This window comes from Peromyscus maniculatus, chromosome 1 (assembly GCF_049852395.1).
Source record: "Peromyscus maniculatus bairdii isolate BWxNUB_F1_BW_parent chromosome 1, HU_Pman_BW_mat_3.1, whole genome shotgun sequence".
Classification (NCBI taxonomy): Eukaryota; Metazoa; Chordata; class Mammalia; order Rodentia; family Cricetidae; genus Peromyscus; species Peromyscus maniculatus.
In genome coordinates, this window is record NC_134852.1 from 51,311,107 (window position 1) to 51,437,036 (window position 125,930).

Sequence of the window (125,930 nt, forward strand, 5' to 3'; positions counted from 1 at the left end):
CCCAAATGGATAGGTGTGGGGTCTCTGGAAGATAAATGAGAGGGAACCTCAGGTTCGCCTCATGGCCCTCCATCCTCTGGCCTAGGGATGCAGGGCAGGAGTAAACTAGTGTTCTCCGGGATGGGGTTGGAGTGGTGATGGGTGTGAGGTTAGCCCAGATCAATCACATTCGGTCCATCATACGTTTCATGTTCTGCAAAAACCTCATTCCCACCAGCTTGGGCAGACAGACCACAAGATAGGGTAGTTACCACCTGATAGAAAGTTTGTGACACCCATCTACCACGCATGCGTGTAGCATGAGGGTAGGTTAGGCCATGAAAGGCGCTCAGGGGAGAGACAGCAGATGCGCATGCCCGCGCCGGCGGGAGGCGGAGCTATTCGCTTTGGGGGCTTGGAGGTCCCCCAGCTGACTGAGAGCACATGGAGGCTCCGTTCTTTCCTCCTGCGTGGGGCTTTCATCCTGCCACAGGGCTGACCTTCAGTCTGGCTTGGGAACCGCACCCTGCCACCATGGAACTATGTAGGTGTGACAACCTCGAGGATGGCCGCTTGCACTGCCTTTAGTGGCGGGGCAGCAAGAAGACTAGATTCCACTATGTTGAGGAAATTTCTTTCAGGTACTACCTTTCCCAAGCTCTGGAGTTTCCCCCATTACTGCTTTAACCATTAGCCAGTGTTCCTTGGTGTCCGAGGTCGTAGTATTAAAGTCCCCATCCTCCTGGGCAAGGGGGCACATGCCTTTTTTTTAATCCCAGCACTCAGGAGGCAGAAGCAGGTAGATCCTTGTTTTTGAGGCCAGCCTGGTCTACGTGGTAGTTCTAGGCCATCCAGTACTACATAATGAGACTCTATCTCAAAAATGAAATTCCTGTCTTACCTTGAGTATGTACTAGATTGAGCAGTCCCCCCCTCCACTATGGCGGCTACACACCGTTTTTGATTCCCCCTTCATATTGCTGACTATTGTTTCTAGAACTAAAAATAGTTATAGTATGCCTTGAATTTCTCTTGTCTGGATCTCAGTTTATCTCAACCTCAGACTTTAAAACCTATTACTGTACAAGAATACTAATTATCAGAATAAGTTTTTCAAACTAAGGGGGGAGGAAGGTTACTTGTAATTACCATGCTTAAAAATAATAATAATTTATTATTTTTATTATTATTATTGGTATTTTTGAGACAGGGTCTCCCTATGTGTTCTGGCTGTCCTGGAACTCCCTCTGTAGACCAGGCTGGCCTCAAACTCACAGAGACCCGCCTGCCTCTGCCTCCCGACTTCTGGGATTAGCGGCATTCAGCACCACACATGGCTGGCTTCACCATGCTAAATGTAATGATTGAGTTGTTTTCTCAACCTGCTAGGAGTCATTGACACAAAAGATCATTTCCCCTATCCCTTTATATACTTTTTTTTTTGTTTACACAGGGTTTCTCTGTGTAGTTTTGTGCCTTTCCTGGAACTCATCACCACCCGGCTATACTTTCTTGACTTACTCTTCATGATATCATCTTAGTTTTCTTTTTGTTTTTTGAGACATTGTCTCTATGTAGTCCTGGCTGTCCTAGAACTGGCTATGTAGACCAAGATGGCCTCAAACTCACAGAAATCTCCTGTCTCTGATTCCCAGGTGCTTGGACTAAAGGTGTGGGCCACCATGTCTGGCTTCTTGGTTTCCTTTGAAACCAGTGACGTGTTCCTTCTCAGTCCCATGTCCTGCTTCCTTCAGTTCTGTCTGGCCTCTCACTGCCTGAACTGTCAGTCTTCAATCCCTATTCTTCTTTCCACCCACGTTCCCCTGGTCATCTCATCCAGTCTTATAAATCCTACATCCCCTTGATAGTCACATTTAACTCCAGTCCAAATATGTCCGCTGGATTGCAGGCAGGCCTGTGGTTTTCATTCCCTCCTAGACTAGCTTGTTTTCTGACAACTTGACACAAGCTAGAGCCATCCAGGAAGAAGGAACCTCAGTTGAGAAAATGCTTCCATCGAATTAGCCTATAGGCAAGTCTATGGGGGCATTTTCTTTTTTGATGGTTGATGTTGAGAAACGGGTTTATTTAATTTTAGAGTTTACAGTCCATCATGAAGGGAAGGCAAGGCATGAACTCAGGGCAGGAACCTGAATGCAAGACCTGAAGGGGAGGCCATGAGGAATGCTGCTTACTGGCTTGCTCAACCAGTAAGCAGCTTTCATAAACAACCCAGGACCAACTGCCCAGAGGTGGCACCTCCCACAGTGATGTGGGCCTCCCACATCAATCATTAATCAAGATCATGCTCGATAGATATGCCTACAGGTCAGTCTGATAGAGGCATTTTCTCAGTTGAGGTTCTTTTCTTCCTGGATGACTAGCCTGTGTCAGGTTGTCAAAAAACTAACCCAGTATACTTTCCTTCCAGAACTGTTCTTTTTCTAATTGCAGTTCAGAAATCTGCCATCAAAAACCCACATCAAGGACACACCCACACACATGCACATTCCAAATAAAAACTAATGGGCTGGAAAGATGGCTTAGCCAGAAAAGGCTAGGCTCACAACCTAAAATAAATTACAAAAAAAAAAAAATTATGGCACAGAGGGCTGGAGAGATGGCTCAGGAGTTAGGAACACTTGCTGCTCTTCAAGAGGTCCTGAGTTCAATTCCCAGCAACCACATGGTGGCTCACAACCACCTATAATAGGATCTGATGCCTTCTTCTGGCATGCAGGAATACATGCAGAGCACTCATAAAGAATAAATAAAATTTTAAAAAATATATGGCAGAGAGTAGCTGAAGAAGACACCTGTAGTAGTTTCAGTGAGAATGGCCCCCATAGGCTAATGTATTTTAATGCTTAGTTATCAGGGAGTGGAGCTCTTTAAAAGAATTATAAGGATTAGGAGGTGTGGCCTTGTTGGAGGATGTGTGTCACTGGGGGGGGCGGGCTTTGAGGTTTCAAAAGCCCATGCCAGGCCCAGTGTGTCTCTCTCTGCTGCCTGTGGATCCAAATACAAAGCTCTCAGCTCTAGGGCCATGCCTGCATGCATGCTGCCATGCTCCCCATCATGACTAAGCCTCTGGAACTATAAGCAACCCTCCAAATAGATGCTTTCTTTTCTAAAAGTTGCCTTGGTCATGGTGTCTCTTCACAGCAATAGAACACTGACTAAGACAACATCCAACATTGATCCCTGTCTTCCACACATGTACATGTGCACATGAGCACACATGAACAAGTATACTCACAAAAAAAAGAATGGGCATTGAACTAGGTATGGTCATGCCTAGCCTGCAATCCCGACACTTGGAAGGCAGAGGTAAGAGGATCACCACAAGATCAACCCCAGTCTGGTCTACATAGTGAGATCTAGGCCAGTCAGGGTTAAGAGTGAAATACTGGAGCTGGGGAGCTGGCTTGTTGGTTAAGAGCATGCCCTGTTCCTCCAGAGGACCTGAGTTCAATTCCCAGCAACCACATACAGGCTAGATCCTCTGTGGGTACCTGTATTCATGTGCACATACTTGCACTTAATCAAATATATAGTAATAATTTTGTTTTTGTTTCTCTGTGTAGCCCTGGCTGTCCTGGAACTCACTCTATAGCCTTGAACTCAGAGATCTGCCTGCCTCTGCCTCTGCCTCCCAGTATACTGGGATTAAAAGTGTGTGCTACCACTGCCTGGCTAAATATATTTTTTAAAAGAATGTCATGTGACAAAATAATCCCCCCAAAAAGCAAGGGAAAGTGAGATTGTGTCTCAAACAAAAAATACAGAATAGGAAGTAGGCCTGGATCATTTGCTGAAGCACCAAGTTGTCGACCAGCTGTTTGCAACCTTCCTAATGCTGTGACCCTTCAATGCAGCTCTTCATGGTGTGGTAATCCACAAGCATACAATTATTTTTGTTGCTACTTCATAACTGTAATTTTGCAACTGTTATGAAATGTCTGTGTTTTCTGATGGTCTTGGGTGATCCCTGTGAAATGGTTGTTCAAGCCCGAAGGGTCGAGACCTACAGATTGAGAACCACTGTTGTAGAAGGTCACCAGAGTGGGTCATCCTCCTCTGCTCTTGTGTCAGTGTGAGTCAGTGACTCCCAAACTCACCAGATTGGGATATTTCAGACACTCCACGGGAGGATGGAAAGAGTTCTTTGCCTGGGACATCAGAGAGCTGTGCCTAAGGCAGTGGTCCTACTTGGGCTGTGAGTGGTATCTGTAAGCCATAGGGAATGGGGACTGCTGGAACAGACCTTGCTCTGTGCTCTGTATGATGAATATGACTTGAACTTCCATGGAAAAGCCACACCTGTGTTGAAGATTGTGGTGACTGGTTTTTCTGGTTTACAAGAGCTTCTGTAATTGTGGACAATTGGAATACTGCAGCTTCTGAGTCAAAATTGTTTCGAGCTCTCTTTAGTCCTCCTAATAGCCATTCCATCCATCTCTGTATCAAAACTAACATCCCCGTTGACTGTCATGTAAACCTTTCAGATTAACTCAGCAGATGCATTAGTTATTTTTCCACTGCTGTGATAAAACACCACAACCAAGGCAACTTACAGAAGGGAGGGTTTATTGGGGCTCACTTTTCCAGAGGGGTAGGAGTTCATCTTCATCATAGTGAGGATGATGGCAGCAGGCAGGAAGGCATGGTGCTGGAGCACCTGAGAGTTCACATCTGGATCCACAAACAGGAAGCAGAGAGAACATCCTAGGGATGGTGGGAGACTTTGGAAACATTAAGCCTGCCCCAGTGACATACCTCCAACAAGGTCATACCTCCTGATCCTTCCCAAACAGCTGCCAATTGGGGACCAATTATTCAAGTGCCTGAGACTAATGGGGGGATCTTATTCAAACTACCAAGCCAAAAGCTAAGAATGCCATCAGGTAGCGCTGAGATCTAGAGCAGTTTTCTCTATCTATAACCTGTCTACATGGAGCTCTGTCCAATTTGATTGGTTAAATCCATCAAGTTTTGATGATCTTTGTTCTGCGGCTCTGAAAGTTCATGTCACCACTCCCATGGTGGAACATGTCATTCAAGGCAAGCCAGCCAGGCCACAGTCATTCATGTTAGACTCAAACAAACCATGTCTTACTCCCTTTGGGGTGAGAGTTGTGATTTTGCATTAATTATTTGATGCAAAACATGAGGTCATAAGAATGTTTATCCAAGAACTCACCTATATTGGTACCTGGTACCAGCATGGGCCCTTTGGGCCCAGCCATCTTTATTACCTTGTCAGGTGGATGATGGTGAATATTGTTAACCGGGAATTTTAGAACAAAAGCCTGGGTTCTGACAACCTCAGTAAACTAGTCTTGGCCGTTCATCTCCAACATGCCAATTAAAAAGACAACATTAAAAGCAGAAAAAAGGAGATTTATTCCATGTGAGTACATTGGGGAGAGAAATAGAGGGGAGAAGCGACTGCCATCCTCTCCATGTCCACCTTGAGGATACTGATTAGAGGTTTACTTACAACAGCAGCAACAAATGCTTCAGAATTTAGCCAATAAACTTGTGAAATGTGTGTGTCTGTAAATTTTTAGACATATTTATTTTATGTGTGAGTGTTTTTCCTGCATGTAGGAATTTGTAGCAAGTGCTTACCTGATGAAGAGAGTCAAATACCCTAGAACTGTAGTTACAGATAGTTGTAAGCCACTGTATAGGAGCCTACATGCACATAGACATGCACGTAGCACCTACACAAATAAACCCAATGCCTATACCTCTGGAGACATCTCTTGTGGCTATGCTGTGGCTAAGAAGCCCCAGAGATCAGCCTGTCTCCACCTCCCCAGCGCTAGGATCACAGCATGTACCACTGTACCTAGTTTTTTTGTGTTAGTTCTGAGAATCAAGCCCAGGCCATGGCAAGCACTATTGACTAAGCTATCTCGTCAGCTCAGGTATATGTATTAGAGTAAGACTTTTTGGACAGGCTAAATTTGCTTAAAGTAGCAAATACATTCCTTAGAAAAGGATTTAAGTTAAAAATTGAGACATACAAACAAAAAAAATGAAGGAACTTTTTTTGTTTGTTTGTTTAGTTTTTGAGGCAGGATCTCTCTGTGTAACCACCCTGGCTGTCCTGGAACTCACTCTCTAGACCAGGCTGGCCTTGAATCAGAGATCTGCCTGCCTCTGCCTCCCAAGTGCTGGGATTAAAGGTGTTCACCACCATGCTCAGCACATGGAATTTCTAACCTAAGAGTCTATATACCTTAATAACCCATATTTCACTGGGTATGACAGAGCACACCTGCAATCCCAACATTTGGGAGGCAGAGGCAGGAGGATGGCTATAAATTCAAGGCAATCTGGGCCTACTATAGTAATCTGATTGAAGGACTTCATAATTATGGCTTTAACAGCAATTTCTCTCACCTGAAGACTTATTTTCTTGTCTACTCCATTCATTCATTCATATATATTATATGTATAAAATAATTACATATAAGCAATATATATGATATGTAATGCATATATAAAATTTCACATAGCCCAGGCTGGTCTGGAACTGACTGAAGCTGAGGATGACCTTGAACTCCTCCTGACTGCACCTCACAGGTTCTGGTAGTATAGACATAACCCCTGACTCTCACCTGTATCAAGCCCTAAAGGTGAATCTTCCTTGTGCTGTGGGAAACGAGCCTCTGCATGCACAAAATGTGATTCTCGACCAACCAGGGAAACCAAACCGAAGCGTCCTGGAAAAGCCTCACCCATATTGAAGATTCTGTAGATTGATTGGCTAGAGCTTCTGTGATTGAAGAGAGATGAAATGTGGGTCAAAAGCCAAAATTACCTTGGGCTACTTTTAGTCCAATTATTTATTTACTCATTTATTTATTATTTATTATTTATTTTTAAGACAGGGTCTCACTATGTATCCCTGGTTGGTCTGTAACTCATAGAGATCTGTCTGCTTCTGCCTCCTGAGTGCTGGGATTGAAGGCATGTGCCACCCACCACATTCAACTTAATCTGCTTTAACAGAAAGATTTTAAATATTTGTGTGTACATCTGCCATGTGGGTGCTGGCAGCCAGCTAGAAGAATGTGTTGGACTCTCAGGAGCTGGTGTTACAGTTGGTTGTGAGCACTGTGATTTGTGTGCTGAGAACTGAACCCAGATCCTCTGGGAGAGCAGGGCACTCTTAACTCTGAGCCATCTCCTAGCCCCTATCTTTAGACTACTTCACAGCCATTTTTCACCCATTTTTGACTTCCCTTTTGACTGCCAGATAAACCCTTTAGAGTGTATTAACTCAACAGATCACTATCTTCCACAAGCCCAAAGCTAAGAATGCCAGCACATAGTGTCTTAGTTAGTTTCTATTTCTGTGAGGAGACACCATGACCACAGCAACTCTTATAAAGGAAAACATTTCATTGGGGCTGGCTTACAGTTCCAGAGGTTTAGTCCATTATTGTCATGGTGAAAAGCATGGCCGCGTGCAGGCAGACATGGTGCTGGAGAGGTAGCTGAGAGTTTTACATCTTCATCCGAAGGCAACAGGAAGTGAATTGTGTCCCGCACTGGGCATGGCTTGAGCATATGAGACCTCAAGCCCACCCCTAGAGTAACACACTTTCTCCAAAAGGTCACACTTCTAATAGTGCCACTTCCTGTAGGCCAAGCTTTAAGCACATGAGTCGATGGGGGTCATACCTATTCAAACCACCACACATTGCAACTGAAACCTATAGCAGAGTTTCCTCTGCTTGGCAGTGCCTCACACACCTGCTTCTCCCTACAATGGATTGGGTAACTGCATTGTTTTATAGCCATCTTTGTTGTGTGACTATAAAGGTTCATGTAACTGCTTCCACAATGGCACATGTAATTCAGGGAAACCCAAATCCATGTTCCCGGGCCATGGTGTTTATTTGGCTCAAAATAAATTATCTCTAATTCCATTTGGAACAAGAATCATGTTTTTATATCAACAGTTAAAAATGTTTTAACCAGTGCTTGGCTTTCCTTGGCAACCCATTACCAAGACACAGTAAGCAGCAACATTTGGATTTCTACCCCTGGTTGTTGACATAGTGTCTTTGCTGCCCTTATTCCACCTCTAGCACTGATAAATGCTACAGTATGGAGGAGTTTGGAAAACTTACACTATGTGAAAGAAGAAGGTTCTAGAGGGTCACATATATGAGACCCTGTATGTGCAATTTTAAGAATAGACACATACATGAATACAGAAGATGGTTTAGTGTTTTCCTATTGTAACAGGGCCCCAGACCTTAGCATAACTGACTCCATGATGGAAGTACCATTCAGGTTGTAAAACTCAGCATGTAGACAGCATCACCTGGCAAAAATGAAAACAAAAACTTAATCCATCAAAGTCCACAGTCCTGTAAGTCTCTAAATGTGCTAACCTTGCCTTTTAGCTTCTGTAGTTCTGTTTCTGGCTAACTGCTTTTGTTAACTGAAGTATGTCAGCCCAGGATATGGTTTTGGTGCTTAAAAGCTCATACTGAAGAAGGCTCAGTGCTACACTGGGTTCCCCAACACCCAGTGTAGTCTCCAACCAGCAAATAAAGACTTTCTATTGGCATAAACCCATGTCCAAGCAGTCTTCTCTAGTGGATAACCCTCAACATTTCTGGAGGTCCCACCAGGATCCCAGAGACATGGGGTGGGGGTGGGGTCTCAGAACCCCTTGGAGCAAGGAAGAATACAGTGATCAGGGAACTCTTAGGGGTGCACAACCTGACATGTTCCAGATCCCCAGGGCCCCTTTGATCAGATGCTGCCTAAAGCTTCAGAGGGGCCTGACAACCTCACCCCAAAAGGAAACAAAGTAGAAAGTCACCTGTCAGTCACCTCTGAGGTAAATCTGGTTAAGGCGCCTTGTGTTGGAGCCCTTAGGAGAGGTCAGACATGGCACCCGATCCAGTGTCTGGGCTCCATGGGAGGTGTCACTGGATCCCTCTGTCTGTTCAGGTGTATGACATGTGGTGGCCACCCCTGATTGTCTGTACTGTGTGTGTGTGTGTGTGTGTGTGTGTGTGTGTGTGTGTGTGTGTGTCTGTGTGTGTGTGTCTGTGTGTGTGTGTGTGTGTCTGTGTGTGTGTGTGTGTGTCTTTCTATGTGTTTCTGTAAGTTTGTTTCTTTGTATTGATCAGTGGCTTTCTCTGGTGTGAGAAGCCCCAGCTTAAGAATTGTGCCCAACTCCTGTTGGGGATCCAAATCCCTTTGGCTCTGCCAGGTCACAGAGAGGGGAAGGAAAACTAGGAGCAGGAGCGCTTGCTTGTTTTGCTTTTTAGTTGCTTGACTCCTGCTCAGGGTCAGGGTTGGTCCCTGTGAGGAGGCGGGAGGGGCCGGGCCTCTCATCCAGGGCCTCCTCCTACCTAAGCTGATCACACACAGGGAGAGGGAAACAGTCCTCCAGGGGAGAATTCCCTCCATTCTGTGCCGGCTTTAAACAGCCCCAGGGAAGGGGGAAAGTTCCTCTGGGCTGAGCCCTAAGGAAAAGAGAAAGTTCCAGTCCTTTCTCTTTCATGATTTATGTCATTCTTTTAACCAATGACTCATAAAACCCACCATTCTCTTAAAACAAAACAAAAAAACACCTACGGGCTGGACACAGGGATCACTGTCACACAATGCAGCCTGGACAGAATGGATTCTCCCTTCTGTCCAACCCTGACCAAGGAGACTTTAAACAACCTTTGTTAGGTCCTTTTTAAAGGATTAGAGACAGATACAGTATGATCCTAATTAGTCTTATCAATGAAAACCAAGAGTCAAAAATCTGGGTAATAATCTGAAAGACCAGAGAAGCAGAGCAGCAGCCACTAGAGACTTCTTACCTCTGGGAATCCTCAGACGGAAAGGGGCGCCGAGATCCTGTCTCCACCCACCTTATATTCCTGTCTGCACCTCCTGATTGTGCTGAGACTAAGTGCTGGGACTAAAGGTGTGAGCCATCACCTCTTAGCCTCTATGGTTAACTAGTGGCTAGCTCCACCCTCTGATCTCCAGACAAGCTTTATTTGTCAGAACATAAACAAAATATCACACAACAGGTACTGAAAAGATTTCCTTTGAGTGGGAGGCAGAGGCAGGTGGATCTCTGTGAGTTCGTGGTCAGCCTGGTCTACAGAGCGAGTTCCAAGATAGACTCCAAAGCTACAGAGAAACCAATCCTTTCTGAAGTCACTACAGGCCCTTCAGTCCTCCATATAGACTATTCACTAAACTGAGAGACCCAGTTTCCCCTTGTTCCAGTCCAGTGATACTGTCTGGGTCAAACAGGTAGCCAAAGGGGCACCGGAACCAACTTGAAAAGGACTCGCAGTGATTCTCTCCACTTCCATGGCTGTGAAGGTAGCTGGCACTACACCATGGACCTATCACATGCAGGTCAAATAAATGAAAGTCATGGATGCCGCCAAATGGACTGTCTGCAGACTACAGACTCATTGCAATTAAGGTTTCATTGAGGCCCCCAGGCCCTTCCACTTCCAGGCCCTCTAACCTCTCCTGAAACTTGTGATTGATATGAAGACTGGGTTATGGTCCAACCCCCACAGCCCTCAGGCCTGGACCTGGGAACTGAGGGAGACAGATACAGGAAAGGTATCAGCTCAGACCAGCAACTTAGAGTCCATCTTGACCTTTACTTACTAGTGCCCACTTTAAATGTCTGGTTTTATTGGAAAAAGAAAAGATGTGGGAGTTTATCTTTTGAGATGGGAATACAGAGTTTACAATTCTCTGCATGCCCTGTGGCTGGGCCCCTGGATGTCAGGAACAAGGGAGTTTCCATTGTAAAAACTGGGGGTTTATAAAACTGAGGCTTAGCTCGGCATGGTGGCACATGCCTTTAATCTCAGCACTAGAGTCAGAGGAAGGTGGATCGTTGTGAGTTCAAGGCCAGCCTAGTCTACAGAGCTAGTCCAGGTCAGGCTCCAAAGCTACAGAGAAACCCTGTCTCAAGAAACCAAAAAAAAAAAAAATCAAAAACGAAACAAAACAAACAACAATAACAATAATAATAAATAAAACTGAGGCTTCCTGAAAAATTCCTTTAAAATATTCTGGCCTTTGGGAAACAGGAAAAACCTGGAGAATCAGACTCTATGCCACAGGAAGGGACCCTGGGGATAGAGTTAATCATTCCCAGTCAGAAATCAGTCAGGATTGATGGTTATGCTTAGACACCTGGCCCCTGTACTACATAGGATAGGAACTAACCAGACTGTCAGCCCATTGACTGACAAAACTCTCTGTGACTGGGGACAGCCCAAATCTATGTTAGAGGACTTACAAGGGGCTGAAACTTGTCTAATACCCAAAACCTTTGACCTACGCACTTCCCCCTGTTCTGATGCCTGCTGTTCTGCCTTGTGGATTAATTCACGTGGATAACGATATCACTGGGCCGCTGAGACTAGTTGGTGGGCATGTACTCATGGTTTGACTAAATGTGCCTCTTCTCCTGCTTTCCAAACTGAGTAGATGGGTTGACCAGGACCTCGAGGTATAAGAACAACAGTTAGATTCCTTTGCAGAAATGATCCTACAAAATTGGAGAGGCTTAGATTTACTTTTCATGAGATAAAGGAAACTATGTATGGCTTTGAAGAAGAAAAAACACTGTTGTTTCTATGATAATTGATCAAGAGTAATTTTTTAAAATTTTGTCATGGTGAGAGAGAGAGAGAGAGAGAGAGAGAGAGAGAGAGAGAGAGAGAGAGAGAGAGAGAGAGAGAGAGAGAGATCTGACATCAGCAATGACTGGACCTTTAATTCTCATTCTAATTGGATTAACAGCAGGGCCCTGCATCTTAAACTGTATGGCCAATTATGTATCAGTTCAGTAAAATTAAGGGTCCTTAGACCAACTACATCTCTGTAGAGCAAGATGAGTCCATGATTTGACTCATTCAGTAAGACCAATGGGGAATGTAACATGTCCAAAGACCTTAACACAGCTGACTCCATGATGGAGGTGCCATTCAAACTATAAAACTCAGCACATAGACAGCACCACTGGCCAACATGAAAACAAAGACCTAATCCATCAAAGGCCATAGTTCTAGGAAAGTCTCTAAATACTTCCTGGCTTCTGTAGCTCTGCTTCTGACTAACTGGTCTTGTTGACTGAAGTATGTCAAGTCAGGATATGGCTTTTGTACTCAAAAGCTCACCCTAGGAAAGGCTCAAGGCTCCTCTGGTGCTCATCCCAAGCACCCAGTGTAGTCTCTAGATGGCTAATAAAGACTTTCTAGTGGCTTAAACCCATGTCTGAGCAGTCTTCTGCTGTGGAATAATCTTTTGTACACTGTGAAGATGTGCCATTCTGGTTGGCTTAATAAAAAGCTGAACAGTCAATAGCTAGGTAGGATTTCCAGGCACAGAGGATGCTGGGAAGAAGGGAGGAGACACCAGGGGACCCAGAGCAAGCAGCATGGGCATTCCAAAGTAAAGGTAACAGAGCCACATAAAAGAATGTAGATTAAAAGATATGGGTTAATTTAAGTTATAAGAGCTAGTTAGAAACAGGCCTAAGCTACTGGCCAAGGTTTCATAATTAATAAGTCTCTGTGTCCTGATTTGGGAGCTGACTGGAGGGACAGAAAAAGACTCTACAGTCTTTTTTGTTGAATACCCCACAACACTATGACTGGGAATAATGGGGTGGCTGATGCTTGGCTGGCTCCAAACTCCCAATATTCATCTTGTCTCAGCCTCTCAGGAGCTTGGAATACAGATGTAAGTCACAACACTCAGCTGTTTTGTTCATCATCTTAGATGGTTTGTAGAAGAATGATCTACTATTGTCTTTGGCCACAATTCTAGAAATAGAATTATTTATCAGCTCCATTCACTGAACTATCTGAACGTCATATTTACTAAAATTTCATCTTGTTTTAAAATACTTTCTTTTGAGTCAAGTAGTGGTGGTGCACGCCTTTAATCCCAGCACTCGAGAGTCAGAGCCAGGCAGACCTCTGTGAGTTCAAGGCCAGCTTGGTCTACAGAGAGAGATCCAGGACAGGCACCAAAACTACACAGAGAAACCCTGTCTCGAAAAACCAAAAAAAGAAAAAAAGAAAGAAAAAGAAAGGAAGGAAGGAGGGAAGGAAGAAAAGAAGGAAGGAAGGAAGGAAGGAAGGAAGGAAGGAAGGAAGGAAGGAAGGAAGGAAGGAAGGAAGGAAGGAAGGAGGCTGAGCAAGCCATAACGTATTGTTCTTCCATGGTCTCTGCATCAGCTCCTGCCCTGACTTTCTTTCATGATAGACTGTGAGCCATCTGTAAGGTGAAATACACCCTTTCCTCCCCAAGTTGCTTTTTGTCATGATCGTTATCACTGGGATAGAAGATAAACTAGGATTAAGGAGTTGCCCATAGAATTTGGAATCTCTTGGTGTGTGTGTGTGTGTGTGTGTGTGTGTGTGTGTGTGTGTGTGTGTGTGTGTGTGTGTGTTTTAACTTTGTTCAAGGTTGGAACCAGTACCAAGCCCAGACCTTTCAATGACAGGTTTTCCAGCAGGGCTGCATTCACTTAGGGTGATGATTGAACAAGATAATGCTGATGAAAGTGAGCATCCCAGCTCTAATAGTGTAAAGCCTGCTACCTCAAAACAAGTCCTCAGTGGGTTCCATTTGTCTTTAGGAGAATAGGAAAAACAAACATTGAGACCTATGTCACCCCCTCTACCATGTCTACCCAATGGGTCCTTCCAAGTAAGGGCCCCATCAGCCCACCTAGATGTGGTGTTAGAGGCAGTCTGGTCTCAACGCTGAGGATTTTCCAGGGAACTGGTTTCTGCCAACAGTTTCACAAGTAGGCATTGTCAAGGGCAAGGTGAAGCATGGGTGTCCTGAGCGCCAGGTCACTTCTGGGGGTGTCTGCCCTGCCCTGGTTTCATCATAATCTCTCCTCTTGGCCTGCTTAGTGATGTCCTTTGAGCTGGTCTCCTGAGCATGTTTCAAGCATCCTGAGTTCAGTCCTGTCGGCTGCCCTTTGTTCTCCAATGACTGAATCCTGTGGTACTGTTGCTTTGAAAACACCGTAAAGAGAAAGTGACTTCGTTGGAGTTCTGTCGGGATTTCCAGACTTCCTCCATTTGAACCACATGGTACCTGGCACTTGGGTCAGTCTTGGGGACTTTGGAGGGCTGCTGGATGAGTTGGCTGTGTAGTTGGGGACTTGGATATCTCAGAACCTTGACTTTGGCTCATCCAACCCAGAACAAGTTACCCTCACGTCATGGAGGAGACAGCAACAGCTGTGACTCATCTGCTGCCGAAATCTGAGAGATCAAAATATCAGTCACTTCTTTGTGTGACCTTTGTTTTCCTGCTTGCCCTCACCTTGGCCTTTTTTGCCTGTGCTTTCCTGGTCCTGGGAAAACAGAAGCCAAAACATATTCTAGCCAAGGACAGCATAACGGTTAGAGAAGTGGACCACCTGAAAATAGTGAATGTGTCCAGGATGTGGTATTATCAGTCGAGACGACTAGTGCCCAGTAGTGAAAACACAGTCATGCAGACTCCTTGGCTGGCTCCCATTGTGTGGGACGGGACTTTCCAAATTGAAATCCTGAACCAGCAATTCCGGCTCCAGAATGTCTCTGTTGGGTTGGTTGTGTTTGCCACCGGAGAGCATGTAGGCTTCCTTAGCGCGTTCCTAGAGACGGCAGAGACATACTTCATGCAGGGACACAGGGTGAAGTACTACATTTTCACTGATCAGCCAGCTAGCGTGCCAGTCCTGAAGCTCCATAAGGGAAGGCAGATGGTAATTCTGGAAGCCCAGGGCTCTGCCCACCCCCTGAACACATACATCTACAGAATGCAGGTCATCAGCTATTTTTCCCAGTGGCGCTTTGCGAAGGAGGTGGATTACCTGGTCTGTGCACATGTGAACATAATTTTCTGCCACAGCGTGGGTGTGGAGATCCTGTCTTCCTTGTTTGGCACACTGCATCAACAGTTCTTTGGATTACCAAGGGAGTTGTTGGCCTACGAAAGGCAGCCTCGCTCACAGGCCTACATTTCTAAGGATGAGGGAGACTTTTACTACTCCGGGGCCTTCTTTGGGGGAAAGGTACTAGAGGTTTACAGGCTCACCAAGTTTTGTTATCAGGCAATGACAATGGACCAAGCCGATCACATCCAGGTCTTGCAACAGGATGAAAGCTACTTGAACAAGTATCTCCTTTACAACAAGCCCACCAAGGTCCTCTCTCCTGAGTACATGTGGGATAAGGAACTTCTGAATAGACAGAGTTCTCAAGAAATGTTGCCAAATGGGGAAATACTTGTAAGAGTCAGCAAATATCCCTCGAGTGACGCTACCCAAGACTTCCTGAGAGATCCCAAACAGGGTCAGTGACAGAAACTTTCAGTCTTCTAACATGCTGCCTGAGATCAGAACCAGTTTTTACTACCATGGCCACAGGCTTCACATTTCCAATTGGTTGGAAAGAAATGCTCAGGAATAATTGCACCCTCGCCCCACCTGACCTAGTTAGCATTCTGTTGCTGTGATAAAACACTGACCAAAACCCAGTTGGGGTGAAAGGGTTTATTTCAGCTTACGGGTTATAATACTCCACCACTGAGGGAAGCCAGGGCAGGCGCTCAGGCAGGAACCTGGAGGCAGAACTGAAGCAGAGGCCATGGAGGGGCACAGCTTGCCAGACTGCTCCCGTGGCCTTGTTCAACTTTCTTTCTCATATAGCCTAGGACTACTTATCCAGGAGGCACCACCCACAGTGGGCTGGGTCCTCCCCATCAATTATCAGTTAAGGAAATGCCCCACAGGACAATCTGATGAAGATAATTCCTCAGGTGAGGCCCCCTCTTCCTTAGATGACTCTGGGGTGTGTCAAATTGACAGCTGAAGCCGACTGTGACACCACCCTCAAACCCAACTTTTTCAGACACATTTACCCCCACCTCCAGCACACTTTTAGGTGGGCTGATTTCTTAGGTTAGTCCCACATGGTCTCCTCTTAACACCCCTTCAGGTTGAATGAGACTGGTTGGTAGCCTCTTGTCCTGGGGAGCCAAGTGTCATAGACAGCACCTTTTCCAGGAGGAAGGAGGCTCTCGGTTACCTGACTCCCATGGCAGCATCACACAGGGGCTGCTTTGGTCTTTCGCCAAAGGTTAGCTTTAAGCCTTTGAACTTCCTCTTCAAATTCTTTTTGTGTGTGTTTGTTTTGGTTTTCCAAGACAGGGTTTCTCTGTGTAACAGCTCTAGCTGTCCTGGATCTCACTCTGTAGACCAGGCTGGCCTCGAACTCACAGAGATCCGCCTGCATCTGCCTCCTGAGTGCTGGGACTAAAGGCGTGCGCCACCACTGCTCAGCCCTCTTCCAAACCTCTGTGACAGTAGAAGAGTTCCCTTGAATGTTTACTCTGATGTGATGCCAGATCAGGACCCTCTTGGCTCAGGCCTGGCTTCTGTCCATCTCAGAACACTGTCCCGTATTGACTGACAGCAGTGAGCATGCCTGCTTGTACTCCCCGTTCTCAGCTTCTCCATGATCCATGAGTGAAGGAAGATGGTTTCCATCATGATCTGGCCTTGTTGCTTCAGGCCTGTGGCACATGGTGGAGGAGAGCGTCTCAAACACTAGCCAGCAGGAAGCAAAGACCAAGAGAGAGGGGGCAAGGCTACGGAGACAGAATTACCTTCAAGGGAGCTTGCTCCCCAATGACCTACTTCCTCCCACTAGGCCCTGCTTCCTGATGTCTACACCATCCTCTAACAGTCCATTCCCTTGTGAATCGATCACTAGCATCAAGACCTTCAAGATCCAGTCATTTCCCCAAAGTCCCACCCTTTGATGATTGCAGCTTTGGAGACCAGCCTGCAACACACAAGCTTTGTTGGGATGGGGTAAGGTGGGGATAAGATGGCGTATTTCAGATCTGAACTAATGCTCATCTTACTGTCTTTCAGGGTACCACGAGGATAACAAGCTCGAAAAACTTCTATGTTGAGTCTGTTTGAAACTAAACTGTTGGTGGAGATGAATCTTTGCAACTGATGCTTCTTCCTGTTATGTTGTGTTTTTAAAACTATAACTAAAACCCAGTCTTTATCACAGCGACTCTAATAAAGCAGCCATAGCTCAGCCCTTGGTATCCAGGGTCTGTATGTTGTGTAGAGAATGGATGCCTTCTGGGCGATCATGAGAGACGGTGAAAAGTAACATGTGTGGTTGCACTGAGCGTGAGGACCCAAGTCAGAGCCAGAATACTTCTCAGCCCTGCCACTATGTATAAAGTAACATAATACGATATACACAGTGATATATGCAATAGTCACATGGCATTTACATTCAATAACATCACATATTTTGACAACATTTTCCTGTTCTTACCTGCTTCTGGCACCACTCTCCAGAGCCTAGTCATCTCCTCAAGTCTTTCTACATTCATGGTGTGTGTGTGTGTGCGTGCATGCATGCGTGGTGTGGTGTGTGCTTATAATAGCAAGGTTCTACACAGGAGTGAAAACATTCAGTATTTGTCTTTCTGAGTCTGGTTTATAAATTGATAAGATGTGGCATACACACACAATAGACTTCTGCATAACTGTGAAGAAGAAAGTTATCTCATTTGCAGGAAAATGGGTAAAACTAGAGATCATGCTGTAACTGGCCAGATACTTTATCTGTCCAGAGCTGTTTACTCATTTGTAAAGTAGGCTTCTGCATTTTAATCTTTATTTTTTTAATTTGTTTTATGTGTGTGGGTGTTTTTCCTGCATGTGTGTCTGTGTGCCTTTTGCATGCTGGGTGCCTATGGGATCAGAATAGGGGATTAGATTCCCTGGAACAGGAGTTACAGATGATTGTGAGCTGCCATGTGGGTGCTGGGAATCAAACCTGGGTCCTCTGCAAGAGCAGCCAGTACTCTTAACCATTAAACCATCCCTCCAATTCCATAGAGTGGGTTTTTAAAGATTACTTCTAGGAGACAGGGTCTTCTGTAGCTCAGGCTGGCCTCAAACTTGCAATGTGGCTGAGGATGACTTTGAACTTCTGATCCTCCTATCTCCGCCTCCCTAGTGCTGATTATTCAGGTAGATGCCACCATGGCAGTTTTGTGCTGAGCGGAGGCTCAGACCCAGGGCCACGTGTGTGCTAAGCAAGCCCTTTACCTGCTTAGCAGCACATCTAGCCCAAAGCGTGTACACAGAACCAGGCTTTAACCGACCCCCAAACATAAAGGTAGTGTGGATGGCCACAGGCAAGGAAAGGGCTGTTATTTCTCCGAAGGCCATCCCAGCAATTCAGGGGGTTCTGGAGATGGCCTAGGAGGGCTTATCTCAAGACCCATCTATCTACTGGTGGCATTTGCCATTTTCTGCTACTTCCTGAAGAGGCTGACCAGTCTGCATAGCTCCGTATCATGGCTGCTTCTGCAGAGGTGGAGGAGGGGGTGTAGGGCTAAAGCTGACTCAGCAACAAGAGTAGAACTCCAGCAACTGACTCACTCTGGCAGAGTACACAGTCCAGGGGGGAAGGCTTGATCCCTTTAAGGCACGCTCCAAAACATTCAAGGCAAATAACTACCTTCCAGTAGGGTGTGGTTGAAAGGTAGGAACTGGGTTAGGCTTTCTCTTGCCAGGGTGTAAATGCTTCACGTCTCCTTGAGACTTTCCATTCAAAGTCACCTCTAATGCCTCAGTATTAGGAGCTGGGGCATTTGGGAGGTGACCACATCATAAGGGTCCACCACGGATGAGATCAAGGAAAGGACTGGAAGAAGGTAGCTGGGACTGTTATCCCCTTGTCCCGGGGCAGCGTGAGTATCCTCGGCTAATGATACAGATAAAACTGTAGTAAGTTTCATCAAGAAAGTAAAAAGGAAGCTGAGCAAGGAAGTGCACACCTTTAGTCCCAGTACTTGGGAGGCAAAGGCAGGTGGATCTGTATGAGTTCAAGGCCAGCCTGATCTACGCAGCAAGTTCCAGACTAGCCAGGGCTATATAGTGGAACCCTATCTCAAGAAGGAAGAAGGAGGAGGAAGAGGAGAGGTAGAAGAAGGAATTGAAATGGATGAATCTTGGTGGCACATGACTTAAGTGCTACAAAGAGGCAGAGGCAGACAGCTCCCTTCAAATCCAAGGCTTGCCTAGTCTACATAGTGAGATCTGGTCTCAAACAAAAGGAAGAAAAAAATCAAAAGGGGAAATACCAAATAATATCAGGAATCAGCAAGGACATCACTACAGTCTCAACAGTTAAAGAGTAGCAAGTGAGGACAAACACCCTTCCATGGTGGAAACTAAATCCAGCCAGTTCTTAGGACAATATTTTACCAGTGTTAAATTCTTTCAGTGGGTGGAGAGGAGGAAGCTTTCCTCTTAGCTGTCTCAGTGAGCCCAGAGTTACCTCAGGCCAACAATAAACATACTTGTAGATGAATACCCTTCATGAAAGTACACATAAAAAGCCATTAGCATTTTAGGAAATGCCAACTAACCCATGAGAAAAGGATGACCATGGTTGTTTGAATGAGAATGGCCCCCATAATTCATTTGTTTGATTGCTTAGTCCCTAGTTGGGGAACTGTTTAGGAAGGACCAGGAGGTGTGGTCTTGTTGGAGGAGGTGTGTCACTGGGAGTGGGCTTTGAGGTTTCAAATGCTCAAGCCAGGCCTAGTGTCTGTCTTCCTGCTGCCTGTCAAGATGTAGAACTCTCAGCTCCTTCTCCAGCACCATATCTGCCTCTGTGCAGCCATGCTTTCTGCCATGATGACGATGGACTAAACCTCTGAATGTAAGCAAGCTGATCAAATGCTATCTTATTGAGAGCTGCCATGCTCATGGTATCTCTTCACAGCAATAGAAACCCTAACTAAGACAGAAGTTGGTGCTAGGAGTGGAGCATTGTTGAGATAGGCCTGATCATGCTTCTGTTTGGAGGAATGTGGACTTTAGGATTTTGGATTAGGAAAGCAGTGAAATGCTTTAAGTGTGGCCTAATGTGTCATACTAGTAGGCGCATGGAAGACAGTGGTGCTGAGGGTGATTTGAACTGTGGGGGGGCCTGGTTCAAGAAGATTCAGAGGAGAAGAGTGTTATTAAGTTGCCTAGAGACCAGTCTTGTGATATTTGGGCAAAAATGTGGCTGCTTTCTGCCCTTGTCTGAAAAGTCTGCCTGAATCTAAATTGAAGAGTTTGGGGATTAACAGTATTGGCAGAGGAGATTTCAAAAAGCTTAGTATTGACTGTGTAATAAAGCTATGTAATGAAAAAAGCATCAAGCTGAGCAGGAAAAATACAAAGTGTACAGTTCAAGGAGAAAAGGGCACCAGGAAAAAGTTTAAAGAAAAGCCTGGTGCAAAATGGGATTAAGGCAGTGGTGACCACAGGGTAAGTCCCACCTAGCTAAACTTCCAACTTGAGAAAAGGCATTAAAGAAAAGCTTAGGGCAAGGCAGCAGTGGTGCCCACCTTTAATCCCAGAACTCCAGAGGCAGAGGCAGGCAGATCTCTGAGTTTGAAGCCAGCCTGGTCTACAGAGTGAGTTCCAGAACAGCTAGGCTTAGGCAGTGAAGGAGACCATTGAAAAAAGAAAGCTGGTGAAGATGTAATTAAACAAGAGGACCACGTTCCAGCCCCAGCAAGAAGAACTTGGCAGCTTCAGCCACATGGCTCTGGAGTCAAGGATAAAAGAAAGGGGCTGTGGAATCTTCCTCCTTGACTAAGAAAAGCTGCTGAGGCCAGGCATATGTCAGGGGTTTCCTTGCATGAAGACCTAGAGAGGTCATTGCATGAAGCTGTGAAAGTGAAGCCTAGATTGCTTTGGAGAGTCCATGATTTTGGAGATGCCAGAGCTGTGGGATAACTGTCAATGAGAGCTGCTAACAGAAGTGGAACCAGCCCAAGAGAAAGAAGTGTGTTACAGTCAACAAAGCTGAAAGAAGTTGGAGATCTGAAGAGTGGTTTGACAGTAGACATGGAGATGCAGAGTTTGGAGTTTGCCCACCTGGTTTTAGGTCTTGCTTTGGTCCAGTATTTCCTCACTATGCTCCCTTTCCTCCCTTTTGGAATGGTACTGTATAACTGTGCCATTATATATTGGGAATATGTGATCTGTGATCTGCTCTTTCATTTTGATTTTACAAGGCAGATATAGTTAAAAGTCCCATGAGTCTCAGAAGAGACTTTGAACTTTGAACTTTAAGTATCCCTGGCTGTCCTGGAACTCACTATTAGATCAGGCTGGTGTCAAACTCACAGAGATCCACCAGATTCTACCCTCCCAGAGTGCTGGGATCAAAGGCGTGAACCACCATGTCCAGGTAACAAATCTTAAAAGGGGACATGCATGATGAGAAAGGACACCCCTCCACCACCACCCCAGCCGGTCAGGTGGTGAATGTATAAACTATGGAATCCTAGCTTCTGCCACTGCCACACAGATGACCCAAGCAAGTTTCTAAGTCTTAAATGCTCTTTATAATTATTTAAATTTGCTAAGGAAGCGATGATAAAGCACTTGCCCAGTAGTGATGTTAGGGAGCATGGCATCCGGGTAGATCAGTGTACCAAGTTCCCCTACCCAGAATCCTTCACAACCTGGCCAGGCAGGCTCGGAACTCATGCCTTTCTAAGGCAGCCATGGAGAAGATACTTTAGACTTAGGGAGGTCTAGAAGGACCTATGTGTGATAGTGCTGAGCCACCAAGTAGGAAGGGGAGTGTATGTTATTGTGGAATATTAGTTTAAGGTGTGTTACATTCATTTATGCTGTGGAACATTTGTTTAATGATACAAAGATATGTTGCAGTCTTTTATGTTGCTTTTGTTTAACTCTGTGAAGCTGTGTTACTTTGTCTAAAACACCTGATTGGTCTTATAAAGAGCTGAATGGCCAATAGCTAGGCAGGGGAAAGGATATGCATGGCTGGCAGGCAGAGAGAAGAAACAGAAGGAGAAATCTGGGAAGAAAAGATCAAGGAGCAAGAGAAGAAGGAAAGGAAGACTCCAGGGGCCAACCACCCAGCAACACAGCAAGCCACAGAGTAAGAAATAAAGAAAGGCAGACAGAATAAAGAAAAGTAACAGCCCAGAGGCAAGAGGTAGGCGGGATAATTTAAGTTAAAAGCTGGCAAGAAGTAAGCCAAGCTAAGGCTGGGAATTTATAAGAAAGAATAAGTGGGCCTGGAGAGATGGCTCAGTGGTTAAAAACATTGGCTATTTTTACAGAGGTCCTGAGTTCAATTTCCCACAATGACATGATGGTTCCCAACCATCTGTAATGAGATCTGGTGCCCTCTTCTGGCATGCAGGCAGAACACTGTATACATAATAAATAAATCTTTAAAAAAAAAAAAAAGAAGAAGAAGAAGGAAGGAAGGAAGGAAAGAAAGAAGGGAGGGAGGGAGGGAGGAAGGAAGGAAGGAAGGAAGGAAGGAAGGAAGGAAGGAAGGAAGGAAGGAAGGAAGGAAGGAAGAATAAGCCTCCATGTGTGTATTTATTTGGGAGCTGGATGGCATGTCCCCAAATAGCAAAGAGCCAAAAGAGTAAAATAAAATGGCATTCGCTGTGCTGGCAGAAAGGGAACGTCAACTCATGCAGCTTGGTCCACCCCCTGACCCAGAGCACACTGCCTCATTAGCTGCAGCCACACCAGCTGCCTGGGTAGCAGAAATGGTGGTACCCAGAATTGGCCCATTGCCCCAATCCTCATCTCTCCTACCCTGACCTCCTATGAGCCTTGCCTCAACCCTGGCTCTGACCTCTGATGACTCCAGGACAGAAGGCCCAGAGAGTCATTGGCACTGAGTTTAGGTGTTGAGGAGTGTGTGGGCCTGATGATGGGGGATGGGGATGATAGTTATTCAGGCTCTCCTGGAATCTGCCATCCCCTTTCTCTCCATCTCTCCCTTCTCTGGCATACCTTTTCTAACCAAACACAAGTTGAAAGAGTCCTTCAGAAGAATGTACCTGGCCTGGGACTGGGGACTAGGAAGGCTCCTCTAATACCTTACCACACCCTCGGAAGCAAACAACACATAAACCACCCCTCTGGAACAGCTCTCTCACCATCTGCTCCATTCATTTTCTTCCTCGTCCACTGTGTTCCTAGTGTCCCTAGGTCCCTGCTTCTGGTGAAGGTCTCCCTGCTGCATCTGAATGGCCCCTCAATCCTGATCCCAGGGGGTCCCATACTGATCCATGCACTCTGTCTCACAGTGTGCATCACCCGTGTGAGCGAGCTCTGTGCTTACCTGGCCAGTGTGTGTGGATGGGGACGTCCTTCTCTTTCCTTTGGGGTCACAAAGGAAGATGGCACAGCGTGCATGCACCTGAGGGATGTACAGCCACCCAGGAGAAGTAAAGAGCTCCACTCTAGGGTCAAAGTGACTGTCCTCCTGTGCTACCTGAGCAGTCGCCTCCATGTGTCTCAGCCTGTCCAACAAATCTCCACATCCTTGCTATTCTTGCTTAAAAGAGAGAGAGCCCAAGGTCCTAGGAGCGCACAGAAAAGGGGCTGTATAGAGGAGAGCAGGGTGCTTGAACGGTGTAAATGGCAAGACTATCAGTGGGGGGGGGTGGGGTGGGAGCGGCTAAATACATTTGGGTAAGTGACATAGGGGTGGCAAGTCCCAGGTCCGGATCGGATGCACCCAACTTTGGAGAAGGATGTGAAGGGAACACCCAGAAACACAGCTCCATGCCAAGGGAAACGTAGACCTGAGTTCCTGCCAGCCAGTCACTCACTGGCTCCAAGTGGAGGCCAGTAACGAGGACTGGGAGACGTGCAGTCACCGTCCTCCTAAGCAGGCTGCCTCAAGCCTGCCTGGCTGAAGGTACATCTGTTACTACAGGACTCAGCATCACTGAGAGAAGACGAGTGAAGCAGAGATAACCCATTTCTCTTGGTGTCAGATTATGTCCAGTCCATCCAGCTGGGGTACACCTGTGGGAGGCACCAGCTCCACACTGCACTGAAGAGACCTCTGTTCTTGTCAACAGGTGGACCACCTACCTGTCTTAATTAGGGTTTCTATTGCTGTGAAGAGACACCATAACCACGGCAACTCTTATAAAGGAAAACATTTAACTGGGGCTGGCTCACAGTTAAGAGATTTAGTCCATTATTGTCATGGTGGGAAGCATGGCACATGCAGGCAGACATGGTGCTGGAGAAGGAGCTGAGAGTTCTACATCTTGACTCACAGGCAACAGGAAGTGATCTTATCTCACTGGGCGTGGTTGTAGTATATATGAGACCTCAAAGCCTGCAGAAAAGCAAAGTTTGGTTCCCAGCACTCACTTGGTTGCCTGCAGACATCCTTAACTCTGGTTCCATGGGGTCAGACGCCCTCTTCTGGTCTCTGTGGACACTACACACATGTGGTGCATATACCTACATTCAGGCTCTCATACACATAAAATAAATCTTTTAAAAAGAGAGAGAGGAAGCATACTAAGGGGGTGATTAGGGCACAGCATCCATCATCCTCTCTCTCTGAATAGTTTCTGACAGTGTCTTTATTATGTGTCTGCATGTAATTTGGGGACAAGTCCAAAATTTTAACACGCTTGAAGAAGTGGAACAAATCGAAGTGTTCATTCACCCACCTCTCGGTAGCGATCTTCTTATTGAACATGTACTCTGAAGAAAGGATCTTGGTGGGTTTGTGGTAAAGCAGGTACTTGTTCAGGTGACTCTCACCGAGCTGCAGGGCCTCAATGTTATTGATTTTATCTGTTATGATCATCTGGTGACAGGCTGCAGTGAGCCTATATATCTCTGCCACTGATCCCCCAAATAAGGACCCTGTGTAATAAAAGTCCCCCTCGTCCTTTGGAATGTAAGCTTGTGACTTAGGCCGGCGTTCATAGTGGAATGTCTCCCGACCAGCCATGAAGAAGTGCAGATGGAGGGTGGCGAACAAGGGAGAGAGAATCTCCACACCCACCTTGTGCTGGAAGGTGACATCCACATCAGAACACACCAGATAAGCCACCTCCTTGTGAAAACGCTGCTTGGAATAGATGCTGATGAACTCCATGCGCTGCATGGAAATGTCCTGAGGGCGCTCAAAACTCGGCATCTGGAGGGTAACCACTTTTCTTCCGTCGTGGAGGGGGATCTGAGGGACATCGTGAGGTTGGTCGGTGAAGATGTAGTAGTTCACCTTGTGTCCTACCATGAAGAATGTCTCCGCAGACCTCAGGAACTGCTCCAAGTACTCCTTGTAGTTTTTTAAAGCAAACACGGTCAATCCAATGGTAGCATTCTGGAGTTGGAACTGCTCATTTAAGATGTCGATGTTGAAAGTCCATTCCCACACAACCGGGGCGAGCCAACTGGTCAACACAAGGACATCTCTCCTAGTGGGTGTAAGCAGACTTGGCTGGGTATATATCAATTTTGATAATGATTTATCTTGCAGTCTATACTGTTTTCTATCAGCCATGTCTGCCTTGATTAGTTCACCCTTGTGAATCTGGCTCTTCTGGTGCCAGTAGCCATAACCAAAGATGGCCAAGAGAAGAGCAATTAGAAGAAGAGTCGCTTGGTGAAATGAGAAGTATTGCCTGGACAATGTCCACAATGGCCAGGCCATGGTCCACGTCTGATAGATGTAAGCTGGATCTGTCAAGGCTCTCAGCTACCTGCCCTGCCAAGAGACGGGGTGAAATGCACGGATCCTGGAACACCCATGCCTCCTCCCACTCCTCCTGAGTCCCCATCACAGTGCAAGAGGTACCTGAAAGCAGGGTGTCCAGGGCCTCCCGGTGGAGGACAGTTCCAGAGACGTTACACAAGTTGTTAAATTCAGCTTTGGTTTGAGGTTATGCTAAAAAAAAAAAATTGCTCAGGGAAACCCAGTCAACAGGCAAGTGGATCTTCAGAGCCAGAATGCAGAAGCCAGGGCTCCTGAAACAGGGTGATGTGGACGCTGAGCAGATGAAGGGGGCGTATTGTGATGAAAGCAAGTCAGGCAGGACCACCTGGGGGTCAGGAAGCCTATGCCCCAGCCTGCCTGCCCTTCACCCTTCCCAGCTTGAAACCTTCCCTGACACCAGCCATCATCTGAGAATCCTGACCTAGAAACCCCAAAGAAGCAGGAAATCTCCAGGTCAAAGGTTACTTTCCTTAGTCCCCAAGGAGATATTCGACACTCCCAAGGGTCTACTCAGGAGGCAGGAAGCCATACACTGTGTTTAGGGTTAGACTGCCAAATTCTTTTATATTATTTTGATGCCACATAGAAGCCTAGGTGTGAGTGCTGTGGGACCCTCCCAGCAGGGATGAAAGAAAGCCCCAGGGAGAAGGCTGACTAGACTTTGTTGACAGGCCCAGCTGGAAAGCAGAAACCAGTTCCTCCGGGAGCTCTTGAACCCCTGATCTAGCTCCTCACATATGTATCTTTGGGGAGGTTATTTAATGTCTTGGTTGACTTTCTATTGCTGAGATAATGATCATGACCAAAACCAACATGGGGAGAAAGGGTTTAACTGGGTTATAGGTTACATGCAGCCCATCGTCGGGGAAGCCAGGGCAGGAACTCAGGAACTGAAGCAGAGACCATTGAGAACTGCTGCTAACTGGTTTGTTCCCAGTGGCCTGTTGAGCTACTTTTCTTATACACCCAGGACCACCTGCCGTTGGGATGGTATCACCCACGGTGGGCTGGGCCCTCCCACATCGATTCTCAAACAAGAAAATGCCCCACAGGTTTGCCTGCAGGCCACTGTGGGATGGAGGCCTTTTCTCAGTTGAGGTTCTCTCTTCCCAGATGACTCTAACTTGTGTCAAGTTGATAGAAAACAACAACAACATCAACAAAACAGGACACTTTCCAGACAAATTATTTTGCTTAATGCGTGTCTGTATGTGCGCATGTGTGGCATGCTTGTGCCTCTGGATATGTGTATGTGAGGAGTGAGGGGAAAATTTCAGGTGGTAGTGTCAGGAATGTCATCCACCTCCTTTGTAACAAGGTCTGCCATTGGCCCAGAGCTCAACAATTCGGCTTGACTGGCGGGTCAGTAAGCTCTGAGAATTCTCCTGCCTCTGCCTCCCCAGTGCTGGTATTTCAAGTGCATGTCATCAAGCCAGGCTTTTTAAAATAGGTACTGGGCCTAGAACTCGGGAACTATTGATTGAAAGGCAAGCATGTTACTGTGCTCCAGCCCCCTGACAAGCTGTCCTTTAAATGTGTCTTAGGCTTCTGTTTCAGCTGACTCTCAGACAGCACCCACTTGTGTGGGATAGTTTTATGTCAGCTTGACACAGGCTAAAGTCATCTGCGTGGAGGGAGCCTCAATTGAGAAATTGTCTCCATAAGATTTGGCTGCAGGCAAGCATTTTCTTAATTAGTGATTGATGGGTGAGGGTCCAGCCCATGGTGGATGGTTCCATCCCTGGCTGTTGGTTCTGGGTTCTGTAAGAAAGCAGGCTGAGGGGGCTGGAGAGATGGCTCAGAGGTTAAGAGCACTGGCTGTTCTTCCAAAGGTCCTGAGTTTAATTCCCAGCAACCTCATGGTGGTTTATAATCATCTGTAATGAAATCTGATGCCCTCTTCTGGCCTGCAGGGATGCAGGCAGAGGACTGTATGTATAAGATAGATAGATAGATAGATAGATAGATAGATAGATAGATAGATAGATAGATAGATAGATAGATAGATAGATAGATAGATGACCTTAAAAAAAAGAAAAAAAGAAAGCAGCCTGAACATGCCATGGGGAGCAAGCCAGTAAGCAGCACCCTTCCATGGCCTCTGCTTCAGCTCCTGCCTCCAGGTTCCTGCCCTGTTTGAGTTCCTGTCCTGACTTCCTTCAGTGCTGAACAGGCTGTGGAAGGGTAAGCCAGATAAACCCTTTGCTCCCCAAGCTGCTTTGGTCATGGTGTTTGGCTGCAGCACTAGAAACTCTCACTAAGACAGCACTAGATGGGGAGGGAATGTTGATTGGCTTATATTCGCTACAAGCACGTCTCCTCTGAGCGCTTCTGAGTGTGTGCCTCATTGAAGACAAATCTGACATAGACCCTTTCCCATGGTAAAACTGACAGAGTATAAGATAGAGGCCCACGGTGGGGCAGGAGCCCATACCACTTACAAAATGAACCTTCTTGCATGAGAGGTGGCTGGCTGGAAGTGTGCCTTTTCATGGGATTCTGAGCACTTCTGAGCACATGGCAGAAAGAAGGGGGTGGATAGGGTTGTTTTGGGGGGTGGGGAGGGGGCGTGCATTACTATTCTTTCTTTGGGACAAGGTTTGATGTAGCCCAGGCTGGCCTCACACTTGCCGTGTAGCTGAGGATAACCTGGGTGTTCTAATCCTCCTCCTCCTGTCCCCACCCTTCTAGGGTTACAGGTGTGCACCACCAGACCTCCTTTACACCATGCTGGGGAGAGGCTGGCTCCAACTCAGTGCTCCATCGTGGAGCACCACAGAGAGAGGAGCGGTAGCCTTGAGCACTCCATACACAAAGGCCAGGGACCCCTAGTTATGGAACAAAAGATGGAAGGTCTTGAGTATTCCGGCAAACTCTGACTCCTGCTTAGCCACCTCCAAGAGAACACAGCACCGTTAGGCAAGGTCTCTCCCACTGGTCTGCAATACTCTTCCCCATTCACTAGCATCACTGGCCTTGTGTCTTGGTTGCTATTCTACTGTCATGACAAAACACCATAACCAAAGCAACTTACAGAAGAAAGCATTTAATCTGGGGTTCACGGTTTCAGAGGACTGGAGCCTATGCCCATCATGCCAGGAAGCATGATATCAGGCAGACAGGCATGCAGGAGGGAAGGAAGGCAGGCAGGCAGGAGGGCAGGCAGGTAGACAGGCAGGCAGGCAGGTAGACAGACAGGCAGACAGGCAGGCAGACAGGCAGACAGGCAGGCAGACAGGCAGACAGGCAGACAGGCAGGCAGGCAGGCAGGTAGGCAGACAGGCAGGCAGGCAGGCAGGCAGGCAGGCATAGCACTGAGCAGCAGCTGAGAGCTTCCATCTGATCCACAAGTATAAGACAGAGAGCAAGCACACTGGGAATGGTGTGGGCTTCTGAAACCTCAAAGCCCACCCCCAGTGACACTCCTCTTCCAACAAGGCCACACCTCCCCATTCTTCCCAAACAGTTCCACCAACAAGAGACCAACCATTCACACATATGAGCCTATGGGAATCATTCTCATTCAAACCACCACACCATGCTTCTATATCAGGTGTGGACTCACCTGGCCTTAGGAGATGGTACACCCACAAACACTGCACCACACGTGCTGAACTGGAGAAGATGGCTCCCTGGACAGTACCAATGAGACAGCAAATACTTACCAGTACTGAAGATTATCATGACTACCTTCTCCTAAAGATAACACAAAGAATTCAGAGCATTCAGACCACAGGAGGGGCCCATGAAGCATAGGAATACTGGACCTAGAGAGCCCTGGGTACAGTGCATACAAAGCCACATCTTCATCACCAGCTCTGTGGGAGGGCAGTAATGGGCATTTCTCTGAAATGCATATTTATAAAAATGAGAAACAATAGTCACTAAGCTGGATGTGTTGGTACACTCCTACAATGCCAGCACTCAGGAGGCTGAAGTTGGGGCATTGGTGTGGGCTTGAGGCCAGCTTGGACTACATAGTGAGACCCTGTGGTGGTTTGAATAAGAATGGCCCCCATAGGCTCATATATTTGAATGCTTGGTCATCAGGTAGTGGCACTACTTGAGAGGGATTAGGAGGTGTGGTCCTGTTAGAGTAGGTGTGGCCTTGTTGGAGGAAGTGTGTCACTGGGGGTGGGCAAGCCAGACCCAGTGTCACTCTCTTCTTGCTGCCTGTGGATCCAGATACAGAACTCTCAGCTACTTCTCCAGCACTATGTCTGGTTGCATGCTGCCAGGCTTCCTGCCATGTTGATGATAATGGACTCAACCTCTGAAAGGATAGGCAAGCCTCAGTTAAATGCCTTCTTTTCTCAGAGTCATCATTGGTCATGGTGTCTCTTTACAAAAAGAGAACACTGACTAAGACAGAGCCTGTCTTTAAAAAAAAAAAAATCAGCCAAAAAGGAAATACAATAACTGAGCAGGCAGACCCATCGGTAATAAATAAATGTTTATATGACAGAACACCATCTTTATCTTATTTCCTTTTATTTAAAAATTTATTGCCATTATTTATTCTCTCTATCTCCCCCTCTGTCTTTCTCTCCCCGTGTGTGTGTGTGTGTGTGTGTGTGTGTGTGTGTGTGTGTGTGTAAAACAGAATACATGTGTGGAGGTCAGAGGACAACTTGCAGGAGTTGGTTCTCTCCTTCCACTGTGTGGGTCCTGGGGACACAACTCAGGCCATCAGGCTTGATGGCTATTGTTCTTACCCTATGAACCACCTCATCAGTTTATTTTGTTATGTTTTAAGAGAATTGTTTGTGTATGCGTATGTGTGTGTGCACCCACAGAGGCCAGAAGGCGGTGTTAGATCCCTTGGAACTGGAGTTACAGGCCTTTGAGAGCCTTCCAGTGTGGGTGCTGGGACCCGAACTCAGGTCCTCTGCAAGAGCAATCATGCCCATCACAGGAATGTAGATGAACTTTCTCGTTGAGATCCCCAGCTCACAAATAATGACATGGAGACTTATTATTAATTATGTAAGCTCGGCCTTTGCTTAGGCTTTTTCCTAACTAGTCCTTAAAACTTAAATTAACTCATATTTTTTAAATCTATGTCTTTTATGTGGCTCAGCTACCTTTGCTTTGTACTACCCATCCTGCTTCCTCCCCATCTGACTGGCCACTCCACCTCGTTCCTTTCCAAGTCTCCTGGCTTCTCCTCCATGCCTAGATTCCTCCTCCTCTTCCTTTCTCTCCCTGGAAATCCCGCCTCTACCTCCTGTCCAGCTATTGGCCATTCAGCTTTTTATGACACTAATCACAACCCCACAACCCAGGAACAAGGGTGTAGCTGGAGCTGAGGCTGCATACAGACCTGACAACAGGATGGGAGGTCTGGGTAAGGCAGGAGCAAATGCTGGCCCTTCATCTCCCGGACTATACATCACTTAGACTTCGGGACAAGTGTGAGCCATGTCTCTATATGATCCGTGTGTTAGTTTGTGGTCGCTGTGAGCAGCTGCCGAACATGATGTCCAAGACCTGTCCTTAATTGTCCTCATCTTCGTATCCCTTCCAGCACATGCCTTGGATGCAGTATTACATTTAGCGTTCTCTTCTTTCTCTCTGAACTGTACATTTTGTATTTCTTTGGGGGAGAAAAAGTACATGATCTTATGGTGAACCCACCTTTCTAGGGCTGGCTCAACTCTCAAGGGAGGTGACAAGGGAGTGTCTCCATCTAGAGGGAGATCCTATTCCTATATTCCTGTATCCTATAAGATATTCATCTCTGGGAGAATGCAACCTGAGACAGACTGAACCCCTCTGACTTCCTTCCCAGCTCAGTTTTTGTGGGAGTCCATGATAGCAAACACCACACGGTGAAGAGAGGTGTACCCATGAAGAAAGGAGGAGCCGGAATAGTCTTTATGAGACTTCGATACATCCCTGTGGAAACTATGGAAGCCAGATTCTGGAAGCAGGCACATTTGCTGGGTGGACAACAGTCATTGGTCATGTCTGTGGGGTGCTTACCATTCTCAGGGGGCCTATTACAGTGATGCCTATAAAACCATTCCTTTTTTATGGCTATGTAATAGATTGCCACACATATAGCAGACTAAGACAACACCCATTTATTTATACATTTACTTAAGCATTTATTTTTTCTTTGTCTCGGGTGGGGGGTTGGGAATGCATGCTATGTGTGTTATAGGAATCCTGTCACCGGTCTGTTAGCCAACTGAAAGGAGTGTTTGGGTCCAAGAGGCAGAGTTTTCTTTGGGAAGGGATGTGATCCAAATAAAGACAGGGCCAAGGGATGCACAGGCCCTTTTGAAATGAGGAGCATGCACCTAGCAGAAAATGGAGCAGCAGCTGACTTGATTTGAATTTCCCCCTTTCTGTCTAATCAAAAAGGAAGGTTTTAACTTTAACATAGTAAAATTGCATACAACAAAACAGTTGTCAAGTAAGAATTACAGTTGCAATATCGAGTTTATTTCTATTTGACAAAATTAGAGAATTTAATTATTCATCCTATCTTTTAATTATCTATCCTATCTTGGTGAGTCCAGAGTTTTATGTCTAATTTACCCTTCCATCATAACTAAGAAAAATTATAACTATAACTATCTAGTCTTCAGCTCCATAAAGACCCCAGAAGAATGCAGTGTTACCTAAAGACAGGGATATTAGACTGCCTGGACAGTCACCCAAAGTTGCTCTGTAATGTTGGGGCATCCAGCTGTGGCCTATGGGCCTAACATATCTGACAGACTTTCCTGTGAAGCAGGGAATTTTGAGGGACTGTCTTACCTTGTCTTGGCAAAGTTTGGTAGTCGCTGTTTTTGTATACAGCTGGTCCAGTTTGGACAGTAACTGTCAGCAATTGAGGTAAGGGCAGTTTCTTTGCCCACATGGCCAGCTTTGCCATAATGAAAATAAATTGCATCTGGAGTTTCTCCGATCCCCATCAGCTTCTCTGAAGTAGATTGGTACTGCCAAGAGTAGATGTGTCTTACTGTCATGAAAAGTTTAAGTTATTAAACTTTTAAGTAATTAAAACATTTCAAGGCCAGGCAATGGTGGTGCATGCCTTTAATCCCAGCACTCAGGAGGCAGAGCCAGGTGGATCTCTGTGAGTTCGAGGCCAGCCTGATCTACAGAGTGAGTTCCAGGACAGGCACCAAAACTACACAGAGAAACCCTATCTCAAAAAAACAAAACAAACAAACAAAAATTTTTTTTTTTTTTTTTTTTTGGTTTTTCGAGACAGGGTTTCTCTGTGTAGCTTTGCGCCTTCCCTGGAACTCACTTGGTAGACCAGGCTGGCCTCGAACTCACAGAGATCCGCCTGCCTCTGCCTCCCGAGTGCTGGGATTAAAGGCGTGCGCCACCACCGCCCGGCAACAAACAAAAATTTTAAATGCCATATTCTGTAGGTCTTTGAATTGTTTGAGGACCATCTATCTATTTAAATATATTTCCATATATAAAAACATATCTAACATGAGTATAAGTTTAACAATTATAGATGACTATTAATCTGTATTTCTTAATTATACACTATATTTTTAATTGAACTACATAAACAATACCTTAAACGAGAGTAGAAATATACATACAGTATAACAAAATTAAATTTAAATTTGTATCAATAAACTAAAATGTATACCAATGTAAATTATTTTGAGATTAACAATTGCTTTTTAGATAAAAATAGATTCAATAATCTACCCTTTTTTTCCAATCATAATAATCTACCCTTTTCCCATCATTTTTATATCATATCCTCCTTTCTTCTTTTAGAAAGAGATTGACTACGACTAATAATAATTTGTAACCAACCCCCCTTAAATGAAAACATTTACAAGCAATATTTTGGGAATGTGGGCACAGTTTTCTAAACTACTTCCTGCTGATTGGTGGGCACTGGTAATTTTAGAGGGACCCTGAGGTAATTGTTAAGTCTTGGCTGGAGTATTTTGTGAGGCTGGATCATCTCATTCAGCAGCCTTGAAGCTGTTTTAGACGTTGGATTATCTGGGCTGTTTTTATTGGTGTCTGGTCCCCTTGTTCTGAAAAATATATGTTTAAAAGTAATATACATATCTGTATTAATATAAATATAAGCTGTGTGTTGTACATAAGCCAGCCAAAGATTTTTTTTCTGTGTTTGATCGGGAAAAATATACATGAAGTGTCTTGTATTTTACTTCAGGTTTATTTTCCCATGTCTGTAGTCAGGATTTCAGGGGGTCTTCCTCAATCAAACCTGATTTTCCTCAACACAGAATGAATCCACAGACTCTTATTTTCTGTGGAAACAAAAATACAACCTCTCCCTGAAAGGGACATACCTTTTGACTTACATTTTGAAGTCAAGATAATTTTAAAGTACATAAATTGGTTTAATTTAGTAGCTTTCACAATCAAATATCTCTCAGCAGTTACCATTTACCCATTGACAGTCAGAAAAAGCTAAAGACAACACAATAAAATATAGAATTCAGACTCTCTGTGTATTTTCCATCTTTACATAGCTTATTTATTTATTTATTTATTTATTTATTTATTTATTTATTTATTTATTTTCCGAGACAGTGTTTCTCTGCGTAGCTTTACTCCTTTCCTGGAACTTCTGCCTCCCAAGTGCTGGGATTAAAGGCGTGTGCCCCCACTGCCCATGCCTGGCAATCTTTTTTTTTTTTTTTTTTTTTTTTTTTTTTTTTTTTTTTTTTTTTTTTTTTTTGGTTTTTTCAAGACAGGGTTTCTCTGTGTAGCTTTGCGCCTTTCCTGGAACTCACTTGGTAGCCCAGGCTGGCCTCGAACTCACAGAGATTCGCCTGCCTCTGCCTCCCGAGTGCTGGGATTAAAGGCGTGCGCCACCACCGCCCGGCCTGGCAATCTTTTTTTTTTAACCTATGACTGTTTCTACCCTTTCTCTTCTCTCTCACAAGCCTACGCACATTTTTCAAACACACTGTGACCCGTTTAGAGTCCTTTTGTCTGAATCTGTCCTTACTGTGTGTCTTTAACCCTTTTTGTCTGTAAGAGCACAAACCCTGAATCTTCCACGCAGTGCTCGGCTGGGGGACATTTCTCTGTGCATGGCTTATGTGAGACTGTGGGACTCCACCATGCTGCGGCTCAAGCATGCAGGCCGCCACGTGTTTTCTGTACTACAGCCTGCCTGAGAGACATGAAGTATGAAGCTGCTCTTGGCTCTGTTTTGTGTGTCTAGAACCCCCTTTTTAAGCTTTCTCAGGCTGTATGTGGATGTACGTGTCCCAGGTTGGGCGGCCATTTATGTGTCCCTCTAAAGTTCAGAAGACAATCTCAGAAGAATAAAACTAACACTTTGTTGTTGTTTGTTTGTTTGTTGTCTTAAAACTGTAATTTTGTTTTCTTTTGTAAAAATAAACTGGGAGTTAAAATTGCTCCAAAAGCCATAAAAGCGAAATGAAGTACACACAGAAGGTCATAAAGTTGTGGGGTAACGGGTAGGGAGGGACAGATTGTACCAGCACAGACCAAGCTGGCAATTCGGGGTGCGGCATTGGGATGGACCAGGGGAGCTGGAGAGATGGCTCAGTGGCTAAGAGCACTCAGCTCTTCCGGTAAGACCTGGGCTTGTTTCCCTGCACCCATATGGTGGCTCACAACCACCTGTAACGCCAGCTCCAGGGGAATCAATACCCGCGCAGGAAATGCCTGAGAGTCAACAACGATGAAGGGACACACACACACACACACACACACACACACACACACACACACACACACACACAGGGGCGGGGAGGGGAGAGAGAGAGAGAGAGAGAGAGAGAGAGAGAGAGAGAGAGAGAGAGAGAGAGAGAGAGAGAGAGAGAGAGAGAGAGAGAGCTCACATAGACATGTGCACACACGTAAATACATTTTTTTTTAAGTTGGGACAGCTTGGATGAGGCCTGCTCAGGTTATAAGGCCAAAGTCAAGGTGTGAGCATGCTGGGCTTGGGGGGGGAGCGCAAAGGAGGACTCTGCAAAGGCTCCAAGAGCACTGGGGTGGGGTGGGGTGGCTTGGGGGTGCCTACATTAGCTTCTCCGCACGGGGCTGCTAGGTCTATTCTGACCACTAGAGGGCACAAGAACCACGATTCCCGTGCCTTCCACCGGTGCTTTTGCTGCTGTGGCCCAGATGCCAGAGCGCCCTAAGTCAGTCAGATGCCTCGTGTGTGTGTGTGTGTGTGTGTGTGTGTGTGTGTGTGTGTGTGTGTGTGTGTGTGTGTGTGTGTGTGTGTGTGTGTCCCGTGTGTGTGTGTGTGTGTGTGTCCCGTGTGTGTGTGTCCCGTGTGTGTGTGTGTATGTGTGTGTGTCCCGTGTGTGTGTGTGTGTGTGTGTGTGTGTGTGTGTGTGTGTGTGTCTCCCTTCATTGTTGTTGACTCTCAGGCATTTCCTGCGCACACGAGAAAGAGCACCTGAATTCAGTGGTTCTCATCCTTGACTATGCGAAAGAGCTGTTGGAGCTTTTAAAAATGCCTGTTTCTGACTGGAGAGATGTCTCAGTAGTTAAGAATCTCAGTAAGATCTCAGTTAAGATATCTCAGTTAAGATGTCTCAGTAGTTAAGAATCTCCTGCTCTTGGAGAAGACCTGGTTTGCTTCCCAATACCCACATAGCAGCCCATAACTACCTATATAACTCCAGCTCCAGGGGGTCCAACTCTCTCTTCTGGCCTCTGCCAGTACCTGTATGCACATGGTGTACATAAACTTATGTACACGAATATATGTGTTTTATGTGTATGTATATACATATTCATAAATATATGTATATATAATACCTGTATTTTTAAAAATCTTTAGCTATTTTTCCTGATTGAAAGCCAGGGTTACACATCCTGGGATCATAATGATCCATCTATGAAGCAAAAGGATCAGAGTGAATTCAGAACCAGCTAACTCTGTCTCAGTCCCTGCCCCTCCAACTCCCCCCACCCCCTCAGCCCTGTCCTGTTTAACGGTAAGCCATTCTAAAACAGAAAAGAAAATGATATGGGGGACAGAAATAGAACCGAAGAAAGGGGATGGGGAGACAGAGGTGTGCAATAGAGGAGAGTGTATGTAGTTAAGAACAAATTGTAATGAATGAGACATATGTATGAAAAAACAATAATAAAACCCATCAACCTTAAAATTCAGCTGAGCCAGATGTGGTTGCGAACATCTTTAACCCCAGCCCTTGGGAGGCAGAGGCAAGCAGACAGATTCCTGTGAGCTCCAGGCCAGCCTGATCTACGAAGCAAGTTTCAGGACAGCCAGGCCTGTGTGGTGAGGCCCTATCTCAAGAAAATAAAAATAAAAATAACTAATTGAAAAACTCCTGATTCAGCCGGGCGGTGGTGGCACATGCCTTTAATCCCAGCACTCGGGAGGCAGAGCCAGGTGGATCTCTGTGAGTTCGAGGCCAGCCTGGTTTACAGAGCGAGATCCAGGACAGGCGCCAAAACTACACAGAGAAACTCTGTCTCGAAAAGCCAATAAATAAGGAAAGAAAAGAAAAAAGAGAAAGTCCTGATTCGTGGGCATCCACCTCCAAAGACGATTCTTCCTGACCTGGGGTGTGATGAGATGATTATTTATTGTTATTGTTATTTGAGACAGAGTATTTCGACTTAGCCCTGGTGGTGGCGCACACCTTTGATTCTAGAGCTCGGGAGGCAGAGGCAGGCGATCTCCATGAGTTTGAGACCAGCCTGATCTACAGCGCAAGTTCCAGGACAGCCAGGGCTACACAGAGAAACTCTGTGTCAACGACAACAAAAAGGAAAAAAAACCGAACAGATTTTTAGAGTTGGGATACGGCCCAGTCAATAAGCACAGGAGCCTGAGCCTGGATCCCCGGGGATCCAAGTGAAAAGCTCAGCATGAAAGTGTAGACGTGTAAATCGAGCACTAGGCTGGCCTTGAACTCACAGAAATCCACTTGCTTCTGCCTCCCAAATGATAAAATTAAAGACGTGCACCACCAGGCCTGGCTGAAGTTTGCTCTTTTGACTAGACCGGCTGAGCAGTGAGGCCCTGGGATCTGCCTTTCTCTATCCCCAGAGCTCTGGCTACAGACAGGCATCACCATGGCCACCTTTTTACATGGGTCCTGAGGACACAAACGTAGGTCCCCATGCTTGTGCGCCGGGCACGTTACCCACTGATTGTTTCTCAGCCGTGTGTGTGTGTGTGTGTGTGTGTGTGTGTGTGTGTGTGTGTGTGTGTCACACTTTTTAAAAATCAGGAACCCACTCTGGAGGTAGCTCACAGGTCGCTATGGTGATGGCATCAATCCCTTCTTGAAGACAGAGACTGTGAACTGACCACCTCCCTCCCACAGGCGCCTTCTCTTAATGCTGTTGCAATGGCAATTCAATTTTCAATGACTTTAGAGGGGACCACGGCGCCATTCCTCTCCGACTACCCTCCCCAAACTGATACCTGTGAGTCTTATTGAATTAATTTTCAGTGACTGTATCATGTCACTAGGAACACAGACGTCAGGCTGAGACGTGTGTGCACCGCTGTTAGAGTTCCCTCTGGTGCAGCCCTCTCTGCTTTCCCTTCCGCCCGGAGCTGGGCCACTTTGTTCCGTTTGGAGAATTTCGTCTCGGTATCTTTGCGCTTCCACTCCACTCTGGAGCGCCGGGATGTTCCTTCACCATCACGTTGTGTGGAACCTCCGTTTCTGTTTCACGGGATCAACTCAAAACACAGCTCTTGCTCCAGAGGGAATGGGGCTAGTTTTTCTCAGAGCCGGTAAGATGGCTCACCAGGTAAAAGCGCTTGCTGAGCAAGCCTGGCAGCCTGCGTTCAATCCCCAGGACCCACCTAAGGGTGGACAGGGAGAACCAGCTTCACAAAGTTGCCCTCTGACCCCCGCATGCCCACTGTGGCACAATAGTAACTTTATTTTTACCGTAAAAAGAGGGGCTGGACAGATGGCTCGGTGGTTAAGGATGTGTGATGCTCTATCAGGTGGCCTGCATTCAGTTGCCAGCACCCGTGTTAGGTGGCTCACAGATGCCTGTAAATCCCCCTCTGGGGGATCCAGCGTCCTCTTCTGTCCTGGGAAGACACCTTCACACACTTGGCAAAGACATGCATAACATAGACATAAATACAAACAAAAACCTCTAAAAAAAAAATCAAAACATAAAAAGAGATCATTTAATCTGAGCCAAATATGAGTGGTCATGGCCCAGGAACACAAACTCAGACTACCCCAAATGACGAGCTCCACTGTCAAAGTAGTCACATAAACTTCAGTGCCTGTACCAACCACGTTGGTGGGGCCTTGAAGTTAGCAGGTGACAGCAGGGAGGGGCAAAGCTCTCCTACAGGTGTCAGACTCGTCCTTAACATTCTTAGTGTTGCGGTCTGGAAGCCAGTGTTCTCCTAGGCAACAGCATTCCTAACTACATTACCTAGAGCTCAAAGACATTAGGTCAGAGGTGGAAGTCGCTACTACGTGGCTGTTAAGAAGACTGAAGACAGGCTGAGATAATGTTGACTGCCCGTCTGCAGCTCTCCGCCTCTACAATTACAAGGTTCCAGTCCGCCTGCACGGCCTCCAAGCCAGACGTGCCTTTGTCGGGCAGCCTCTGCCCGCACTGGTTCTCTCGCTCTTCTTTGGTGGGAATATCTTCCAGAAGCCTCCTCAAAGATTGCTCACGGGTAATCTCTCGAGGCACTGACCTTTTGAGCCAAGACACTGTTTGTCCCCAAATGGCTACTCTTCTTCTTCTTCTTCTTCTTCTTCTTCTTCTTCCTCCTCCTCCTCCTCCTCCTCCTCCTCCTCCTCCTCCTCCTCCTCCTCTTCTTCTTCTTCTTTTCTTTTTCGAGAGGGTTTCTCTGCAGCTTTGGAGCCTGTCCTGGAACTCGCTCTGTAGACCAGGCTGTCCTCGAACTCACAGTGATCCTCCTGCCTCTGCCTCCCAAGTGCTGGGACTGAAGGCGTGCGCCGCCGCCGCCGCCGCCACCACCACCACCACCGCCGCTGCCACCTGACAAAATGGCTACTCTTACTGGCACTTGGTTGGTCGCTGTATGGAAGTCTAGGTTAAACAGCTGGTTTCCTCCCCACCCCCACCCCCACCCCCGAACTGCCAGTGTCCTTTCAGCTACCATTCCTGCAGCTTATCAACTGCACCGAGAGTTCTCCAGGCCTCCTGAGTCATGTTCAGCTGTGGGAAGTTTGCTTTCGGTGTTTCTTTAATATTTTACTTACTGCTGTACTCTCTTTCCTATTTCTTGAAATTCTGCATTTATACCCCAATTTTCTTATCTTTTCTGTTGTTATCCATGTTCAATTTTTAGTCTACTAAAACTCTGCCACTTCTTGTAACATTAGTAGATGATGTTTCATTTACCAGCTTAATTTTTTAAAGATTAAAATGTGTGTGTGTTTGTGTGTGTGTGTGCGTGCACGCATGTGTGCACATGAGTGCAGGTGCATGCAGAGGCCAGAAGAGATCTCCTGGATCTGGAGTCATGCGTAGTGGCGGTGAGCCACCTGAAGTGCGTGCCGGAAACTCTGCACGAGCGGTGGGTGAGAGAGAGAGAGAGAGAGAGAGCCCTAACCACCGGGCTGCTTCTCACCAGTGTAACACGTCCTCTCCTGTTTCTAGTTTCCTGGGTGATTTTATTCAGGCATCAATGTGAGTTGCCTAGATTTTTTTCATCTTTTTATCTATTAATTAGTTGGGTTCCATTTATTGATGTGCTATGTCAAGCCATCCTTACATTCCTGGCATAAATTGGTCTGTGAACTATAGTTCACTAATATTTTATCTATTGTGTTTGCATCTATGTTTATGAGTTTAATATTTCCCACAATGAAAATGGTCAGATTTTGAAATCATGGGGTATTGAGAGGGGTTAGAAGGGCCCTGACTGCTATCCTAAGTGGCAGCTGGGAACAGAGGGAAAACCAGGTCCTGAAGCCCTGAGTACGATAGGGGCCCGGAACAAGCTGTGTTTGAAGCCCACGGTGATCTAAGATCAGACAGCCCCAGCGCGACCACGGCAAGCAGTCGCCCCACGGAGTGGGACACGGTAGTAGTTACCAGTGCAAAGGTGACTGGAACATGGCTGGTGCAAACTCACACTATGTGAGCTGTTTTGGGGTGCCCTTCCCATGGTGGAGTACCTGCTAGCTGCCACTGCTTTGGTGAGAGGAGAAGCCAAGCCACAGACTAGGTTTGGAAGGCTCCTGGCAGGCGTGCGTGCCCTCGTCTCTCTCCAGGTTTGACAGCTCTGTCCTGACTGGTTGCCTTCTCCACCCCATTTGCTTGCACAGACCCAGCGGATCCGATCCGGGCACCCTGGCTGTCTATAACGAGCCACATAGGCCTCTGTCAGCAGTCCTCCAATTGCTTATCCTCAGCCATCCTCACTGGAGCAGGAGAAGATGAAGGAGGAGGTAGGGGAGATGGGAAACTGCCTTCAAGACTAGCAGGAAGCTGGGAGTGGTGGTGCACCCCTTTCACCCCAGCACTTGTGAGGCAGAGGTGGACAAATCTGGGGGGGTTCAAGGATAGCCTGGTCTACATAGTAAGTTCCAGGACAGCAGGGCTAGCTAGAGAGACTTTGTCTCAAACAAAGCAAAAAACCCAGCAGGAGACAGCCTTCATATAGACTCGGGCCCTGAGGCTTTTGCCTCAGGTAGGGAACTCACTGAGGCTCCAGCTGCTCTACCCTCCAAGACAGGTCCTGTGGTCAACAGTCAAGGAAACCCGTTCCTGCCTCAGCCTCTGAGCCTCTATGCTCCCACTGCAGAGGAGAATCCATTCTGGCTGCTGTCCCCTGCCCTCTAAGATCTGCCATTTCTGAGGCCTGCTGCTCTGAGCCTGTGACTCTCGTGGAGATCTACGAGACAGTGACATTTCTAATGTGTATCAGCAAACTCTCCGCCCCCCTCCTGCTGCTACCAAGAGTTCAAGTCCTAGGGTTCCATTTAATTGTGGTCTCCCCTGCTTGAATTGTTCATTTCCCATTAATAAAGTTCCCCTTGGTCGCTTGCCCTTAATCTCTGCCCACTTCACTCCTGGGGAGAGCGAGACAAGAAGAGGGTCGGAGAGCAGAGAGCCCTCTCCCTTTCCTTCCTAGAGAGCATTTCATTTAGAAGGGATTACTGTTCCCTTGGAAACCTGATTCAGAACCTTTTGGTCGGTCTGTGCTTGTGTGGAAATGGTGACGTGAGATGGTGAGATGCCGAGTTGTAAGGGTGTGTGTGTGTGTGTGTGTGTGTGTGTGTGTGTGTGTGTGTGACTATTAGCTCAATTATTGAATTTTAATGTAACTCACGATTGTTTTTCTTGAGTACATTTCAGTAATTCCTAGGAACTAGACCGCTGTGTCTAAGTTTTAAATACATTGACAAGAAGTTGACTAAAATATACTCAATATTTTCATATTTGTTGGATAAGTACCTTCCCCCTGACTGGCATTCTCTTCCTCCCTCTCTTCCCCACCAATGTACCTGAAGTTTTGCCAGTCTTCTATATGTAATAAAAAGAATACATATGTCCTCCTCCTGATTGTATAAAATTTGCTCATCAGTGCATCCAAGTCTGTGTTTTCCCCGATTAAGTGAACTTCTGTGTTGTCTATCAATGTTATCTGTTTCCTGTTTTATTTTGAAGCAGGGTCTCATGTAGCCCAGGCTGGCCTCCAACTCATGATCCTCTGCCTCAGCCTCCCAAGTGCTGGGATCACAGACATGTGCTGCCATACCCCTGAAAGTTGGTTCTTTTAAGAATGCCTTTGCTTTTGTCCACTGTTAAAGCCACACCGCCTTTCATGTTATTATTTCCTCCTTGTTCTTCCCTCCACGTGTCTGTGGTTTGTCTTGGAAATACCACACAGATAGGTCTTTGCTTCTTGATTGAAAGTTTTTTCCCTTTAACTTTCAATACATGGTCCATTTTCTTGTATTATCATTGTTCATTTTTTCCAAAGATTTATTTTACTTTTATTTATGTGTGTATGTGCATGCGAGTGTGGTGTCCCTGGACTCCAGAAGAGAGCACTGGATCCTCCTGGAGCTGGAGTTACAGGCAGGTGTGAGTCATCCGGTGTGGGTGGTGGAATCCACACTCTGGTCCTCTGGAAGAGCAGCCAGTATTGTTAAGCACCGAGCCATCTTTCCAGACCTACAGTTGTTCATTTTTAAAAACATCCCATCACCTGTGTCTTGTTTATTTTCTCTGTGTGTTTCTTCTTTTTCCTCTGGTGTCTGCAGACTGACAATTTCTGCTCTCAGTTGGATTCCACACCCCATTGTTTCACACAAGTTCCATCTTCTTACCCATTCTTGTCAGTAGCCCTCGCTCCCCTTGAGCAACACAAAGACTGTGAAGCAAGTTCTCTCCAATGTCCATCCTGTCGGTCATTATTACCATGCACACGGGCTCTGGTGGATGTTTTTTTAGATTTGTTTATTCTATGTTTTTACGTGTCTGAGTGTTTTGCCTGCATGTATTTATGTGCACAGAGAACATGCCTGGTGCCTGCAAAGATCAGAAGAGGGCTTTGGATGCCCTGGGACTGGAGTTACAGATGGTTGCAAGGCATCGTGTGGGTGACTGAACCTGGCTCCTCTGCAAGAACACCAAGTGTTCTTACCTGCCAAGTCAACTCTCTAGCCCTTACTTTGTTTGTTTGTTTTGAGACAAAACACTATGTAGCCCAGGTTGGCCCTGAATTTATAATTCCTCCTGCCTCAGCCTCCTGAGTGCTGGGGTTACAGACCCCTACCTCTAAGACCACCTCTTAGGCCTGCCTTTAAGTTACTGTGGCTCACACATGACTGAGGGGAGTGTCTTCCTTCATGCCATCTAATCAGGAGCTTTGCAGAGAGAGAGGAGAGAGAGCCTTTGTCTCTTCCTGACAGGAAACTTTCCTGGTGACAGGAACCATGTGACTTCTAGCATCGTTCCTGAGCTACAGGACCATGTGCTGAGAGTGTCTGCACCTTCCTCTGCCCTCGGCCCTGCCTCGTGCCTGGCAGACAAGCTGCTTCCTGCCCAGACAAGTGTGTGTTGACTCCGCCAGTGCCAGACCTCATTGTCAGCTGGTTCCAGCTGCCGGTTTGTCTCACTCTTCACACTCAAAACAAGCGGCTGTTGGTCTGTTCAGCACGGCCCCATTCCCTCTTGTGGTCTGCTGGCTGAGTCTGAGACCATCTCTGCAGGCACATTTTCTTTCCTGGCTTTGTAGACTCTTGTTTCTTTCTTTCTTTTTGGAGACAGGGTCTCATGTCACCCAAGCTGGTCTTGAACTCCTTTCAAGACAGGGTTTCTCTGTGTAGCTTTGTGCCTTTCCTGGAACTCGCTCTGTAGACCAGGCTGGCCTGGAACTCACAGAGATCCACCTGCCTCTGCCTCCAGAGTGCTGGGATTAAAGGCGTGCGCACCACCACCGCCCGGCGAACTCCTTATCTTGCTGCCTCAACCTCCTCCACTAAGAACACAGGCAGATTCACCATAGCTGTCTTCAGAGACTGGTGACTCTGCTCTGGCAGTGGGCATAGCATTTCTGAATTCCCCTTGCTGGCCAGGTGCAATTCTACAAGAAAGAACATAGCAGTCATTCTATTTGGAAAGAAAAATGTAAAGATTTTTTTTTTTTTTTCGAGACAGGGTTTTTCTGTGTAGCTTTGTGCCTTTCCTGGAACTCACTTGGTAGCCCAGGCTGGCCTTGAACTCATAGAGATCCACCTGGCTCTGCCTCCTGAGTGCTGGGATTAAAGGCGTGCGCCACCACCGCCCAGCACATGCAAAGGTTTTTTAAAAATTGTAGTTTAAGCCGGGCGTTGGTGGCGCACGCCTTTAATCCCAGCACTTGGGAGGCAGAGGCAGGCGGATCTCTGTGAGTTCGAGGCCAGCCTGGGCTACCAAGTGAGCTCCAGGAAAGGCGCAAAGCTACACAGAGAAACCCTGTCTCGAAAAACCAAAAAAAAAAAAAAACCAAAAAAAAAAAATTGTAGTTTAAGTTATGCGTATTTATGTCAGTCTGTGTGTGGATTTGTGCGTGTGAGTGTGGTTGCCTGTAAGGGTGAGGCACTTCAGTTCCCCTGGAACTGGAGTTACAGGCACTTCAAGTAAGCCACATCATGGAGTAAGCCACATCATGGAGTAAGCCACGTCACAGAGTAAGCCACGTCATGGAGTAAGCCACGTCATGGAGTAAGCCACGTCACGGAGTAAGCCACGTCACGGAGTAAGCCACGTCACGGAGTAAGCCACGTCACAGAGTAAGCCACGTCACAGAGTAAGCCACGTCATGGAGTAAGCCACGTCACGGAGTAAGCCACGTCACAGAGTAAGCCACGTCATGGAGTAAGCCACGTCACAGAGTAAGCCACGTCATGGAGTAAGCCACGTCACGGAGTAAGCCACGTCACAGAGTAAGCCATGTCATGGAGTAAGCCACATCATGTAATGCCCATGTCTCTCGAGGCCCCCAAACAAGACCACCTCAGAGCCGATATGCGATGCAAGCACAAAGGGGTTTATTACAAGCCCAGGCTTGGTCCTCGTCCAACACACTGGCTAGCCAGGTGAAGGAGGACGGCCCTGGGCTCTCAGGGTGAGGGGTTTTTAAAGGAAAAAACCCAAGCTGGGGAAGTACGAGCTTTGGCATTACAAGGTTAGGTGACTGGCTGGGTGCAGGAGAATTTTTTCATCAACAACGGCTCTCGAAGGATGTTTGGAGTGTTCCCAGACATTGTCCAAGGACATTTGAGCCCAGTAGATATTGTTTATCATAACTACTTCTTGACCAGCAGCCTTCCCACCCTGGTGGGGTCGCCTTGACCAGGGTCCTACTGGTAATTTGCATTTCCCTAAGAGCTATTTTGAAGGCTATTTTAAGTTTTACTGAAACTTATTTCAGCTTCTATTCTATTACTACTAGAAATGCAGTTTTTCTTTAAAATGAAGTTTGTCTCAGTCTCTCACGTGAGTAAGCCTCGTCACGGAGTAAGCCACGTCATGTGAGTGCTGGGACTCGAACTCCCAGTCCTCTGAGCAGCACGTGCTCTTACATGCTGAGCCATCTTCCCTCACCCCCCAGCCCTTCCCGGAGCTGTGTCAGGGGTGAAGCACCCATGCTGAGGCATGTAACAGATTCGTTCCCTTTCCTTACTGCATAGTATTCTATGTTATGAATCTATCACAATTTGCTTAATCATTCTATCATCAACAGATGTGTTCTTTCAAGCTTGGGGCCACTACAAAGACAGCTGCTAATATAATTTTTAAGATATGTAGCTTTTAGTGGACATTTAGAGTCTTCACTTGAGTGTTGTAGCAGGTTGAATTGCTCTGTCCCCAAACTGTCTGTGTCCTAACTGTGGCCCTTACCCTATTTGGAAAAGGGATCTCTGTAGAGGAGAGTAAGTTCAGGGTCCCAAATTGAAGCTGTTTTGGATTTTCCTACAGGACTAAACGCAATGACAAAAGCTAGATGTGGTGGCATACAGCTGTAATCCCAAAACTCAAGGCCAAACCAAGAAGAGCACCAGCTCGGAGTCATCCTCAGTTATATGGTGAGTTCACAGTCCGTCTGGGCTGCATGAGACCCTGCTTCCATCCCCAACAAGACAAAAACCCAGCAAATAAAAAGGAACTGCATCTAACTATAAATGTCCTCATGAGGGCATGGACTGACCAGCTCCCCTACCATCCAGGCCCACAGCAGGCCCTGGGTTGGCCCACCCTAGGATCTACCCCATCCAGGTCCTGCCGGAGCTCATGAAGGGACTGGTCATGTTAAACGATACCCGTAAGATCGCCAAGACTGGGGCGACCACAAGATATCCCAGAGGGGTTCTGGTGAGGACCCAGTGATGATGATGTACCGGAAACCAGAGGCCTTGAACCAGACCAGTGACGCATTGCAATGACCATTTGCTAGTAAAGCTGATGAGACAAAAGGCTATAACTATATGACACACCAAGGCCTCCAGCGCCACCAGGACAACTGAAGAAGTGTTGGAGAGGCGGGGAAGGAGGAGCAAAGTGGTTTGTCGTTGCTGTTGTTGTTGCTGATTTGTTCTGGTTTAGTTTGGCTTTGGTTTTTGCTTTTGTTTGCTTGATTGTTTGCTTTGTTTTGTTTCCTTGTGAAGGGGTGAGGCAGGGGAGGATATGGGGGACTGGGAGGTGAGCGGAATTGGGGTGTATGATGTGAAACTCCCAAAGAATCAAAAAAAAAGTTAAATTTAAAAAACAAAAACAAAACAAACATAACCAGAAACAAACAGAAAAGCCAATGTCCTCATGAGAGACACGGGGGTGGAGTGGGGTGCTGTGCAAAGCCCGAGGGAGAAGTCAGAATGGGATCGCCACAAGCTAAGGTGTGTCCGGTGCCCACAGAGTCTGGAAATGGCAGGGCAGTCAGGAATGACGCCTGACACCTACAGAGACCCGCTGACAGCTGGCTCTGGAGTGCCAAGGAGGCACACGTCTGCTGTTTCAAGCCTAAGTCTGTGGTTTTTTATCACAGCACCCCTGGGAAACGAACAGACACTTTTAACTTTGTTAACAAAGCATGGTGGCTCCCTGTTGTCTCAGCACTTGGGATGCTGAGGCAAGGGGATTACCATAAGTATGAGGCCAGCCTGGACTACACAGTGAGTCCTTGTCTTAAAAATATATTAACTTTGGTAATATCCATCTGTATTCGTTTTTAATATGTACCAAACCTGAAAAAGAATTGGAACGAGGTACCATTTTTATGATCGCTTTACAGGAAACTTAGGCACGAGGATGCACAGTCTCAGGAGCAGCCACACATCTTTCAGGCAGCCTGGCTCCAGGGCTCAGGAACCTGAGCTTCATCTTCAACACCCTGGCCAAAGTACTGGAGGGTGGGCACGATGGCTCAGTGGTTAGAAGAGTTCAATGCCAGGCCTGATGGCCTGAGTTCAGCCCCTGAGGCTCGCAGTGGTGGAAGGAGAGAGCTTTACACACACACACACACACACACACACACACACACACACACACTCACACACACACTCACACACACTCACACTCACACACACACTCACACACACTCACACACACTCACACACACACTCACACACAGACACACACACACACACACTCACACACACACAGAGACACTCACACACAGAGACACTCACACACACACACTCACACACTCACACACTAAATAGACAAATATGTAAATACAATTAAGGAGGTATTTTGCCAGCTCCATTCTGTGCCACATTTATGGCACCTGTGCATCTATTTCATTTTCAACTGAACTTGGCCTTCCATACAGTTCTGGGCCCTGGGAAGTCCAGGAACCTCGTCTGGCATCAGCTGAGGGCCTTGCCGCTGGGTCCTATGTGGCAGTGAAGGGCAGGACATGGTCAAGGAGAGCTCAGGAGCCTCCAAATGGAAATTCCAATAAAGTATTTTGAGAACAGACTTCCCCATGCCAAGCTATCACTTTATTCTGAGAGCAGGTGATGTGTCAATCCCAAATGGGCCCCACTGGTTCATATTTTGAACATTGTGTCCCCCGACTCCAGATACAATATTCAAGCTATGGAGCTCTTAGGAGGTGGGGCGTGACTGGCAGAGATAAGTCGCTAGGAGCAGACCATTGGAGGTCACAGCCAAGCCTGCTTCCCATGGTGTTCTCTTAGCTTCCTGTCCTGTTCTCTCATGTCCCAGTTCACCATGAGGGAGGATTCCCCCAGCACAGACTCCTGCCAGACTGTTCTCCCAAGACTTCCTCCCCACATTAGACATAAATCCCCTGAAACCGTGAGCCAGATCCACCTAGTCTCCCTCCAACTGTTTCTGGCAGGTGCTTTGGTCACAGTGACACAAGGGTAACCCACACAAGTGGTGTTTTGTGCAATGTGAGGTGTCTTTGCCCTTTGGGGGTTTAATGGACTGGGCAGTTCAGACTGAACAGAAATGTATTTGACTCATGATTCATGGTTCTAGAGGGAGAAGTCCATTCTGCAATGGTTAATCTGTTTAATTTGTTTGGTTTTTGAGACAGGGTCTCACTATATTATGGCTCTGGCTATCCTGAAACTTGTTATATAGACCAGGCTGGCCTCAGGAAGATCAGCATGCCTCTGCCTCCCTAGTGCTGAGATTAAAAACATGTCCTACCATGCCTGGTTAATCTTGATAATTGACTTGACTACATTCAGAAATTCCACAGGAGTTTAGGTGGGCAACGGAAGATCCAACCTGAATGTGGGCTGGAGTCCTGGAGAGAATAAAAAGGAGAAGGCGAGCTGGACAGTGCCTCCATCCCTCCTGCTTCCTGACTGGGGATGCTGTGAGCAGCTGCCGCATGCTCCTGCCACTGTGCCTTCCTCACCATGATGGACTGCATTCCCAAAATGCAAGTCTAAACAAATCCTCCCTTTAAAAAACGGCCTTTGTCCATTATTTTGCCAGGGCCCCATATGGCCAAGGCTTTCTTTTTTTAAACTATCTCTTTATTTTATCTCATGTGTGTATGCTTGAGTACATGTATGTGCATCACATGCATTCAGGAGCCCAAAGAGGTCAGAGGAGCACATTGGATCCCCTGCAACTGAAGTTACAGGTGGTGTGAGCCACACTGTGTGCACCGAGGTCCTCTGCAAGGGCAATGGAGTCCTCCGATCAGCTGAGCCACCTCTCCAGCTCAATGTGTGAATTCTCAAAACTTCTTTGTTTTCTAAAAGCAAAACCAAATACATACAATTGCAATCCATAAAATGGGGGAAACTGACCAACCAAATAAGAGCTGGATTAAAGTTCTCAGCAACCTGACTGTGGACACACAGTGATCACTCAAGTCTGTTGAGAAAGTGTGACTGGGGCACAGGAAGAAGCATCGACTCTGACAGCCTAAAGAAAAGTTCGTTGGGGCTAGCAGGGTGGCTCAGAGGGTGAGCGTGATTGCTGCCAAGGCGGCTAGCCTGAGTTCGATCCTTAGGACCCACACGGTGGAAGGAGAGAACCGGCTCACGCAAGCTGTCCTCTGACCTCCACATGTGTGCTTTGTGAATACACACACAGAGATAAATACACACACACACACACACACACACACACACACACACACACACACACACACACACAAAGAATACATACGAAAAAGGAATAAAAAAGAGGGAGAGTCCATCCAAGCCAGCGAGTTTATTGGGGTTACAAACGAGAGCGTAAACAAGTCTGGGGCAGAGGCACTGAAGTCCCGAACCCCAGTCAACCTTCCTGTACACTTCAGTCCTCCCAAGACCACGTGCAGCTTGGGAAGGAGGACATGGTAGCTGAATCTCCTGGGGGGGGGGGTAATGGAGGGGGGGCAGGATTATCTTTGCTTTCACTTCCCAGCGGGCACGTTAGAGCCTTGCTACTGTTACCACAGACCTGGCTGTCGCTACTTGTTTATTCTTTGCCTTGACTGTGGGCCAAGGTCTTCTGAAGGTTACCAAGGCAACTGTACTTCATGATGGCGATGGTGGTGTCTAGCGGAGGAAACGGCCCCTCACGCAGCTCTCCAGCTTTGCTCCCCTGCAAACATACCGGCATCACCGGCTCCTTTTTAAGACCTTTTCTGGTAAGCAATGTGGAAAAACACCCTGAGCTCAACAAACCCAACACAGGGAAAGGACAGGCGTTCTAGAAAGGTTAGCTCGTGCTGGCTCTGGTCCCCAGCATCTGGCTCCCAGCATCCTGTACAGAGTGGGTGTCACGATAGATCGTGATCACGAAGTTCACGTAAACGCTCCCTTGGAAACATAAAGTAATAACTTCCTACAACAGTGACTGGGCACTCGGGTACCTGCTCCAGCCTGGGAAGGCCTGTTACTTACGGGATCACCTCAGATGCTCCTAAAATCTCTTAACACTGCACGTGCTTGGCAAATGAGGCTTATAAACTGGCTGACTGCAAGGACTTTGCAGCTTAATTCCCATTTCCTTGTCTTTCTTTTTTCAGTGCTAGGGTTTGAACCTAGGGCCTCACATGTGCTAGGCAGGGGCTCTACCACTGAGCCACACCCCAGCCCCTCACTGGGGGATTCTAGGCAGGGGCTCCACCACTGAGCCACACCCCAGCCCCTCACTGGGGGATTCTAGGCAGGGGCTCCACCACTGAGCCACACCCCCACAGCCCCTCACTGGGGGATTCTAGGCAGGGGCTCTACCACTGAGCCACACCCCAGCCTCTCACTGGGGGATTCTAAGCAAGGGCTCAAATACTAAACTATGCCCCCATCTCTATTTTTACTATTTATTTTGAAACAGGGTCTTTCTAAGTTGACCAGGCTGGACTTAAATTCTCTCTGTAACTCTCACAGGCCATGTCCTCATAATTCTCCTGCTGCAATCTCCTAAGTGGCTGGGATTACAAGCCTGTATCCCAGGTCCAGTTTAATTCCTATTCTAGAAATCAGCTGACAATGAGCATACCAGTCCAGTGGACAAAGAGAAAGCCTGGGACGTTATTACGACAACCAAAAGCCTTCTGCCTCAGGGTTCAAGCACGTCTGGCCAGCACTGTGGGCGTGGTGACACTGAGCACAGCCAGAGCTCAGGATTTTCGTGGCTCAGTATGCTTCCATTTTGTAGTCTGTCACCTGTCCCCACACAGGCTTAAGTCTGTCTCTGGTGGTCCCACCTTATTGCTTAAAACAACCCACAAAGTTTCACCATGACCACAGGATCTGCCCACTCATCAGAACGTCCATGTTTCACGCCTTCCTTTGCTTTCTCGGGATATCACCAAGAAGGAGGTTGAGAAGGACCTGACTGCTTAAGACACCTGGTGAGCATGCAGACACGCTTCAGAATTCCTGGGACATGAATAGGAACTGAGCGCGGAACATCAAAGGAATCGGAGCCTGTGTGTGTGCCTGTAATCCCGAACCCTCAGAGGGTTGAGGCAGGGTAGTCATCGGCTCAAGGCCATCCTTGAGGTATATACTGAGACGCCTTCTTAAAAATAAAAACAACTCTAGACTTTCCGAAGTGGTAAGGGTGTGATGGGGTCTGGCTCAAACCACACACATTTGATACAGAAGTCTTTCACATACAAAGAATGTGGGTGAGGTGTGGCAAGATGCCAAAACTTCATGGGTGGGAGTACTCAGGAAAAGATTAAAAAAAAAACAAAAAACAAAGAAACAACCAAGACCACAGCTGGCTGGAAACAGATACAAATCTTGCTGTAACCGAGGCTGGAGACACCCTGGTACAGCTTATTGTTTATCAGGAGTAGACAAGGCTGCTGAGCTGAGCCCCCCACCTGGGAGTGAAGACGTCCGTCAGGGCACCCTGTCTGTACATTCATCTTCATGTGGGGACTTCTAGAAAGGACACAGCTCATTTGGGACTCCTGTGGGCAGGCTCACGACCCTGTCACTCCCCTGACTGTGGAGCAGAAAGACACAATGCAGAGGAGGCACTATAGTTTAAAACAAAAGCATCCCCAAAGGCCATACACAGGAAGGGGGAGAAATGGGAAGTGACAAGAGGCTATAAAGCCCCAAAGCCTGCCCCAGTGACATGCTTCCTCCACAACCTAGCCCAAAAGTGCCACCAGCTGGGGACCAGGTGTTCAAGTACCCCAGCCTATAGAGGACAGGTTCTCATTCAAACCACCACACCATAGAGGCATTCACGAGGGCACTCACACATATGGGTAAGGGAAGAGAAAAGCACCTCATTAATTCGTGAGAAATCATCAGAGGCCTGAATGGCACAGTGAAGGAGAGAAGAGAGGAGTCCTTCCCAGGTGCCCTCAGTAGTAGGAACACCCTCCCCACCCCCACTCCCCACCCCTACCCCACCCCCGCTCTATACTTCTTCCAGGAACAGCTGGCCAGAGGTAACAGGACTCCAGTCAGACATGCTGTTCCAGCCTGAAGGTCAGGAGTCTCGGGCCTGGCCCACCTCAGGGAGAGAAGGAAGGGCCCGGGCTCCTCTTATCCTAGAAGTCTGAAGCCTGTGAGACAGAAGAAGAACGCAAAGGTAGGGTCTCGGGGTTCTAGTGTGCTGGTAAGGTCCAAGCTGGGCCTGGGAGTCAGGGTCCTCCTCAAACTAAGAAAAACCACCTTTGGTCCCGTCCCCCGCCCCACCCCACCCCCAGCCCCCGCGGTCACCCTTCCTTTGTCCCCGGTCGGCTGGATTGCAAGAAGCCATTGCTGTGTTCTCCCGTGAGCAGACAGGCTCTGGGCTGGCATTGCCAGACCCAAGCAGCTCTAACCACAAGCTCCGCTTCCCCCACAGCTGGGCCAGCCTCGGGGCCACCTGCCCTTTGTCCGTCTTGGTTGAGGCATTGAGAAAACCAGGGAAGGGCAGTCCTAGAGTCTGCCTTTCTCTGTCCCAGCGTGGCTAGCCAGGAAGGCCAGTGAGGCCTGGCTCTTTCGTGGCCTTGTATGTGAAGGGGACATGGTGTCTGGGCCTCAGAGTACAGCCGTAGTGGACGCTTAGGAAGGACACTCAGCCTGGGCACGTGAACGGCTGTTTGCCGAGCACTCTGTGAGCTCTGAGCTGGGCTCCCCATGGCTGAGCTCTTAGCACTGGCTGTCCATTCTGGGATATTTCATCTCCAGAGGGCCTTTAGTATGCCAAGAAAGAAACGGAGCTCGGAGTCGTGAGGGTAGGATGTCAGCAGCGGTGGGAGTCTCGCCCAGATCTCTGCCATAATGCCCCCCCAATTGTACTTGGACAAGGGCTCTCTCTGTTTTACCTCTCCTTGCTCTCCCCTAGGGGCCACGCTGCTGTCCAAATTCCTCCTCATGGCTGAACTCCTGCCCCTGTTGCCTTGGGCTCCCCAGGGGGCCCAGGGTGGTGACCAGGGCTCACCTGGTTCTCCAGTGGAGCACCAAACACAGGCTGAGTGTGTCCAGGACCTATCCCCTACATCCTGGAGGCTCTTGGGGGTGCCTGCTATTCACATAACTCCATCTAGTGATGTGGAGTCACCTCCAGGCACCCCAAATCCACCACGCCTTCAGAGACTGAAGACCCAGGACCTGGAGTGTCCGTCTCAGGACAGGTCAGACTCGGGAATGGGATGGGAGGCTTCTTTGTCTTGTCTCTTCCTGTGACCTAAGCTCAAGTGTAGGCTCCTTTTGGTTGGTGTGCTGAAGAGCAATTAGAGTCTAGCCTGAGCCCACAGCGTCCAGATTTGAAGCTATGAAATAGACATGTATACTAGTTATGTTTCTTTTACATGCAACCACATACCTGACAAGAAGAAATTACAGAAGGGTTTGTTTGGGCTCATTATTTGAGGGCACCATCCATCACGGCAGGGAAGGTATGGTGGGAGGAGCATCTTGAGGCTGTGGCAGCAGGAAGGAGGCTGCCTGCCTGCTCACATCTTTCAGGACCATGAAGCAGAGAGATGGGAATACCAGCCCCATGCTCTCTTTCTCTTTTCCCCCAGCTCAGGGCTGAGCTACACACACTCGAGGCTGCTCTTCCCCTGACTCTGGAAATGCACTCCCAGACACACCACTCATTAGCGCTCTAGATGTGCCTCAGTCCGACGAAACCAGCAAAATTACCCAGCACCACCCCGCAAAGCTCAGGCATGCGCACTGGGAGCAGAGGCTGTGGGTCCAAATGCATGCTGCCAGCGAGGCTAGCGCAGGCTGTGAGTCGGGACCTGGATTTGGGCTGTGAAATGAAGGTGGTAAGTTGTAAACAGAACTTTGTGCCCACAAGGAAATAGGCTGACATTAAACATGGGCTGGGGTGATGGCTCCCAGGCTAAGAGCATGCGCTGCTCGCGCAGAGGACCTGGGTTAGGTTCCCAGCACCACATCAGGCAGCTCGCAGATACCAGGGCATGAGATCTTCTGGACTCCATCACATGCAACATATTCACACACACACACCTATATTCAAAAACAACAAAGTGTTTTTAAAATTAATTTTAAAAGATTGAAAATAACACCTCGAACAAGGCAAAGTGAGAATAAGTGTGGTTTCCTCATCTCCAGGGACAAGATATATTTCTAAATGTGCCACCAGCCATCACAAGAGCTATTCCTGCTATGGCTGACAGGTGGGAAAATATTTAAACAAAAATGTTTTAGGGCTTCTTTGCTGCGAGGAAACACCATGATCAAAAAGCAAGTTGGGGAGGAAAGGGTTTATTTGGCTTACACTTCCACATCGCTGTTCATCACTGAAGGAAGTCAGGACAGGAACTCAAAGAGGGCAGGAACCTGGAGGCAGGAGCTGATGCAGAGGTCATGGAGGAGTGCTTACTGGCTTACTCAGCCCACCTTCTTATAGAACCCAGGACCAACAACAGCCCAGGGATGGCACCACCCACCATGGGCTGGGCCATCTATTGATCACTAAATGAGAAAATGTCTTACAGCTGGATCTCATGGAGGCATTTCCTCAGCGGAGGCTCCTTCCTCTGATGACTCTAGCTTGGGTCAAGTTGACACACAAAACCAGCCAGAACACAAAACTTCTGCAAAGGAAAACTACCTCTACCCCTGGAGACGGAAACTAAGAGGTTCAAGGGCAGAGGGGCGGAGAAGGAAAGAACCCGACTGACTGGCCTTGAATAGAAAGGAGCATGTGCCGGGGTTTTGCCCAGCCACAGATGATGGGTAAGAAGAGCCCATGTTGAGGAAGCCGAGTCTGCCCCACCCAGAAGTCTCAGAAACAAGGGTGACCAAGCAGGAGGGAAAAACAGCCTGCAAAAGGATACAATAGGGATTGGCTGTGTATCTCTTTCAAAGATAGGCTTGTTGATGACGATGTTGCAAAATTGCCCAGGAGGGACCCACACTGACTTCAAGGCAGTAGGTGCTCAGCGTGCTCAGGCAGAGAAAAGAGGCACTTGGGCTGTTAAAAGTTCAGTTTATCTGTTTTTAAGTGTGTATTAAAAAAAAAAAAAAAGGTGTCTGCATGTGCATATGTGCACACATATGTGGGTTCCTGTGGAGGCCAGAAGAGGGCACTGGATCTCCTGGAGCTGGAGTTCCATGCATTTGTGTGTACTGGAGCCTAACTCAGGTCCTCAGCAAAAGCGTACATGCTCATAGCCATGGAGTCAGCTCTTCAGACTGTTTGTTTTTGAGACAGGGTCTTGCATGATAACCCAGGCTGACCTCAAACTCATGATCCTCCTGCTTCAGCCTCCAGAGTGTGAGGATGACGGCACCATAGCATGGGACTTAAGAGCTAGTCAGTCCTTCCCTCCCTCCAAAATCCTGCCTTTGCTGTTCTTTTCTTTCTTTTCTTTTCTTGAGACAGTTACTGTATAACCTTGGCAGGCCTGGGCTCTCTGTGTAGAGCAAGCTGCACTAAAACTCACAGCAACCCTCCTGCCTCTGCCTCCCAAGTGCCTCCAAGGCCTGTTCCACCACATCAGCTTAACAGTTTTAATTCATCTAAAAAAAAAAAAAAAAAAAAAAAAAAAAAAACAACTAAAATGGCCAACTACTAACCACCAAAACCAAAAGGAGAAGTCCTGATTGATCTTTTGATATGCAAATCTCCCACTTAAACCCTTTATGACTTTCTGTTGTCCTTAGATATAACTCAGAATATTTAAACACATTAAAGAGAATTTTAATGCATACTTAATGCATACGGTGGTAGGGACACAGATGGCCATTTAACATAAATAAATATTTAATAAATAAATATTCTCTATTTAAAAATGAAAAGGTTTCTGGGCATGGTGGTGCACACTTTTAATCTCAGCACTCGGGAGGCAGAGGTGGTCGGATCTCTGTGAGCTGAGGCCAGCCTGGGCTACAGAGTTCCAGGACAGCCAAGGCTACATAGAGAAACCCTGTCTGTGCTTAGGGTAGGGGGGAGCTTGAGGTTAGGGGGGAGTTCGAGGCCAGCCAGCGTCAGCTACACAGTGAGTCTGAGGTCAGCCTGGGCTACACAATGAAAACCTGACACTCTCTTCACCCTACCCCCACGCCCTCGCCACCAAAGCAAATGTCTTTCAAAGAGGAAACAAGCAACGGAAGTATAAAATGAGCAACGGACACGGAAGGATGGAAGGCAGTCGTGCAAGAAGAGCTTCCTAGTGCAGAAGGGTCAGATAGCAGTGCAGAGGTCCTGAGGCGAAGGCAAGTGGGAGGGGCAGGGAGGCAGGCTGACTCCTGGAATGAGCAACCTGGAGGCAAAGGAGGAGGAGGCCAAGAGGTCAGACAGGTGAAAGAGGCCAGATCAGGAGGGCTCTGGACACCAAGGTGAGCACTTAGATATTACAGGGAACGAGGTGGAGCCAGGGAAGGGCGTGAAGCCGAGGGACCGACTTGCCTGTTCTCAGGCTCTCTGGCTGCAGTGGCAACAGCGGGGGCAGGAATGGAAGCTGACCAAGGCAGGACCAGGTCTGCCGCAGCTGGACAAGAGGCTGGGGAGGGGGAGGGAGAAATCCCTGGGCTGGCCATCTGGGTCCCAAAGCTAGGGTTCACACTATGTTCTCCGGCAAGGACAACCACCCTTGGCTTGCAGAGTGGGTGCAGGGTTGGCTGGCACAAGAACTCGTCCTACACTGCAATGTATGGTCATTTCCCGTCTTGAGGCTAGGCAAGCTTCCCAGTATCAAAAGCGCTGATGAGCCCTGCCCCTGCGCTGTTCTGGGGGAAACCCCTTGCTTCCGAGCAGTGGGCTCCCCAGGCCTGAGGGACTTGCCCAGGCTCTCAGGGGTGGGCTGGAGTCTGATTTGGGCTGCAGGACTAGGCTGGGGAAGTCCCTACACAAGTGGAAGCTTCTAAGGCAGGAACTGAGGCTCGAGGACTGGGTGGGGAGAGGAGGCAGAGGCCTTCCGCCTCCCAGCTGCGGTTTCCCCCAAACTTCCGCCCCAGACCTGCTCTTCCCAGCATCAGCCTGATACCACCTCTCCACCCCGCCTCTCTGGTTCCTCCCGGGGACTCTTCTAAGTCCTAGGGGGAGAAGCCAGGGCGGTTAGACTCCTTTTGTTTGTTTGCTTGTTTTTTTCGAAGACAAGTTCTCACTCTGTATTCCAGTCTGGCCTGAACTTCATTATATGGCCCAAGCTGGCCTCGAACTTACGGCAATCCTCCTGCCTCAGCCTCTCGGGTGCTGAGATGTCAGGCGTGCGCTCTCACGCCTGGCCCAGGCTGCTTAATTTTATTGAAATTTTCTTCTGTCCACTGGTTGGTGCAGGTCTCCCAGCCGGACTCTTTCCCAAGCATTCTAGGCCGAGGCCCGCGCTCTGCGTCCAGGTCCCCCTCCCGGCGGGGGCGGCGCCGTGACGCGCGGGGCGGGAGCAGGAAGGGGGTGTCGCTGACGCCGCGGCGGCCTCCGGCGGCTCCGGCCTTTTGTGCGGGCCGTGGGGTCCGGTGGGGGCGGCGGCCGAGCCAGGCGAGGCCCGGGAGGCCCAGCTCAGCGCAGCCGGCCGGGTCCTGCCCTGCAGCCAGGGCGCCGCATCCATGTTCGAGTAAGCACCGGATCTCGGGTGGGGAGCGGGTATGGCGGCGTGATCGGGCCGGGGCAGGGGACCGGAGCGGGTTCCCGAAGCTCGTGCATGTAGGAGCGACCCCGATGGGGACCGGGAGCGGAGACACGTGTCTCGGAGTGCGTGGGGTCTTGCAGCCCGGCGGCGAGGCCCGAGCTTGGGGCGTCACTGCCGGCCTGGGACGCGCACGGGCAGCGGGGTGCTCTCCCAGGCCTGGATCTTCCCTCTTGATGAGGGCCGACCCGGCTTCCCAGATGAAGGGACCACCGCGAGCAGCCCCACCCCCCTCAGTACTGGCAGGCCCCGCAGTCCCTCGGGTTGGTGGTCCTCGTTTTTTTTTCGTGGCGACGGGGGGAAGGAGCTTCTTTGAGCCTGCGATTTAGACGGGGTGGGGGTCGTGTGTGTTCCAACCTGATCCTCCCCTCCAGCTTCATTCCCTGTGCCCGCGGTTTTCCGTTTGTGATTGTGTCTTGGAAGTGCCTGAGCTCTGAGTGTGGTGTGTGTGTGTGTGTGTGTGTGTGTGTGTGTGTGTGTGTGTGTGTGTGTGTAACAGCTGGGATGCTTTGGGGCAGTGTTTGTGTGGCTCTCTGCATGTTACCTATCGTCTTGTGTGTGATGGCTACCGGGTTGAGTGCATCTGGGGCTCCTGGACCCGTCGTGGTTGTGTGAGAAGCCCGTCTCATTTTCTTTGTGGCGCCATGTGCAAATTACACACTCTGAGGTTGTGCCTCATTGTGACTTGGGAGTGTCTTGAGGTGGGTTTGGGGCTCCAAGTGTACAGAAGTTACAGCATTCCTTGGCTGGCTCTGCCTGTAGTTTACCATGAATTACACCTGTGCTTCCAAGGGCCTCTGTGAGTTGCTGCTGTGTGAGCCCTCCTTGTGATTTTAGTATGTGTGCGTGTGGTTGAGAATCTGCGGCTGTGTGCCTGTCATCCACCTTTGAAAGCCTTTTGACTCGGTGGACAAGAAGAAATTGTGTGTGTCCACCTGTGACATTGTTGTGTGTCTGTGGCCTCCATGGGAAGGTCCCTATGTATCCATTTGTGGCATTGTTGCGTGTCTCTGGAGTGTGGGAGATTCTGTGTGCCTCTCAGGCCCTTTGTGGCTTTGTCTGTGAAGAGAGACAGAGAGACCCCTTGTGGCCTTGGCTGAGGACCCCCCCTCCTGGGACCTGGGGTGCAACCTTAACTGCCTTGTAAAGTCCGCCCAGGCCTCACTTCACTATCTGCATTATTCCCGAGTCCCCCGTGGCTATGGGGATGTCAGGGTTCTGTCACGGTGACAGCTGACAATTCCATTCTTCATCCCTTGAGAACTAGCCTTTGCGTTTTCTCTGCCTGATGAACACACTGAAGTCAGAGGGAGAGGCAGGATGTATAGGTTGACCAGATGACTTAACTTACCTTAGGGATGTATGTCTGGGTCACTGTGTGCTGTGGCTAGGTGATGTGTGTGTGAGTAGGTTTGTGGCTTTTGCTGTTGTTCTGGTCTTCAGTGTTTCTCTAAGACTTTCCTGTGGCTGTATATGTGAAGCTAATTTATCTTGAACTTACTGTGTTTCTCTTAATTTGGAATTCATTCTGGGGCTCTGTGTGACTATAGCATGTTTTGTTTGTTTGTTTGTTTGTTTGTTTTTTTTTTGTGTGTGTGTACGTGTGTGTAATTTTCCTGGCATTTTGTATATGAATATGACATACTTACAATGCTGTGGTTGTTTATGTGTGTGACAGACAGGTGGGTGAGATAGGCTTCTCCTACCTGCAGCCAAGTTTGCCAATGACACTGTGTATCCCCAGCCAACTTTCCTTCCCTACACACCTGTGTGTTCTTGCTCCTCTGTCTGGAGGCAGTTTCTGAGGCCCAGGAGGCCTGAGCATCTTGCACAAGGGAAACCCATTCTCTTCCTTAGTCCCCGCCCCATAACGGTCCTCCTCTCGCCACTTCTGACCCCTCCCTTCTTCACTCTGCCAGGACTGGCTGCCGGCTTGGGCCGCCCTAGGGCTCTGCTGCCGGCCCTTGAGGACTTCCTCTTTGTCCCGTCCAGGAGCAGGAACTGGGGCATGAGCTTGGCTTATCTGTGCCTCCTGCCTTCCCTCCGGTAGACCTGGGGCTTCAGAATAGGCCAGAGGTGAGAAGAGGCCACGGGGAAGGGTCACCTTCTCCCTAGAGCCAGGACGGTGGCCCAGGGTCTTCAGGCCTGCGTTGGGAGCCTGTGTGTCCTCCTCAGCTCTGCTGGCCATCCGCTAGTCTCAGACCTGCCAGCCTCAGTCCTGGCTCTGAACTTGATGTCCCGAGTGCGTCTAGCACTGTCTTCTCCCACACTTTGCCAGCTCTGTTCTTTGTCCTCAGCCCCTGGCCTCGGGGAGCCTTTGCCCAGCTAAGCCTCCGCAGTCTGGCTCACTTAAGTAACCCTCGCTGCACTAATGATTCTGTCAAGATTCAGTGTGGATTCCATTGTAAGCTGAGGTTTCTGGTGGGGAGGGCAGATGACAGCCTTCGAATTTACATTTCTGTTTTGTTCTGTGGCCGTCCTGGTGATGGAGTCCAGGGCTTTGCACATGTTAGGCAAGCACTCTTAACCCAGAGCCATGCCCTCAGCTCCTGATGGGTGGCTTCTGTTGACTCCTAGACAGTCTGCTGATGAGCCATGCCCCCAAGCCCTCACCAGTGGGTTCAAGGCCCTTGAGCTACACACCCCCATCTCTGGGGTTCTTAAGACTGAATCTTGCTATTCAGCCTAAGCTGGTCTCAAGTTTGTGATCCTCCTGCCTCAGCCCTGGAGTGCTGAATTACCAGGAGTGTATTCCTACCACCTCTGGCCAGATTCTGCATTTCAGACAAGTTCCTGGTGCTGTTGGTGGTAGTGTCCTGGGGACTGTGCTGCCTTATGGCAATGGCAGGTGGTGGAAGGCTATTGTCCTGATTTCTATGGCTTTTCCTGATGCTCTGGCCCCCTGGTTAGTGCGGCCAGTCCCAGCTGGCAGATAGTTGGAATCTGTTGTCTGCACTGTGTCTCCAGCTCCAGCTGCAGGGTAAGTGCTATGTGTATGTTGAGACAGCGAAAGGAAGGCCTATGGCACCAGCTGAGGTCTTTCCGGGGTCAGCATAGTTTCCTGGACAGCTCCAGGAAGGTTGGTGGCAGGTTACCACTCCATTTCTTCAATCGTGGGAAGCGAAAGCCGTTACACATGGCTTCTTTGTCCCTTTGCCTTCCACGTCACCTCGCCTCCAAGTAGCACTAGGAGGTGAGCATCCCAGGTGAAAGTGAGGCTGGGGAAGGTGCAGACTCCGCCCCCCAGGGGGACATCCATGGCTCTGAGACTGGAAGCCTTTGAGTCTTTGAGTTCAAGTGTGCTTGAATCCAGCTCTGGTAGGGAACTAGCAAGCATGGACGCTTTGCTCAGGTCATGGTGGTGCCTACTCATAGGCACCTGCTAGGCAATGTGGAGAAGGATGCAGAGCCAGGGGGCAGCCTGTCACTGTCAGATGCTCTGAGAACAGAGCGGGTGAGGGGTCGACAAGGGGCTATACGATTTCAAATACAGCATGGAGATACGTCTGTTGAGCACAAGAGTGCGTTCCTCTTATATCCAGTGGGGAAAGAGCACATGGGCAGAAGGAGGGGGGAGGCAGGAGCCAGGGGAGAGGTAGCTCAGCCAGGGAGGGCCAGGGAAGAGCTGTGGGCTTTCCTGGGGTAAGGGTGGGAAAACCCCAGTACCAGAAAGGCTCTGACATGCCCCATGTGGCCATAGACCTTCTTGGGCTGTATGTTGGAACAGACTGAGTTCAGACACCACAGCACAGTGACCAGAGGCACTGGGTTGGCCCAGGGGGAGAAGTAATGGCCCAGGCCACTGTTTATGTCTTTTATTTTGTCACATAATTTATTAAATGAACTTACTTTATAAGAATCATGTGACTCCCTGTCTTGCACCCCATTCAAGCAGGGCTAGGGCAGAGTGGGAACTAAGACATCTCCAAGGCTTGTCCCTAGAAGCCCATGGAACTGTCATTACAGAAAAGTCACCCTGGGTGACTGCTGCCCCGTAGGGTATGGAGACCTGCAGAAGGGAGGGGTGCATCAGAGTCTTGAAGTGTGTGGAAGAATTTTCAAGGCCAAGGAACAGTAGTGTGGCCTGTAAGCCTGTAAGCACCAGCTTCTCAGTGATTTCTTAGTGTGATCACAAAAGCAATGCCAACCAGACCCTGGCTTTAAAAAAGAAAATTCATCAAAAACCCCACCCAGGCATGGTGGCGCAGGCCTGTTATCCCAACTACTATTCAGGAGGCTGAGACAGGACAATCGAAAGTTCAGTCCCAGCCTTGAGTACTGCGTGAGTTCAAAACCAACCTATACAACTTAATAAGAGACCTGGCCTCAAAATATAGAGTAAAGGAGGTCTGGGGGTGTGGCTCAGTGATAGAGCCCCTGCCTAGAATCCCCCAGTGAGGGTCTGGGGCGTGGCTCAGTGGTAGAGCACCTGCCTAGAATCCCCCAGTGAGGGACTGGGGTGTGACTCAGTGGTAGAGCCCCTGCCTAGAATCCCCCAGTGAGGGCTGGGGTGTGGTTCAGTGATAGAGCCCCTGCCTAGAATCCCCCAGTGAGGGGCTGGGGTGTCGCTCAGTGGTAGAGCCCCTGCCTAGAATCCCCCAGTGAGGGGCTGGGGTGTGGCTCAGTGGTAGAGCCCCTGCCTAGAATCCCCCAGTGAGGGGCTGTGGTGTGGCTCAGTGGTAGAGCCCCTGCCTAGAATCCCCCAGTGAGGGGCTGGGGTGTGACTCAGTGGTGGAGCCTCTGCCTAGAATCCCCCAGTGAGGGGCTGGGGTGTGACTCAGTGGTAGAGCCCCTGCCTAGAGTCCCCCAGTGAGGGTCTGGGGTTTGGCTCCGTGGTAGAGCTCCGGCCTAGAATCCCACAGTGAGGGATGGGGGTAGGGGGGGTGGCTTAGTGGCAAAATGTCCACTAAGCATACACACCAGGTTCTAAATTCAATTCCCAGCTCAGAAAAAAAAAAAAAAAAACCAAGGTAGGGCAAGGAAGAGCAAGGACAGTGTGGGCCAGAGGGACCGGCACGTACTGAAGATGACAGACAGGAGACACACATTGGAAGAAACATCCTGGGGGTGGCGAGATGACTTAGTGGGTAAAGGTGCTTGCTGCTAAACCCAGCCACCCGTGCTTGATTCCTGGGATCCACATGGTGGAAGGAGGAGAACCAGATTCTGAAAAACTTCTTGAAAGAGGAGATGCCTCTTGTACTCCAAAATAGATCAATCCTTCCCAGAAACCAGCTGTGCCTCCCTCTGCCAGTGCCTCTCGATGATAGCCTCAGTTTCCACTGTAAAGCTGAATGGTCATGGGACCAAGCACAGTGTTTTTGAGCAACGATAAAAATCAATCGCTTGGAGTGCTTGACATAATCCCGATAAGAAGTCAACAATGGTGTCCCTTTAAAGTCCTTGCCACTCACCGCCACTGCCCTTATTACAGTTAGTGTTTGCACAGTTACCAGAATGTTCTGTTTGCTTAACGTTTGCCTCCGGCAGGAGGTAAACTCACCAGAACCAAGCCGTATTTCAGGTCTCTGTCAGAGTTGGTTCCAGCCAGCTCAGGGCTGTTCATTCAGTCCCACAGTGTTTATTAAGCATTAATTGTGTGCCCTGTCTCTAGTTCAGGTGCCAGGGATACAGATAGCAACCAAGACTTCCTCAAGTTCACGCTTTAGGGCAGGCAATAAGCAAACTGAATAAACAAATGAACAGGGTGAGTGTAGATAGTGAGGGTGAGTGAAGGGGGAGGGGCCACTCTCAAGCTAAGGGACCTTGGAAGAGGAGTGTGGAGAATGAAGAGATGAGTCCATTAGGCAGAAGCTGTGGGTGGGCTTTTCGGATGGAGGGAACCACAGATGCAGAAACCCTGATGTGGGAATGATCCTGGGATCTTAAAAACCAAGAGGAGGCTGGAATGGTTGAAACAACCAGGAGGGACATGGGGCAGGGAAGTGACGGGACCTAGTCACATCCAAGTCCGGGCTTAGAGAACCCTGAACTGACTCAGCTGGTCCCCAGCTTCCCAGGCTGGAGGTGAGGAGAGACTGTGGGGAGGGGACAGGAGCCGAAACGAAAAGAAAACTTCCGTGGCTTATGTGTGGGGAGGAATGGAGGCTGGAACAAAGAGACGTGGTAATGAAAGGAAAAGTGGAAGTATGGTTTAGAGGTAGTGGGATTGTGGACAGAATAGAGATATGGGCACGGAAAGGAAAGGCATTAAAAAAGATGCTGTGTGGGCTAGAGACATGGCTCCCAGTGGCTAAGAGCCTGTCTTGTTCTTTAAGAGAACCTGAGTTCGGTTCTCTGCACCTGTATGGTGACTACAACCACCTGTAACTCAAGCTCCAGGAGATCTGATGCCCTCTTCTGGTCGCCACAGGCACTGCACACCTATGGTGCACATAAACAACATACACACACAAATAAAAATAAATAACACTTTAAAAAGAAAGGTACTTAGATTTGCATTTTGAGTGTCACCTGTCCATGAAGGTTTGCGTTATGAATGAATTGGTAAGATAATGTTTAAAAGTTATCAGGTTTGGGCTAGTGGAATGTTTTATTGGGTAAACACATTTGCCATGCAAGCCTGACATCCTGACTTCAATCCCCTGAATCCATGGTGATTTAATCCCCCAAACAACTAGATGTATGGTCACCATTCCCTGGGTCACGGTGAAGCAGTAGAGGCACAGGGACGTTCAGGGACAGGCTCTAGGATCAGAGACAGGAAGTAGGTGAGTGGGTGGGTGAAGAGGTGGGTAGCAGGATAGATGGATTGATGGATGGACGGGTAGTATGTGGGTGGCAGGTGGATGCGTGGGTGGAAGGACTGATAGGTAGATGGCAAGGTTGGTGGATGGATGGGTGGGTGGATGGATGGATGGATGGATGGATAGATGAACTGATAAGCAGGCAGGTGGATGGATGGGTGGGTGGGTGGATGGATGGATGGATGGATGGATGGATGGGTGGGTGGGCGGGCTGGCAGGCACTAGATGATGGATGCACCTTCAAAATCAGGTTCCCCCCTGCCCCTAGTCTGTCCCCCCCCCCCACCTACTCCTCTTCCTCTCTCTTCCTAGCACCACACCCCACTCTGGCCGGAGCTCACCAAGCAGTTCCCCATCTCTTCGGAAACGGCTGCAGCTTTTGCCCCCAAGCCGGCCTCCACCTGCTCCTGAGCCAGAACCAGGCACCATGGTGGAGAAGGGGTCTGATAGCTCCTCAGAGAAGGGGGGTGTGCCTGGGACCCCCAGCACCCAGAGCCTGGGCAGCCGGAACTTCATCCGCAACAGTAAGGTGGGTGTGAGCTGGGGAGGGGGGGGTTGGGAGAGGGAGGCAAGGGCAGAAAACACAAGGGGTCTTGTTGTGAAATATTATTGAAGATGTGTTACACTCGTTTATGCTGTGGAACATTTGTTTAATGATGCAGAGATGTGTTGCATTCTTTTATGTTGCATTTGTTTAACTCTGTGAAGTTGTATTACTTTGTCTAAAACACTTGATTGGTTTAATAAAGAGCTGAACGGCCAATAGCGAGGCAGGAGAGGGATAGGCGGGCCGGCAGGCAGAGAGGGTAAGTAGGAAGAAAAGAGAAGAGGGAGGCATGAGAAAAAGAGAAGGAGAGAGGACGCCAGGGGCCAGCCACCCAGCCACACAGCCAGACATGGAATACAAAGTAAAGAAAGGTATATAGACTAGAGGAAGTTAAAAGCCCAGAGCAAAGGGTAGATGGGGTAATTTAAGTTAAGAAAACTGGCTAGACATCAGGTGGCGGCGGCAGCAGCAGCAGCGGCGGCGGCGCACGCTTTTAATCCCAGCACTTGGGAGGCAGAGGCAGGTGGATCTCTGTGAGTTCGATGCCAGCCTGATCTACAGAGCGAGTTCCATTAAAGGCTCCAAAGCTACACAGAGAAACTGTCAAAAAAAAAAAAAAAAAAAAAAAAAAAAAACACTCAAAAAAAGAAAAGCTGGCTAGAAATAAGCCAAGCAAAGGCTGGGCATTCATAAGTAAAAACAAATATCAAATATCTGTGTATTTATTTGGGAACTGGGTGGCAGGCCCCCCAAAGAGTAAAAGAGTTAAAAAAAAAAAAAAAAAACCAAAACGAACTACAGGCTCCTCCTGACTTATCTCTTTTTCTTGCAGAAGATGCAGAGCTGGTACAGTGTGAGTATCTGCACATGGGGCTTGATGAAGGGATGGGAGGGACTGTCTGCCTACAGGGAGCCCCAGACCGGCGGGCCAGGGAGTGGGTGATGCTTACAGACCCACGGGAGATGCCTCTGTAACCCACCAGGTGGGATGCCTGCTGTTGTGCTCTCTAAGTGGCCTTGGGCAAGTCACTTAACCCATCTGAGCCTTCCTCTCCCTTCCTGAGAGACAGCAGCCCAGTCTCGCAAGGCCAAAGGGATCCTGGGAATTGAGTAGGATTTACTGATGCAGGTGGTGGTGCCTTGCACAGAGCCTGGCTCATGTATGATGTCAGTAAGTAAGGACCAGAGAGATGGCTCAGTGGTTAAGAGCACAGGCTGCTCTTGCAGAGGACCCAGGTTTGATTCCCAGCACCCATATGGCGGCTCACAACTGCCTGTAATTCCAGTTCCAGGGGATCAGATGCCCTCTTCTGGCCTCTACCTTCACTGGGCACACACATGGTGCACACACATACATGTAGGAAAAACACTTATACGCATAAAATAAATAATTGTTTTAAAAGTGAGTAAGTGGCAGGTGACCTTATGGTGACGTGTGTATTATGAGCAGAGAGGCCCCAAGGGCCGAGAAGGTGGAGAGGGGTTGAAAGCCTTTGGGGGCCAAATAGGGGCTTGGGGTCTGCACTCAGGTTCCCATGCCCAAACCTCTCGGCAGATGCTGAGTCCCACATACAAACAACGCAATGAGGACTTCCGGAAACTGTTCAGCAAACTCCCTGAGGCAGAGCGCCTCATCGTGGGTGAGTCTCCATGCCCCCAGCCCGTTTCTGACCTGGATCCATGGCTCTGCCCTCACTCCTGCCTCCCTGCTGGCCTGTGCGCTGCCCGGCCACAGCATGTGTGACTCAGATGTCTGCCCTCTCTCCCTCCGCCGCTCTCAGATTACTCCTGCGCCCTGCAGCGGGAGATCCTCCTCCAGGGCCGCCTCTACCTCTCCGAGAACTGGATCTGTTTCTACAGCAACATCTTCCGCTGGGAGACCACAGTGAGTTGTGCTGCAGGTGGCTACAGAGGGGGCTCCGGATGGGCGGGGCTTCCGGCTCTCCTCACTGTCCCGTGCTCTCTTTAGATTTCCATCCAGTTGAAGGAAGTGACCTGTCTGAAGAAGGAAAAGACGGCTAAGCTCATCCCCAATGCCATTCAGATCTGTACTGAGAGTGAGAAGGTGAGTGATGGTGGACCTGACGTGGGGAGCCATGTGCCAGGATCACCGCAGGGATCCCCCAACTCACCCAGACACACCTGTCAGCGCAGAGCCCTGTGTGTGCGTTGCACCTGACCCACTCCCAGCCCTTGTGACCTCCTTTTGACTGGCAGTTCTCTTCCCTATGCAGTGTCCCCTCACATAGATGTCCTGCAGCACAGTGATCCTGCAGTTTCCATGAATCCTGCAGTTCAGATGCCCCCACCCAGCCAAAGCTGGCATTGGAATCCAGTCCTTTATAGCTGCCAGATAAACACTCCACCTCTGAGCCATTCCCTAGATCTTGTTTTGTTTTGGGGGGGAGGGCAGGCTCTCTCTCTACATAGCCCTGGCTATCCTGGAACCCATTATGTAGATCAGGCTGTTCTCAAACTCATAGAGATCCACCTGCCTCTGCCTCCCGAATGCTGGGACTAAAGGCTTGTTTGTTTTAAAATATTTATTTCTTTGTATTTTGTGTGTATGGATGTTTGTCCTGCTTATATGCGTATACCACATGCCTACGGTGCCCATGGAAGCCAGAAGAGGGCGTTAGATCTCCTGAGACTGGAGTTAGAGATGGTTGTGAGCTCCCTGAAGTGGGTGCTGGGAACCCAACCCTGGTCCTTTGAAGAACAGGCAGCCATCTCTTAACCTCTGAACCATCTCGTCAGCCCCCCAGACCTTTCTGTTGTCTGCTTTTGAGATGGGGTCTGGCTGACCTCAAGCTCCAGCTCTTGCCTGCACCTCCCTAGTGCTGGGACAGCAGCACACCTGGCATTTGTCCATTTTGTTGAAAGATAGCTGTGTCCCTCCGGGTCCTGACAGGAAAGAGGAAGGGCCAGGGAAGGCCTCCGCAGCAGGCCTCGCTCTGCGTTTTGTCAGCCTGAGGCTGGAGGAGTTAGGCATCCTTGACAACAAAGAGTGCTGGGACAGTACACTGGGCTTGGTGGTCTCAGCTCCAGGCATGGAGAAGGGAGCCCAGAGGGATGTCGGAGAGACCTCCCAGAAACCTCCTCCCCCTGCGGTGACCATGGGGCATCCCTGCTCCATCCTGCCACATTTGCTCTCACATCTCTCTCCTTGCAGCATTTCTTCACCTCCTTTGGGGCCCGTGATCGCTGCTTTCTCCTCATCTTCCGCCTCTGGCAGAATGCGCTGCTTGAAAAGGTGAGCGTGATTGAGCTCAGGATGGAGGATGGAGTTAACCGGGGAGACCTTGAAGGGGCTGCTGGGCACATCTCGTCCTGAAATCCTGATAGCGTTGCACTAATATCTGCTTTGAGTTAGCACTGGCTCAGAGGTTGTAAGAATGCCAGCAGCTGCCGCGGCCCTGGCTCTTATCATTAGTTGCTATTATTTCGTTGTCATTGTGGCCCAGCTGATCCGTGGGCAGTGGGAAGGCCATGGCTGCTGAGGAGGGTGGAGACAGGACAGCGTGGGGGGTGGGGGCGAGAGCTTGGGCTCTTCTGCAATCTGGCTGGGTTAGAATCCTTGTGGGTCATTTGTGTGACCTTGAACACATGACTTCCCCTTCCTGAGTCTCCAGATCCTTCTCAGTAAAAATGGGAAGCTTCCCTGGCCTGCACATCATGGACTCAGGAGGTCTAAGGTGTGGCTTGTAGCACCCAGGGCCCAGGCTCTGTGAAAACAGGTTGGCTAGTGATGGATGCCGGCAGGATGGAAATGAGTGGGCTCTGGGGTGGGTGGCCATGCTGCTCCTTTGTGGAAGCCAAGGGAGCTGCTGGGACTCGGCTGTAGGAATAAGATGCCAACCTTGCATCCCTTATGCCTAGACACTGAGTCCCCGAGAGCTTTGGCACCTGGTCCATCAGTGCTATGGCTCGGAGCTGGGCCTTACCAGTGAAGATGAAGACTATGTTTGCCCCTTGCAACTGAATGGTCTTGGGTGAGTTGGAGGTGGAAGGTGCCTCAAAGGGATGTCGGGGGTCTCGGAAGGACGTTGGGGTCCCTTGGATGTGTTATCCAGAGACAAACAGACAGACATGAGTAACGTAACTTTTTCTAGATCTCCTGCGTGCTGGGTGGTCAGAGGTTACTGTGCAAAGCTGGGCGTCGGGGGGGGGGGGGGGAGGGTGGGAGGAGAACACAGTGAATGTAGCCTACGGAGGCTTGAGGATCCAGCCGGCTCCCACTTCCTCTTTTCCCTTGCAGGAGTCCCAAAGAGGTAGGAGATGTGATTGCACTCAGCGACATCACCCCCTCAGGGGCGGCTGACCGCAGCCAGGAGCCAAGCCCTGTGGGTTCAAGGCGTGGCCGGGTCACCCCGAACCTCTCCCGAGCCAGCAGTGATGCAGACCATGGGGTAAGCAAGTGGATGCTTGTGGAGAGGGATGGAGAGGTTAGGAATGGAGGAAGGAGCATGGAAGATCCATAGAGGGGCAGGAATTTGGCAGAGGGATGAGATGGGGGTGGGTGGAAGGGGAAGACAGACAAGGTAAATAGAGGGAAATGTAGCAGAGCAGGAGGAAAGGCAGGACACAGGGGCGCGAGATAGATGGGTAGGAGACAGGTGGGTGGTATAGCCTGTAGGCCAGGCATCGGCATAAGCCCTCACCACTGGGTGGTCCTGAGGCCTCTGACAAACCAGCCAGGAGCCCCCAGGTACAGACATCACGTCTCCAGAATTGGTCACTAAAACAGTCTGTCAAACTCGCTGACCCATGGGAAGCCTTGGGCTGGAATCGAGGTGTGAGAAGGCTGGATGGAGCCCTTCTCTGCAGGCCGAGGAGGACAAGGAGGAACCGACAGCCAGTCAGCTGGATGCTTCTTCCAGCCAGACAGTGACCCCAGTAGCAGAACCTCCAAGTACTGAGCCGGCCCCACCAGATGGGCCCACGTCCCTGGGCCCCTTGGATCTGCTGTCCAGAGAGGAACTATTGACAGACACGAGTAACTCATCTTCATCCACTGGGGAGGAAGGTGAGGCAGGTGGCCCCAGTTCATCCGCTTTGGTTATACCCAAGTAGGGGCCAGTAAGAGGGGAGGCACTGGTACACAGGGTAGGACATGCAGGTGACCAGGGATGTCATTCAAACGGTGTGCCCTGAGCCCTGCATTAAAGGTTATGTGGCCTGAAAAGGCAGCCTGTAAAGTTGGTTACATTCATTGTCTCTATACTGATTTTCAGGTAGACTTTACTCTTGTGAGCACAGAGACAGAGCCCTAGGTCTGGCTACCTGACGATGTACGGCACAGTAACTATAGCAAAAACCCCAGACTTGGCTTCAGTTGGTTTGACATCACAAATGACTCCAATTGATCGTAGGAGTCTGTGCCAGTGGATGCCGTTGTGGTGGCTTTTGTTGGCTGGGCTGGGGCGTGTGCCCACCGTGACACTAGTCTATTGGGTAGGAAGGGTTGAGTAACGTTCCACGTTCCTGAGTGTCTCTTGTTCAGGAAGAGGAGTTTACCCTTCCACCCTGGAGGCCTGAGGAGGGACAGTCGGCCCAGGGGAAGGGAGAGGTGTACCCACATAATGAGGAGCCTTTTGTCTCCCAGGTGATCTGGCCGCCCTGCTTCCCGACCTCTCTGGCCGTCTCCTCATCAACTCCGTCTTCCACGTGGGTGCTGAGCGTCTCCAGCAGATGCTCTTCTCGGACTCGCCATTCCTCCAGGGCTTCCTGCAGCAGTGCAAGTTCACAGGTCAGGCTTGCAGTGCCCGCCTTACCATGCAGTTGCTCCGAGGCAAGTGCCTCAGCAGTCACTGCACGAAGATTCCAACCAATCAAGTTAGTGGTCAGAAGTGTGGTGTCTGCTTCCGTAGACTCCCAAGGGACTGGGGAACAGTGGAATGTCTGAGGCAGATAGCGTAGGTTTAGGTTTGATTTTAACCAGATATTATTCCTGGGTAGAACCCTGAGCAGGCAGAAATAAGTAAAATTGGACACAATCCTCGGGAGACTAGAAGACAGTATCTCTGGGCTAGAGAGAGCTAAAGTGCTCTCTCTGCAGGCATGAAGGCCCAGGCTTTTACCAGAACCACATTCAAGTCAGGTAGTGGACCAGCAAGATGGCTCAGTGCCTACCCAGAACCCACATGGTGGGAGGAGAGAACTGCCCAAGCGCTCTTCTGACACACTTGTACCCTAGTACACATGCTCCCCCAATAGATAGATAGATGCTCCCCCAATAGATAGATAGATAGATGCTCCCCCGATGGATAGATAGATAGATAGATGCTCCCCCAATAGATAGATAGATAGATAGATAGATAGATAGATAGATAGATACTCCCCCAATAGATAGATAGATAGAAAGATAGATAAATGCTCCCCCAATAAATAAATAGATAGATGATAGATAAATGCTCCCCTAATAAATAAATAAATAAATAGATGATAGGTAGATAGGTGCTCCCCCCAAAAATAGATGATAGATAGATAGACAGATAGGCAGATAGATAGATGTTCCCCCAATAAATAAATAGATAGCTAGACAGATGATAGGTAGATGCTCCCCCAATAAATAAATAGATGATAGGTAGATAGATGTTCCCCAAAAAAATAGATAGATGATTGATAGATAGACAGACAGACAGACAGATAGATAGATGCTCCCCCAATAAATAAATAAACAGATGATAGGTAGATAGATGCTCCCCAAAAAAATAGATAGATGATAGATAGACGCTCCCCCAATAAATAAATAAATAGATAGATGTTCCCCAGATAGATAGATAGATAGATAGATAGATAGATAGATAGATAGATAGATAGATAGATAGATAGATGTGGTAAAAATGTTCTGAAGAGGCTAGCGAGATGGCCCAGAGATCCAGAGCATGTACTACTTTGCAGAGGCCCAAGTTCAGTTCCCAACATCCATATGGGTCTGCTCACAACTGCTTGTAATTCTAGCAGGATCCAATACCTTTGCTTCCATAGGTACTGCACTCACGTGGACACACACACACACACACACACAGAGCAACAACAACAAAACACTAAAAATAAAATAGCTCTAAGCCGGGCGGTGGTGGCGCACGCCTTTAGTCCCAGCACTCGGGAGGCAGAGGCAGGCGGATCTCTGTGAGTTCGAGGCCAGCCTGGTCTACCAAGTGAGTTCCAGGAAAGGCGCAAAACTGCACAGAGAAACCTTGTCTTGAAAAACCAAAAAAAAAAAAAAAAAAAAAAAAATAGCTCTAAAACTTGGGCACTAGCTCTAGAAGTTGGGCACTGTGGCACATGCTTCTGGTCCCATCACTAGCAGGTTGATCCCTGGCCAGCTAACCTGTCCCAGCTGGTGAGCCTCAGGCAGTTGGCAGACGCCATCTCAGGAAAACAAGGTGGGTGCGCCTGAAGACGCTCGAAGTTGTTCTCTGGCTCCCATGTGCACCCACACACGTGTGCAGCTGCACTCATCAACATGCACAGGCATAAATATACACATGCAACACATGCCCCTACCCCCACCCCAGACAACAGAGGGAACGTATTAGGGAAGGACCCCACTGGGAGCATGAAGGATGGTGGAATTGGAGAGATACTGAGTTCAGTGTGGGGCCTGGCAGGTGTGAGGATTCAGGAGACCTCCAGGAAAAGGTGTCCCAAAGGTTGTGATTGCCTCATTTAATGCTTTGGAGAGCCAAGGCCTCAGCAGCAGATGAGGCGGTTCCAGAAGGGGTCAGAAATATCGCGTCAGAGGTGCCCCAGCTGTCGTTATAACAGTGGTCCAAATGTTTTAGCTTCTAAACGGAGAGTGACAAGGGGTAGGGTGGTCCAGTTGGGGACAAATCCCCAGAGAATGGGGACCCTCTGGAAGCCTGAGTCTCCACAGCCTGGCAGCAAAGGGAGGAAAACACTGTCCTTATTCTCCCCCTTCTCCCCCCAGATGTGACCTTGAGCCCCTGGAGCAGCGACAACAAGTGCCACCAGCGCAGAGTCCTGACCTACACCATCCCCATCAGCAACCCGCTGGGCCCCAAGAGCGCCTCCGTGGTGGAGACGCAGGTGAGCAGGGTGAGGTGGCCCTGGGTGGGGTGGCTGTGTGAGGCAGCCCTGACCTCCCCGCTGACCCTCCGCTCCCCGCAGACGCTGTTCCGGCGTGGCCCACAGGCAGGCGGGTGTGTGGTGGACTCCGAGGTGCTCACCCAGGGCATCCCGTACCAGGACTACTTCTACACTGCCCACCGCTACTGCATCCTGGGTCTGGCCCGGAACAAGGCCCGGCTTCGGTGAGAGCAAGTGTACCCTATCTCTACCCCATCTCAGGGCTACCTCCTACCTCGGCGGAGGTCAGAGGGTAACCCCAGGGACCACCGTTGGCAGAGGTCATTGGAGAACTGAGAAGCGTATATAACTGAATAGAATAGTTCATGTGCTCAATTGTTTATTGAACATCTATTCTAAGCCTGGGGGACATCCTTCTGTTAGGGCCCCCAAACTCTACCAGCGAAATTCCAGTGAATTAAGAGATTACAGAACGTTCCTCAGTTCACCATGTCACAGGAGGCTGAAGTGAGGGGAAGAGGTTGTTCCCTGACTCTGATGATCGGGAAGGGTCTTCTGAGATAGGAGTATTTCACAATAACCAGAGGAGGGGGCGTTCCCTTAGGAATGGCCCGTACAAAGGCCTTAGGAGCATGGGAGTAGCTGGAGCATGGGAATAGCTGGAATAAAGTAGGAGGTGAGATCCAAGGTCCATGATAGTTCATGAAACTTTGCAAGGTTTCGAGGTAGACTTGACCATCAGCTGAAGCGAGGTGCATCCAGGGCAGGGCTCTGAGCCCAGATGACTCTGAACGGACTCCACACACAGGCTCCTTCTGGCTACAAACGGGGGCAGGGGGACCAAGAAGAGGCCTCCCACTCTGTTGTCTCGGTGTAGAGGTAGGGCCAGAGCCAGTTAGGAGTAGCATAAAGGACAGTAGGTGGATTCTGGATAGGTTTGGTAGGTAGAGAGCAGGGCCTGTAATCTCAGCCCTGAGGACGCTGGGACCAGAGGACCCCAAGATCAAGGCTGCAGAGTGAGTTCAAAGCTGTCCTGGGCAAGACCATCACAAGATTTAAAAAAAAAAAAAATGAAGAGGGCCGCTGTGGAAGCCTCCAGGGAGGGGCTGGGGGCGTGGCTCAACCTCGGAGCTCCTGCTTAGCAGGTAGGAAGTTCAATTCCCAGGACAGCCTAAAAGCAAAGACTGTGTGATTTAAATGTAAGTGTGGATGGAAAAAGCTGGAAACGCCGAGGCCTAGGCTTGAGGTGTTTGGCCTGAGCCACAGGAAGGAATGTTTGTCGGTGATGAACCCCTTTCTCTGAATTAGAAGTTTGGGGTACATAGATTCCCCTCGGCAAGACCTGACCCAGGTTCCCGTCTTGTCCCGGTCCTAGTGTGTCCTCAGAGATCCGCTACCGCAAGCAGCCGTGGAGCCTCGTGAAGTCTCTCATCGAGAAGAACTCGTGGAGTGGCATTGAAGACTATTTCCACCACCTGGGTAGGGGGCTGAAGGCTGGTGGGGCAGGGGCTGTGGCCCAGCTGGGTGCAGACATCCTGAGCCAGCTCTTGTCCCTCAGAGCGAGAACTCGCCAAGGCAGAGAAGCTGTCCCTGGAGGAAGGTGGGAAGGATGCTCGTGGACTACTGTCAGGCCTCCGGAGGCGGAAGCGGCCCCTGAGCTGGAGGGGGCATGGAGACGGGCCTCAGCACCCAGACCCGGACCCCTGCACCCGGGCCAGCATGCACACCTCAGGTGCGTTATGTCGAGGTGGGCAGCTGGAGGAGGTGGTCCCTGGGGTGTGCCTGGCTCACCCCAAGTTGCTGTTTCACAGGTTCCCTCAGCTCTCGCTTTTCGGAACCATCCATAGATCAGGGCGCCGGGGCAGGCATCCCCAGCGCCCTGGTTCTCATCAGCATTGTGTGAGTAAGGGACTGATGTGGATCTGCAGCCTGGCTGTATGATGTGGATTGAGGGCTGGGCTTCTCTGGGCCTCTGCTTTTGTTGGGGTGTGGGCTCAACGCAGAAGGATTGCATGAGACCATGTTTAGGGTGTGGCCAGCATAGTCCCCACACGCCGATCCATTTGTCTTAGAGAAGGTCTATTGCTCGGACAGCAGCCTCCCTGGGGACCATGGGAGATGAGGGGAGACGTTTTTAGAAGAAGAGACAAAACATATGGAGTTTGCCACTCAAAAGGAGTCAGGTCATGGATACACTGTACTCTGGTTTTTCTACACCCAGTCCTGAGCTGGATGAGGCCAGAGATGCAGCAGGGACCAAGAGTCCCATGGGAGTGGTGGGGACATTGGAGAGCTTCTATCAGACCAGAGGGATGGAGCTGGGCTGATATGGGAGACCACGGCAGCAAAGGATGGGAAACCATCAGATTCAGGGAAGCTGAGGATGGCCCAGCTGAGACTGGGTGGGGCTTGGGCAGGGACACCAGGCATTTGGAGGACAGCATGTATGGAGGGACACAGCACTCTGAGGAAAAACAAGCAAGATCCCCCAGTTTCAAGCTGACCCAGACCACGCGCTCAGCCTCTCGAGGCCTCAGTTTCCTGAGGTCACCCAGGAGGAACCCTGCTGTCTCCCGGGCTCCGAGCTAGCTGTCCTGGGTGGAGGAGGGCTGGGCACCATCACCGCCCCGGTCAGTTCTCACATCTCTGTCTTCCCCTTGCTGCTCCGCAGGATCTGTGTGAGGTAGGGCCCTGAACTCTCCCCTGCTACCCCCTCACCCCTGTATTGCAGTTCATCCCCCTGCGGCATTCTCTCCCTGTCCAATGTCCCTGGCTCTTCCAGGGAAGATGGTTTAGTGTGGCCGGCAAGCATGTAGGCATGACATAGGTCAGAGTGTGAACCCTGTGTTTTCTGCTTATGAGCTGTGTGACCCCTAGGCATATCAGTCGCCCCTCTGAGCCCCTTTTCTGCTCTGAAAAGGGTGGGTAGTCACGGTACCCTTTAAGGTATGGTTACGCTAGTGTGTTGGGGCAGTGGAGAGCGCCAAGCCGGACTAGAGAGAGCGTCCTGATCCCAGCCCTGATACCTGGCTCTGTCTGCAGCCTCATCGTCCTCATTGCCCTCAACGCCCTCCTCTTTTACCGTCTCTGGGCTCTGGAGAGAACGGCCCACACCTTTGAGTCCTGGCACAGCCTGGCACTGGCCAAGGGGTAAGTGGCGAGCCTGAGGGCAGGGTAGGGGCGGAGCTCAAGTGGACTGAAGCAGCCAGGCCCCTTCACCTGGACTCTGCATCTCCACAGCAAGTTCCCCCAGACAGCCACGGAGTGGGCCGAGATCTTGGCTCTGCAGAAGCACTTCCACAGTGTCGAGGTTCACAAATGGAAGCAGATCCTTCGAGCCTCCGTGGAGCTCCTGGATGAGGTATGCGGCAGCTTCGTGGGCTCAAGCTGCCCTCCTCTCTGGCCTTTGTTTCCCCCATGATAAAACGAGTCCTGGTGCTGACCTCTTAGCTTGCTAGGGAGGTCCATGGAATGGAAGGAAAAAACTATCATATCCTGGAAAAATGTCCTTCAGGCATGGCTGCATCCAGTTATGTGCTATGGCAGGAATCCTGTCTTTCTCTCCTGCTGGTGGCAGGCTGGGTTTGGGGGACATGCGGAGGATAGCACTCTCTGTTATTAGCTGCTGGGGTCACATGCACATCCTTCCCCCAGCAGATCAGGGCCAGGTTGGGCTGGGCTTGGTCCTCTGCCTGTCTTGGGCTCAGGTCTGCTTATAGGGGGGTGACTCCCAGGGCATTTGGGCCCATCTCCAAAAAGAGGTTGGTGTGTAATCCAGGAGACAGCCGAGGTCGGACTGGGCTGTGTGACCTTGTGTGAGTGACTGTCATCTGAGCCTTATCTGCATCTTCTGAACATGTGGGAGAATGCCATCCTTTAGAGCTGAGAACGCACTGCCATTTGGAGCAGTGCCAATCACATTGTAAACACATCATGGACTTGCTATTGGTGAGCCCCACCCAGGCATACAGTAGGTGCTCAATGACTATTGCCACCATACAGTGCTGCCCTTAGGCCTGAGAGGATTGCAGCCAGCAGCTGTGGGAGACTGAGGAAAATGTGAGGTACTGGGATGGGTGCCTATGATAGGGAGGAAGATGAGAAAATGGGAAGAAGACTGTCTTTATCTGGTCCCTGAGGGCATCAGAGCTGAACTGAGAGGATCGATGGAAACACTGTTTAGTGGAGCTGGGGCATGGCTCAGTGGTAGAGCCCCTGCCTAGAATCCCCCAGTGAGGGGCTGGGGTGTGGCTCAGTGGTAGAGCCCCTGCCTAGAATCCCCCAGTAAGGGGCTGGGGTGTGGCTCAGTGGTGGAGCCCCTGCCTAGAATCCCCCAGTGAGGGGCTGGGGTGTGGCTCAGTGGTGGAGCCTCTGCCTAGAATCCCCCAGTGAGGGGCTGGGGTGTGGCTCAGTGGTGGAGCCCCTGCCTAGAATCCCCCAGTGAGGGGCTGGGGTGTGGCTCAGTGGTAGAGCCCCTGCCTAGAATCCCCCAGTGAGGGGCTGGGGTGTGGCTCAGTGGTAGGGGTCTTGATTAGCATGCACAACACATGGGTTATATGTTGTGTATGGGGTGGTGTGGGGCAGAAATCCAAAACAAAACTAAAGATATTCTATACCCTAGCACAGGTTAAAAAAAAAACTCCAGTTTTTAGGGCCACTGTTGTACCCCAAAACCAAGTTCCCAGAGAGATGCTTCAGTGGAAGGGGCGGGAAGGGGCATACAGGACGGAGTAGGGAGGAAACTGAGACAGGGTCACCTGGCTCACGGAGAGCAGAGCAGGACTCCCCAATCCTGAGATCAAGCTTGGTTATTTCCCTCTCCCTAAATTCCCGAGAATCCCAAGTCACTGTCACACGGTGAGGAGAGCAGGAGCCCTTGGCATAGCTGGGCTGTCCCGCCACTAACGGGAAGTGACCTGCCACTAATGGGAAGTGACCGCCCTCCAGCCAGCCTTGCCGCAGGAAGTTACTTTCACTGTCACCGACTTATGGGCAGATGCAAGGTGAACTGGTTGATTCCCCACCCCCCTTCCTGACCGTGGCAGCGCTTAGCATCTCAGGGGAGCCTTGCTTTTCCTCATGGCTTCTAGATAGAGTCCGTCGTGGTGGTTGGGGAGGCTGTGTCCACGTCATTAGTGCCTTGGTTTGTGCTCAGGTTAGGTTGGGATCAGGAAGTGGAGATGAAACAGAGACCTGAAGAAAAGCCAGGCTGTAATCCGCCAGGCCCGTCCCTAGTGGCCTAGGTCCACCAGTTAGCTTCCGGACCAGCTGAGGATTAAGTGTTCAAGGACTTGAGCCCAGGGTGGGGGCCGTTTCACAGCCAAACCATAAAAGGAGGAAATGTTTATTAGGCTCAAGATGTGCTGTCCGTCATGGTGGGTGCCCTGGGAGCTTGAGAACAACAGACCAGGAAGTGGAATTAGGGGTCGGGTGTGACTCTCAAATGCCTCCCACCATAACCTAAGTAACCAGTTAGGTCCTCCTTCTGAGGGCTCCACAGCCTTCCACAACAGCGCCATCTGGTGGGGACCTTTCAACCCACTAGCCTGTGGGAGGGAGCCCTTTGAGAGTTAAGAAGTAGCATCTTGTCCCCCTTTTGTAAGCGGACGGACGCGATGTAGGAGTTGTGTGGCATCCTTTGGTTCAAGACTAGATACTTGGTCAAGGTCACCTGGTGAACTTACTGTGGGCCAGGCTCTAGCATCCCTTAGTCTCTGACACAATCCTATAAAGCTAGGATCTTAATCATGCGTACTTCAGACAAGAAAGTAGGCCCATAGCAGTGGAGGGATGTATCCACTGTTAGTATTAGCAAGGTCAGGATTTGAACCCAGACCACCTGGGTCCCAGGATTGCACTTTGAGAGGTTATCAAGTGGTGGGGCAGCGTGGCCATGCAAGAGAGCATAGCTAGTGTGCTCATCCCACCTCCTCGTCCTCTTCCTGCAGATGAAGTTCTCCTTGGAGAAGTTACATCAAGGAATTACCGTCCCGGATCCTCCTCTGGACACTCAGCCACAGCCTGATGATAGCTTCCCCTGAGGGAACCGAAAAGGGGAAGGGTACCGAAAAGCCGTACCCCCAAATGGACAGAAGGACACACGGAACCCTGGCAGCCACTGCTGGCACGGTGTGAACGTCGCCGGGAGGTTCCCGCCTGCCCCTCCCAGTGGCGCCGCCAAGAGCCACACAGACCTGGGGACCATAGAACCAAGATGCACTTTAGATCTGTGTGTGCAAATCCAGCTGCCACTGCCTGCTCAGCCAGGGAGCTGGCCTGGCCTTTGGCAGGCTCTTTCCCCCCCAACTAACTTATTTTGCCCAGCTGGGGTTGTGGGGGGCACCTTTTGGGGTGCACGAGACCCTCATCTCTGGGTTTAATGTATTATATTTATTTGGGGATGACAGCCTCAATAAAGGGTTGGAAATGGCTATGGCGTGCCTGTGGAGCAGATGGGGGTCTCCTACCCACTGTTGTGGGGCAGGGACTGGAGTCCTGTCCCTGTCTTCTGATGCCAGCTCTGCCTTATTCAAGTGCAGAGCAGCCATCCCAGATGGCCTGCGAATCATTGGGGCCACATCAACGTGGGAGGGGGACCACAATTGAGATATGCCATCAAAGAGATTTGAAGTCGGTACATGTGGCCTTTTGGGGATTGGGGATTGAACCTCAGGCCCCCACATTTACTAGGCAAGCACTCTACCACAGAGCTGCATCCTCAGTCTTTTCTTTTCTTTCTTTCTTTTTTTTTTTTTTTTTTTTGGTTTTACAAGACAGGGTTTCCCTGTGTAGCTTTGGAGCCTGTCTTGGAACTCACTCTGTAGCCCAGGCTGGCCTTGAACTCACAGAGATCTGCCTTCCTCTGCCTCCCGAGTACTGGGATAAAAGTCGTGTGCTATCACTGCCCAGCTCATCCCCAGTCTTTTCACATTTTTTTATTTGAAATTTTATGTTTATTTATTTATTTTGAGGTGGGGTTCCACTATGAAGCGCCGACTGTCCTGGAGCTCGCTATATAGACCAAGCAGGCCTTGAACTCACAGAGATCCTCCGGCCTCTACCTCTCTAAGACTGGAATTAAAGCTGTGGGCCACCTTTAATCAGATTTAATACTTAAATCTCCAATTTCTTTTCTACTGTGAGATAGGGTCCTCACTATCTGGCCTTGAACTCACCCAGAAAAGCCCCAGGAGGACCTGGAACTTGTGTTCCCAACTCAGTCCCCTTTGGAGCCGGATGACAGGCCTGTATCACCAGGCTCAGAATATGGCTCCTAACGGGACTTGGCACAGAGTAAGGCAGAACTCGTTCTATTTACCGTAGAATTGGAAGGAAAAATGAAACTCGTGTCGAGAGCATCAAACGGGGGCCAAGCTCTGCTGATCATTTCATTCTGTGACAAATTCTTAACTCCCTCATGACATCTCCATATGTAAATTTTTGTTTCTGATTTATTTTTCTTTTATGTGTACAAATGAGTGTTTTGCCTGTGTGTATGGATGCGTACACAAAAGAGGGCACCGAATCCCCTAAAACTGTCGTCCTGGGTGGTTGTGAGCCATCATGTGGGTGCTGGGAACCGAACCTGGGTCCTCTGCAAGAGCAGCAAATGCTCCTAACCGCCGAGCCATCTTTCCAGCCCCAGAGCTTCAGGTTTCTTCAAGTTGCTCTCCCTCTTGGAACCAGCCACCTCCCCATCAGCCATCAGTGGTGCAGGTAGAACCCAGGTATGTCCTCCAGACTCTGGGCTGAGGCCCAAGGGACCCAAGAGTCTGTCAGTCTAAAAGGACCTTTAGGAGGTCACGTGCCAGGTTGTGGGGTGGAAGGATTGGACGAAAGCAGTTCGCCCCGCCCCGCCCCGCCCCCGCTGCTACAGATGCTGTCTTGCGGCTCCCCAAGTTGAGACTCCTCACACCCGCGAATTGGGCGAAGGTGTAAGGAATTAAGTTCTTTAAAGTGAAAGGCTGCTTTGTCCCCACCACAGAGGGCCTCCTCGGACACCAGTCTTGCAGGGCCGTGAGGGGGTGCCCCGTGCCTAAGGCCTGTCCTCCCTTCACCTCCTCCTCACTGCCCCCGCCAGGGCCACTGGAACTGTGAAAGAGTTATTTTCTGCACAAGGAATTTCACGGCTCAGGAGGCGCTGGCGCAAAAGCCCAGACCACAAAGGTGTCTGGTGTCCCTGGCTGCTTGCCACTACGTCCTGGACCTGCCCCACGCTGTGGCTTCTCCAGGACCTTATTCCAAGCAGACTTGGAAACTAGGACTGGCCAGCAACCCCCTGCCAAGAGTCTCCCACCTTAGTTCTGGTGGCTCAGAGCCCTGTAATGGGGCAAGCAGAGATCAAGGTGCTGGGGACCTGTTAGGACACAGGACAGTATCCTCACCCCTGGGAAAGGCAAAGGCAGCAAACAGACTAGTTATAAAAGAATACAAACACGGTGTGGTGGTGCATACTGAAGCAGGAGGACCACCGTGTAGAAGCTAGCCTGGGCTACATAGTGAGAGCCTGTCTATTTAAAAAAGGAGGTGGGGTGGGATGGTAAAATAAGGCTTAGCAGTTAAGGGTGCTGGCCAGGAGGCCTGATGACCTAAGTTCAACACACAGGACCCACATAGTAAAGACAAGGACCAGCTCCCCCAAGATGTCCTCTGACCTTCACATGTGTGCCTTGGTATGGGTGTGTGATCTCACACGCACAGAGTAAATAAAATGTAATAAAAACCAAAACAAACCCCCATAATGCTAGGTACTAACAACCGTTCTCACAAAGTAAATATGAACCGAGATGGCCCAGTAAGTACGGAGGGAGGGAGATTACTCAAAATGGGCACAGAAAATACTGTGAAGGTGACATTGGAGCCGTGGGCTTTAGAACAGACAGCCTTCCATCACCTGGGGATAGTGGGCTGGGGTGGGGTGGGGGGTGGCCAGGCAGGAAGTAGGGCAAAGGCCCTCAAGCAGTGATGAGCTGGTGCGCTGGGGGTGGGGGGAACCGGTGGACGGTAGAGTGGGAGGAGAGCTGAGAAGATGACGTCAGAGTCGCAGCGGGGGATCGCGGGAATGGCCCTTTTGAAACCCGGCACCTCCGACCCCCAGAGTGGGGGGATGCAAAGGTACCCTTTCGGCTTGGATAAGTTTGGAGGTTTCTATATAGCCCTAGCCTGACCCTTCACCCCTTCATGCCCTCGTAGGTTCTGGCTCAGTGACCTCCAGTCTGAGGAATCTCAGATGTCAGAAGTAGGTCCCTCGGATGTCCCAGCCCCATCTCCTCGAGAACTCTATAAGGTTGACCTCCATAATTAGGAAGAGGAAAACTGGTCTCGCAAACTGTCCTCCAAGTCCTCTTGGGGGTCTGGAGATGACCTTTCTCGGAAGAGGAAGAGGAAAGGGTCCCTCGACCCCAAAGAGTCTGGAGAAGTCGGAGTGACCCAGGCCACTCATCGGGTGCGCAGAAGCCGTAGAGCCACCGGAGAGGCTGGTGCCCGGGCGCCTCCCGGGCCGCTGCGGCAAAGGCTGGGCGGCCGCGCCCTCCCCCCGCGGTGATTCATCCCGCCCCCTCCCGCTCCCTCCTCCCTCCTCCGGCTCCCTCCTCCCTCCCGGGCCGCCGCTGCAGTGCGCAGGAGCCCTTGGTCCGCGCCCCAGAGCCAGGAGCCCGACAGAGAGCTCCCGAGCTGCGTCCGGAGCCAGGCAGGGGTCGCCGCAGCCTGGATGCGCCCTGTGGCGCGAGCGCACGCAGCATCCCGAGCCTCCCGCCGCGCGACGGGGATGCCCGCTCTCCGGGCCCCGGGGCTGGGCCCCCGGCGGTAACCGGAGCGGGGGGGCGCGCCCCCCCAGCCGCAGCTGCCGCGCCCGCGCCCGGGCCAGTCGCCTCCGGGCCCCATCTCCTGTCGCCGCGCTCTGCGCACCCGCCGCCCTGCGCGGCCATGGGGACGCTGCTGGCCCTCGTGGTGGGCGCGGCGCTGGGTGAGTGTTGCTGGGGGACACGCGCCATCTGCGCTCGGGATGCCCCCCGCCCGCCCAGGAGCTCGCCAAGTCTCTGCCTGGGAAGTTGTGCGCGGTGCGAGGTCGCTAGGGTCGCGGGACCCCGGGCGACACGGGAGGATCTTGGAGCTGCAGGGGATTCTCGGGGCGGGGCGGAGTGGGGGGCACTTGGCACGCAGGTGGGTCTGCGGGCGCCGGGCCGGGGGCGAGGAGACGCGGAGTCAGCTGCTCGCAGAGCCCCGCAGGCTGCAATGTGACACCCACAGCCGCGTGAGGGGTGGGGGAAGGCGGCGCCCGGGGACTGGGGCCGGGAGAGACAAACCCGGAGGGATGGATACCGAGGGAAGAAGACTCCAGGTATGCCCTGGACGTGGGAATAAACCGAGAGGCTGAGGCAGACAGGGACATTGGAGCGAGAGAGTTAAGAGCCGGAGCCAGGGACAGAGAAACTTGAGAAAGGTGGAAAGATCTGGAGAGACCGGGAGGGGATGGAGATAGAGAGGCAGCCCCAGGGACAGAATGCCTGCCAGATGGAGTTTAAAACAGTAACAGTAATAGTAATGGTGAGATCTACAATGATGGGAAGACAGAGTGAGGGACACGCCGATGCTGGGACCTTCAGACACCCCTAGAAGAAATAAATATGGGGGAGAGTGGGGGCAGCAGGCAAGGTGAACCAGAAGCCCTGAACACTAAGAGATCAGGAGGCTGGGGGACAAGGGAGAGACCCAGAGCTAGAGACATGACTTCATCAGCTAGTGAGAGGTGGAGGTGAGAGGGGCAGGGAAGAGGGTGAAGGAAGGACCCGAGGGCCAGGGACCCAGTAAAGACCCCGAGGCAGGAAAGAACTTTTAACTTGGGGTGAAGGCTTTGACATGAGGGAGTCTGGGGGAAGGGGGACAGGGCCGGGTGGTGAAGATGGGGAGGGGGTGGACTGCAGAGGCTAGAGGGAGAAGACGGCAGGGCTGGAGTGAGCCCCCCTCAGCCAGCCTTCCCACCTCTCAAGCCTGGCTGGTTCTGCAGACCAGCTTCGTGGGGGGAGTGACATGGAAGGCTAGCGCTACTGCCTAGAAGGCTGTTGGCCTTCTGGGGACCAGGGCACTTCGGTGGAGTTACTCCCCACAAGGACATCCTGTTTCCTGGGGCCTCCGGAGTGCATACTCTACCTAGCAACTACTAGGAACAAAGATATGATTTCTTCTAGCTAACAGGCAGAGGAAGGGGAGAGGGGGTAAGGGTGGGGGAAACTGAGGCTCCCAGAAGATGGGTGACTTGTCAAGGTCACACAGAGAGTGAGAATCGGGGAGCAGCTTGGCACCCAGTATTTGTGAAAATGCTGAAAAGGAGACAGATGCTTTCCGTGGGGCAGCGAGCGCTGTTGCCTAGGGTGGCAGGTGCCTCGCTGACTGCATCCCGCTGTGTGCGCAGTGTCCTCAGCCTGGGGGGGCTGCGTGGAGGTGGACTCCGAGACTGAGGCCGTGTATGGGAAGACCTTCAAAATCCTGTGCATCTCCTGTAAGCGTCGCAGTGAGACCAGCGCCGAGACCTTCACGGAGTGGACCTTCCGCCAGAAGGGGACAGAGGAATTTGTCAAGGTGTGTGGGGGTGCCTGGACTGGGCTGGCATCCGGGAGATGGAGCCCACAGTGCTGGATCTCAAGGGTGTCTGCTTGCTTGCTTTTCAGTGTTGCTTTTAGTGCTATTGAGACAGGGTGTTGCTAAGTAGCTGAGTCTGGGCTCTAACTCTTGGCAATCCTCCTGCCTCAGCTTCTGGGATTACGGGCATGCACTTAGCTTGTGTGAGTGCTTTACTAATGATGAAGATGTGGATATGATAGGTGACCTGGATTTAAATCCCCACTCACCGCAGACCGCTGATCACCTTAGGCAAGTCACTGAGCATGGGTCCTGAAACAGTGAGGGGCCGTGGTCTCCGCCTCATTTTTTTAATCACGTGTGTGTGTGTGTGTGTGTGTGTGTGTGTGTGTGTGTGTGTGTGCATGCATGCTATGGCATGTGTGTGGACATCAGAGCACAACTTGCAGAAGTCCACTCGTATTCTACCACATGGATTCTAAGGCTGGAACTCAGGCTATCGGTGTGGTGACAAGAACCTTTACCTGCTAAGCCATCTCGCTGGCTTCAACCCGCTAGGTCTGCGTGAAGGCTGAATGAGCTGATGCAGCTGGCATATGGCAGGTTGTGAAAAAAATGTCACTGGAATTATGTGGCACCAGCAAAAATGTCTTGGGCAGGTCAGAGAGCAAAGCTTTCCACTGTATGTGTATTTTGAAATGTGTGTGGTAGGAGAGGGAGGCTGTACCCGATGGAGACTGGTGGCTGGGAAATAAGTAGAGAAAGGGGCTGCCGAGGCCAGGCAGAGCTTCAGACTGTGGAAGTGTGTGTGTATGTGTCTCGGGGCTAGGACAGTCAGAAGCTGCTATGGTCCAAGGTGAGATCTCAACCTCCTTGATTTCTCACTGCCCAAAGTCAAGACGTCTGAGCTTGGGCTGGGGACATAGCTCCACGAGAGAGCACTTGCCTGAAACCCACCAATAAGGAGCTGGGGGCGAGGCTTAGCAATGGAGCTCTTGCCAAAATTCAACAGTGAGGGGCTGGGGCGTGGCTCAGTGGTGGAGCCCCTGCCTAGAATCCCCCAGTGAGGGGCTGGGGTGTGGCTCAGTGGTAGAGCCCCTGCCTAGCATGTTCAAAGGTTACAATGCTAGAAACACACACACACACACACACACACACACACACACACACACACACACACACACAAAGATGTTGCTCCCATATATGCATCATCTGTCTTTGGGAGGGTCAGACTGGGGACGTCTTGGGGGTCACTTGTGGAAGACAGGCCCAGACAGTGACTTATATACCCCACTCATCACTAACCACCCCAGATCCTACGCTATGAGAACGAGGTGCTGCAGCTGGAGGAGGATGAGCGCTTTGAGGGCCGTGTGGTGTGGAATGGCAGCCGGGGCACCAAGGACCTGCAGGACCTGTCCATCTTCATCACCAACGTCACCTACAACCACTCTGGCGACTACGAATGCCACGTCTACCGTCTCCTCTTCTTTGATAATTACGAGCACAACACCAGCGTCGTCAAGAAGATCCACCTGGAGGTGGTGGACAAGGGTGAGTCGAGCCTCGTCACCCTCCGGCTAGCCAGATGGAGGGACAGATGGAAAGAAGGGACAGGCTGGTGCCACACGGAGACCAGCCAACAGCCCGCAGCCCGAGGGGGAAGAACACCCCCTTTCTGGCTCCGGAATCTTCAGCACTTCAGCCCTGGTCTGGGAGGTCAGAGTAGGCCTTTCCCCTCACAAATAGTGTGCACCACGCTGCACTCATGATGTGTGACCTCTGACAGGTGTCTTTCTATCTCTGAGACCCAGGATTGTCCCCAGGGACCAGAGAGAATATTGTGTGTGGCTTGGAGTGTCTCTCGGGTGAGGTTACACAGCGCTGGGCCTTGGGCCTTTTTGGGGACCGCAATGGGAACAGCAGAGGCCTGTGGTGCTTCTGAGTGCAGCCAGCATCTTACTTTTAGCTGTCTTGGACCTCTACCTCAAACCATCTTATCTTTTAGTTTTGAGGCAGGGTTTTGCTTTGTAGCCCAGGATACCCTCCAACTCCTATTTTCCCCCTTTTTTTCTTTCTTTTTCTTTTTCTTTTTCTTTTTCTTTTTCTTTTCCTTTCTTTCTTTCTTTCTTTCTTTCTTTCTTTCTTTTTTTTTTTTTTTTTTTTTTTTTTTTTTTAGGAGGTGGGTTTTGAGACAGGGTTTCTCTGTGTAGCCTTGGCTGTCCTGGAACTCACTCTGTAGACCAGGCTGACCTCGAACTCTCGGAGATCCACCTGCTTCTGCCTCTCAAGTGGGGAGATTAAAGACGTGTTCCACTATTCCAGGATAGACCATCTTCTGATTAGCATCAGTTGGAATTTTCCAGAGTCCCCGTGTCCTATTGTCTTAGAAAGTCAGGGAGCTATTCCAAGCCTGGAGGCAGTGAAGGACTCTGGGAAGTGGGTCCCTAGGGGCCGGTAGCACTTCATATTTTCCAACCTGGTGCCTTGACCTTCTGGCTTCTTAAAAAGTCCCCGCTGGACTCTCCCACCAGCATCTGAGGGAGGGGCTTCACCACCCCCATTTTGTGGACCCAAAGACCCAGGCTCAGGGAGATGAGATCCTGCAACCAAGTCACCTGCCTGGGTCGTGGATGGGAACCCAGCCCTGCCTGGGTTAACAGCCCCCAGCCCCAGACAGTTTCTCACGTGCATCCGTGCACCATCAGCCGGAGCCTGCAGGATCCTTTTTATAATTAGCTTTTTATGTTTCTCATCAAAGTGGTACAGAAGGCAAGTGAGAGGCGCATCTGAGGGAGGCACGGGGACGTCACCATGCTGGGTGCGTGGTGGGTGGTGGGCACAGAAAGTGGAGTTTTGCCTGCAAGAATGGGGTTCAGTAGAGCTCAGGCCGCCCCAAAACCAGGCCTCACAAGCCCCAGCTTCTGAGGGGGAAGCTGGAGAGTGCCGTTAGTCTCCGTCTCCGGTGGGCCCTTGCTCAGGGCACCGCCACGGTAAAGCTTGACTTTTATCCGCATTCTTCGCCCTGTTGTAACTCCTGAAGCCTTGCGCTGGCGACTGTCCTCAGAACACAGAGCCCTTTCTGCTGAGCTCGCGTTTACAGAAGAATCTAGCATATTCTAGCATTTTCTGCATGCCGTTGAAGCACAGTACTGCCGCTTTAAATTTTTATTATATTTTTATTTCTTTGGTCTGAGAAGCATCTGGCGTGTGCATGCCATGGTGCACACGTGGAGGTCAGAGGCCAACTTGCGGGAGTCTGCTCTCTCTCCTCCCACCACATGGACCCTGAGGGTCAAACTCAGGTTGTCAGGCTTGGCGGCAAGTGCCTTCACCTGCTGAGCCATCTCAGGGCCATAGTATTATTGTACTATTTTGGTATTTACTTACTTACATGTTTATTTTGAGAGACATTATCCACTATGTAGCCCAGGCTAACCTCAGATTCACATTCCCACTCAAACAAATTCTCCTACCTCAGCCTCCCTAGTGCTGGGATTATAGGTGTGAGTCACCACACCTGAAAAACTGATGTGTGTTATTTTGTTTTCCTAGACACAGGGTTTCTCCATGTAACTCTGGCTGTCCTGGAACTCACTCTGTAGACCAGGCTGGCCTCAAACTCAGAGCTCTGCCTGCCTCTGCCTCCTGAGTGCTGTGATTAAAGGCGTGTGCCACCATGGGCAACTGGCTATGGTGATTTTTTTTAATGTTTCATTTTTTATTTATATTCTTTTGGGGCTTTTAAAGACAAAGTCTAATGTTACCCAGGCTAATATAATGTCCAACTTGCTATATAGCCAAGGATGACCTTGAACTCCTGATTCTCCTTCCTGTACCTCCCACATGCAAGGATGACCGGTATGTGCCACTTTGCTCATTTTATTGAGTGTTGGGGCACAAACCCCAGGCTCCCTGCATGCTAGGCAAGCACTGTGCAGCCTGGGCACCTGCTCTGGGCTTTTTGATGCAGCCTCTCTCTCTGCAGCTCAGGCTGGTTTGAGACTTCTGCCTTAGCCGCCCAGGTGCCGGGGGGGCTAGAGATGGGAGCCATCCCACCCGGCCCCTACCAGGTCTGCTTGTTCTTCTCACTCTCTGTCTTACTGGGATCCTGGTGTCACCCACTGGTAGCCCCTAAACACACATGGAATCACACCCAAAAGCAGAGTGATGGATGAAGGGCTGAGGAGGCCCCTCCCAGGATGGCTGTGGAAGGTGGCAGGATGCAGGAGGGCACCACAGGAGACGGCAGTAATGCACGTAGGAGAATCTGAACCTCACAGTGTCTAAGGCTGCTGGGGACTCTGGCCCACAGAAGGGCTGCTGTGTGGACCCACAGGCAGCCTTAGAGGACCCCTGTTGTCTTAAGAAGGCAAAGGCCTGGTGTGGAGTCCCTGGCCTGTCATCCCCGCTGAGGCTGAGATGGAAGCCTGGGCTGTAGAGAGAGTTCAAGGCTAGCCTGGGGAAGATGGCAGGACTCCATCACAAAATGAAAAGAGGGATGTGGCTCAGTGGTAGAGCTCTCGCCCAGCGTGTGTAAGGCTCTGTCTGGCTTCAGTCCTCAGGAAAGGTGGGGGTGTTCAAAGAGCCACTATAAGGAGCCACTGCCCCTCCGTGTGACTCGATGGGCTCTCCTTGGCCTCAACTCATCTGTAAAGTGAGGACCCCTCAGTTCCTCCTCCTGAGATGCCCCATGGCTTGCTGAGGATGGCCTGGGTATTCATCAGCTGTTCTGGGGCTCGCCTTGGCCCCTCTGAACAGTTATGCTTGGAGTCCAGCCCCAGCCAGCTCTGAGCCCATCTTGGCTGTGCATCTTTGGCTCAGCACTGAGCTGTCTCTGGGCCTTGGAGTCCTTCTCTGGAAAATGGGCTGTAGATAGAAAAGACAACCCAATGGAATGTGCTTGTGGCATGCCTTAACTCTCAGCATTTGGAATGTGGAGGCAGGAGGGTTGTGAGTTTGAGGCCAGCTTAGGCTACATAGGGAGTCTCTGTCTCAAACAAAGTAATTTAGCACAGAGTCAGGTGGAGAGGGGTCACTCATGGCATGTGTAATGGCTGATGAATGAATGAATGAATGAACGAATGAACGAACGAATGGGGGAGCATCCAGCCCTGCACCCTGCCCTCCCTTCCTCTGACCCAGAAACAGCAACATTGTCCAGGCAGGGTGGCAAGCACAAGGCTCACAGGAGAGGAAGACCTCACGGGCCAGCAGGGGTGGGGCATGGGGCAGGGGAATGAGATCCGGGCTACCAAGGGGGCCAGGGATGTAGGGTGGACACCAGCCAAATCCGGCTGAGGACATGTGCCAAAGTGTCCTTCCTTTCCAGTCCCCTAGCTGGACACGCTCCCTTTACAGTTTAAATTTAGGCCCCATGAAAGGAAGCAGGAGAGGCAGGCCAGCGCCGTGGAAAGCGGGGAGGCTTCCCGAAAACAGCCAATGCCGGGCAATGCTGGCTGCCATGCTCTGTGTTCCTCTGTTGCCTCTGCCCAGCAACTCCGAGTGGTTTTGTCCTCATCTGACAGAGGGGCACTGGGGCTCAGAGAGGGGGTCATTTGCCTGAGGTTGCACAGCTAATAAAAAGCAAAGCCAGAGCCAGATGGTGGTGGCGCACACCTTTAATCCCAGCACTCAGGAGGCAGAGGCAGGCGGACCTCTGTGAGTTCAAGGTCAGCTTGATCTACAGAGCTGGTTCCAGGACAGCCAAGGCTATGCAGAAATACTCTATCTCAAAGGAGAAAAGATAAAAAAAAAAAAAAAAAAAAAAAAAAGCAAAGCCAGTTCAAACCCCAACAACAGACCCAGAGTGGCCCCAATTACAACAGTAATAAGAACACCTGCTGAGAGTCACTGTCCCGAGAAACTCATCTTGTGTTTGTTTTTTTCTGTTGGAGGTAACAGAGGTTCAGAGAGGCTTAGTCACCTTTCCAAGGTCACACAGCCTGCAGAGTGACCCCAAGGCTTTTGATTTGCAGAGTTACAGACTGTCAGCACAGCCTGTGCCCCCTCCTAAATGTCACAAATGCCACAGGGAGGCAAGTTGACAGCGATCCCTAGGCTCATCCTAGCACCCTGCCCCTGTCAGAGTAACTGTCAGCCTCTAGGAACCAACACAGCGACCTTGTCTGCGGCCCAGGCTGGCAGAGCTTGAACACAGCAAGCGGTTCACACCCTGGGGCTGTCTGTCGTGTCTCCTTGAGCTAGAGCCTCTGCCGCCTCCTTACACCCTGCCCGGCCCCTGCAGCCAACAGAGACATGGCGTCCATCGTGTCGGAGATCATGATGTACGTGCTGATCGTGGTGTTGACTATATGGCTGGTGGCGGAGATGGTGTACTGCTACAAGAAGATAGCTACTGCCACGGAAGCCGCCGCGCAAGAGAACGCGTGAGTGGGGCCGCCGAGGAGGGCTGGGGCCGCCGAGGGGGGCTGGGGCCGCCGAGGGGGGCTGGGGCCGCTGCCCGGGGCCACCTGTCACTCAGAGCCTCTGTGCCAGAGAGACAAGAGTAGCTGGTTGCAGATGAGAAAACCCAGAGAATGTGAGCATCACCCGTCTGCCAGGTAGCAAAGCCAGGATTCGAACCCACGTCTTTGGGTTGCCTCCGCGGAGTCCTGAATGTCACAGAGGCGCCCTGCAGTCACAGAGAGGCCTCTCATTCAGACTCAGGGGGAGCTCAGCCCAGCCCGTGGCTCTCTCCAGTCTCAGTAGCCCTGCATGCCTGGGGCGGGACTCAGCTACCCCACTCTGTTCAGGGTTGGGCCCAGGGGTCACCGTGTGCCTTGCCTTTCCCTGAACAGCTCGGAATACCTGGCCATCACATCCGAGAGCAAAGAGAACTGTACAGGCGTCCAGGTGGCCGAATAGCGCTGGTGAGGCTGACGGACCGGCCTGGGCACCGCCAGCCAGGAAGGTTCAAGGACTGGGTCTCCAAGTCTCCACTTCTTACCCTGCAGGCCCTGGGCTTCACCTCAAGGCAGAACCAGCCCTGCCGGGTACCCTCTCCCGGCAGTGGGGATCGGCCCCTGATGGGGACCCTCCCCGCGGCAATAGGAGTCAGCCCACCGGCCTCCCCACCTCACAGTCCTGCAGAGGAGCCACCTGGGTGGGAGCGGGCAGGGACTGATCCCACCTCACCCACCGCCTCCCGCCCCCCTCCCACCGCCATGCATGATGGGTGAAGCAATATGGCCGCCCCACCCTGCTTTTGCTGCCTGTTTGGGGAGGGGGCGGTGAGGCCAGGGGGCAGGCCCCGCCCCTTCTCTTGCTGATTTGCACATAGGCCACTTCCCACACGCACTGCCAGGCCGGCCGGCCCCAGCCCTGCTTGAGGGGGTCAAGAGTGGGGGCCGGGACAGGGACGGTCGTGGCCAGGGGGTTCCGGGCCTCATCTCCCCTCCGCTTCCTCCGGCTGGACCTGGGGTTCCCTCTCTGTGACACCTCCTAGCCCTGGCCCACCCGCCCTCTCTCACCAGCCTTCACTTGTGGTCTCTTGGGAAGGGCCTCTTCGGCCTCCTCTCTCTTTACAGAAGTAGTTTTTGTTCATGAAATAAAGATTCTTGGACTCGAGTCTCTATTCTCTCATTAGCATCCTCTGCTCCCCCTCAGCCCCAGACCCAAAACCTCGGGGTGTCTCTTGGGAATCCTCCTTCCCGGCAAGGACAGGGCCTCGGCCACATTTAAGGGTAACACCAGGGGCTGATGAAGTGCTTAGAGCTGGGTCAACGCTCTGGAAGTCATTGTTTTCCGTGGGTAAGAGTCGGGACCGGAGTCCAGAGGTGGCTTTGGGATCTGCAGGGACAGGCAACGGGACCTTAGCGTTTCATGGGGCTTGCTATGCTTTGAGAACTGTGAGTAAGTTTGGGGGAAGCCGGGCAGCGGTGGCGCATGCCTTAAATCCCAGCACTCGGGAGGCAGAGGCAGGAGGATCCCTGTGAGTTCAAAGCCAGCCTGGTCTACAGAGTGAGATCCAGGACAGACACCAAAACTACACAGAGAAACCCTGTCTCGAAACACACACACACACACACACACACACACACACACACACACACACCTGCCCCCCCCAAAAAAAGTTTTGGAGAGGTGGAGAGAGAGAGGGCAATACAGTGAGACAGAGCTAGAAGGATGGACGGAGGCAGAGAGATAGAGACAGAAATAGAGACAGGTAGACAGAAGAGAGAGAGAGAGAGAGAGAGAGAGAGAGAGAGAGAGAGAGAGAGAGAGAGAGAGAGAGAGAGAGAGAGAGAGAGAGAAGGAAGTCAGCCAGGAAGACCCATTGGCCAGGCAGAACCAGTGTGACCCCTGCCTGAGCGAGGTTTCAGGTCTGGGTCGGGAGGAGGTACAAGCCTGTTGTGTGGAGACAGCTGTTGTGACTCAAATGCCAGCCTGGGCCACCGAGCTGGTGTAGATGGCCTCCGGGCTGTCTGGTGTTTATCTGGCTCCGGGTCTGGGGTCTGACGCGCATGGCACCTGGCTGCTGGTGGGACTGGGCTGCACTTGCGTCTAGCCACTTCCGGCCACTTGGCCTGGGCCTGGGCAATCGGTGTTGCATTTTCAGGGCCAAGCCCCCCATCCCCCTATCAGGACTTTCCGGGCTCCAGAGGTCACTGGGCAGGCAGCACAGCGGCTGCCAAAACAAACCAGCCCCCGTGACTTGTAGGAAAGTGGCTGGGGGAGGGGCCGGGCCCCGCTAGGGACAGGAAAGGCTAGAGGCCCATGGCGGCATGGACTGGCGCACAGGAGGGCAGGGGGCCGGCATGGAAGCAAAAGCGAATGGACGGCTCCCTGGCCACAAGCATGGTGGACCTAGGGGAGCCAAAACTTGGCAGCTCATTCCTCCAGCTGAGAATCCCATCCTTCGGGGCTCCGGGCACACCTGAGTGCCCCTGCAAGTGGGAGGCCAGGCTGGTGGCTGAGCCTACCCGGTCCAAGCCCTGCAGGCCCCGCCCCATTAGCCAGGTGGCCTCAGTGGCAGCCAGTCCTGGGGTCCGCCCTTCCCCGCCCCGTCTCCGCCTCCCACCCAGCCCCCTCCTCCTCAGGTGAGGCTGCTGGCTCTGCAGGCCCCACGCTGCTGGCCGCCGCTGCCACCTCTGTCTCCCGCGCTGCCCGCGGCTGTGGGGACGCCATGCCCCTACCCAGGCCCGGAGACTAACCCCAAACCCGCACCATCTCCGGCGGACCCCAGGGTAAGGCGCAGAATGCGGAGCCCCTTGTCCCCCACCAATCTGACGCCCACCAGCCCATACAAGGGAGCCCAGGAACCCCAGATCACCTCCACCCTGCTTTTCCTGCAAGCTCAGACATCCGAGGACTCTCCAAAGTTTTTCAGCCCTCAAGTGCCCTGGTCTCGGCCCTCCAGGCTCTGCCTTGCCACTCCAGGTGTCCGTCCCCCTGGTGGCTGGTCACACATTGCCACCACTGACCCCCTCCCAACCTCTGCCCTTGCACGCTCCGTGCCCAGCTCAGGGCCAGCTGCTCCCTGGATGAGCGCCTGGGACTGGGGGCGCCAGGACAGAGCCAAGCCAGGCTCCCCAGGTCGTGCCTCCTTGTTCCTGTCCCTAGGTTCCGCCCCAGCCCAACAGGTCAACCTGGGAATCATTAACAAGAGTCTCTGACATGGCGAAGAAGGAGGGTGAGTCCCCCTGTCCCTGAACCCCAGCTTCGGCCCTACCTAGCACTCATCTCCCGGTTTGTCTCCCAGCCTGTACCCAGCTCCCTGTCTTGGGGTCCTCCTGTCAGACTCAAGACCACCCTGCCCCGCCAGAGTCCTCGTCCGTCTGATTAACTATTAGCCAACCGTTCTGTGTGGCTATCTCCTCACCACCCCATATGAACTTCCCGGTCCCTTAGTTTCCCCTCACGTCCCAGGGATTTCTCAGCTAACCAACAACATGTCGTCTTCTGGGGGCTGAGGTGGGGGCTGCTGCTGTTACCATCTCGGTTAAGGGTGTAGAGTCAGGCAGGCTGCTTCTGTTGGCTTTTGCTGTGTGCTCTTGGGCAAGTAGCATCACATCTCTGGGCTTCAGTCCACCCTTCCCTGCAGTCAAGTGTGGACGGATAATAATAACTCCCTCCATGAGGTTGTTGGGATCATGGAACACTCAGGCAACAGCTTGGGACTCGGGGCGTGAGATACGTGTTGGAACCCAGAGGTGTTCTGAAGGAGGTCAGTGGCTGTGGGGACCCAGGAACCCAAGGACCCAAGACCCCCCCATACCCAGTTCCAGGCATTCCTGCCTCCCAGCCCTGTGGGCAAAAGAGCAGGACTTTGGACTTGACATGGGTAGAGAGAAGAGAGGCACCCGGGGGGTCACTGAGACGCTCATGCTGGAGGCCGGCCTCTCCTGCTACCTTGTCTGTTCTTGGGGACTAGATGGACATGCCAGTCAGAGCAGTCCCCGTGCCCCCCACCCCGCGCCCCAACTCTGGCTGTCTTTTGGGAGCCAGGCTAGCTGAGTTCATTCCCAGGCACTTTCTAACTGTGTGGCCCTGGACATACTCTGGGCATCTGTTTCCTCTCTAAAATGGCGAGGGTAACTGTGGTGTCATGACCTAACTGACACCAGGTAGGGGCAGTAAACATGTGGGCCCGGTGATGAGACGGGTGTCTGGACTCAGACTCCAGGCCAGCAGTGGTCCACTGTGAACTCAGGCTTTCCCTTGCTCTGTACGAAGTGATCAGGTGAGTGACAGAGCCTGGCCTCTTTGGGACTCTTTCTTGCCTGGAGATCAGTGAAGTGAGGGACCAGGGCTAGGGCCTATGAGGAAGGAAAGGGAGAGAATGCCTGATGGTGCTGGGGCTGGCTGCAGAGGGGAGACAGGAAGCACACTCTCGGCGTCCCCAGGCAGCTTGCAGCGCTCTGAGAGGGCAGCCCTGGGAAAGGTGAAGTGTTGATGCTAACAGCTCCGTCCTCTTTAACTGTGGTGCTAACAGCTCCGTCCTCTTTAACTGTGGCACAGATTGAAGGGGTTCCAAGGACAGTGAAGTAAGTGACGTGTGATCCCAAAAGCCTCTTCAATGGCCACTGCTGGTGTTTATGAGACTGTGATGGCTGTGGAAGTGCATTCCAGGCTTCCAGCCCTGCGGCTGGGGCCCTGGAATCAGAAGGAATGATGTGTGAGATACAACTCAAAGGATGATCAAGGAGGAGGGAGGAAGAAGGGCCTGCCAGGCAGGGGAAGATGGGCAGAGTGCTCAGCACAGGTGTGTGCTGGAGCTAGTGTCTGTGGCTGACCAGTCTCAGGAGCATCCTTGGCAGAGTGAGGTCTCTCCATAAGGTAGTGCTGGAGGCTGCCCTAACTCTTGTTCTTTTTCTTTCCACCCCTGGAATAGTGAAGATCAAAGCTAGGTGCTCATATATGCTAGGAAAGAGCTCCACCACTGAGCCACGCCCCAGCCCCTCACTGGGGGATTCTAGGCAGGGGCTCTACCACTGAGCCACACCCTAGCCCCTCACTGGGGGATTCTAGGCAGGAGCTCTACCACTGAGCCACACCCCAGCCCTCACTGGGGGATTCTAGGCAGGGGCTCTACCACTGAGCCACGCCCCAGCCCCTCACTGGGGGATTCTAGGCAGGGGCTCTACCACTGAGCCACGCCCCAGCCCCTCACTGGGGGATTCTAGGCAGGGGCTCTACCACTGAGCCACGCCCCAGCCCCTCACTGGGGGATTCTAGGCAGGGGCTCCACCACTGAGCCACACCCCAGCCCCTCACTGAGGGATTCTAGGCAGGGCCTCTACCACTGAACCATGTCCTCAGTCTTTTTTCCTTTTTCTTTTTGTTTTGACATTTAGTCTCACTATGTATCCCAGGATGGCCTCAAATTTAATAATCCTGCTTCAGCCTCCTGAAAATTGGGATGACAGGCTTCTAATCAACATTCTGTGAGTTCTATTGTTGGGATCTCTTGATAGTGACCAATGTCTGTCTGAGAATTTGAAGAGACCTATATTCAGGACTCTGGACTCTAAAAGTCATGCTCATTCTGATGGGGGCTGGAAATGCTCGGTCCAGGACACCAGGGAGACCCAAGTCAATGTTCTGGACAGAGAAGGGACAGTTTGGGTTCACATTTACATTTCTCAGGTCTCTGTGTAGAGCCAATTTAGTACTGTGGGTGTCGGGCTTGGGGCTCGCAAGTTGGAGCAGGAAGGAAGTGTTCAGTAGCTGAAAGGAGGTCCTCAGAGGAGGGTGAAGAGCTGGACTCCTGTGGGGAGCGGAGGAGGTCCTGGGATGAGGGTGAAGAGCTGGACTCCCGTGGGGAAGGGAGGAGGTCCTGGGGTGAGGGTGAAGAGACAGGACTCCTGTGGGGAGGGGAGGAGGTCCTGGGGTGAGGGTGAAGAGACAGGACTCCTGTGGGGAGGGGAGGAGGTCCTGGGGTGAGGGTGAAGAGACAGGACTCCTGTGGGGAGGGGAGGAGGTCCTGGGGTGAGGGTGAAGAGACAGGACTCCTGTGGGGAGGGGAGGAGGTCCTGGGGTGAGGGTGAAGAGCTGGACTCCCGTGGGGAAGGGAGGAGGTCCTGGGGTGAGGGTGAAGAGACAGGACTCCTGTGGGGAGGGGAGGAGGTCCTGGGGTGAGGGTGAAGAGCTGGACTCCCGTGGGGAAGGGAGGAGGTCCTGGGGTGAGGGTGAAGAGACAGGACTCCTTTGGGGAGCGGAGGAGGTCCTGGGGTGAGGACTTCTGAGATGGGGCTGCTGTGGGGAGGGGAAGAGGAGGGACAGGCTTTGAGAGACACTGTGGCCAGCATGGATGTGGTGAATGTGAAGAGGAAGCTGTGCAGAGGCTGAAGAAGCGCAGGATCCAACATGGCGGTCAATGCTGGGATGAGAGGCATGCCCAGTTCTCAGGCATTATTGAGCTATTTTCCTCTGTAAACGACACCTTGTCTTAAACCACTAACAGGAACTGCCCTGGCAAGATCCTGCACCACTCCCTGCTCTCTTCCTAGTGCCGATTTTTACTGTGACCACCAGCCTTGCCACCAGGGACAGGGTGAGAGGGCTGGGGCTCTTGCAGCCTCCAAAGTACTCTGCAAAGGCCTCACTCGAGCTGGGGTCAGTGGAAGGCTTCCTTGGCAGCTGTAGTCGGTCTATAGGATCTCTGTCACGCTGAGACAGAAAGTCCTCTTCTCTCTGGTCTGCTGGCCTCCCACGGTCTTCCTCCAGCTCATGCCAAGTGGCTGGCTCTTTGGTTGTTCCTCTACCAGAGTGTGCACAGTCCTGCCTGCCAGTCTGTCCCAGCCTGTGCACTTCCTTCCATGTGCAGCTCTGCACCTTGGTATCTCCCTTTGCAGGTCTTAGATAATCTCTTCCCGAGGTGTCTCCCCGTTTCCTTTGAGAAGCCCCACTTGATCCCCTGCCCTACAGAGAGATGGAGCGGAGTTCTACCACATTGGTACACTGAGGCTCAGAGAGACAGTGACAGTTGCCCATGATCACACAGCAATAATGGCTTATAAGCATTTATCAAGGACCTGCTGTATGCCAGGCACAATGGCAGAGCGAGAGGCGGTTCGGCTTCTTGGGGACAGACTTTGGACCTGGATCTCAGTGTGCCCAGGGCTCAGGAAGTGGCTGCAGGCTGAGTCGCTGGAGATGTGTGGCTAAACTATCAGGGCACCATGATGCCAGTCAGAGATAGAGGCTGAACACTGGGCACATGGCGGGTGGCAGCTGGGGCTTGGCTGTTCGTTTAAAGCACTTTAGAGTTATTTAAAGAGTGGGTACTAGGTGCGTTCTCATTTAACAGATGGGGAACCTGGGACTCACAGAGGCAGCTTCACGTGTCCAAGACCCCAGCCAGGAAAGGGTAAGGCCACTAATCTTTTTTTTTTTTGGTTTTTCGAGACAGGGTTTCTCTGTGTAGCTTTGCGCCTTTTTCCTGGAACTCACTTGGTAGCCCAGGCTGGCCTTGAACTCACAGAGATCCGCCTGCCTCTGCCTCCCGAGTGCTGGGATTAAAGGCGTGCGCCACCACCGCCCGGCAAGGCCACTAATCTTATTTTTTTTCCTTCCCTTTATGTATTTTTATTTTCTACCTGTGTGTGCATTGACGCACATGTGTATGAGTATGATGTGTGTGGGTGTGGGTACCTGTGCACATGCTGGGGAGGACACTGAGTGTCCTGATCTGTCACTCTGTCTTCCTCCCTAGCTACGGAGTCTCTCACTGAGCCTGCGGCTCACTCAGCAGTGCTGGGCTCACAGATGTGCACCACCACACCTGGTATTTTATGTGGGTGCCAGGCCCTACCCCTGGTCCCCATGCTTGCCCAGCAAGTGCTCTTACTTACTGAGCCTTCTCTCCAAGGCCACTATTTCAAAGTGAGGTTGCCAGGCATGATGGTACATACCCATCATCCTAGCACTCAAGAAGGCAGAGACAAGGGGATCACAAGTTTGAGGCCAGTCTGAGTTTCGAGGACAGACCTTGTCTTAAAAACAAACAAACAAACAAACAAACAAACAAAAAAAACATAGCTGGGCATTAGTGGTGCACACCTTTAATCCCAGCACCCAGAAGGCAGAGGCAGGCAAGTCTCTGTGAGTTCGAGGCCAGCCTGGGCTACAGAGTAAGTTCCTGGACAGCCAGGGCTACACAGAGAAACCTTACCTCAAAAAAAACAAAAACAAAAAGAAAGAAAAAACAAAAACAAAGAAAGAAAACAAAAAAACAAAAAGCCAGAACCATGGGCAGGTATGGGGGTACATGTTTATCATCCCAGCACTAGGGAGGCAGGGCAAGAAAGCTCACTAGTTGGAGGTTGGCCTGGACTACATGGTGAGTTTGATGCTGGCATTGCTATGTAGCAAGACCTTGTCTCAAAATAAAAAAAATAAATAAATAAATAAAAAAACTGAACCAAAACCAAAAAACCCAAAATAAGTTCAGCTAAGTTTTAAAACTTGTGTTCCCAACCTCCCAGGGGCAAATTTGATCTTGGAGCTGGGTCTTGTGAGAAAGAGGTCTGGCTTTAGGGTTACCAAGAAGGTGAAGGTCAGAGGTCACAGACACCTCAAAGTTGTAAGAATTTCTGGAAGAGGGTCTGGGGACAGGCTAGCAGGAGGCAACCAAAGAAGTCCAGAAGTGCCATGTCACTGGAGAGGAAGAACTGTGCCAGCACCAGGCAGGGAGGAGGGAGCTGGCAGCCGGCCGAGCCATACCCCCTTCCCAGCTGGAACCCTTGGGGAGCCAGACACCTGGCTGTCCACGAGACTGGAACTGGACAGCCCTGCCAGCTGCCTAGCCCTGGGAAATGGGGCTTTAGGCACCGCAGGCCCAGGCCCGATAAGGTACTCTCCATTCCCTGGCAGGGTGCTGGCCCAGTGCCCAACCCTTGCTGTGCTGAGGACAGGCCTGGCAGTGACCTCAGCTTGGTGTCTGTTGCAGGTGTCCGGACCGCATCATGTTGCTCCAGACCCAAAGTGGCGGCTCTCACTGTGGGGACTCTGCTGCTCCTGATAGGCATTGGGGCCGCATCCTGGGCCATTGGTGAGAGCATCTCCCTCCCCCAGCTCCTGAGGTCTCACCTACCCCAAAGGCTGCAATCTGCCTGCTCTCCCTTCTCCCTTCTCCACAGTGACCATCCTACTTCGGGGTGACCAGGAGCCACTGTACCCGGGTGAGTGGAGCAGGCCTGGATCCCTAGGGTGTCCTGGAGGGAAAGCGTGATGGGGAGCTCAAAGTATTCTTGGGACTGGTAACTGCGTTTGTACTTGATGCCTGTCATGCTGTTGAAAAAAAGGATTTTGTCTATAGCTCAGGCTGGCTTAGAACTCACCCAGGATGGCCTCAGATCTGTGGCAATCCTCCTGCCTCAGCTTCATGGTGATGGGATTACATGCATGAATCACTGTGTCCAGGTCTGAGGCTTTCGTCTGAGTGACTCAATGAACTCCCATCTGAGTACTACAGACCCAATTCTGCTTAACTTCTGAGGTCTACCTCCCAAGGGTGTGGCTGCTATCCAAGCCATAGACAAGTCACCCACGAGTGTCCTATGCAGATGAAAACATTTTCTTTTTCAACTTTATTTTTGAGAAAAGATCTGAGGCTGCCCAGTTGGCCTCAAACTTACTATGGAGGTCTTGGTCTTGGTCCTCCTACCTCCGCCTTCCAAGTCCCGGGACTACCAGGTGTGCATCACTACATAGACCCAGCCTGCAACTGAGGCTGAGGAGTTGCTCGGTCGGCAAAGGGCTTGTCTCGCAAGCATGAGGACCTGAGTTCAAGTCCCAGAACCCATGTGGGAAAGCAGAGTATAATGGAGCAGGTTTGTAATCCCGGCACTGGGGACAGAGGCAGGGACAGAAGGCTCCCCGGGGGCTCCAGACAGTGAGAAAGCCTGTCCTCAAACCACGGTAGACACTGCTTAGGGAATAATACCCCATGTTATCTTCTCCACATACACAAATATACATGGGTACCTGCTGTGCACACACACACACACACACACACACACACACAAATATACATGTGTACCTGCTGTATACACACACACAAATATACATGTGTACCTGCTGTACACACACACACACAAATATACATGTGTACCTACTGTACACACATACCCCCCACACACACACACGTGCACACATAGAGAGTCTGAAAAAGAGTAGAAATTATCAAAGTGCATTGCTCCCAAAGAGAGCAAGAGTTAAGTTTTTGCTTATACATTTATACACAAACAGCCTCAAAAGCCTTTTGAATGTGGGGTTGTTATTCTTCCCTTTTACACAAGGGGAAACTGAGGCTTGACCATGTGATGGTATGCCCTGGACCACAGACCTCCCATCATGATATAAATTGTGATGGACACATGTGTACCATGGGTGTGGTCAAAACTCATTCCAGAGGGGTGGGATGAATTCAGTAGACTCCCAGCTCTGAGGAAATAGCGGCTCTATCTGTCCTTTATACGGATGGCGGCCAGTAAGGATGGAGTCAGAACAGACTTGTGGGCGTGACTGCGCATGCGGAAGGAGCAGCCACAGGAACACAGAGGCAGTAACCACAAGCAGAAGGAAGGGCCGAGGCTTCCCCGAGGCCACCTCCACCATGCTTGTCTGTGACCCAGGGAAGCAGAAAGGGGTGGTGATGGGGAAGTGGAGCATGCTTTTTCGAAGAAACGAGATTCCAGATTTGAACAGTTGACATTGGACTCAGTCACCGTGACTGAACTTAGAAACACTGACCCTGAGGCCAGGGACCAGCCCGAGGTTTGATGGCATTGGCTCATTCCGTCCTGCCAGAGCACGTTTTCCTGTAGAGTGAAGGGCATAGACGCAGGCCGAGGCTCAGCATGGTAGCATACATCTCCCCACGCTTAGAAGAATGAGGCAGGAGGACTGTGAGTTTGAGGCTAGCCTGGGCTACACAGTGAGACTCTGGCAGTCAGGTGGTAGTCGTGTGTAACTCCAGCTCAGTTATTTGTCCAGTAACTACTGAAGTCATTGCCATAGTGAAAGCTTGCACGCCCCAGGCCTGGCTGCAGTCTAAGGCTACCGTCATCCCAGTGTTTTGCATATGGGGGAAACTGAGGCTCTGTGAAGCAGATTGCCTTCCCTAAGCCCACAGGTCAATAAGTGACAGAACAATAGATCAGCAGGCCCTAACGCTCCCCATGGCACCAGGATGGGATCCCAACCCTAAAGACTCAGGATATGGCCCTGCCTGACTGGCAGTTTACCTTGGCTTGTGGATCTGTCTCTCTGGACTCAGGGCTTCCCTTTGGTCCCTAAATACCTGAATCCTCCAGTATCATCACCACCTTCACCTTGGCCTCCTCCTCCTTCACAGTACTGATGAGAGAACTCAGGGACTTACACATGCTCAACTGCTTAGCAAGGGTAGAACCACGCCCCAGCCCCTTACTGGGGGATTCTAGGCAGGGGCTCTACCACTGAGCCACACCCCAGCCCCTCACTGGGGGATTCTAGGCAGGGGCTCTACCACTGAGCCACACCCCCAGCCCCTCACTGGTGGATTCTAGGCAGGGGTTCTACTACTGAGCCACACCCTAGCCCCTCACTGGGGGATTCTAGGCAGGGGCTCTACCACTGAGCCATGCCCCAGCCCCTCACTGGGGGATTCTAGGCAGGGGCTCTACCACTGAGCCACACCCCCAGCCCTCACTGGTGGATTCTAGGCAGGGGTTCTACCACTGAGCCACGCCCCAGCCCCTCACTGGGGGATTCTAGGCAGGTGCTCCACCACTGAGCCACACCCCCAGCCCCTCACTGGGGGATTCTAGGCAGGGGCTCTACCACTGAGCCACACCCCAGCCCCTCACTGGGGGATTCTAGGCAGGGGCTCTACCACTGAGTCACACCCCAGCCCTCACTGGGGGATTCTAGGCAGGGGCTCTACCACTGAGTCACACCCCAGCCCCTCACTGGGGATTCTAGGCAGGGTCTCTACTGCTGAGTGACAGCCCCCACCCTTTTTGACTTTTCTTTTTGAAATAGAATTTTTGCTAAGTTGACCAGGCTGGTCTTGAACTGTCCTTAAACCTGGACTTCTCCCGTCTTAGCTTCCTGAGTAGTTGGGATCACAGGCCGCATCCCCAGGTGCTCCACTGTCCTCTTGCCAAGGCAAAACTCACCAGTGCCCGCCTGGAGCTGGGGTTCCCTTGCACCATTTCTGAGCTGTGGCCTTCTGAGAGCTTCTACTTCCTCCTCTGGGATGTGGGGTGAGCAGAGCCGAGTGGGAAAAGAGGAGATAGTTGTGCGCCTTATCTATGCAGGGCTCAGCTTTTAGGCATCTCCTCCTCGCCCCTCCTTGAGCAAGCCCTTCCTAAAGCTCACACTGCATACCGTCCCCACCCCGTAGCCATCCAGCTGTCATAAACCCTGACAGTTTATGAGCATTCCAGGGAGGCAGAGATGTTTTGTTTATGGGTCAGGCTGTCTGTGGCAAGTAGCAGGTGCTCAGGAAATCTCCCCTTTAAGAATAAGCATGAGAAGAGTTGGAGTTAAGCATGCTTGTAATCCCAGCACTCGAGAGGCTGAGGCAAAATGATTGAAAGTCTGAGGCTAGCCTGGGCTACATAGCAAGACCCTGTCTTAGAAAACCAAAAAAAACAAAAAAAACAAAAACAACAACAACAACAAAAAAAAAAAACCCCACAAATTGAAGAGCCAAGGAAGGCAGCGATCGTGACTCAGACAGGGCTCCGGCCAGTGCCTGCGCCCCGAGGGTAGCGCTTCCTAGAACACAGATAGACGGCACAGACAAGGAAACACGACCTTGACTGTAGTCCCACTTTATTTTGCTCTGGGATCTTCACACTTCTAAATATATCTAGCAGTTTGGTAAGCACACCTGGCGATGTACAGCACACCAGAAGAAACACTTTTAAAGTAACACACAACAGCCCAGAAGGTGCCTTTAAAACAAACGGCCTGGGGTGCACAGCCGTGATGGACAGCCACTCAGAAGGCTGAAGCAACAGAGTCGAAAGTTCTGGGACTGCCTGGACTACCAAGTGAGACCTTGTCTTCCTAAAACCAGAACCAGACAAAAAAGAACGCATTTGATGTTTCCCCTCCCCTATCTCCAGGATCCTCCCAACGCACACTCATTAAAAATGACCTTCACCTGCCTGCAGACGCCCATACGGTTGGAAATATCTTGAGCAGTTAGGAACGATGCCTCCTGACTCTTGTCTTGATCCCGGGGGTCGGGGTGGCAGGCACCGCTCTGTGGGCGCTGTCAGCCAGTCTTGATGAAGGCCAGAGACGAAGGCCACATTTGGAGCCCGCTGTTCCAGCAGCTTTCCTCATGCTGTGGAGGAGCATGTGCTGGGCAAGAATTCTTCAGAGACCCAAGCAAGGGGCAGAGAATGTGGAAGCCAGAGGGCACTCGGAGGTCAAATCCTGGTTGGCTGATTGTTAGCTGTCTGCTCTGAACAAGTCTATCCTTTGATGTTTAGTGCACCATCTGTGAGATGTGCACATAAGTTATTATTTTTTTATTGGTGCTGGGGATTGGACCAAAAGCCTTAATCATGCAGGCAGGGCCTCTACCACTGAGCCACACCCCAGCCCTCACTGGGGGATTCTAGGCAGGGGCTCTACCACTGAGCCACACCCCAGCCCTCACTGGGGGATTCTAGGCAGAGGCTCTACCATTGAGCCACACCCCAGCCCCTCACTGGTGGATTCTAGGCAGGGGCTCTAACACTGAGTCACACCCCAGCCCCTCACTGGGGGATTCTAGGCAGGAGCTCTACCACTGAGCCACACCCCTGCCCCTCACTGGGGGATTCTAGGCAGGGGCTCTACCACTGAGCCACACCCCAGCCCCTCACTGGGGGATTCTAGGCAGGGGCTCCACCACTGATCAAGGATGACACCAGCCCTCTTTTTACATTTTATTTGAGACTCTTTTCCCTTAGGCTGACCTTGAACTCACTCAATTGTCCAGGCAGGCTTTAGACTTTGATCCGTTAGCCTCAGGTTCCTAAGTAGGTTAGATGGCAGTCTTGTCCCACTGGGTTTAGGTCTCTGCCTGCAAAATATTCCCAGGATCCCCCTCTTGTCCCTGTGCTGCCCCCTGCTGGCCTAGCCTCTGTCCCTGTCACACTGAGTCAGTCCGGGTGCCAGTTCCTGCCCTCCAGTGTGCCCTCACCAGCATCCCTGAGTGAGGTCAGTGTGTGAGCCCTTAGCCCCAGCTCTGAGTCCTGGTCCGGCTGGCTGCATGTTGGTCCAGCTGCAAGCTAACTCTGCCATCCTCTCTCTGCCTCCTGGCTGTTCCTCACCCAGCTCCCCGCCTCACTCAGCCTTCGGATCTCCGCTCTCTGTTCTTCAGTTCCTCTGGCCTACTTCTCGGCACCTCTCAGATCTCAGCCTCTTTCTCACCTCCTTCGTCTACTTCTCATTGCTCACGTGGCACCTTCCCACCAAAGCTGGCCTTGCCTGCCCACTTACAGCAAAGTGCAACTCCACCCCCACAGCCCAGATCCCCAGTCCTTCTGTCGCCCTTGCCTGTCTCCTCGGCCCCTTCTGCTGTGACACAGGACACGTTTCCGTTATTTGTCATGCTGGTTATCTGTCTGCTCTCCTGGGCTTTGTACTGCATACAGGAAGAAATTTTGTGTGATTTATCTACAGTCTAAAATAGTAACCAGCATGTTCAAAGTATGTGGTAAATACAAAGAAGCACCCCTAAGGGGTGTGACCTGACTCGGGTGTGAAGAAGGCTTCTCTGACCTTATGAGGACGGAGGGAGGGCCAAGGAGCATTGGCCACCCAGACTGCCCCGGCCACCCAGGCAGCACCAGTGCTGTGAGCTGGCCTGCTGAGCTAGCCTGGCCTGCATTATGCCACCCCTCCCCCCTCTCACTTTCCCCTTTTCTCTCTCCCTCCATTCCATCTTTCATTCCGTCCTGAGACATAATATAGCCCTGACTGACCTCAGACCCACAGCCCTCCCGCCTCAGCCCCCAAGTGCTGGTACAGCAGGTGTCTTCATGCCTGACTCTTGTTCGGATTTTTGAAACAAGGTCTTCTAACTCTACGCCCTGGCTGGCCTGGAATTAATATGTAGTGCACACTAGCCTCAAACTTGTGACGACTCTCCTGCCTCGGCCTCCTGAGTGTTGAGATGATAAGTTGAAGCCATCCACCATGCTAAGGTGACTCTTGGATCACCGAGTCCATCTCCCAGACTTTACTTGGCCGACAGAAGAGCCTGGGTTCTCCTCCTCCTCCTCCTCCTCCTCCTCCTCCTCCTCCTCTATTTATTTTATTATTATTATTTTACTGTTTGTTTGTTTGAGACAGGGTCTCTCTATCAAGCCCTGGCTGTCCTAAAAGTCTCTCTACAGACCAGGCTGGCCTCCAACTCATAGAAATACGCCAGTCTCTGCCTCCTGAGTGCAGGGATTAAAGGCAAGCACCACCACACCCGGTTAACTCACGATCCTCCTGTCAACGCCTCCTTCAGCAAATTCCAGGCTCATGCGCCACCATAATTGGCCCCTCTCCCCCGTTTGGTAGGTAGTTCAGGCTGGTCTTGAACTCATGATCTTGTAGTCTTTACCTTCTGCAGGTTAGAATCAAAGGCACCTGCCCCAGTTCCTCCTGCTGCTAGGCCCCTTCCCGTCTTCCTTTTCTCCATGTCATACTTATGTAAATGTTTTAGTAACCTGGTTCCCCAAGCCTGCCTGAATCTGGGCTTGTTCATCCACAGTGAATACCCTGTGCAGGCTCATTCTCTCTCATCTGCTTTCTCCCTAAGTCAAATGAAATCATTTCCCTGGTTCCTGGTGTCCTGGTTTCCAGCAGCTTGGGTGTCCCATCAGGGAGAGACACCCACTAGTGAAGTCCCGCCTAGTAGCGGGTGCAGATGAAGCCCCGGGCGGCGAGGGGTACAGGATCAGAGCTCTCAGGACCTCAGGCAGTCAGGGAAGCCGATGGTGGGCCTCTGTGGGACCCAGGCCTGGCCCTGTCGCCCTGCAGTGCAGGTCAGCCCCGGGGACTCACGGCTTGCGGTCTTCGACAAGACGGAGGGGACCTGGAGGCTGCTGTGTTCCTCACGCTCCAACGCCAGGGTGGCGGGGCTCAGCTGTGAGGAGATGGGCTTCCTCAGGTACCCGGGTGGCCCTCGAGGGAGGAGAAGGATGGAGTGGGGCGGGAGGTGGCTCTGACCCGAGCCCGGTGCAGGGCCCTGGCGCACTCGGAGCTGGATGTGCGAACGGCGGGCGCCAACGGCACGTCGGGCTTCTTCTGCGTGGACGAGGGCCGCCTACCGACGGCTCAGAGGTTGTTGGATGTCATCTCTGTGTGGTGAGCAGGGCAGCTGCGGGTGGCACTGGACCCCTGGCCTCCAAATACCATCCTAACTGGTCGTTTGGTTCGTCTCTCTGTCTCCACCCCTGTCCTGTATCTTCCCAGCGACTGCCCTAGAGGCCGATTCCTGACTGCCATCTGCCAAGGTGAGGCACGGGTCTCAAATGAGGTACAGGCCAGGACTGGGGCCTAGGACCCCAGGGTGGAATATGCCCTCACAAACTGCCCAGGATCTCCACATGCCCACGGTTGGGGAGGGCCCTGTTCCCACAAACCACTGGGGCAGGGCTGTGTCTCCTCCCACGCCTGGCTCTAGCCTATGCCCGGCAGGCAACCCAGATTCCTCCCATTTTGAGCCTTCCTTGTCTCCTCTCCACAGACTGTGGCCGCAGAAAACTGCCCGTGGATCGCATCGTGGGTGGCCAGGACAGCAGCCTGGGAAGGTGGCCATGGCAGGTCAGCCTGCGCTATGATGGGACCCACCTCTGTGGGGGCTCCCTGTTGTCCGGGGACTGGGTGCTGACGGCTGCACATTGCTTTCCAGAGTGAGTGTTCCCCACAGTCCTACTGAGGGTGGGGCACGAGAGAGGCCTGCAGAGGCCGGGCCCAGGGACTTGTCCCTTCTGTCCTGGCAGGCGTAACCGGGTCCTGTCTAGATGGCGAGTGTTTGCTGGTGCTGTGGCCCGGACCTCACCCCATGGCATGCAACTGGGGGTTAAGGCTGTGATCTATCATGGGGGCTACCTTCCCTTTCGAGACCCTACTATTGAGGAGAACAGCAATGACATCGCCCTGGTCCACCTCTCCAGCCCCCTGCCTCTCACAGGTAAGCCTGGGGGCCCAGCCTCGGGTTAGGCACTCCAGAGACTCAGGGAACAAAGAAGGGGCCCATGAAGCAAAGCATATCCATCTTCAGGTTTCCATGATTATAATGGATCCCTCACGAGGGAGCACAAACTGAGCATTAGCCATGAATGCTAGATAGCCATACACAACCATCTGAGCCTCCATGTAGGAGTCGGTCACTGTGACCCAGCGATTCCTTTCCTACAGAAGGCAGGGATACAGATGGTCACACAGAGAACCAGTGCAGAGATGCTCTTAATAGGCTCATTCAGTCATAGTAATCTGGGTGTGAAGGCATATGCCTGGAATCCCAGCACTCAGGAGGAGGAGGCAGGAGGATCGAGTTCAAGGCTAGCCTTGGCCACATAGTGAGTTTGAGGCTAGCCTAGGCTGCATAAGACACGCTAATAATAAATAAATAGCTGATAAATAAGTGAATAGCTCACCCAGGTAGAAGAGCAGTTAGGGGTGGAGATGCTGTGAACAGGTAAGGAATCTGGGGTTTCTTTGGGGGAGACGAGGTATTCTAAAGTGGAACATGGTGGCAGTTGTACTAAGCTGGGAATATGCCAAAGCCATCAGCTCATACACACTTTGACATGCTGTGAAGTGAAGCCACAGTAATGGTCAGTAAGGCTGTGCCCTCCAAACACCATGCAGAATTAAAATGTATGCAGAGGGGCTAGAGCGGTGTCTCGGTGGTTTAGAGCATTTGCTATTCTTACAGAGAGCCCTCGTTCAGTTCCTAGCACCCGCTGCCAGCCTCTCACAACTGTCTCTAGTTCCAGGGCATACAACACCCTTTCCTGAACTCCACCAGTGCATGCACGCGCGCACACACACACACACACACACACACACACACACCACGGATATAAATAAATCTTAAAAATAAGTATGGAGATCTGGGCAGCAGTGGCACACACCTTTAATCCCAGCACTCGGGAGGCAGAGCCAGGCAGATCTCTGTGAGTTCGAGGCCAGCCTGGTCTATAGAGCAAGATCCAGGACAGGCACCAAAACTATACAAAGAAACCCTGTCTTGAAAAACCAAAAAAAAGGGCTAGAGAGATGGCTCAGCGGTTAAGAGCACTAGCTGCTCTTCCAGAGGTCCTGAGTTCAATTCCCAGCAACCACATGGTGGCTCACAACCATCTGTGATGAGATCTGGTGCCCTCTTCTGGCTTGCAGACAGAACACTGTATATGTAATAAATAAATAAATCTTTTTTTTAAAAAAAAAGAAAAACCAAAAAAAAAAAAAAAAGTATGAAGAAGCAGCTGGTGTGACACATGCCTGTCATCTAAGCACTGAGACTGAGGAAGAGAGACTGTGAGTCTGAGGCCAGCCTGGACTGTGTTGAGAGACCCTCTCTCAAAATGCCCCAAATAAATAAACCACTTAAATAATAGTAAATAAATAAGAACAGTGGCATGCTGAACTTACCTACAGCTGTGTGCTGCATAAAATCATTTTGGTCACAGACAGAGCATCTCTATGACCGTGGTCCTATGAGATAAGTTGGCCTCGTGACATCAGAGTCATCTTAATTTGCATGGAGGAGCCTCTTAGGATCTGCACACAATGACAAAATCATCTGAGGACACATTTCTCGGCGTGTTTGCTTGTTGCTAAGTGACCGTGCTTGCCTCGGCCTTGGTGTGCCCCAAGTCTGGACTCACTTCCTTCTCCTACAGTCCTCCAGGGTGGCCTCTCTATTGCTGTTTATACTTATTAGTCTTATAAACACTTCCTGTTTGCAACACCACATCCAATTCTTACCACAGTTTCTGCAGAGAAATTATTTCATGTGTATGCTGTTTTCAGTGCGGGGATCGACCCCAGGATCTTGTATACTGTAGGCAAGCACTCTACCACTGAGCTATAACCCCAGCTTGGGGCATGATCGTTGTTTGCATTTTGTACCGAGGTGCTGAAGCAAAGGGAGGCTGAGCTGACGTCATGGCAGCAGTGAGGGCTGCCAGGACTGTTGGCGTGTGCTGCGCACTGCACAAGGCTCTTCCATCCTAGGGAAGCCAGTGCCATCGGAGGCCTGTGTGTTTATTATGACGGTTTTCTGACAGGCAGAAGCCAAGGGTCTCAAGGGCAGGGTGTGTTTTCCATTTCCTGCCTCTGAGCTGCTTATAGTCCTGTGGCCATGGTTAAGAGCCCAAGCTTGGGGAACAGAGCTAACTTTGGCTCCGGTTCTGATTATTCCATTGGCTTCTATGAAACGTGGGACAGGTGACTTGGCCTCCTGAGGCAAAGGTCAGTCTCAGCTCCCTGGGCTGACGGGGGATGAAAGGCAAAGGTCTGGGAAAGTGGTATGTACACTGGATGATGGAGGTTCATTGTGGTAGTGAGAGGGTGCACTGCCGTTGTGTGGAGGCTGAGGTGCCTGTACAGCTGCATCCCACGCGGGACAGACTGACTGGCAGGGACTGGACTGGTGTGGTTTTTCTCACAGAATACATCCAGCCGGTGTGTCTCCCTGCTGCGGGACAGGCCCTGGTGGATGGCAAGGTCTGTACTGTGACTGGCTGGGGCAACACACAGTTCTATGGTAAGTTCCAGGTCCTAAGGCCAGCCACACCATTAGGAGGGGACCGAAGCTGGTTGCGGGGGACTAGGTGGACCTCAGAGGGACCCCAAGGCCATGGGGTGGGCACCAGGAGGGGAGGGCGTGTCTCCAATTCTGGCCACCATACCCACATCTCCTCAGGCCAGCAGGCTGTGGTGCTCCAAGAGGCCCGGGTCCCCATCATAAGCAACGAGGTCTGCAACAGCCCTGACTTCTATGGGAATCAGATCAAGCCCAAGATGTTCTGTGCTGGCTATCCTGAGGGTGGCATTGATGCTTGCCAGGTGAGGGACACAGGGGGGCAGCCCTCTAGGCCCAACATTATAGAAAAGGGACCAGGGTAGTAGGAACGGGGTCCCCACTGGAGCCACGGTGGCCTCCAGCCAGGTGTCCCATCCTGCCCACCAGGGTGACAGTGGCGGCCCCTTTGTGTGTGAGGACAGCATCTCTGGGACGTCAAGATGGCGGCTATGTGGCATCGTCAGCTGGGGTACGGGCTGTGCTTTGGCCCAGAAGCCAGGAGTGTACACCAAAGTCATTGACTTCCGGGAGTGGATCTTCCAGGCCATAAACGTGAGTTGGTATAGGGCGGGACTGTCTGGGACTCTGCTAAGGAAGGTGGAAGTTTGGAGAAACCTGTGTTTGGGCCTAGCAGAGGGCACTCTAGAGCACAGGTGGGCCCCACGGGCTTCTGGGAAGGGGCAGCAGTTAGAGGGATGCGAGAAGTCTCTGAGACCTTGGAAGCCCATGGCTCTTTCCCTAGACTCACTCCGAAGCCAGTGGCATGGTGACTCAGCCCTGACCCAGCCTCGCCTCGCTGCTCTGCGCTGCTGCACTTGCCTCCAGAGCCGGAGTCGGCTGACGCCTCCAGCCCCGCGTGGTGGGCTCCACACGGGGCCTCACACAGAGCAGTTTTCTTCACAGACCCAGTCCACAGGTCCGAGGACTTTCTTCCACAGTGGCCGGCCCACTCAGTCTTGGGGCCGCTCAGCCTCAACCTCCCACCCCATGTATATATATGACTCTCTTCTCTGCGGGTTGCTTTCCGGGCACCCCGTGGGAATACTCTTTAAATAATAAAGGTGGTTTTGATTAATGGGTCTCTGAGTTTACACACCTGAGCAGCGATGTGGACTCGGTGATAGCAGCAGAGCGCTGAAGGCACATCAGTGCTGGATTGGGACCCCCAATTCCTACCCATGGTGGCTCATTCCTGTAACTCCAACACTTGGGAGGACAGTCACAAGGTAAAGGCTGCTCTGGGCTCCACAGTGAGTTCCAGGCCAGCCTTGACTACAGAGTGAGACCCTATCTCAAAAACTAAAAAGGAGAGAGAGGTGGGGGAGGGCTTAAAACACCCAGGAGACGCTGACGTTAGGCATTGCTCAGTCCAGCAACTCTCAGATCTCTGTTACTCCGTGTCAGCCTCATCTCCAAGCAGGCTTTCCCACAACCAGAAGAAACGCACCCCAGTTCTATGTAAGTGAGGGTGGAGGTGGGGTATGTGGCTGCTCCTTTCAGGAAAACACCAGAAAGGAGAAAAAATCCTAAGGAGGCCCAGCTTTCAGCGGTCAGTTGGGTCACATGATCTGGTTGGATTATCTTACACCTGAAATGCTGCCTGGGGATGAGAGCCGGGTCTTCAGGAACCACATGAGCTGCTGGTGGGAGACTCTTCAAAAGAAAATGAGGAGCTGTGTCCAGAAAAAAGTGGACATCAGTGTCCCAGGAACAATAAATACATCTGCTTTGGGGCAATAGAAAACCAAACCTTGTGCGCCGGAGAGGGAGTGAGTGACATGCCTTTTGAGAGCAGCGAGAAGCACCCGCCTCTGCACCCCTTCCTGCTCTGGGCCCCGTCCAGCCCCCCAGCTCCTCTTGGTGCAGGATCTCCTCTTCCTGGCATCTGCAGACCTCGGTGGTAGTGCAGGTGGCCACCAGAGGGAGCTGCTGCCTCGGCGCTTGAGAATTTAAGGCTCCTCAAGGCTTAAGCCGAAAGGGGCACTCCGCTCTCCAGCAGGAGAAAGTGCTCAACAGAGGCTGTTCTCGAGAATATTAAAAATTCTAAGTTCATTTTTACTGGTTTTTGTTTTTTCTTGCTTTTTTTTTTTTTTTGACAGAATCTCAATATGTAGTTCTGGCTATCCTGGAATTCTCTACGAAGATCAAGCTAGCTTTGAACTCACAGAGGTGCACCTGCCTCTGCCTCCCAAGTGCTGGGATTAAGGGCCTTGCCACTGCATTCAGCCTTTTTTGGGGGGTGGGTAGGGGTGTATTTTAGAAGCCTGAAACCTCCCCAGGAGCATAATGCCCTGAGGAAGGTCTGAACAGATATATTGGAGGAAGGAGTATGTTTGTGCAGAGGGCACAGTGGAGAGACCTAGAGCGTGACCCTGCCTGAGAGGAGATGTGGCCATATTCTAGGGGATCTGGTAGAGATCTGGACATGTATTTCTTTTTTTTTTTTATTGCTGTAACAAGACACCCAAGGGTGGTTATTAAGAAATTATGTTTAAGGGCTTGGAGAGATGGCTCAGTGATAAGAGTGAATGATGTTCTTCCAAAGGTCCTGAGTTCAGTTTCCAACACTCACATTGGGCTGCTCACAACCACCGTAATTCCAGCTCCAGGGGATCTGGCATCCTCTTCTGGCTTCCAAGAGCACACACACACACACACACACACACACACTTTAAAAAAAAACAATTCTTAAGAGGTGTAAACTGAGCCGGGCAGTGGTAGTGCACACCTTTAATCCCAGCACTCAGGAGGCAGAGGCAGGCCGATCTCTGTAAGTTCGAGGCCAGCCTGGTCTACAGAGCTAATTCTAGCTATTATGCAGAGAAACCCTGTCTCAAAAACCAAACAACAAAACAAACAAAAAATAAAATAAATTAAAAAAAAAAAAAGAGGTATAAGCTGGGAAGCGTGGTGTATACCTGTAATCCCAGCACTCAGGAAACTGAAGTAGGAGGATCATGAATTTGAGGCCAGCCTGGGCTACATAGAGAGAACCTGTCCCAAAATAGAGGTGGGATGTTTTCCCACAGCACGCAATTTGAGAAGCTGGAGTCCAAGAGCGGCGCAGTTCACAGGCACCCACGGCGCAGCTCACGGGTACCCACGGCGCAGTTCACAGGCACCCACGGCGCAGCTCACGGGTACCCACGGCACAGCTCACGGGCACCCACGGCACAGCTCACGGGCACCCACGGCACAGCTCACGGGCACCCACGGCGCAGCTCACGGGTACCCACGGCGCAGCTCACGGGTACCCACGGCGCAGCTCACGGACACCTGTAGATGTAACCAACCGTCTTATTAAATAAGAAACACAGAAACAATGTAAAAGAGAAAGCCGAGAGGTCAGAGCTCAGAGCTAAAATCTCACCCTTCCTCCTGCTGTCCCAGCTTCGCGAAAAGAGACCTACTTCCTGTCCGTTCGTATTTTTAAAGTATGTTGTTCTGCCTTCTCATTGGTTGTAAACCCAAACACATGACTGCCTCGTCACTGTCTGAATGTACAGCCCCCTAGGTCTTAAAGGCATATGTCTCCAATGCTGGCTGTATCCCTGAACACACAGAGATCTTATGGGATTAAAGGCGTGTGCCACCACCGCCACACTCTTGCTATGGCTCTAATAGCTCTGACCCTGAACACACAGATATCTATGGGATTAAAGGCGTGTGCCACCACCGCCACACTCTTGCTATGGCTCTAATAGCTCTGACCCCCAGACAACTTTATTTATTAACATACAATCAAATTAATATTTCAATACAAATCAAAATAATATTTCAATACAATTAGATTACCACCACATTTCCCCTTTTCTATTTTAATAAAAAGAAAAAAAGCAAAAGGTTATGACTAACAAAAGAAAAACTATATACAAAAGTACAATAACTATATACAATATATACAAGTAATAAATACCTAAACAGGTATTTGACGAATCAGAGAAAATAATTCCATTATCTATCCTATTTTGATAATTCCAAGATGTATCTAATGTACTTTCTATCCTAATTAATTTTCAACTATAACTAACTAATCTTCAACCATAACTAACTAATCTTCAACTCCCTCAGAGACCCAAGAAGGGAATAATATTAGCTAACAAAAATAAAAACAGGAAGTGCATGCAAGCAACTTCCAAAAAATTTTGTGAGTTGACAGAAACAGCCAGCTGCCTGGGCAGTCACCTGAGGTTTCTCCGCAGTGTTGGGGCATCATCTTCAGCCTATAGGCTTAGTGTATCTGACAGACTCATTTGTGAAGTAGGATGTACACAAGGTCAACAGTTCAACCTCACATTGGGTGAGAGCAGTCCACGTACCAGAAACACCTGAATTCCACTAGTGTCCTGTCATGATTCAGGATTTTAAATTCTGGAAATTGTTGACAGTTTTTTAATTCAGCTGTCCATTCTTCTTGGCTGTGTATATATGGCTTCATCTCAGCATCCCCTTCTTCTCCACATCCCTCTATTAAATGCCAGTCTACTTTTGAGAGGCATGAGCCTTCAGCTGCTGTTCCATTGTACAACAGAATCCATCGGCCCTCTGCCTGTTAAGCTGCCTTCGAAGAAAAGGGCACCGTACCTTTTCCGGATGCGAAGGCCACTTCAGGGATGGGGCCATATTGTCCTGGCATCAGAAGATGCCTTTTGATAAAGCCATAACCACACTTGTTTTGGCAAGAATCAGTAGTCCCTTGTTTCGTGATCTGTCTGTCCATTTTGTCCTGTTGATTCGAGGATACTTTGTTGTCCAGTGGCTAACTTTTGCCAGAATGAAAGTTGACTCCATATGCAGTTTCTTCAATGCCCATATTTTCTCTAAAGTAGATTGGTACTGCCAGGAGCCGACATGTCTCAAAAAAGAAAAATTTTCTAAGTTATTAAAACATTTTAAATGCCATATTCTGTAGATCTCTGAAGGGTTTGAAGATGACCTGTCTAAAACATCTCTGCTCAATTTTTAAAACATATCTAATATGACTACAAGTTCTATGATAATGTCTAACTACTAGCTTTCATTTCTTTATATCCTAATAGTTGATAATAATAACATTCAAGGATCAGAAATTTGCATTACATTGTTAAATGGATGGAATAAATACAATTAGAAATATACATATAGCATTTTCTAACAATATCAGTTTCAAATTTGTGTACAATATAAAACAATTCAATCCAATGTAAAGTATTTAAAACTAGTAATTGTCTTTTTCTTTTCTTTCTTTCTCTTTTGTTTTTTTTTTAAACAAGAACCTTAAATCTAATCTCCTTTGCTTAGCCTTTTTCCTAACCCTTGACAATAACTTGTAACCAACCCCCCTAAATACTAAAAATTATCCCAGACCCAAAACCCATTAAAAAGACCAAAAAACCACCCGCCCCACACCACCTCTTTGGGAATGTGGGCGTCGTATTCTTAAAATTGCTTCCTGCTGGGTATGGGCGAAGTTTTCTTTATCCTGAAAGAAAAATTTTAGGTTAATTGTCAAATTCTAAGAGAGGTAACTATATCCTTCATTATCCAGTCTGTGTATAATGCCAAAGTTCAGGGTTTATCTCAAGTCCTTATTCAAGTAGTCTTTGAGACTGGATCATCTCAGCTAGTCATCTCAAAATTGCTCTGAGCACCTTGTAGTTCAAAGCTGATCTGTGGATGATGTTTGTCAGCTTAATGATATTATTATTGTCCACGTGGAATTGTTGTTGTTGTGGGGCCCCATCTTCTTTCTGGAGACTTCAGTTGATGTTAGGCCTGGCCATGATTTCCTGCAGAAAACTGATAAGAGACTCGAACACAAAAACATATATATGCAGCTAGCCTTTTTTCTAGAATTAGTTAGTACTCTATGTGACCATTCATATCTTAACAAAGTTTAAAATGTATATATATATTAATCTTGTAAATTTTGATATAAAATTTATACTTTGAGAACAATTTAAAGAATCAGAATAGAATCAAAGAGTTGAGATTAGTAATAGAATAGTCCCTTAATTAATTTTGCTTTTGTCCTGTACCATAGCAGAAATGGCTCTTATTCTGGCATGATACAGGGAGTTTGCATTTTCCTTTTAACAACATGCTTGATTTTAAAGAAGGAGAGAGCCATTCTCCAACTCCAAAGTCAGCTTTAAATTTTAATTGAACTGGGACTGTTAGAAGACCAATAGTGTTAAATCTTTAGAGAAAAGCAGAAACAAACATTTAGGAAGACATAAAATTTTTTTAGATAATATATACCCATACACCGTTTCACTGTGTTTCTTGGGATAGATGATTTGTCCCTTTTCTTCAGTTGTCTCATTTGCCCAGTGTTCTTCAGATTCCTTAACCTTCATTCTCCTAAAAGACAAAAACAAAAACCTTTCCCCAAGACTAATTTTGGGGATGTTTCCTTTTGACAAGTTATTATCTGATTAAATGAAAAGGCATGTGTTATTGATACAAGTTAGTTTAAATTGGATGTTCATGCTGGTTGATGAACTATCACCTCCTCTAATTAAGAGGTCTCTCTTGTTCAAATCGAACCTTTATCAATTTTGATGGTATCCACAGCTTATCTTCTCCTGTAGAAACAAAAGCAAAACCACGTCCCCAATGTAATACATACCCTGGTTTCCATTCTGAGGTCAGCACATCCTTAAAGTATATAGGCTGATTTAATTCTGTAGTTTTTTCTATTATCCAATGTCTCTCTGCAGCTGTTGTTCCTTTCTCATTGGCATTCAGAAAATTCAAAGTTAGAAGAGCATTATGCAGTCTATTTCTGGGGGTTTTTGTTACCCATTTCTGTTTATTTAGCATATCCTTTAGAGTTCTGTTTGATCTTTCTATAACTGCTTGACCTGTAGGATTATGTGGTATGCCTGTAATATGCTTTATATTGTAATAAGCAAAAAACTGTTTCATTTTAGCAGAGACATATGATGGAGCATTGTCAGTTTTGATTTGTGCAGGTATACCCATGATGGCCATAACTTCTAGCAAATGAGTGATTACAGAATCAGCTTTTTCAGAACTCAAAGCAGTTGCCCATTGAAATCCTGAATAAGTATCGATAGTGTGGTGTACATATTTCAATTTTCCAAATTCTGCAAAGTGAAACACGTCCATCTGCCAGATTTCATTTCTCTGAGTACCCTTTGGGTTACATCCTGCTGGTAATGGCGTCTGATTGTAGAAGGAACAAGTAGGACATTTCTTTATTATTTCTTTGGCTTGTTGCCAGGTTATGGAAAAATCCTTTTTTAAACCTTTACTATTAACGTGATGTTTTTTATGAAATTCTGAGGCCTCCATCACATTTCCTATCAATAATTTATCAATCTCTTCATTGCCTTGTGCTAGAGGGCCTGGCAGACCAGTATGGGATCGAATGTGAGTTATATATAAAGGATGATTCCTTTTCCTGATTGTATCTTGTAATTGAATAAATAGTGAAGTTAATTCTGAAGCATCAGGGATAAATTCTGCAGTCTCAATATGTAACACCACTCTTTCAGCATACTGAGAGTCAGTTACTATGTTGAGAGGTTCTGAAAAATCCATTAATACCAACAGAATAGCATACAATTCTGATTTTTGCACTGAATTATACGGACTTTGAACCACTTTACTTAAATTTTCTGATTTGTAACCTGCCTTTCCTTCTTTGTTGGCATCTGTATAAAATGTACGAACTCCAGATATGGGTTTTTGCCGTACAATTCGAGGCAAGATCCATTCAGCTCTCTTTATAAGATCAATTCTATTGCTTTTGGGATATTTGCTGTTAATTTCTCCCAAAAAATTACTGCAAGCTCTTTGCCAAGGTTCACTTTCTGTCCATAATTTTTCAATGTCCTCCTTAGTTAATGGTACGACAATTTCTGCTGGGTCTATGCCTGCTAATTGACGAAGTCTCAATTTTCCTTTGTAAATCAAGTCAGAGATTTTTTCCACATAAGTTTTTAATTTTTTATTTGGTTTATTTGGTAAAAATATCCATTCCAATATAATATCTTCCCTCTGCATTAATATTCCAGTAGGAGAACGCCTAGAAGGTAAAATAACCAAAATGCAATCCAGCTTTGGATCAATACGATTCACGTGTCCTTCATGCACTTTCTTTTCTACCAAGGCTAATTCTTTCTCAGCTTCAGGTGATAATTCTCTTGGACTATTTAAGTCCTTGTCACCTTCTAAGGTTTTGAACAAATTAGTCAGTTCATCATTTTTTACCCCAACAATAGTTCGTAGATGAGAAATATCTCCAAATAATCTTTGAAAGTCATTAAGAGTCTGTAGTCTATCTCTCCGAATTTGCACCTTTTGGGGTCTAATTTTTTGTAGTTCTATTTTATATCCTAAATAATTAATAGAATCTCCTCTTTGTATCTTTTCAGGAGCAATTTGTAATCCCCAGCAAGGCAAAATTTTCTTTACTTCTTCAAATATTATTTCTAAAGTATCTGCATTTGAGTCAGCTAGTAAAATATCATCCATATAATGATAAATTATAGATTTAGGAAATTTTTTACGTATCACTTCCAATGGTTGCTGTACAAAATATTGGCACAGAGTTGGGCTATTCAACATTCCCTGTGGGAGGACCCTCCATTGAAATCTTTTAACCGGTTGAGAATTATTATAAGTAGGCACTGTAAAAGCAAATCTTTCTCTGTCTTTTTCTTGTAAGGGTATTGAAAAGAAACAGTCTTTTAAATCAATAACTATGAGAGGCCATCCTTTTGGTAACAGAGTAGGCAAAGGCATCCCAGATTGTAGAGAACCCATTGGCTGAATTACTTTGTTAATTGCCCTAAGGTCTGTTACCATTCTCCATTTACCAGATTTCTTTTTAATAACAAATACAGGAGAATTCCAAGGGCTGGTTGATTCTTCAATATGCTGAGCATTTAACTGTTCTTCTACCAGCTCTTCTAAAGCCTGGAGTTTCTCTGTTGTTAAAGGCCATTGCTGGACCCATACAGGCTTGTCTGTTAACCATTTTAAAGGTAGAGCTGTTGGTGTCTTTGGAAGATCATCAGTTATTGTGCCCTGTTCTTGTATAATATGGATGGCTGGTGACCACTCATTAGAACAATATCTTCTAATATTTCTCTCAGTAACATGTGCTAGTTTATGATTTGTTTCTGAGATTGGAGGGATGTTAATCTGAGTATTCCATTGTTGCAACAAGTCTCGACCCCACAGGTTCATATTTATGTTAGCCACATATGGTTTTAATTTTCCTCTCTGTCCTTCTGGACCTATACATTCGAGCCATCTTGCACTCTGTTTCACCTGAGATAATGTCCCAATTCCTAACAGTTGAACGTTTACCTCCTGAAGAGGCCAAGTTGGATGCCAAAATTCTGGTGCAATTATGGTAACGTCCGCACCTGTGTCTACCAGACCAGACAACAAAACACCATTTATTTTTATCGTTAATTTTGGTCTTTGTTCATTAATAGAAGTTTGCCAAAAAATTTTCTTTATGTTTTCTCCTGAATTTTCTATTCTCTCTGTTTCATCATTCCGACCAGCATGATTTATTCCAATAGGCATTTGGTTATTTAATCGCTCTCCAGAGCAGGCATTTCCTCTATGGCTGCTGGAAAGGTTTGAACTGGATTTGCACTGGGGGCCTGCCTGAGGCCCCTCTGGGAGTTTCCCGAAGACTGAGGCAAAGGATTACCCTGTCTGTCCTTTGTTGATCTACATTCGTTGGTCCAGTGTTTTCCCTTACCACACCTTCTGCATACTCCAGAAGGAAGGGGCATTCTGTTGCCATTGTTCCTTGAAGAAACATTGTTTCTGGAAATGACCTGTCTACAGTCCCTTTTCAAATGTCCTTGCTTTCCACATCCAAAACATCTAACACTCCTCAAACCTTTTGAAATTACTTCTCCTACCCATGTATCATCATGCTCATCAGCTTCAACATTAATTGTTTCTCTAATCCAATCTTCCATAGGTGCAGATCTTGCCCTTAATGGCCTGATTATTCTTTTGCATGCTGCATTCGCATTCTCAAAGGCCAAAGATTCAATTATTGCCTTACCAGCTTCTGAATCCGAGACCGTTCTCTTTACTGCTGAAGCCAGTCTTTGTAAAAAATCTGTAAAAGACTCTTTTGGGCCTTGCATCACCTTTGTAAATGACTCAGATTTTTTTCCTGGTTCCTCAACTTTGTCCCATGCATTCAAGGCTGCCGTTCGACATAAAATTAGGGTTTGGACATCATATAAACATTGTGCTTGTGCTGAAGCATATTGGCCTTCGCCCATAAGCTGATCCTGGCAAACTTGTACTCCTTTATCCCTCCATTGTTTTTCTATGTTTTTAGCCTCCTCCTTAAACCAAGTCAGAAATTGAAGTCTCTGGCTGGGTTCCAGAACACCTTGTGCGAGGTCCCGCCAGTCCTGTGGTACTATCCTATTATATGTTGACCAAGTGTTTAACATTTGCTTTACATATGGGGAATGCATGCCATAAGATACTATTACCTCCTTAAACCTTTTTAAATCCAACATTTCAATTGGAGCCCAAGTATTTTGTGTAGCCATTTGATCAGGCATCTGCTGTACTGTTACAGGATAAATTAAGGGTGACTGTGTGAAAACAGGCTTTCTTTCTGCAACCTTATGATCCCGACTTGAAACAACTTCACTGTTAATTTCTTCTGTCTGAATTTTTACAGGTTTAACAAGTTCTTCTAACGCTGTTATCCTGGCACTTAAATTGACTATCTTTTTAAATATTAAAATGTGGATTATTATAGTGATGAGGTGCATAATTCCACCAATACTAATATTATATAGTTGTTCCATTGCCAGACTGCCTAAAATTTCGAACAAAAACCAATTTTCTTCCAATGTACACATAAAACCCATTTGTTTTTTAATGTGGAAAAAAATTCTCTTTTAGATAGTTTCCTTTAAAATATCTGATATATTATGACTTACCAAATCTGCGTAGAACAGTAGAAATCCGAGGGGATTTTCAAAGCAGCCACCTAGTGTCCCAGGTGTAAATCCAGAGAGAGAGAGAGAGAGAGAGAGAGAGAGAGAGAGAGAGAGAGAGAGAGAGGAAAGAGAGAACGCACAAGAAAGCGTAGCCGGCTAAAGCTTAAATGCAGCCACGTGTTCCCTCTTGTGCCGAGTCAAGGCTTGGGTCTGGCTTCCTTAAGCTCCGACCACGTGCGTTGGCTTTACGGGCAGGTCTGAGTTGTTTGTAGCACCGGCTTTAGGCAAGCTGCTCACAGACCTAGGCCCGGGCTAGAAGTTGCTACCCGGACTAGGACGCCAGCAGCTTGGACTAAGAAGCCGATCGCCGCCGGCCGCCGTGTGCCGCCGCTGCCGCGGGCTGCCTGCCGCCCTTGCGGGAAAGCGGACCTGCCGCCAAGCCAAGCAGTTTTTAATGGATTCTTGTCACGTTGGGCGCCAGATGTAGAATGTAACCAACCGTCTTATTAAATAAGAAACACAGAAACAATGTAAAAGAGAAAGCCGAGAGGTCAGAGCTCAGAGCTAAAATCTCACCCTTCCTCCTGCTGTCCCAGCTTCGCGAAAAGAGACCTACTTCCTGTCCGTTCGTATTTTTAAAGTATGTTGTTCTGCCTTCTCATTGGTTGTAAACCCAAACACATGACTGCCTCGTCACTGTCTGAATGTACAGCCCCCTAGGTCTTAAAGGCATATGTCTCCAATGCTGGCTGTATCCCTGAACACACAGAGATCTTATGGGATTAAAGGCGTGTGCCACCACCGCCACACTCTTGCTATGGCTCTAATAGCTCTGACCCTGAACACACAGATATCTATGGGATTAAAGGCGTGTGCCACCACCGCCACACTCTTGCTATGGCTCTAATAGCTCTGACCCCCAGACAACTTTATTTATTAACATACAATCAAATTAATATTTCAATACAAATCAAAATAATATTTCAATACAATTAGATTACCACCACAGACACCCACGGCGCAGCTCACGGGCACCCACGGCACAGCTCACGGGCACCCACGGCATCCTGTACTGCTGTGGAAAGGCCCCGGGGAAAAGATCACCGGAGGAGACTGCAAGCAGAGAACAGGCAGGGGCTAGCCTTGCCCTGCTGGAGTAACCACTCTTGGGCCCCACCAGGGCTTAGTGATTCCTCTTGTACTGGAAGTTCTATGTCAATTTCACACAAGTTAGGGCCTTTTGGGATGTGGGGACTTTGAGAAAACACCACCGCTATCAGACTGACCTGTGGGCAGGCCTGTGGGGCATTTTCTTGGTTGATGACTGATGTGGGAGGGCCCCGCCCACTGTGGGCGGTGCCACCCCGGGCAGGTGGGCCTGGCTGCTATAAGACCATGGGTTGGGCAAGCCATGCACAGCAAGCTAGTAAGCAGCATTGCTCTGTGGCCTGTTTGAGTCCCTGCCTCCAGGTCCCTGCCCTGACTTCCCTCAGTGACGGAGTGTGAGCTAGAAATTGTAAGCTGAAATGAACCCTTTCCTCCCTGGGTCGCTTTTGGTCATGCTGTTCTATCAATCACACCAATAGGAACCTTAACTAAGACGCCCTCCTTCCAAGCACCAGCACCCCAAAACCCTTGCTCTAGGCCCTTGATGACCAAGCTTGCAAGGGGCCACAAAGGGGCTCACCAGATGTAAACCACAGAGGAACTCCGGGGCCAGTGCTGTGTGGCAGAAGGGTGTAAGTCGGGGCCCTTCACTCTGGGGCCAGCATCTCTATTGCCATGAGACCCTAATGCCCCCAGCTGGCGGGGGAGGGGTTCCCAGTCTTGGCTTTTCAGCCTCCAGAAAACTTTCTTTCTCTTCACTCCTGTGTTCACATTGTTTAAAAAACAGGAAGGCCAGGGTCCCACGTAGCCCAGGCTAGCTCAAACTCACTATGTAGCTGAGGATGACCTTAAGCCTTGATCCTCCTGTCTCAGCCTCTTGGGTGCTGGAATGATGGACATAAACCCACCCCTGCCCTTTCTGCTGAGACAGCATCTCTCTGCATATGTGACAGTCACTTTTCTCACTGCCATGGCGGAATTCCTGATATAACTGAAGGGAAGGTTTATGCTGGCTTATGGTTTTGGGGGATACAGTCCATCATGGTGGGGAGGGTATGGAGGCCGGGACAGTCAGTCACAGTGGTGGGTCAGGACAAGCAGAGAGAACCAAACCGGAAGCAGAGCCCAGCAGGAAGCGTCACCCCCACCCCCACCCCGGGTGAACTCTGTCCTCCAGCTAGGCTTTCCTACCCCAATGTCCCATAGCCTCTGGGACCAGCACCACTAGCTGGGAACTATGAATTCAGATGCAGGAGACTGGGGGAGGACATTTGAGATTCAAATCATGACTGTAGCCCAGGCTGGCCTAGAAGGAACCATCCTCCTGCCTGGGGCTCCTGGGATTACAGGCCGGCACCTCACATCCGGCGTTGTTCTTCTCTTCTGCCTACAGAAGAACCTCTGCACTTAGCTGCAGCAGCAGGCTCTGTGCGTGAGAATGTCGGCAGCCAAGAAGGGAGCGGTGTGCAGTCTCTTTCTCACACTAGCTCCTCTCAAGTGCAAACACTGCCATGATTAATTCCCTGCCATGAGGGCTGTGAAGGCCATTAATTTTACATTCAGAAGTAATTGTTGGGAAGGTTCAAACAGCGGTGTGCGTAGGGAGATGAATTTTTGGTTTCTGCATAAAAAGCAATGCTATTACAATAATGCAAGTTACTCAGGGAGCTCCTGCTCTGCCCTATGGCTGCAAAACAAACCGCCCAAACCTAGCAGGGGATAACAACCCTTCCATTAGGCTCATTGGCTCCATGGCACGCAAGGTTGGCCAGGGATCGCTGTGTCGGCTCCATGATGTGCTGCACTTGGCCAGCAACGAAAAGGACGGAAGTATGTGGTGAGTGAGGGACCATGGAGGCTTCTTGGCCCACAGCCTGTGTCTATGGCCGGAAGGCTGGCCTCCACTGGGACCACTAGCTCATCTTCTGTGTGGCTTGAGGTCTCTCCCATCATGGCTGCCTTGGGACATTTGCACTTCTTACAAGTGAGCCCAGGGCTCCAGGGTGAGTATTTCAGAAGCTTCTGCCTTTTCTAACCTTGTTTTTGCTTCATTGGTCTTGTTTGATTGTTTGTTTTTTTTGAGATAGGGTTTCTCTGTGTAGCCCTGGTTGTCCTGGAACTCACTCTGTAGACCAGGCTGCCCTCGAACTCAGAGGTCTGCCTGCCTCTGCCTCCCGAGTGCTGGGATTAAAGGCACCCAGCCTTGTTTTTGCTTTTTGGTCAGTCAGCGCTATTGTCAATCTGTCTGAACTCTAGGGGGCAGGGACAAACAGTCTGCCTTTCAGTAGGGAAGACATCAGAGTTGGGGGCCATTGTTTTAGAGCAGCCGTTGGATCCAGTTGGCAGCTGGCAGAGCAGAGAAATGGGCTCTCTTTAAAGAATCCACTCATGTTGACAATGATGATGAATTATCACTGCCAAGTGCAAGGCTCTGGGTTCAGTTCCCAGTACCAAACCAAACCGAAACAAGGACCTGGACCTGTGAGAAGATGGCCCAGCAGGGGGAGGGGCTTGTGCTGCCAAGCCTGGTGACTGGTGTTTGATCC

At 50.0% G+C, this 125,930-nt stretch overlaps 4 protein-coding genes, 1 long non-coding RNA gene and 1 pseudogene across 10 annotated transcripts; 5 read left to right on the plus strand and 1 right to left on the minus strand.

Moving 5' to 3' along the window:
- Nucleotides 1–13,902: 13,902 nt before the first annotated feature.
- Nucleotides 13,903–17,126, plus strand: LOC102915478 (histo-blood group ABO system transferase-like). Its single transcript, XM_042268618.2, has 2 exons — nt 13,903–15,365; nt 16,952–17,126. Exons 1-2 carry the CDS (start codon nt 14,246–14,248, stop codon nt 16,990–16,992), a joined length of 1,161 nt encoding a protein of 386 aa, XP_042124552.1. The 5' UTR covers nt 13,903–14,245; the 3' UTR covers nt 16,993–17,126.
- Nucleotides 17,127–24,344: 7,218 nt separating this feature from the next.
- Nucleotides 24,345–25,927, minus strand: LOC102915172 (histo-blood group ABO system transferase 1 pseudogene; annotated as a pseudogene). Of its 2 annotated transcripts, none has more exons than XR_013043930.1 (2): nt 25,734–25,927; nt 24,345–25,638 (listed from the first exon to the last, which is right to left on the minus strand). The product of XR_013043930.1 is annotated as a histo-blood group ABO system transferase 1 pseudogene, transcript variant X2 (transcript). The 2 variants fall into 2 exon arrangements; XR_013043923.1 differs by having other exon boundaries at nt 24,345–25,643.
- Nucleotides 25,928–38,123: 12,196 nt separating this feature from the next.
- Nucleotides 38,124–41,662, plus strand: LOC121825647 (uncharacterized). The gene is made up of 3 exons (XR_006067961.2): nt 38,124–39,309; nt 40,934–41,056; nt 41,340–41,662. It is a non-coding gene; the product is annotated as an uncharacterized LOC121825647 (long non-coding RNA).
- Nucleotides 41,663–52,502: 10,840 nt separating this feature from the next.
- On the plus strand, nt 52,503–79,937 carry Gramd1a (GRAM domain containing 1A). 3 transcript variants are annotated; one of them, XM_076544577.1, is made up of 20 exons: nt 52,503–52,637; nt 53,379–53,667; nt 65,217–65,433; nt 66,284–66,304; nt 67,007–67,091; nt 67,233–67,336; nt 67,421–67,516; nt 68,624–68,704; nt 69,331–69,443; nt 69,710–69,860; nt 70,279–70,477; nt 71,057–71,200; nt 73,388–73,506; nt 73,588–73,730; nt 74,882–74,985; nt 75,065–75,238; nt 75,318–75,405; nt 76,549–76,656; nt 76,747–76,867; nt 79,455–79,937. In XM_076544577.1, the coding sequence occupies exons 2-20, from the start codon at nt 53,408–53,410 to the stop codon at nt 79,545–79,547; spliced, it is 2,421 nt and encodes an 806-aa protein (XP_076400692.1). In that variant the 5' UTR covers nt 52,503–52,637; nt 53,379–53,407; the 3' UTR covers nt 79,548–79,937. The 3 variants fall into 3 exon arrangements, with proteins under 3 accessions (XP_076400692.1, XP_076400803.1, XP_006982153.1); XM_076544688.1 differs by lacking the exons at nt 52,503–52,637; nt 53,379–53,667 and adding an exon at nt 56,544–56,851; XM_006982091.3 differs by lacking the exons at nt 52,503–52,637; nt 53,379–53,667 and adding an exon at nt 57,896–58,065.
- Nucleotides 79,938–83,106: 3,169 nt separating this feature from the next.
- On the plus strand, nt 83,107–92,652 carry Scn1b (sodium voltage-gated channel beta subunit 1). Its single transcript, XM_006982087.3, has 6 exons — nt 83,107–83,470; nt 84,917–85,083; nt 86,397–86,637; nt 91,331–91,472; nt 91,884–91,955; nt 92,040–92,652. Exons 1-5 carry the CDS (start codon nt 83,431–83,433, stop codon nt 91,948–91,950), a joined length of 657 nt encoding a protein of 218 aa, XP_006982149.1. The 5' UTR covers nt 83,107–83,430; the 3' UTR covers nt 91,951–91,955; nt 92,040–92,652.
- Nucleotides 92,637–112,403, plus strand: Hpn (hepsin). 2 transcript variants are annotated; one of them, XM_006982085.4, is made up of 15 exons: nt 92,637–92,933; nt 94,125–94,271; nt 94,648–94,717; nt 98,837–98,896; nt 100,478–100,579; nt 100,668–100,709; nt 107,551–107,680; nt 107,755–107,877; nt 107,986–108,026; nt 108,260–108,425; nt 108,516–108,706; nt 111,194–111,289; nt 111,449–111,591; nt 111,716–111,880; nt 112,071–112,403. In XM_006982085.4, exons 3-15 carry the CDS (start codon nt 94,702–94,704, stop codon nt 112,107–112,109), a joined length of 1,314 nt encoding a protein of 437 aa, XP_006982147.2. In that variant the 5' UTR covers nt 92,637–92,933; nt 94,125–94,271; nt 94,648–94,701; the 3' UTR covers nt 112,110–112,403. The 2 variants fall into 2 exon arrangements, with proteins under 2 accessions (XP_006982147.2, XP_015856154.2); XM_016000668.3 differs by lacking the exons at nt 92,637–92,933; nt 98,837–98,896.
- The last annotated feature ends 13,527 nt before the right edge of the window (nt 112,404–125,930 follow it).

Bases quoted from the DNA above. Each gene is read 5' to 3' on its own strand.
- LOC102915478 (XM_042268618.2), top strand. From the start codon at position 14,246: ATGGAGGAGACAGCAACAGCTGTGACTCATCTGCTGCCGAAATCTGAG. The intron at 15,366-16,951 runs GTCAGTGACAGA...ACTGTCTTTCAG, and splicing joins CCTGAGAGATCCCAAACAGG to GGTACCACGAGGATAACAAG.
- Scn1b (XM_006982087.3), top strand. From the start codon at position 83,431: ATGGGGACGCTGCTGGCCCTCGTGGTGGGCGCGGCGCTGG. The intron at 85,084-86,396 runs GTGTGTGGGGGT...TAACCACCCCAG, and splicing joins GGACAGAGGAATTTGTCAAG to ATCCTACGCTATGAGAACGA. The intron at 91,473-91,883 runs GTGAGTGGGGCC...TTCCCTGAACAG, and splicing joins GCCGCCGCGCAAGAGAACGC to CTCGGAATACCTGGCCATCA.
- Hpn (XM_006982085.4), top strand. The intron at 98,897-100,477 runs GTAAGGCCACTA...TGTCTGTTGCAG, and splicing joins AAGACCCCAGCCAGGAAAGG to GTGTCCGGACCGCATCATGT. The intron at 107,878-107,985 runs GTGAGCAGGGCA...GTATCTTCCCAG, and splicing joins TTGGATGTCATCTCTGTGTG to CGACTGCCCTAGAGGCCGAT.
- Gramd1a (XM_076544577.1), top strand. From the start codon at position 53,408: ATGGCTGAACTCCTGCCCCTGTTGCCTTGGGCTCCCCAGGGGGCCCAG. The intron at 73,731-74,881 runs GTGAGAGCAAGT...TCCCGGTCCTAG, and splicing joins CGGAACAAGGCCCGGCTTCG to TGTGTCCTCAGAGATCCGCT. The intron at 74,986-75,064 runs GTAGGGGGCTGA...CTTGTCCCTCAG, and splicing joins AGACTATTTCCACCACCTGG to AGCGAGAACTCGCCAAGGCA.